This window comes from Salvelinus alpinus, chromosome 18 (genome assembly GCF_045679555.1).
Source record: "Salvelinus alpinus chromosome 18, SLU_Salpinus.1, whole genome shotgun sequence".
NCBI lineage: Eukaryota > Metazoa > Chordata > Actinopteri > Salmoniformes > Salmonidae > Salvelinus > Salvelinus alpinus.
This window is the reverse complement of record NC_092103.1, coordinates 18,272,587-18,376,584: the sequence shown is the minus strand read 5'-3', so window position 1 is coordinate 18,376,584 and position 103,998 is coordinate 18,272,587. Positions and strand designations below refer to the sequence as shown.

The following is a 103,998-nucleotide window of genomic DNA, read 5'->3' as shown; positions in this document are numbered from 1 at the left end:
TGACTATGCCAGATTGATTGCTATGACATGCTATTCTATAAAATTATTTATCCGTAATTAATATTACCTGATTGAACTAATCATGTAAATATTAATTAACTAGAGAGGGACACCACGAAAGAATATTTATAGAGCTGTTATCTTTCGAATAAACTCTTAAAGATTTTGTAATATTTTACTAAATAGCCGTCACATTAATCGTCATTATATTCAGTCTCATCTGAAAGTTGTAAGTCCTTGATTATCTGCAAGAATCCTAGCTAACAAGTTGAACCAGCAATACAAAATTGGGTTTAATTATTTATTTACTAAATACCTAACTAATCACACAGAATCACACATATACAATTAGATCATAACTTGATCACAAATTACGTCATACAGAAAACGTCCCTAGCGGGCGGAATAGATATGACAGCTTGCTACACAAAGGGAGGGGCGGGATTTTAGTGAAAGAGCGGGAGATTCGGAACAGGGCAAAAGCTGTGCTCTCGTAAATATAGTTTCTTATGCATTCTAAATTACCGCCCATTTGAGAAAGAAAATGCAATACATATTTACTCTGAGCTGCGCTTCAGTAGGTTGGTGGTAGATGGAAGAACGTATCGCCAACCCGAGTCCTCTGTCCTTTGGAGAATGTCTCTGGTTGTCACGGGATACTTTGTAGTAACGTTGTGTGTGGAAGACGGGATACTCGGACTGTCCTTCCTAACCTGCGTTTGTAGCAGCTGTTGCCAACTCAACGGCTAGGAGATATCACTTCTGTAGTGAACACGAGTTCAAAGTTCATACCATTCACAATCAAAGTCCATGCTGATGTTGGCCTAGTTCTGTAGTTATTGTCTGAACCATCTTGACATCGGATCGTCATCCAAAATGTACCCGGAACAGGAAGTTACATTTTTGTCACTGGCTTTATATAGTGGAGGTAGAGGGGTGTGTCTGAAAAGTCTATTACCCAGGTCTCTTCACAGGGGCGGGCCCCTGGTTGAGCAGAAGCCAAATTTATGAAAACACAGATCTCTCATTTGGATGGTAAAATTACATTTCATCTCTTCACAAATAATCTCATATTCAAACATTTGAATTAAACAACAATTCCATGTGAATCCGATACCTCTGACATTTATACTTTCCACAGTAGAGTTTGTCATTCTATCATTGATGAGAATGTGTCAGAGGGCAACCGAACTGACATAAAATACCTTAAGTACCACCGCATATGTACAGTTGGTTGGATTACCAGAATATAGTTCATTTCCCCCAACTTCTGATGTTACCCAGAATCTCTATGTTAACCCATGGGTTTCCTTATGTCACATCAGTTATAGTGGGGAGAGAGAAAAAGGGGGAAAGAGGTATTTATGACTGTCGTAAACCTACCCCCAACCCAACGTCATGACAGTCCCCCCATGTTGGGTTCAATCTTGCGATTAACCTGCATGTTGCAAACCAACATACAAATGACCGTGGGTTGTCCTGGTTGTGGACCATCGTTGTGGTCCCCATCTGGTGGTCGACCCAGGTAGGGTTTCTGCGAATGAAGAAGTCTGCTCCATGGCTGGACAGCAGATGTCCAGTTGGTGATCGCTGTGGCAGTCCCCCCTCTGGTGTGGTCGACCCGGGTAGGGTGTCTGCAAATGAAGAAGTCTGCTTCATGGCTGGACAGCGGAGGTCCGGATTGGGATCACCGTTCCGGACCCGTAGTCTGGTCGTCCAGACTGGAAGATCTGGGCAGTAACTTAGGCAGATGTTAACAACGCACACACACTCATGAAATATATCATTACATTTCCTCCCAAATGAGCGGCGTTGTGGCACTAACTGATGGTTGTATGGGGAAGTTGTTTATGCCTCTATCACTTTCTACATGCCGAAGAAAATGAAACAAAATGAAATGAAAGCATAAACAAAACAAAATATAGTTATGCCACCTTAACCATCTAATTGGACTGTATTCTATCTACGTCCATGGTCTTGGCAAAATGACCCTACCATGGCATTGTCTAATGTCATATCTAGGGCTCTTCTAATTTGCGGGGTGTTGGTTAGGGTACTATCGTAAGTTGATAACTATATGATACGTCTACAGCTGTAAGGCACTAGTTTTGGGCAGTCTACAGGGATGACCTATGGACTTCTGAGAAGAAAACTGGTGAGTGCTGTAGCTGTAGAGTTAAAGGCCTCAAAATACTGTTCAACTTTACTAAGGCTGGTATTTTGCTCGGACCCTTAAGTGATCCTAGCATAAATCCTAATTGGATGTTCCGTTGGACATGTGCGTTTATGCGTACGCAAGCACACATGTCAAGGGAAGGAAACCAAGTATCCTGGCAGATTACAACTTGTTCAGAATGAGTCTGACGTAGTCAGGTAATTTTCAGGTCAATGCCTGGAGGTCAGTCAGAATTGGTGTCGAGGGAGTCTGTAGTGGTTTTACTACCAGTCACTGTCTTCCACTATTGTAGTGGCAGTAGGTATGAGGAAGTATTCTTCATAGCTATGTTATCCACGGAGGAGCTAACCTCATGACGGAAGTACTAAGTATTAGACCAGTCGTACATGGTGTGATCGTGGTTCCTGACTAATAACTTTTCTCCTGAACGGAGGGTTCTATTTATTAGTGGCGTGAATAACCATTGGAAGAGTGCAATGGAGATTCCCTTCCCCGCGCTGCACTCTGAGTGACTCAGACTCAGTCGCTGTTATCAAAAGCAATTTAAGTGAGGTTACTAATCCTCTTACTGAGTGTTGCTGGACTGACTGTGGTATTGGTACTGGTACTCAAGGGGTCCAGTCGTCCTACCGATTTATTCTGAAATGTTATCCTACAGGAATACATGATTAGAGCATTTTACTAGTTGTCTTGTAGTGACTACTACACATGGCAAGGAATGATTATTGTTGCCATTTGTTTTGGAGGTGGACAAGTCCACTGGACTTCCTTTACGACCAGTGTGGTACACCTCAATAATATCTTAGATGTGTTCTAAGATAATCCCCGTCTAGGGGCCTGTCTGCTCCTCACTGTTCTCAAATGGGAGTTTACAACTAGATTTGATTTATGCTCTGGCGGCCTCGTACGGTGTTGTCCGTAGTCTCGACCCCTCCACCGGCCTCGATAAGGCTCATCATGGGTCTGGGCTACTATTCCCCCCCTTTGCGTCTCGGGACCCCCCCACCAGCATGTGGTGTTGGTATCCGAGGCGCAAACGAAAGGTTCGGACCCTATGTACGAGTTGTCAGTGGCCGCGTTATTATGAGAATGGCTGCAACCTTTCAACCAAATCTCCTGGTGTTTGTGCTTCAACACCCTCAGTGGCTGTCGAGGTCTGTCAGTCACCACCGCGACCGCGTGTGGCAACCTCTTCAGTACCTGCGAACTGAGACGAGGATATCGGTCTGTGATATCGCAAAGTGTTTCACCAGTGGGAATTATCGGGTCAGTTGCTGGACTGACGCCATTGGTGTCATTGTAAGGGTTGACAGTCCCCCACAAAGCGGAAGGTGTGTCATCGGAAGCAGAGTATACTCTGCGCATCAATGTTTTTCTTGCTGAGACGGCCGCAGTGCTTGCGGCCGAAGGGCAAGAGAAGTTCATCTCAACTACCGTATTGCATGACTGCAAGGAGGAGGGAAGTAGCTCATTCACAGAGACAGCTGGCTCGAAAACGTGAAAAGAATTGTCAATCAGATTGGCTGATGGAATGTGTTGAGATATCGTAATATCTCCTTGGATCGGATTCTGCACCAAGTGGTTTTTAAATGTCTTTTTCCCAAGGGGTGCTTCCGACAGATACCCCTCGTGACTGACTGCGTTGCAGCTAGCGTTAGGGAAAGACAGTGTGGTCGGTGGAGAAGGCACGGTAGCCTGTGACCATACCTGGTTGGTTTTCCAATCCATCAATGGGAGTAACCGATCCATCAAGTCTGCTCCCAGTAGCAGGGGTACAGTTTCGAGGCTAGTAACATACACAGGGTGGACGAGCGATATGTCCTTGAAGTGTAGTTTCAGCATGACGCTCAATGTGAGAGGCGAGGTAGTCTGAGTGACCCCTCGAAGTGTAGTGTCGCATCGTTCCACTTTTAACCAACGTTTAGTTGGCTTCAAAGCCCTTTTTAGATCATCAAACAATGTTTGAGAGATGAGTGATATTGTCGCACCCGAATCAATTAGCGCATGACAAGTTAAGCAGTCCTCCAGGACTGTTTCCAGGTATGGTCGTTTCGATTCGTGTTTAGTGGACATATTCCCCACAAAGTGAAGTGGTCTTTCGCAACAACGTGATGTGTCAATTCTGTTCAAGGTGGAAGCAGATTGACTTTTACGATTTTGAGTGGGCTTGGCTTTAACGAAGCGTTTGACCTTTTTCTTTGCAACCTTTGTATCAGAGTTTATAGACAAAGCCCGTGGGCTTGTTTCTTGGTCAATCGGGCCCTGGATAGAGTGAATTTTAACGTCCTTGCTATGGGTGTTAATTCCTGCGGACCTGGAGTCCGGTAATTCCCTGTCTAGTCCTTGTGACTTATCTTTTACCCTTTTCTCGAATGTTTCTCGCTTTAGTTCTTCACGTAGTGGAACTTCTGGAGAACATTGGTCTACGTTTTGATCATCCTTCAACCCTTTGTTACCCTTGTGCTCTGACACTTTGCGTGGATTGGGTGCAGGAACGTAGTGAACAGGTCGATTGTAGCGGTAGTTGTTTTGATGGCGACGTGCTTTACAGTTATTTCGACCGCGGAGGTTATTGGAATCATGGTTTCGTGGTAGAAACTGTTGTTGTGCGTCATCTCTTAACGCTCCAATACCTGATAATGCACCCTCTGACTGGAGTGAGTGCTCCTGGTCAAACTTCAAAACCGAGTGGTCAGGGCTCTTGGCGTTGCGAGCTTTTGATGCCTCAAAAGCTGTGCTTGCAAGCTCTCTGAGTTGTAAGATAGGCAAGCCAATGTGGGCTGCAGTGCCCAAGTAGGTAATGAAGGTGGGATACATGTTCGACAGGAACATTTGTTTAAATGGTAACAGGTCTTCCATGCCTGTTTCAGTGAGTAGGCCAAAGTAAGCTGAACGAAGCCTATGATAGTAAGCTTGTGGGTGCTCATTCCGAGCTTGTTTGACCGTGTTAGCCAGTGAGCTATCGTGTTTGCGAGTTGCAGAACCACTGAATTCTAATTTCAAAGCTGTGGCTAGTTTAGCGTAGTCATTTAGCACGTGTTGCTGTTGTAGGCGAATGAACCTTGTCACGTGTCTATTCGACGTTCGCTTCAACAGGTAAACCCTGTCAGAACCCGTAGCGTTCGGGTAGCCATCCAACGCGTCCTCCATTTCAGCTAGGAACGTCTCAGTATCGTTTGGCTGACCTGGAACGGGGTCAAAGGTGGGGAAATACTTGACGAGTTTGTCAAGGTATTCCACGTCAAGCGGGCGGAGAGGGTGGGCTTTATCCTGTGGGGAAAGTTGGGCCAAAAGGCCAAGAGGAGAAGCCAAGCTTTGGCTTTGTTGGCCAAGAGGCACCATATTACTCAGTGCCGAATGGCCAAGCGGAGAAGACTGGGGGACACCTGACGGAGGCAATGTCTGAAACCTATCGTCTTCACTTCTTTGAGTACCGGGCTCCGGTTGCTTGGATGGATAGTCACGCTGTAGAGCGTGACCCTTCTGGACTTCCTCCAGATGGTACCTAAGGGTGGTATTCTGCTGCATTGCAGAGTCCACTTGAGCGCTTAGAGTACTGATTTTGGACACGTGAGTGTCGCACTTGCTCCTTTCGGTCTCAAACTTATCTGTCATGGTTTGCAAATAGAGGTCTTGAGTACGGAGCGAGAGATTCAGTGATGAGATTTCTTCTGCTTGCTTAGAAATCCAGATTTCCATCTTCATCACCCGAGTTCTCTCATCATTCATTTGGTCAGCGACTTCAATGAGTTCTGCTGATTTGTCATCCAACTTCGTCCTTGTGTTCATCAACTGATCGTCTTTGGTCTGCAGAATTTTGAGTAGCGCCGTGTTACTCTGAGTAACGTTCAACAAAACTGCCTGCATGTTATCAAATTGCGCGCTCCTATTTGTAGATAACTCAACAGATTTATCTAGTTTGGAGTGGACCACCTCGTATTTAGTTTTGGCTAAATCGAGTTGTTCCTGGAGACGACGATTTTGTTGAAGAGTTTGTGCTCGTTCATCGTCATAAGTATTTGCAATTACTTTCAATTGTCCAGATTTCAAACGCAGTTCCTCGACTAGCAGAATGTTTTCATTTCCTGCTTTTGTCAATAGTGGCTCAGTTCTCTCCACCTGTCCCCCGATGTTAGCCAGTGAGCTATCGTGCTTTAGCTGTGCACGGTGGTATTGGACTGATGCCACATTTTTATGGCGATACATCAGTGCAAAAGTGGGGAGAACCGTCACAAAGCCTGTGTTTGATGGTTGATTTTGGCATATGGCATAATTAGGGTTGGTATCGCTGCTGAGGTCAGAGATCAATCCTTTTATGGGTGGAGGTTCACTACTTAGCGTAGGAGTGGTGACCACCTCCTTTGATAGCTTGCACATTATTAGAAAAATTTAGAGGAAATTTTTCACTAAATGTATTCAAAGTTTGGATTTGGAATTAATTGGAAGCTGCAAAGACAAGTTTAATCTATTTATAGATTTTGACAAACTACCAGTACTGTACCAGTAATGTGGAAGTTGGATGTGAATGAATTTGCAAAAGCAAATTGAATTAATTAATCAATGCCAATGATTAATACTACCTGTGTAGGCTATCTGGGTATTAAACTTTAATGAACATGAGATGTGGCTTCATCTAGGTTAATATGAAAAGTTTAAACGTGTCTCATTTGATTGGAAGAACATTAAATTATGTTCAACAATTTAACTTATTAAATTGAATGAGACGATAATCCATACAATCTCTGTTGATTGGATATCATATGTGTAAACAGTAGACCCAATGCTGGGCACATTCAACACTGTGGCACTTCTCCCTAAGGCCGAAACCACATGGGATTCCCGCTGGGCGGGGCTTCTGTCAATACTGGATTATTGAATGGGTTCTGAAAAACCCAAATTTTACTGATTGATCAATTTAATGATAAATCAAACCTGTATAGGCAATTTGTGAATAAAACTTTAATTAACCTGAGAAGTGCTTAATCTAGGTTAGTTTGGAAAAAGTTTGCAATGTCTTATTTAGAGAACTCAACAATTTGGATATTATTTAAAATATCCATTTCAGAATGTAAATGGCCAGATTTACACTTATTAGTTCAATTGGATAAGACATTGATATTCGTCTGGAAATCATAAGTAATGACTTGAGTGTGACCTGAATAATTCTTCATGAACGAATATTCTGGGCACACTTCAGCGGCCAATGATTTAACCCGCTGAAATCAAACGGAACTACCCGCGTGCGGGACTTCCGTTCCGCGAGGCGGAGGAATTTCAGCGTGGCACCAGAAAAGAAATGCTATTTTTCTTTGTTAGCTTTAGCACCTCGTGCCAGCTAACCCTCCTTTGTGCCTGAAAATGTAGCACGTAGGATTCCCTTGGCAAGGGAAAGGTTTTACTAATAACGTATTATGTTCAAACCCTTTTCGGCGTTTTTTGACGATGTTTTAACCGGAACACGCGGCAAACATGAAATGCACCAAGAGAGATAATATTATCGCTGGTCGAGCTATATCTCCTGAATTTCAATCGGCTGGCTCTTTGTCCTCGCTCGAGAAATTAATAATGACCTGGCCTACCCGCGTATGAGACGCGCCAGGCAGAAATAGCCCTGCGTTTGGCCAAACGCACTATTTCTCAGATTTCTATAAATTAGCTTTCTCAGCCTTTGGTAGAAATGTATTCGCTTATGTTGTCCACTGACTACGTCAGAGAACAACGTGGGGCGGGGAATCTCCGCGCACACACACAACAATGCTTGTCTATCACTCCAAAAATGTGTATAGTAAATTTGCTATATTATGGAATCTGCTTTTAAATTTTATACAGGCTGAATCAAAATGAAAGCCTCATTCTATCTTAGACTCCACACAACAGGGCATCAATATGTTGTGTCTTTGACTATGCCAGATTGATTGCTATGACATGCTATTCTATAAAATTATTTATCCGTAATTAATATTACCTGATTGAACTAATCATGTAAATATTAATTAACTAGAGAGGGACACCACGAAAGAATATTTATAGAGCTGTTATCTTTCGAATAAACTCTTAAAGATTTTGTAATATTTTACTAAATAGCCGTCACATTAATCGTCATTATATTCAGTCTCATCTGAAAGTTGTAAGTCCTTGATTATCTGCAAGAATCCTAGCTAACAAGTTGAACCAGCAATACAAAATTGGGTTTAATTATTTATTTACTAAATACCTAACTAATCACACAGAATCACACATATACAATTAGATCATAACTTGATCACAAATTACGTCATACAGAAAACGTCCCTAGCGGGCGGAATAGATATGACAGCTTGCTACACAAAGGGAGGGGCGGGATTTTAGTGAAAGAGCGGGAGATTCGGAACAGGGCAAAAGCTGTGCTCTCGTAAATATAGTTTCTTATGCATTCTAAATTACCGCCCATTTGAGAAAGAAAATGCAATACATATTTACTCTGAGCTGCGCTTCAGTAGGTTGGTGGTAGATGGAAGAACGTATCGCCAACCCGAGTCCTCTGTCCTTTGGAGAATGTCTCTGGTTGTCACGGGATACTTTGTAGTAACGTTGTGTGTGGAAGACGGGATACTCGGACTGTCCTTCCTAACCTGCGTTTGTAGCAGCTGTTGCCAACTCAACGGCTAGGAGATATCACTTCTGTAGTGAACACGAGTTCAAAGTTCATACCATTCACAATCAAAGTCCATGCTGATGTTGGCCTAGTTCTGTAGTTATTGTCTGAACCATCTTGACATCGGATCGTCATCCAAAATGTACCCGGAACAGGAAGTTACATTTTTGTCACTGGCTTTATATAGTGGAGGTAGAGGGGTGTGTCTGAAAAGTCTATTACCCAGGTCTCTTCACAGGGGCGGGCCCCTGGTTGAGCAGAAGCCAAATTTATGAAAACACAGATCTCTCATTTGGATGGTAAAATTACATTTCATCTCTTCACAAATAATCTCATATTCAAACATTTGAATTAACCTCTAACGAGCCTCTACCCCGGGTCCGGGATCACCCCCCATCCCCCCACACACTGATTAGCATAGCTAGCATAGCTTCACAAGTAGATAGTAGCATCTAAATATCATTAAATCACAAGTCCAAGACACCAGATGAAAGATACAGATCTTGTGAATAAAGCCACCATTTCAGATTTTTAAAATGTTTTACAGGGAAGACAAAATATGTAAATCTATTAGCTAAACACGTTAGCAAAATACACCACTTTTCTAACTCCATCAGTTTCTTACTCCATCAGGTGCTATCACCAATTCGGCTAAACTAAGATATTGATAGCCACTAACCAAGAAAAAACCTCTTCAGATGACAGTCTGATAACATATTCATGGTATAGGATAGTTTTTGTTAGAAAAAAGTGCATATTTCAGGTAGAAATCACAGTTCTACATTGCAGCTGCAATCTGAAATAGCGTTGGAAGCAGCCGGAATAATTACAGAGACCCCAGAGACCGACGTCAATTACCAAAAGAATCATCCTAAAACACTTCAGAAAAATAGACAGCCTACAGCAATCGAAAGACACAGATCTTGTGAATCCAGAGAATATTTCAGATTTCCTAAGTGTTTTACAGCGAAAACACAATATAGCATTATATGAGCGTACCACAATAGCCAGAATCACAACCGCATTTACCAGCTGTAAATGTTAGCGATCGTAACAACCCAACAAAAGATATATAATTTGACTAACCTTGATATACTTCATCAGATGACAGACCTGTAACATCATATTACACAATGCATATAGCTTTTGTTCGAAAATGTGCATATTTAGCAGCATAAATCGTGGTTATACTATGTAATCACTACAAACATTGCATGTATTCTGGCCGGCGCCATTTTGGATTAGCGCCTATTCTTATAAAAATACTATTCATAAACTTGACTAAAAAATATAAGTTGGACAACAATCGAAAGATAAATTAGTTCTTAATGCAATCGCTATGTTAGATTTTTAAAATTAACGTTACTAGACATATAGTGTGCGTTGCAGCCAGACCAGTGCCTGCAAAAGTGGCGCGCAAACACTATGACATTTTTCCACATAAATACGTAATAACATCATAAATAGTTCCTACTTTTGGACGAGCTTCCATCAGTATCTTGGGCAATGTGTCTTTTCTTCAAAAGAATAGTTGCTTTGTTGTAAAACGTCCTCTTCACCTTTGGAACTAGCTGCTACCATTAGCTATGTCGCACACACATGTCCAAATCCTCAAACTAGATACAAAGGAAATTCAGAAAAATAGCACTATACTCGCATAAACTGATATAAATCGGTTTCAAATAACATCGTTATGATGTTTCTAACACCTATATTTAATTAAATTACAGACGGATACATCTCTGGTCGATAACTGAGCGTTCCAAAATTTCATCCTGACTTCTTGCCAGGCGCCATGACGAACGAGACAAAGAAAGGTACTCTCGTTCCATCCGGCTTTATAACCTCGGACAGCTACGTAGACAGACCATTCCACTTCTCATTGGTTACTGACATCCAGGGGAAGGCGGGTGCAGTTCAATTCCAGCCATAGGATATACACAGGCTTTAAAACTGAACCCAGATCAGAGGATAATTCTCAGACCTTCGCAAGTCATGTCAGGATTTTTGCTGTAGAGGGAGTTCTGGGTCACCCACAGACATAATTCAAACGGTTTTAGAAACTAGACAGTGTTTTCTATCCAATATTAGTAAGGATATGCATATTGTACGATCAAGAATTGAGCAATAGGCCGTTTAATTTGGAGACCAAAAAATGCTAATGCGGAACAGCACCCCCTATAGTTGCAAGAAGTTAAACAACAATTCCATGTGAATCCGATACCTCTGACATTTATACTTTCCACAGTAGAGTTTGTCATTCTATCATTGATGAGAATGTGTCAGAGGGCAACCGAACTGACATAATATACCTTAAGTACCACCGCATATGTACAGTTGGTTGGATTACCAGAATATAGTTCATTTCCCCCAACTTCTGATGTTACCCAGAATCTCTATGTTAACCCATGGGTTTCCTTATGTCACATCAGTTATAGTGGGGAGAGAGAAAAAGGGGGAAAGAGGTATTTATGACTGTCGTAAACCTACCCCCAACCCAACGTCATGACAATTTTAAGAAGTTATTTATCCACTTTAGTTGTGGTACAAACCTTAACAAAACATATAGGCCTATGGGCTAGGCTACATGAGTGTGACAGGCCCCACGATTTGAAAAAGTAAAAAGAAATGGGCATCGTTGTGATAATATATAATTCACAAGTGATAGGCTAATAGTGTCACCCATCAGATTATTATTGATTTCATCTTGTCTTTACATATACTAAATAATATATATGTGAAATTTGTTTTGATTTAGAATGAACCATTATCATGCACCTGTATCAAAACAGGGGCAGCGGGGAAAAAATACATGTAATCTATGCACTTAAATAGCGAATGGAGAACGCTTTTCCCTGTGGTTTATTGTCATGCCAACCAGGTATACTGCTGTTTTAAAGAGGAGCAATGTGCTTAATATTAGGATAGTTGAAAAATAAATATAGTAGGCCTAGCCTACAGAAAGCTGATGCGATCCTCCTCTTTTTAATAGGGGCCATCAGTGTTTTCTCACGCAATTGCATTGCCTATAGAAATGTTGCGCAACATGAGCTCTCATGAAGTGTTTGATTTGATTTTCGAACCTTTTGCATTGATGTCAGAGTGATTAGAGGGACAATAGAGTGCTGAGTACCAGGCAGTTAGCAAGTTTGGTAGGCTACTAATGACCATCAGCAGCATCAGAGCTTGGAGAAGCCTAATTACCGTGACTAAAAGGTCACATGGAATTTGACTGCCATCATGACTCGTGACCGCCGGTGTGGCGGTTATACGGTCACCGTAACAGCCCTAGCCTTTTACCAATTTACCTATTACAGCTTTATCACCAACGTTTTTGTCTTCAATGCAATGTATTGACTTCTGCATCAAATCTATTGATGCAAACCTATACATCAATATCCTTAATGCATATATTTTGCATTGAATGCAATGTATTAACTTCTATGCATCCAATATCCAGTCTGTGGAGGTGGGAAAGAGGGGAGGGAGGGAGGGAGGGAGATAGAGGGGGGAGAGAGAGAAGGGAAAGGAGTGAGATAGAGGGGGGAGAGAGAGAAGGGAAAGGAGTGAGATCGAGGGGGGAGAGAGAGAAGGGAAAGGAGTGAGATAGAGGGGGGAGAGAGAGAAGGGAAAGGAGTGAGATAGAGGGGGGAGAGAGAAAAGGGAAAGGAGTGAGATAGAGGGGGGAGAGAGAAAAGGGAAAGGAGTGAGATAGAGGGGGGAGAGAGAAAAGGGAAAGGAGTGAGATAGAGGGGGGAGAGAGAAAAGGGAAAGGAGTGAGATAGAGGGGGGAGAGAGAAAAGGGAAAGGAGTGAGATAGAGGGGGGAGAGAGAAAAGGGAAAGGAGTGAGATAGAGGGGGGAGAGAGAAAAGGGAAAGGAGTGAGATAGAGGGGGGAGAGAGAAAAGGGAAAGGAGTGAGATAGAGGGGGGAGAGAGAGAAGGGAAAGGAGTGAGATAGAGGGGGGAGAGAGAGAAGGGAGAGGAGTGAGATAGAGGGGGAGAGAGAGAAGGGAGAGGGAGATAAAGGGGTATAGTGAAAGGAAAATAATTAATAGAATTGAGAGAGAGGTATTGAGACAGAGGGAGGAGGGAGAGAGCGAGCAGGGAGGGAGAGAGAGAGAGCGAGAGGGGAGGTAGAGAGGGCGGAGGCGGTGAAAGAAGGGGGAGATAGAGAGATAGAAGAGAGTGAGGGAGGAAGAGAGAGGGGGTGAGGGTGGAGGAGGTGAAGGATGGTTGATGCTAATCTTTTCCCATTTACTGCAATGTATTGACATAAACATCAATTGTTGACGCTCTTCTTTTCCTATTTTAATTTGGTTGACGCTTTTCCCATTTACTGCAATGTATTGACATAAACGTCAATTGGTTGATGCACTTCTTTTCCCATTTACTTTGATGTATTGACATAAACGTCAATTGATTGATGTTTCCCACCCCCAATTTACTTTTATGTATTGACGAACATCAATTAGTTGATGCATTATGTTGTGATGTTTTTTAGCAAAAACTTCAGAATTACATTTTCCTATGATATCATGTTGCACAGTAATTCAATTAAAATGCCTCTCACATTAACAACACAACAACTATTTAAACAAAGGAAGAAAGATTGAAGTGTACTGTAAAAATATAATTTCAAACATTTCAAAATAAGTGAGGTTTTAATGCCAAAGAATATGGGGAGAGTAGTGAAAAACAAAAACAATATGATACAAGATAACAAGACATTAGAGGCTACTCTGACTAGTTGGTGTATTTTGAAACAGCCCCCTCTATTCTACCAGTAATTAGGAGTCTTTGGTTTTGTGAATATTCTCTTTGAAATGTATTACCTAGTCATATAACACACACAGTGGGTATTACAACATAGAAGGATATGCACAGCTTGAAAGAGATTATTGGTGTGATTTTGTGTGTCACTAGGCAGGGTTATGAACTTGATATAACAACGGAGTCTACATTATTTACCGGAGTCATAAGAGGTTGACATAATAAGGGAAAACGGGAGCCCACCATAAATAATGCAGTCATATATCTCTTTGACTATGCCAATGGTAGAATACCTGCCAATACAAAAAACTCTCTCCTATCTACAAATTCTCATCCTAACACAGTATGCCTATATGTGAGTTAAAATGGATTGAACTTCTGAACTTCAAGAGGGACGGTGACTAACTAGTAAGTAGGATTTGGTGAGACATTTTTCATTTGTTGGATTAAATACTGTCTGTCTGTCAGAAGAAAGATAGCGTGAGGAGCATGCAGGGGGTTCTGTTTGCAGTGGTCACCAACGCGATGATCGCGATCGACTGGTCAATCTCCAAAGCATACCTAGTCGATCACCAAACATTTCTGTAAGAAACCCAACAATAAAGCGCTGTTGGCGGTAGGTGCACTTGATTCAGCAAACCCTAGCGCCGGGAATGCAAAGGTTTCCCATTTTGAACCATTACATGTGTCTGGAGTAGTGCTGTAACAGACCGTAGTTGATCCGTGATCTGTACGGATCACCCCCCACGGTTCGGCACGCATGTGAACCGCGGATCAATTGCAAAGTTTAACCATCATAGTGTGAAATACAGTTTTACTGCCGCTGTTCCCTAAATCTCGATGCAGAGTTGCAGTGAAAAGATAAAGACAAGTGTTTTACTCTGAAGCCTGACAGTTGATTTGATAATTTTTTTAAAGCAGTTGTGTGTACTGTTCACGTGAACGGGCATGTTGAATCCCAACGAATCAATCCTGGATGCTCGCGTTGCAAAAAGCAAAGAAGACTAAAGAGCAGTGACAGCCATGGCTAGCGGAGGAGCTGAAGAACTGGAAAAGCCTCCCGCTTCATTTAAGTCTTATGTACGGGAGCATTTAGGCTTCCCTGTCAAACATGATGACGGAAGAAGGGTGGTGGACAACACCATTACGCTGTGTAGGCATTGTGCCAGAAGAAAGCCATATGATCATGGAAATACATCGAGCATGGACACTCATTTAAAGCGTCATCACCCTGGTGTGTGTCAGTGACGGGAGCCAACTCAGCCAAGAGACAACAACTTCTCACCGCGGCATTTAAGCAGCCATTTGGTGCAGAATCATCGCTGCAGACATGAGTTTATCGCTGCAGACATGAGGCCATACTCTGTTGTGGAAAACAAAGGGTTTAAAAATATGGTGAAAGTGCTTGAGCCACGCTAGGAAATCCCCTCGTGCCCACTCCAGTATGAAGATCGTGCCAGATCTTTATGAACAGGAAAATATCTAAATTGTCGACAAATTATCCAAGGCATCCTCTGTTGCCCTCACCAAGGCAATGGAAAGCTACGTGACTGTGACTGCTCACTACACCACAGAGGAGTGGGATATGCGAAGTCCAGTGCTACAGACACGCCCCTTCTATGAGAGTCATACATGCACAAATCTGGCGCAAGTACTGCTGGGAGCAGTAGCAGAGTGGAAGCTAGAGAGGCCCAATTGAGATATTTCTATCACCACAGATAATGCCAAGAACCAAGTAAATGCAGTGATAGAAGCTGGACTGGGGCCACAGTCCCAAACATGTGATCTATTTAGCATCCCAAAGGGGAATCTCAGTGAACCAGATGGACCGCCTCCTTGGGAGGATCAGGAAGGTGGTTTCCTTTTTCCACCAACGCACAACAGCTGCTCATGTGCTTAAGACCAAGCAAGAAATGTTACAGCTACCGACCCACAAGCTCATACACCATGTCACAACAAGATGGAACTCCACTTATGACATGTTGGAGAGCTATCTGGAGCAGCAGACAGCTGTGTACTCTGCACTGACAGACAAGACCCTGAAAAAACATAAAGACATCGTCACCTTGTCTGATGATGACGTGAAAGTGGCAGGGGAGGTCCTCCAGGTGCTCAAACCTCTCAAAACGGTTAAAAGCCTATTGAGCACTGAACCTGCACCGTCTGTGTCCATGATCCTACCTCTGAAAACAAGGATTCTACAATCCATGGCCCCAAGTGAGGAAGACAGCACCATCACTAGAGATGTCAAGGCTGACATTAGAGAGGACCTGAACCCCAGATACCCCCCTAATGGTCACGACTACCTTCATAGATCTACTGCACTGGATCCAAGGTTCAAGTCCCTGTCTCACCTAGACCCTGCCCTACACCGGAGGACATACAGTGATCTCACCACTGAGATTGTGGCCACTGAAGAGGTAAAAAAATAAAATAAGAGTGAATTACTTAATAAATATACTGCAGTCTAATCTTAATCTATGCTATTGCTATTAGAATCATCCATTTTTTATTTGGAATAATAATGGCTTTTATTAAAATGTTATTGCCACAATTATAGTTCTATGAAATATGAAAATAAATAATTAGTTAGTTTAATAGTCATTTTTTATGCAGGGTCAAGCCACAGAGCCGACAGGAGCAGATTCAGAGGCATCTCCTCCACAAAATAATTCGGTCATGAAGGAGCTTTTCGGGGAGACCTTTGCGAGCAAGGACACAGGCAAGATGTTTGCCAACACCATCAAAAGAGGAGGTGGCATCCTACAAGGCAGCAAGTGGCATTCCAGTGGATGGTGATCCACTGGCATGGTGGAAAAGCAATGAGTGTAAATACCCTCACATTGCCATGATGGCAAGACGCTACCTGGCTGAGCCTGGCACTTCAGTTCCTTGCGAGAGGGTGTTCTCCACGGCAGGGGACATAGTGATAGCAAAGGGGCTCTACACTCTCCCCAGACAATGTAGACATCCTCATCTTTTTGAAAAATAATTTGAAATTATAAGCTCAGGTCTGCTTTGCTTTCTTTCTTTTTTTAACTTTTGTTTGATGTGGACACAGGCTATTTTTTCATTCACTATTGTTAAAAAATATTGAATATTTGATTTCAACATTGAAAAGTTCCTTGCTTTAAGTGTTCTTTAAGTAATACATTGAAAGCAAAGTTATATTTGTCTCTTTTGTCTTTGTCTTTTTTTTTCAGATCCGGAAAAATTATCCGATCCGTGACTCAAAACCGCGATCCGATCTGTGAGTTTTGTGATCCGTTGCACCACTAGTCTGAAGGTTTTACTCCACCTACCCGGCAGGTCCAGAGAGCAAATCAAGTGCACCTATAGGCCTACCACTGGCCAATCAGATAGCTCAGATTCTTGTGTCTGCACAGTTTCTTCGAGCCATAGACTGTAAAAAGAAGCCTTGAACGTACAGCAAAGTTGATACTGTGAGATTTCAAAACTTTTAAACCCATGACCAGAGAGACTCAACAAATACAGCAAAGAGCTGCTGTTTTTATGAGTAAGTTCACATTTAAGTTGTTATTCAGCATTGTCAACAATTTGTTCAACGCTTTTATAAGCCACTCATGATACAACCAGCAGTGCAGCTGCAATGAATGACTATCGCAAAGTGTTCCGATAAGCTTGCATTGTTGTTATTAGTGGTTTACCGCTTTTTACATATTGAGGAATATTTCACTTTCTCTGGTCATAGCAGTAACAACATGAACTGGCGCATGAGGCAGAAATAATGCAGCGCAACTTGAGTTTTGCCATCAGCTGGAAGACTGTAGCCCCTTTTCTCAGTGGAGGGATGGTGAGGTATGCTCACTCAGCTGTGCCTCACAAGTAATGCAACAAATGATCTATTACCAGTGTGATCATATACCACTTTTTTTTTTAAATGGCCTGGCAGGAAGCAAGAAGCTTAATTACAGTCCATTAGGGACAGACCTCACATGGACAGACTTTGCCTCTCTGAATCATCTCTTCTCCCTAGAATCAACTGACCTGAGGTGAAACACTCACATATAAAATACATATATTTTCCTTTTTGGCTAGGTGACATGAGGACGCAGATCATAAAGATAGATGCAACATTCTCTATATCGCAGAGAGCTTTAAAAGGGACATTCATGTTACTTCTAAACATCTGTTATTCATGTCACGTCTACTATTAGTAAATGCATTGTCAATTTACTCTACAGAACCTGTGTACACGCAAACATAATCCCAGCTGGCAGAGGCACACATAGGGAATGGGGCCGGGAGGCTAGTGTGACCATGGTTACTTACCGTCTTTGCATGCGAACTGTATGCACTCGACTCATCTGTACATAAAGGCTCACCTCTCTCCAGGGACAAGGACATAGGCAGCATAATCAAATCACTCTGCATTTGATCTGATGGGGAGAAAGTTCCTGGCATACAGATTGAGTTTCAGCTCTGTGCATGCCTCCCAATGGGATGTGAACAAACTGTTGGGCTAGGGATATGCAAAAAATAACAGGGAAAAACAGAACTGACACCCACGGATGATGACTGTCATATTTACCCTCCTGTCTGCTGGCATGAGAAACGAGGAACTGTGCTCTCCCTGGGGCCCTACACCACGATGGGATGAGGATGAGGAAGCCATCAGGATGGCTGGGTGGTTACATAACGGCAGTAACGCCAGTACCCCCACAGCATTTGACTGATAGCAGTAATGCTGTCAGAGTGGGCCATGCCATGTTGAAGACATGAACTAACACTATGGGGGAGTAAGCATGAGAAGTGGGTAAGTGTGTGTATGAGGTGATGAGAAGGTGTGGAGACAGTTCATCAGTCCGCACAAATCCGAAAGGACTAGAGGGAATACATGCATACACTCTATGTTGACGATTCTCCTTCTCTATTGGCAAAGGTTACAGTGATTACTGGAGCTAGTGTGGTTTGGTTTCAATAGCTTACTGTACATGCAGTGTTACATAAGTCGTATGTTGATTCGCGGGATTTACATCTCAATGTTATTTAAACATTGTGACCCGTCTCCTGTTTCCTTTTGCTTGTTTTTTACAACCTGTTCAAATAATTGTTACAAAAACAGATGTAAAATCCAGAGAAGTCTAGTTGGTTAGTAGAGCAATAGAAAAATAAACCTGATATACAATTAACTTATTTTCACCTTGTTTGTTGGACGTAGGCTAATGTGCTTGGTCTGCAATCCTCTGATTAAGCTTATCCTCAGTTTATAAAGATGTCAGCAAAAGCTCATTTTAATAGCATAGAGCTGTTTAATTCATTACCAAATGTAAACTTAACTATGGAGTGAAAAGGAAAAGAAGCTTGAGGTAAATTTGTAGGTTTATTTTACACAACTAATTATGCAATAAATTAAAAGCCCCCATGGGAAACACACTAGAATATAAAAGTGTTTAAACTACAGCACGTGATTTTCCCCTAACATGGAGAAACATACTTTAAAAATATTACCAAGGAACCACTCTTTTGCTTATGTCAACAGAACTGTCTCAGACGTTCAGGCAACACACTGAGCAATACTGAGTAAGGAATAGAATAGACGAATGCCAGACAAAACAGCAGGAAAAGAAAGTAATCAGCTGATTGCTTTCCTCACTATTCCAGTTCTGAAACAACCTGCTGTAATAGAAACCAAATACAAAGAAAGCAAAATAATACCTAACAAACCTCTAGCCTTACGTTGATCGGAACCATGTGGGAGATGCACGATTGTCACCACATGGGGGGTTTTAATGGTCTGGATGAATAACCCAAAAGTTGATATCCTCTTAGATATACTGTTTATCCCAGAACTCACCATATAATGTGGCTTGAATAAACCCAGACAGTGACAACTAACACAAAGTAACAATGTTCCAGCAGCAGCAGTGAGACAACAGGGTGGTAATAAACATCAATGATGTATCCCTGTCACTCTGCCAATGTAGTGATGTTGAGACAAACACTCAGGTGCACTGTGCAACCTGATTTAACAGGCAGCACAAACCCTTCTAGTACACACGTCGGTCGTTCTGTCTCTCTGTCTGTCTGTCTGTCTGTCAGGGCATCCATTCCCGTCTCATCTTCTCGCAGAAGGATGGCGTTTCAATGTCACTAGACGCCCCCCTTCTGAGTCCCAGCTGTCAAGCCCCCTAGTCATTACATCCCCCGGCCCCCTCCCTCCATTTTGTTCTGTCAGGGTGGATGAGGTCTGACTACAGGTGACAGCTCGGGGTGCTCCTGGGAATGTCAAGCAGCTGGAATACAGCAGGAGGCCACGTTAGGGAGGAAGGTGAAATCAGGACACAAACTGACTAAACCATGCCGGGGCCTCCCGAGTGGCACAGTGGTCTAAGGCACTGCATCACACTGCTAGCTGTGTCACTAGAGATCCTGGTTCGAGTCCAGGCTCTGTCACAGCTGGCCGCGACTAGGAGACCCACGGGGCGGCGCAAAATTGGCCCAGTGTCGCCCGGGTTAGGGGAGGGTTTGGCCGGCATGGTTGTTCCTGTCCCATCGCGCTCTAGCGACTCCTGTGGCGGGCCGGGCGCAATAGCCAGGTGTACGGATCTGAAAAGGAGGGTGTAGGGATCGAGGCATCCTAAATGTACACTCCCTTCCATATGTATTTGGACAGTGAAGCAAAAAAAAAATTTGGGCTCTATAATCGAGCATTTTGGATTAGAGATGAAAATACCCCCAAAGATGGTGATTTTCATACATATCTGTTTAACCTTTTAGAAATTAAATCACTTTTTGTATCTAGTCCCCCCCCTCCCATGGAAAGCCACAAGTATTTGGACAAATTCACTTATAGGGTATTAAAGTAGTCAAAAGTTCAGTATTTGGTCCCGTATTCCTTGCAAGCAATGACTACATTTACATTTACATTTAAGTCATTTAGCAGACGCTCTTATCCAGAGCGACTTACAAATTGGCTTGTGACTACAAAATGGTTGGATGCATTTGCAGTTAATTTTTTTTGTGTTCTGGCTCGTGATACACTTTGAATACCTTTCGATAAATAGAAGCATTAACCTGTCAGTTAAGCCAAATCATGACGGCATTTTGATTCCCTTCCCAACCTCCCCCTGGTTAAGAAATGCCAGTATTTATTTATTAATTCATATGTATGCAGGCACCATTTCTGGCTCTAGCTGTAAGGCAACATGTGAAACCAGGAAAGACAAAGCCATTCTAATATTCACACTCATAACACAACTGCAACAGATTTCCAGATCAGACTGCACTCTGCATTTCAGACCATGCCTGCCTCAATTATAACTGAGTGAGCTCTGACATGAAAGCTGTGAAACGGGGAGGGATGCCTGTTCACTTTGTAAATTCTAACCATTATAATAGAATGCACAGGCAGGTGCCAGGGCATGGTGGGGAACATAATATTGGTAAAACTATACGAGGCTGGAGGTGACAATCTCTTTCTAATTAGGAGCACAATGGGGATAACAGGGATAACAGGGACAATGGTGACAGAGTAACTGAAAAATATGAGAGAGAAACCATGCCTATTGAGAATTTGTTTGTGTGTGTGTGGATGTGTGAGTTCACAGAGAAAGAGAGCGAAAGAGAGAAAGCAATAGAGTGGAAGGGAAGGAAGCCGAAAACCCCACTGTGAACAGACCACATCATTCGCTTTTTCCTTCCTGTCTACGTCAATGAAAGTATATATATTTCTTTGTCAAAGACCAGACTAAGGCCAACCTGTTATTGTGTGGACTGTAATCCGGCCAGTCGATAATACGTAACCAAAACCTCAAACATATACAGGTAATTATTTTCTAACAAAAATACGATTTTTATGTTTCAAAGGGATGGTTGATTTTTAAATCTACACTACATGACCAAAAGTATGTGGACACCTGCTCGTCTAACATCTCTTTCCAAAATCATGTGCATTATTATGCTATAACAGCCTCCACTCTTCTGGGAAGGCTTTCCACTATATGTTGGAACATTGCTGCAGGGACTTGCTTCCATTCAGCCATGAGAGCATTAGTGAGGTTGGGCACTGATGTTGGGTGATTAGGGCAGGCTCGCAGTTGGCGCTCCAATGCATCCCAAAGGTGTTCGATGGGGTTGAGTTCAGGGCTCTGTGCAGGCCAGTCAAGTTCTTCCACACCGATCTCAACAAACCTTTTCTGTATGGACCTCGCTTTGTGCACGGGGGTATCGTCATGCTGAAACAGGAAAGGGCCTTCCCCAAACTGTTGCCACAACGTTGGAAGCACAGAAGCATCTAGAATGTCATTGTATGTTGTAGCGTTAAGTTTTTCCTTCACTGGAACTAAGGGGCCAAGCCCGTACCATGAAAAACAGCCCCAGACCATTATTCCTCCTCCACCAAACTTTACAGTTGGCACTATGCATTGGGGCAGGTAGCGTTCTCCTGGCATCCGCCAAACCCAGATTCATCCTTCGGGCTGCCAGATGGTGAAGCATGATTCATCACTCCAGATAATGCATTTCCACTGCTCCAGAGTCGGCAAGTTTTACACCACTCCAGCCGACACTTGGCATTGCACTTGGTGATCTCAGGCTTGTGTGCGGCTGCTCGGCCATGGAAACCCATTTCCCGAAGCTCCCGACGAACAGTTCTTGTGCTGACGTTGCTTCCAGAGGCAGTTTGGAACTCTGTAGTGAGTGTTGCAACCAAGGACAGACGATTTTTAAGCTACGCGCTTCAGCACTCGGCAGTCCCGTTCTGTGAGCCTGTGTGGCCTACTTTGCGGCTGAACCGTTGTTGCTCCTAGACGTTTCTACTTCACAATAACAGCACTTAAGCAGAAATTTGACAAACTGTCTTGTTGGAAAGGTGGCATCCTATGACGGTGCCACATTGAGCCACTGAGCTCTTCAACTACTGCCAATGTTTGTCTATGGAGTTTGAATAGCTGTGTGCTCGATTTTATACACCTGTCAGCAACGGGTGTGGCTGAAATAGCTGAATACACTAATTTGAAGCGGTGTCCACATACTTTGTGTATATAGTGTATTTTACATTGGCCTTGGCTGATCGAGCCAGACAGTTTAGAAAAGGGATACTTCGGATTTTGGCAATGATACCTTTTATCTACTTCTCCAGATTCAAATGGACTCGTGGATACAAGTTTTATGTCTCAGTGTCCAGTATGAAGGAAGACTGAGGTAGTTTTGCGAGCCAATGCTAACTAGCATTAGCACACTGACTGGAAGTACATGGGTATCTATGGGTATCTGGTGGATACGCATAGACTTCCAGTCATTGGGCTAACGCTAGTTAGCAACTTCCTCCAAACTGCACGCAGAGACAAAAATGGTATCCAGGAGAACATCTGACTCTGGGGAAGTAGATAAATGGCCTCAGTGCCAAAATCTCGAAGTATCCATTTAAAAACTGTCTGGATCGATGTAAAATATACTATATATACAAAACAACATTGTAGTTACTCCACAATACTAACCTAATTGACAGAGTGAAAAGAAGGAAGCCTGTACAGAAAAAATATATTCCAAAACATGCATCCTGTTTGGCACTAAAGTAAAACTGCAAAAAGTGTGGCAAAGCAATTAACTTTTTGTCCTGACTACAAAGTGGTATGTTTGTGACAAATCCACTCTCCATACTTTCAAGCATAGCGTTGGCTGAATCATGTCATCGGTATGCTTTTAATTGTTAAGGACTGGTGAGTTTTTCAGGATAAAAATTTATGGAATGGAGCTAAGCAAAGGCAAAATCCTAGAGGAAAACCAGGTTCAGTCGGCTTTCCACCAGACACTGAGAGATGAATTCACCTTTCAGCAGGACAATAACCCAAAACACAAGGCCAAATCTACACCGCAGTTGCTTACCAAGAAGCCAGTGAATGTTCCTGAGTGGCCGAGTTACAGTTTTGACTTAAATCTACGTCAAGACCTGAAAATGGTTGTCTAGCAATAATCAACAACCAATTTGACAGATCTAGAATACTTTTGAAAATAATAAATGGGCAATTGCTGTACAATCCAGGTGTGGAAAACTCTTAAGAGAATTACCCCAAAAGACTCACAGCTGTAATCACTGACAAAGGTGATTCTACAAAGTATTGACTTATGGTGTGAATAATTACAGTACGTAAATTAGATATTTATGCATTTCATTTTCCATAAATGTGCAAAAATGTCTAAAAACTTGTTTTCACTTGGGTGAGAGAAAAATGTGTTTAATCCATTTTGAATTCAGGCACTGTAAAATCCATACCATTAACATGCATGACCATTAATATACATTGAGGTTTTCATTAATAATGGAGAGTTCGATGCATTCTGATGACAGCCACAGGAACCTGCTTGATTGCCTTACTAATAGCATATTGTAATTCCTGCAGCCATGCAAGAAATTATGAAGAAAGACAAGGCATAAGGTAGACCCCCTACCGTATCTATGTGTCGTTAGCTATTGTGATGGTAAGATTGTGTAACCACGAATGCTACCAGGTCATTCAACTCACCTACTACATAACATCTGACCTATGGACAACAATCAACATTGCAAAAGGTACTGCACAGTCTTTCATATCTCAAGGGCAAGCTTCTTATCAATAACAACACTTTCCGTCTCCCTCCTATGGCTGTACCCCATCACACTCAAACTGCAGCACAACTTCTGCATACGGAGGCAACAATGGCCGAGGATAATTGGCTGGCACAGGGAAGGTTTCTCTAAAGTTTATTGGCACTTGGCGGCCCCAGCAAGAGTCTCTTAGGTGTAGGAGCATTGGGACGAGCCCAACAAAACCCTTGCCTGTCTCAACTCTGCAGCAATTTGACTCAAGCTAGCATCAGAGGAGCTTTGGGGGAGATGCCTGGGAATGGGAGAAAATTGGAAATGCAGCAGAGTAATAATGGAGTGATAGGGTGGGGGGTTGGGGGCAGGAGAGAAATTGTTATTGGTTTGAAAATCTGGTTGACATGAGGGGAGAGAGGCAGTTGTGTCGTGGTGAAAGAGGAAGGATAACGGCACAGCAGGGGGGATTCTTGAGAAGGAGAGGCTGGAGGAAGAGAGAGAGATAGTATATAGTTATAGATAATAGCCTCTCTGATACTTCCTATGGATGTTAAGGGTCAGTAGGAAAGACCCTTAACATCCATAGGAAAAAACATCCTGGGGCACTTCACCCACTTTGACCAATTCTCTGTCCTTCCCCTGTCCAATCAGGAGGTACCACTCTCTGTCCTCCCCCTGTCCAATCAGGAGGTAACAGACTGGCATGGTGGTGGGTGGCAGATGGCAACAAGCTGACCTTTAATGGCAGAGACACTTCACTAGTGGCTGTGAGATGTGAGATGATCAGGCGATGACAGAGAGGTGCTGCTTGACAAGCTTTCAACCGCGAGGAAATGTTCCGCGCAGCCAGGCATGCTGCAGGGAAAGAGAGACAGTGACACAGAGGGACAGGGAGAGAGAGACAGTGACACAGAAGGACAGGGAGAGAGAGACAGAGACAGAAGGAGAAGGAAGGACGTGAAAGAAGGACTGAGGGAGAAAAAGAGACTAAAATAGATTGGGTGCATGAAGGGAAAGGGACAGAAAGAGAGCGAGAGAGAGGAAAGAGCAAGAGAGAGGAAAGACAAAGCGAGAGAGCGAGAGAGAGGGACCTGGAGGGATACTGAGTAAGTCACAGTGATAGAAGCAGGGATGCCTTTTTCTGAACCAATTACAATCTGCCAATGAGGGATGTGCTCTTCCCAGACAGGGCCAGTGAAGGGAAATCATTCAGAGGGTTCCAGGATCCCGGGCTGCAGAGAACCATGGGGACAGGACCTGGGACCTGGGACTGCAGTATAGATTCAGTAGTTTTAAGTTCCTCGGCATCCACATCACAGAGGACTTGACAAGGACCAACAACACCACCACTCTTGTCAAGAGGGTGCAACAGCGTCTCTACGTCCTGGGCGGCTGAAGAAATTCCTCTCCAAATACTACCGCTGCACCATCAAGAGCGTCCTGAGCGGTTGCATCACAACCTGGTACGGAAATTGCTCCGTCCACGTCCGCAAGGGCCTCCAGCGGGTGGTGAAGACGGCCCAGTACGTCACTGGGATCGTGTTCCCACCCATCCAGGACATCTACTCGAAACGGTGCCTGAGTAAGTCCGGCAGCATCATCAAGGACCCCGCGCACCCCAGCCACGAGCTGTTCAACAGACTTATCATCGGGCAGATGATATTGGAGCATGAGATCTGATACCAACAGTTGAGGTCTGATACCAGACAGTTTCTATCTACAAGCCATCAGACTGCTGAACACTTGAACTGATCACCTGCTCTGATTCTCCGCACCTTAACACACACACATCACAACTGCTGCTACCAGACTCTTATTATGATTGTTAAATACTGCACAATAACACATGCCCCCAATCCCCACTTCCCCAATACACATGTAAATATTGGACTATAAATTGTGCCTGTATTATACATATGCTAAAATGTTTATTCTATTCTACTGATATTTTATTAGTTCTTATTGTTGCTGCATTGTCGAGAAGGAACCTGCAAGCAAGCATTTGTTTGGACGGTGTATACCATGACTATCCCGTACACACGACTAACAAAACTTGAAACTTGAACTTGAAAGGGACGGATGGCAAACAACTCCATGACTGACATGGAACTCACAGAGGAACTCACAGAGGAAGTACACTTTGGGTTGAAGGTTTAAACAGCACTCTCTCTATAGGGCAGAAGAGTTTATACAAAAGAGAGGGAGAGATTGCAGGCATGCGTACCTGTCAGTGTGTGTGCACGTGTACACGTGTGTGCTTTTGTCCTTGCGGAGTGTGCACGTGTGCCTGTCTGCCTGCCCCTGGCTCCTGGGGGTTCACTCAGGGTCCTCTCTTTAACCATGCTCATCACCTTTCACTAATGCAGCATGGCGTCGTTCTGTGAGCCTGACTGAGGACCAGCTAATGAAGGAACAATGCACAAGTCAATGTGCTTCTCTCTGGGCTCAAGGCCCCAGTCAATTGTAATAGGCTGTGTGAAGTGAGTGAGAGAGGGAAGAAATAGGCTATGAGAAACCTAATTTAGTATCATCTGACATCCATCACAGTATGTCTAGTCCTTTTTCAAGCTAAGTGTCTTCTTCACAAGGAACAGCATATAACCCGGGCAAGTTGAAGTGGAAATGTGTCATTTAATTTTTCAACTGCGGCAGCTTTATAATCGACCGTATGTATTCATAACATCAATCCATCACCAGGGCAACAGCATACTTAACTAACCATGGTCAACCCACAATCCTTGATCTATATCTTAAATCATGTATTTTTAACTGTTTTACCTGAAACATTATGGGTATTTTTGAAGAGACTGGAATGAGTCGGTCTTGAATCTATGACAATAACCTTCTCTGAAAAGTTTTGTTTTTAAAAGAATACTCTGTTTGCTTCATCATTTACATGGCCTTTTCTTCTGTTCAATTTCATGTCTAAAGCATGGCTCTTTAAAAGAATTCTATAAAACATCCGGCCTCAAATCTCACACCTACTGATAAACTTCAAACGTTGATACCTTTGATTGTTCGTTATTTTTCTATGAGTCGGTGCATAAACAAGGTGTTCAATATGCTGAGTAACAACATGCTCTAGTGGAAAAGGTACTGAAGGTACTTCAGACAAATGGGCCTAACATATGGGGAGAATCTCAATTGCATACTCCTCGCTTCCTCTCTCCTCGCCTCCTTCTCAAAACTCATTCTCAAAATCCCTCCCCTCTTCTCCTCCATTGGTTTTTGAGGAGACAAGGAGAGGACAAGAGGAGTATGCAAATGAGATTCTCCCATTGAAGTGTTATCTGCTGCATCATGACACTGTTAATGGCTTCATAATGATGTCCTCTTCCTGACTGTTAATGAGACCACGGGAATGCTTCTGCGGGAGAAAAAACACAACTGCATGAAAAAGTGAGAAGTGATATCAAGGAAATAGAAGAGGGATAGACAGGGTCGAAGATGTTGCTACTAATTCATTATTTCAGGTAAACACATCAACTTCAGGTTCGTTGTTCATGCCGATGTGTTAGTAAATGCTCATTTGGATTATAAAAAGAGACAGCTAATGGCTTTGACTTACTGAATAAAACATGCATAGAACCAGTATTTATTTTTCAGTTCTATGGAAAATGTGTTTATATAAGGATAGCTTGTACGGCGCATCATCAGCAAACAAAGCACAGACCATACAAAGAAATACACTAGTCTTACTATACAAAACAATGAATAATTTTCTGTATAAAAAAGGATATATTTAAGTACAACGTACACAAAAACCTTGAAAATAGTTCACCTTTATCCTTATACAATCACAATGCATGTTTACAAAAGCACAGTAGCAGTAATGATTAGGCTAGTCATTCATCTAACTGCATTTGCATTCAGTCTGAGGATTCGGAACAAACTGTTGAGAAAATATTACATGTATATTGGCAGTGTATTGCTATTGAGAACCATACCACATATATAAAACCCAAAGTGGACAAACTGACATTTCTCTGGGAGTCATTTCTGTGTACAAATGTTTGATGGAATTAAAATGGAGGGTAAGTGGGGTGATCTGGTGTTGTAAGCTGATAACAGAGTGTGTACAGCTCAAAAGGCATTCACACCCGCGGTGCCCCTCCTTTCTCTCCTCTATCACCAGACGTTGTGCTGGAAGGCATTCTAGGGCATAATTAACTCTTCAGACAAGCTGTAAATTCCCATCTCCCTCCCTGACTAGGATGACTCAGAGATTGACTTATTGAAAAAATACCATTTAGGTTTCCATCTCCAAATTAGACACAGCAAAAAAATCTCACCGGATAATGCGCACTGATAATAACACTCATTTTGAAATGAAAAAACGGCCTTCACTTATCCCAGCAACAGGTGATCATTACCAGCCAAACGCTCACCCTCCTCAGTCACAAACAAAAAAACGACTGCACTCTGGGTACAAAAAAAATAATTAGACAGATCAAACATTGCACAACATCAATGAGGTTAAAAATAGAGAGTAATGAGAGATTCGATTAGCTACACATTGAGAATATGGGTAGAAAAGAAAGCAATCCTTCTTCATAGAGCTACATCTGATTAACCCGAGTGAGTTAACCTCCTGGGTAATATTACTGATCGTCTACTCAGAGCTCATAGTTGTACTGCAGAAGCGGTCACACTAGACCAGGAACAAAACGACGTGAAAAAAGGCATGATGCAGCCTACTTCGGCACATTCTCCATCAGTCCTCCTTCATTTTAAGGACCTGTCATACTGCCCTCTCAAACGCTCTCTCTCCATCTCACAGAAAAATCAATCATACGTCATAGTTCTGTCATAAGTTGAAAGTGTTGTAGCAGTGGACAAAGTGACAGCCCAGTGTTGGATTGCTTTTTCTCAAAGCAATAAAAAGGGCCTCCAACTGTTCTTCCGTGAGTCCAAGAGTATTAATTATGTATTTTCGTACAAAGTGCCATGATGACGGGCAAGCGAGACCAGAGATTGTACCTGCCTTTTCACTTACTTGGTAACAAGTTTCATAGTACAAGTATCCCATAGAAGTAGCAGAGAGAAATCAATGTAACCACTAAGTTGTGTGAATCAGTGGTAAGAGTCCTCTTTGGTGGGTACAGCTCTGAACAACACCAGCCAATACTTTACTCAGCCCTGAGCGTCCACCAGTCCAGTCAGTCAGTGTTATCCCATGGATGAGAGTTTTGACAACTGTACATCCATGCTGATTAAGGCACACTATTTTCACCTCCTTGTTTGAAGTCTGTATAAATAAAACAAACATTCACTGAGATATTAGTAGAAAGCAACAGGAGAAGAAGACTGACAGATGCACACAAAGAGATAAGAAAAAGATGAACACCAACACAATAAGAGCCACAGAGTAAAGCTAAATACATAAGGTGGGATAGACATGGGTAAACACAGCCAATCACACAGATCAATGCTCTTGTGCAGACACACAATAACAGAGATAAGAGCTCTGAGCTGACCTTCGCGATGGATGGGGCTGTCAGAACATCACAGTCTCTGGTTCGGGTTCTGAGTGGCGGCTGGTCACATGGCGATGACCCTGGAAGTGGACCGACTCTTTGAGGCCCTCCCTGGAATGGTGCAGGCTGGGAGTAGACTTCAGTAGACTAACTGAGGAGAACAGGCCTAAAGCAGGAGAAGATTGGATAGGGATTAGAAATATCCTTACATAATCTAAAGCAGGGGTGTCAATCAATCAAACTGAAGAATTTCTGAAGGACATTGTTTTAAAAAAGACCTAAGTGTCTTCACCGTGTTCAGCCCGCTAACAATCCCCAAAACGAAAGCTACACTCTTAGAAAAAAGGGTTCCAAAGGGCTTCTTCGGCTGTCCCCATAGGATAACCCTTTTTGGTTCCAGATAGAACTCTCTTGGTTTCCATGTAGAACAGTCTGTGGAAAGGGTTCTACATGGAACCCAAAAGGGATCTACCTGGAACCAAAAAGGGTTATTCAAAGGGTTCTACTATGGAGACAGCAGAAGAACCCTTTTAAGATCTAGATAGCACCGTTTTATTCTCCTAAGAGTGTCGACAGTCCGGAACCATCAAAAAGTCCCAAAAGATTGGATAGAAATCATATTTTTTTGCAGATCTTGACAAGGCAATATACCCAATTTGCCATGAAGCCTCGGTGAAGACAGAATGTGGCCCCGGGGGCAAAATTATTTTGACATGCCTGTTCTTAAGCAACAGAGCTAGTGTTATTAAACTCAGTTCTGAACATATTTCGCTCAGACAGCGGCATGCCAGTCTTAAAAGAACATTATAGCTCTCATACCTCTGCCTTCAAGGTCTTGATCTCCCAGCTGAATGGACACATCAGCTGAATCCCACTCATAATTCTCATCCACTGAGGCCTTTCTCCTGAAGAAACACACGCACAAGCGGAAAGTTTGTAATGGCTAAAGTTGAAGATTTTCTCTCATCAGCTATTCATTATGTTGCATGTTGCTCAATGTCAAAGGGACAATGTAGAAAGAGAGCATTAGAGACACTAAATAAAGGGAGACTGAAGTACATACTAGCTCAAGGGACAGACTCACATTTTCAATGCCTCCATGTCCTGTAGGTGTGACTCCACTGTGTTTCCCTGCATCTCCTCGGTGGACTCAGGAGAGCTGGTGAGGGTTGGGGACAGGCAGATGGACAGGCGCCCGTTTGGAGGCTCCAGACTCCCCCTGCCACTGCTCTGGCTGGCATAGCTACTGTAGCTCCCCCCCGAGTCTGGCACTCCCCGATGATACCTCCCAATCTCCACCTCATGTCCCCCATACCGCTCCTCCTTTTCCTCCTCCACTACTACCTCCTCCTGCTTCTTCTCCTCCTCCTGGGGTGGCTGAGGGGTGTGGTGAGGTGCAGGCCAGCTGTAACCCCTGAGCAGGGAGGGAGCTGTGGTTCTGCCTCTACAGTCTGGGGGCCTGGGGTGCTCTCTGTGGTCCCTGGGGAGAGATGCATTCTTCCTGGCCTCCATGCGCTGCACCGACCTCAGGGCCTCCTGGTAGGTGATGGGCCATCTGTAGGCGTCTGGGAAGATGGAAGCCTTCTTCCTGGGGTCGTGGGGGGGATGACTTGGGCTGGAAGGCACTGAAGGAGGGGTTGGGGGGAGCTGCGTCTGTCTCTCCAGCACCGGTTTTCTTACGCTTTGGATGTGCATATCACCCCCATATGCTTCACAGAGCTGCTGTGGGGCCCTGCTGGGAGGTCGGGGGTCCTGGGGGGGAGGTGGCGGGGGAGCGGGAGGCGGAGAAGCAAGGGGGGCCTCTGTGTGGGTGGGGGTCTCAGGAGTTAAGGTGTTTTCGGGTTCAAAGAAGACAGAGTCTGGGCGGAAGGAGAAGGGAGAGGAACAGTTCTCCTGGCTGAGAGAGTCGACCCAGGCGTCAGGCGTCAGGAAGTTACCCAGGGATTGTCTCCTGGAGTCTAGACTCTGGCTGCGCTGGTGGTTGCCGCTGTTCCTGTTCTGAAAGCCTCCTAGACTGATAGCCTTCCTGAGCGCCGGCCTAGGAGGCTGAATGGTAGCTGGGCTTCTGCTCCGAGATGACCTTCTGTGCCACTTCTCCCGTTCCTCCCTAGGCACTGGGCTCTTGCTGTGGGCCAATGGATGGGCTCTGTGGTCTTTCATGGTCTGTGGTCCTCTGTGGTCTTTCTCAGCCAATGTGGACTCATTGTTTACCTGATGGGCATGTCTCTGGTGCCTTATAGGATTTGTAGGAGGATCCACTGAGCCTTCATCCTCTGGTTCATCCACACTCATTTCTACACATTCTGAGAGGTCAACCGCTGTGTGTAGAGATGACTCTTCACATGGCTGTGACCTTGCTAACTCCACTCTCCCTGAACCAGGCACTTTGTTGACAGAGACATCTGGCTTAGACTTGTGTGAAATGCTGACATTAAATTGATTGCTCTTGCTGTTCCATTCATGTGACTCCAAGTCACCTCTCTTCAACTCTGTTGACATGTGAGTTTCATCACAAAGCCCTGTGTGTGTCTTGACCTTTGCAGTCTCCATCCCTTCCTGCCTGTCTAGTGGCTGGTGGCTCACCCTCCTCTTAGAGTGACACTCTGCTCTCTCTGACCTGAAGGGGTGTTGTGTGACAGGTGACAGAGAGGGACACTGGGTGAGTGGAGGGTCACAGTGGAGGGCCGCTGTCCTCTCAGAGGGGGTCTGATGTGCTGGGACAAGGCTGGTGGCTGAAGTGAGAGGGCTGGCCTCCCAGTGAATATAGGACGGGGGTGAAGGGACTTTGGCCATGCTTGAGCACCCCCTGTTGACCTGGGGATGACTGAGATGATGGGTGTGACTGTGTGGTGAAGTGTTGTCCTGAGGTTTCCATATTGGATCGCACTCTTCAGACTCTCTCCACCTCTCCTCGTCGCTGCCTGGTCCCTCTCTCTTCCCGCCTAAAGTAGCGTTACTATCAAGTGTGTACTTCCGTAGCTCTCTCTCCAGCTTCTCTCTCTCCCGGGCCAGCTTCAGACACCTGCTCAGGTTGCCGGTCTCCTTCTCATGCTCCATCTGTAGGACCAGGGTGCTGGCGGTGGCTGGCTGGACGGCCCGCTTTAGGGATGGGTATCCTGGATTGCTCTCCTCCAGGCTTGGCTGGGGGGACATGTCTGAGTTACTGTCTGAGTAGAGACTACTCTTGTCTGGATGTTCAGCACAACTGTCCTGCTCCTCATCCAGGTAGAAGCGTCCGTGGAGGGAGAGGTGTTTGGCCATGGCCCGTACCCTGGTCGTGGGGTTGGGGTCAGTTCCACCACAGGGGGGTAGGTCCACTGAGAGGACGAAAGGCGGCTCCCTCCCCACGCTCTTCTCAGAGCGAAGGGACACTGACCTCTGGACCCCAGTGGATTGTGGGAAGTTTTTCCTCAGGGATCTCATGGTGTGGGAGGAGGGGACGGAGGACTGGTCGTAGGGCTGCACAATGAAGCGACCGTCTGGACCTCTAGAGATAAACTCTAGAGGGGAATAGGGGGAAGAGCCTATCCTGGGGAGGTGGTGATGGTGGTGGACGGCATAGTGAGGAGGAGGTGGGGGGCAGGAGAGCAGCTGCTGGCGCTGGTCCTTGTATTCACTGTGGCTGGGTCTGCCAAAGGAGGAGTGGTCCGACTGGGAGGAGGAGCAGGAGGACTGGGAGCCGGGATAGTGGGGGTGGCAGTGGGGAGGGAGGAGCTTCTGCTTCAGCACACTGTCTGGACTGCTAGCAAGCGACCTGCTACGAGAGAGAGAGAGAAGGGGTTTAAAGGAAGGAAAAAAGAGAGAGAGAGAGAGAGAGAGAGAGAGAGAGAGAGAGAGAGAGAGAGAGAGAGAGAGAGAGAGAGAGAGAGAGAGAGAGAGAGAGAGAGAGAGAGAGAGAGAGAGAGAGAGAGACATTTTACTGAGCCATCACCATGTCTTGAGATGTTTTGTGAAGAAATCTTGAGTCATGTCTTTGAAAAAATGAAAATGTGTCTATAGCGAGTCATGAAGACTTCTTAAGCTGTCTTGAAGATATCAGTCTTGAGGAAAAAAAAGACATTAAAACAAAGGCGATCCTGGGTATGGTAAAATTAAAATCTCCTAAAAGTCCGAAAAAAAATCAGCTCTACAGTAAGTAAAACAAAATGGCGAGAGGGAGAACAATTAATGATATTATGGAGGAAGGGTACTTACGTTGAGGGGGGGCTTTTATAGATGACAGAAGGGAGATCTGAAGGGGGGATGATGATTCACAATGACACAGTCACCATGGAAAGGAAATACATTCAAAAACAAAATCAAGCCCAATTATATGAGCCCAATCAAAGCAGACAAAAATGGCCGGAGGCACAGCAATGGGCCGTGCCTCAAAGTTAATTACACTCACATTAATCAGCCACATTAATGAGGAATGACCCTAATTAGCTAGCAATGTAAACTAAATTAACTTATTTTACAATGAAAGGGGAATGGGGTTGACAAGCATGGCGATGTGTCTATGCACTGAACTATGATTTAGGGAAGTGTATTGGAAGCCATCTACATGCTGTATAATGGTGTTCATAGTGCATGTGATCAGTAAGTGATAATGTTTCACCATCTTTCATCTTCCTGCGTCGCTGGTCTCTCTTGTGACTGAAGATACACACTGTCCCTAGGACCAGGATGAGGGCCAAACACAGGAAGCCCACGCCGCCCATCACTCCAGCCAATAGTGGCTCGGGAACAAACTCCAGGAAGCGGGAAGTGGCAGGGTACATATCCATCCCTGTGACATGACCGCAACATCAGCATCCATAACACAGAACTCTACCACAACCAAATGTTAACAATGCATTCCGTACAGTAAATACACTAGGGAAGCTTGTCCAACACACAGCATGATAAAAGCATGACACTATCGCTGATATATACGTCTTCAATAAGTCCCATGGTGAAATATTAATATCATGTTAAAAAAGCCAGATATGGTCAAATTCTAAATAAGTTATTAGCTGCAATATTTCCTAATTCAGACTCTTAAAAGACCAGTATTCTCCAGAGGGCTGTTCTAATTCTGTAATGGGCCTGTGGTGCCTGTGGTAATGTTACAGAGTCTGGTTCTGCCTGGCTCCCCAGCCTGAAACACTAACCCATGGTGGAGACGTTGACTGATGGACTGGGCTCGCTCAGCAACTCCCCTCGCCGGGACAGCAGCCGCAGCTCATACACACAGTCCTACACACACACAGGGGAGGACGGAGGGACGTGGGGATGAAACCAGACTTTGTCAACATAGGATCGCGCCTGCAATGCTAATCAGGCTCATCTGAATTCAGATGTAGGGAAGAGAAGGAGAGAGGGACAGAGGAGGCAGACAGAGAGAGGAGAAAGGACATAGATTGAAAGAAGGAAGAAAGATGATCGCTGTCATATGATAAGCCTGAGAGAGGCTTCCTAATTTAAATACCACTGTGGTGTCTAACTGAGATAAGAGTCTTTAAGACTGATGTCTGCTGACTGGTCTCTGAGGGAGTGACGAACAGGAACTGGTGGTTACCTTGCGCAGTCCTGGAACGATCATCACACTCCTATTGGCACCGATGTCCTCGTCCAGATTGAACCACTCCCCTTGCTCAGTGCGCGATTGGAGGACAAATCCAGTGATGGGCAGGAACTGAGACAAGGGGGACCACTGCAGGACTATACCTGCCAAGCTCTGATTGGCTGACAGCGATGTGGGTGGCTCTAGTTTCGCTCTCCTTGGGAGTGGATCTGAAAGCGTAAGACAGAACACACTTCGGGAAAAAATAGACCACTTAGGAACTATAATTTGGAGAATAATATTCACGCATGCAGCCTTAGAGTATACAATGTAATTCAGGCTCTAAAGAGACATTGTAAACAGAAGACACTTCAACACAACGGGTACTGACTCAGAGTTCGGATGGTGGCGATTTCGCTGAAAGGCCCAGTGCCCACTTTGTTGTGTGGCAGGACACTGAACTGGTACTCTGTGGCAGGGACCAGCCCCGTCACCTGCAGACTGGAGCCAGAGGAGGAGGGCACGGGCACAGAGAGCCACTCCTGTTTCTCCCCACTGTCACCCACAGACATCTGCTTCAACCTGCAGAGAGAGAAGGAGAGTGAATGGAGAGAAAGGAGAGAGAGACAGAGATAGAAAGAAAACAAACCCGATTTTGATAAACTCCCGTATCTACTGGGTGAAATACCACAGTGTGCCATCACAGCAGCAAGATTTGTGACCTGTTGTCACAAGAAAAGGGCAACCAGTGAAGAACAAACACCATTGTAAATACAACCTATATATATGTTTATTTATTTTCCCTTTTGTACTTTAACCATTTGCACATCATTACAACACTGTATATATACACATAATGACATTTGAAATGTCTTTATTCTTTTGGAACTTCTGTGAGTGGAATGTTTACTGTTCATTTTTATTGTTTATTTCACTTTTGTATATTATCTACTTCACTTGCTTTGGCAATGTTAACATATGTTTCCCATGCCAATAAATCACCTTGAATTGAAAATTGAATTGATAGAGAGAGAGTGTGTGTGTGCGCATATTCTATGCACAATCTATATGATAACATAGAGATTCTATACAATAGCATTATTTTCAAGAGATGGGGCAATGTTAGTAAAAGAAACAGCTTGAAAAAGCATGGTGAAGGACACTGGTTTGTCAAGCGGTTTGTCTTTCAAACTGCTCCATCTGGCATCAGTAATTACTGGTGGGTTTCTGTGTTCTGTCCCCGTCTGTGTCAATACACTTAGTATGTTTCTCAGTTTGTGACCGTTTACCTCTGCTGCCGCTGATGATGCGCTGTCCTTCACTGACGTTCAATGCAATATATTAATATGTTGCTAATATGGTTACACAGCACAAGGCCATGGAGAGGGAGACAGAACATAGACTAGAAGAGTAGATGACTCACCAGACTGTGAATTTCTGGGTGTATCCCCCATCAAAGCCTGGTTCCCAGGAGACATTGGCCTGCTTCGCCCCTGGAGTGACAGACACCAGGGTGGCAGCATGGGGACTGGTGCCTGACAGACAGAGGAGGAGAAGAGCGAGAAAAGAGGGAAAGAGGGAGCGAGAAGTAAGATGGGGAAGAATAGTGATAAGATGAGCGTTGCGTCATTATTTTACATTGATTCGTAACATACTGATGGGGTTACATAACTTCATGGACAATGTTCGCAGTAGCCTAGACTACTGCGCAGCTCCCCGGGGACTGCCATGCAGAATAAATATCAACCCACGGAGAGAAGCGCGAGATTGAACTTCACTCAACTTTCTTAGAGCTGTAGTCAATCTCCAAGGCATTCCGAGTCGATCGCCAAACATTTCTGTAAAAAATAAATATATAACGCCTTGCGTTCCTATTTTTTTTTTTATTCGTCTCATGCTGTTGGCGATAGGTGCACCCGATTCAGCTGCCCTGCATGCCAGGTAGGTGAATTGTTGCCATTTTTAACCTTTTCATTTATCTGAAGGTACAAACTCTGTCTACCCAGCGGGCCCGGAGAGTAAATCAAGTGCACCTAATAGGCCTACCGCTGTCCAATCGGATGGCTCAGATGACCGTGTCTGCGGAAACGTAGCAAGCATAAAAGAAAACTACAGCAAAATTGATACTGTGAGACTTAAAACCATGACTAGAGAGAAACTGTCAATGAATACAGCAAAGAGCTGCTGTTTTTATGAGTGAGTTCATGTTTAAGTTCTTACTCAGCACTGTCAACACTTTGTATTCAACAGTTTTATAAGCAATAAAATGTGTGTTCTTCCTATTTCCACTCAGCGCTACAACAAGCACTGCAGCAGTAATGAATGAGTAGGAAAATGTATCTATACGCTTGCGTTGTTGTTATTATTACCGGCTTGGGTCTTTTTTAATATCAATAATATTTCCCTTTCTTTGTTCATATGAGTAACAGCATGAATTTGTGCACGAGGCAGAAATAATGTGGTTTCGCCATTAGCTGGAAGACGGTGTCCCTTTCTGGTCAGTGTCAGTGGAGGAAAGGGAGAGCGGAGGGATGTTGAGAGACGGAACCTCAGTCTGCTGCTCTCTCCCTCCGCTGAGACGGACCCTCAGTCTGCTGCTCTCTCCCTCTGCTGAAACTGACCATCGGATGCAGGCACCATCAGCCCAGTAAAATATAAATAAAAAGCTATTTATTTAAATGTATGCTCACTCAGCTGTGCCTCACAAGTAATGCAATAATGGATCTATTAATCGGTGTGTAAAAAAGTGGTCAGATGAAGCAGATGCTAAGCTACAGGACTGTTTTGCTAGGACAGACTAGAAAATGTTCCGGGATTCTTCCTATGGCATTGAGGAGTACACCACATCAGTCATTGGCATCATCAATAAGTGCATCGATGACGTAGTCCCCACAGCGACCATACGTAAATACCCCAACCAGAAGCCATGGATTACAGGCAACATCCGCACTAAGCTAAAGGCTAGAGCTGCCGCATTCAAGGAGCGGGACTCCAAACCGGAAGCTTATAAGAAATCCCGCTATGCCCTCCGACGAACCATCAAACAGGCAAAGTGTCAATACAGGACTAAGATCGAATTGTACTTCACCGGCTCCGATGCTCGTCGGATGTGGCAGGGCTTGCAAACCATTACAGACTACAAAGGGAAGCAAAACCGAGAGCTGCCCAGTGACACGAGCCTACCAGACGAGCTAACCTACTTCTATGGTCGCTTCGAGGCAAATAACACTGAAACATGCATGAGAGCACCAGCTGTTCAGGACAACTGTGTGATCACGCTCTCTGCAGCCGATGTGAGTAAGACCTTTAAACAGGTCAACATACACAAGCCGCGGGGCCAGATGTATTACCAGGACGTGTACTGCGAGCATGCGCTGACCAACTGGCAAGTGTCTTCACTGACATTTTCAACCTCTCCCTGTCCGAGTCTGTAATACCAACATGTTTTAAGCAGACCACAATAGTCAGGACAACAACCTCTCCCTCAACGTGATCAAGACAAAGGAGTTGAATGTGGACTACAGGAAAAAGAGAACCGAGCCCGCCCCCATTCTCATCGACGTGGCTGTAGTGGAGCAGGTTGAGAGCTTCAAGTTCCTTGGTGTCCACATCACCAACAAACTAACATGGTCCAAGCACACCAAGACCGTTGTGAAGAGGGCACGACAAAACCTATTCCCCCTCAGGAGACTGAAAAGATTTGGCATGGATACTCAGATCCTCGAAAGGTTCTACAGCTGCACCATCGAGAGCATCCTGACTGGTTGCGTCACTGCCTGGTATGGCAACTGCTCAACCTCCGACCGCAAGGCACTACAGAGGGTAGTGCGTACAGCCCAGTACATCACTGGGGCCAAGCTTCCTGCCATCCAGGACCTCTATACCAGGCAGTGTCAGAGAAAGGCCCTAGAAATTGTCAAAGACTCCAACCACCCTAGTCATAGACTGTTCTCTCTGCTACCGCACGGAAAGCGGTACCGGAGCGCCAAGTCATAAGACTCCTGAATATCTAATCAAATGGCTACCCAGACTATTTGCATTGCCCCCCTCTTTTACGCTGCTGCTGCTCTCTGTTATTATCTATGCATAGTCACTTTAATAACTCTACCTACATGTACATATTACCTCAATTACCTCGACTAACCGGTGCCCCCGCACATTGACTCTGTACCGGTACCCCCTGTATATAGTCTACTCTTTAACTACTTGTTACTTTTATTTCTTATTTGCATTTTTTAAACTGCATTGTTAGTGACTTGTAAGTAAGCATTTCACTGTAAGGTCTACATCTGTTGTATTTGGCACATGTGACTAATAAAATTTGATTTATGATCATATAGCCTACCTCAAATTTTGATGTTTTTTTTATTTTTTATTTTTTAAATGGCCAGAACAACAATGTATTGGCAGGGCAATTCCAGCAAAGCCAATATGTAGTGATAATGTATTGGGTTTATAGCTTACTGCACAAACCTAATTTCTACAGTACTCTTTTTAATAGGTTAATGTTGCATAGGCTTACGTTTTTTAAGTCATGCAAAAAATACATCTGATGGGTAGATCCCCGGCTTGCATTTTGACTCAGAAAAGGTTGGTGACCACTGTTCTAGAGTTTCCCTGTTAACACTATCAACGTTTCCCTTTACTGGCAATTGTGATCGAATCAATGCAATGTTAGTCACTTTCAATGCAACATACCGAAACAAAACAAACTATGCAAGAGATTTTGCATCGGAGTATGATACTATTGCACTAACATGCACGACTCAGCCCGTAGTAGACCTACAGTGGGGAGAACAAGTATTTGATACACTGCCGATTTTGCCGATTTTCCTACTTACAAAGCATGTAGAGGTCTGTCATTTTTATCATAGGTACACTTCAACTGTGAGAGACGGAATCTAAAACAAAAATCCCGAAAATCACATTGTATGATTTTTAAGTAATTAATTAGCATTTTATTGCATGACATAAGTATTTGATACATCAGAAAAGCAGAACTTAATATTTGGTACAGAATCCTTTGTTTGCAATTACAGAGATCATACGTTTCCTGTAGTTCTTGACCAGGTTTGCACACACTGCAGCAGGGATTTTGGCCCACTCCTCCATACAGACCTTCTCCAGATCCTTCAGGTTTCGGGGCTGTCGCTGGGCAATACGGACTTTCAGCTCCCTCCAAAGATTTTCTATTGGGTTCAGGTCTGGAGACTGGCTAGGCCACTCCAGGACCTTGAGATACTTCTTACGGAGCCACTCCTTAGATGCCCTGGCTGTGTGTTTCGGGTCGTTGTCATGCTGGAAGACCCAGCCACGACCCATCATCAATGCTCTTACTGAGGGAAGGAGGTTGTTGGCTAAGATCTCGCAATAAATGGCCCCATCCATCCTCCCCTCAATACGGTGCAGTCGTCCTGTCCCCTTTGCAGAAAAGCATCCCCAAAGAATGATGTTTCCACCTCCATGCTTCACGGTTGGGATGGTGTTCTTGGGGTTGTACTCATCCTTCTTCTTCCTCCAAACACGGCGAGTGGAGTTTAGACCAAAAAGCTTTATTTTTGAATCATCAGACCACATGACCTTCTCCCATTCCTCCTCTGGATCATCCAGATGGTCATTGGCAAACTTCAGACGGGCCTGGACATGCGCCTGCTTGAGCAGGGGGACCTTGTGTGCGCTGCAGGATTTTAATCCATGACGGCGTAGTGTGTTACTAATGGTTTTCTTTGAGACTGTGGTCCCAGCTCTCTTCAGGTCATTGACCAGGTCCTGCCGTGTAGTTCTGGGCTGATCCCTCACCTTCCTCATGATCATTGATGCCCCACGAGGTGAGATCTTGCATGGAGCCCCAGACCGAGGGTGATTGACCATCATCTTGAACTTCTTCTATTTTCTTCTATTTTCTAATAATTGCGCCAACAGTTGTTGCCTTCTCACCAAGCTGCTTGCCTATTGTCCTGTAGCCCATCCCAGCCTTGTGCAGGTCTACAATTTTATCCCTGATGTCCTTACACAGCTCTCTGGTCTTGGCCATTGTGGAGAGGTTGGAGTCTGTTTGATTGAGTGTGTGGACAGGTGTCTTTTATACAGGTAACGAGTTCAAACAGGTGCAGTTAATACAGGTAATGAGTGGAGAACAGGAGGGCTTCTTAAAGAAAAACTAACAGGTCTGTGAGAGCCGGAATTCTTACTGGTTGGTAGGTGATCAAATACTTATGTCATGCAATAAAGTGCAAATGAATTACTTAAAAATCATACAATGTGATTTTCTGGATTTTTGTTTTAGATTCCGTCTCTCACAGTTGAAGTGTACCTATGATAAAAATTACAGACCTCTACATGCTTTGTAAGTAGGAAAACCTGCAAAATCGGCAGTGTATCAAATACTTGTTCTCCCCACTGTATATGCAAATAGACCATTGCCATATATGGATCTGTGCCATTTACTTAGAACTGGACTGTGTTTACAGCACGAGTGGTCGTGAGTAGATGCGCTTGTTTTGAGATCAAAGTGAGAGCTGCATGTAGCCACATTTTGTTCATATCCTTTACTAGTTAGTGAGTTATTAGCCCAGTTATAGATCATTTGTAGTCAGCAATAGGGGAGTGATTGCTTCCTGCAAGAGCACAAAACGTGCACATTTCTAGACATCTTTGAAAAGCGAGTCAGGTAAATAGCTTTTTTTGTCTTAAAGGGACAGTGTTGTATTTTGAGACAGGCTTGAATAAGCTAAGTAGTCAATAGGCAAAGGGTAGCATAATTTGTCTGGTTCTCTGTAATAATGGTATGGAAATAATAATGCATATTATTTTGTAAAGTGGTTTCTTTCATCAAACAATACAACAACATTTTTAGTCACCTCCTTGGTCTAAACGGACAAGTGGATAAACAGGGTAATGTCAAGCCCTGTATGTTTTTTTCCAAAAGTCTCATGAAATGTAAACCTACATTGAACACCACACATTGGCTGCATGATAGAACAGCTATTTCCATGTTACAATGTTATGGGATGCATTTTCTCCATTGTTTTTGATAGTAGGCCACTCTGGTAGTCCTACATTATGACCAAATAGCCACAGTAGCCTACTTGGCCACTGTTAAAACTGTAACTTAAAGCAGTAAACGTGCGCTGGAAGTTCCACAGAATTTTCACAACATTCAAGTTTGCGCTCAGCAGACCTGAAATTTGCTCAGTGCTGAAAAACAGAGAGAACATTGGTAATGAACACTTTACATAGTAGCTACATTAATAAAGATGAGTAAGTCAGTCAGTCTGTTCCACTCACCCAGCACTGAGATGAGAGTGCTGGCTTTGACAGTGGCCACGCGGTTTGTAACACTGCACACCCACTCCCCCTGGTGGTCTTTACTGAGAGGAAGCAGCAGCAGGGAGCCGTTAGCTGCTACAGAGTACTGAGAGCGTGTGGCAGGTCCAACCTACAGACAGGGAGGACAGAGAGATCAGAGTACTGAGAGTGAAGGGCAGGTCCAACCTACAGACAGGGAGGATAGAGAGATCAGACTACAGAGTCCTGAGAGTGAAGGGCAGGTCCAACCTACAGACAGGGAGGATAGAGAGATCAGACACACAAGCTGGGCTGATTGCTGATGAAGGGCAATCTGCAATCAGCAAAGTGTTTGTTTGTCTCTGTTTGTCGAGAGAGGGGTGCTTGCTTGCAGGTGTGTGTTAAATAATATCTATTTCTGCCTCAGGGTTTGTCCACAGTTCATACTATCGTATTCACATGTTGACAGCCCTGTGTGCTGGCTTGTTGACTGAAGAAGTCAGTAGAGTACAGTCATTTGCAGTGGGGTCTGTTGGAGTGTTCTCACCTTGCTCCAGGTTATACTAGGGGCTGGATCTCCAGTGGTCTGGCAGGGAATAACAAGCACTCTCCCAACCTCCTGTCTATACTCCTTACGGGGACACACGCTGAGTGACGGGGGGTCCTGTGGGTCATAACGAAACAACCAGCCGTGTCATTTAGACAAGGAGTTTATCGCAATTAAAGAAAGTGAGTGAAACAGTTGATTACCTTCAGCTTTAGCCAAGATTATTCTATTTACTAAAGGATTAGATCCATAATTAACTTTGATATAGAGGAGCTATTGTAATCAGACCACATTAAACTCAATTCCTGTAACAGGCTGACAAGTAGAGGAGTGTAAGAAGGTCATCAAAATGCTCATTGGCTATCTCAGATAAGAGCTCTCTCTTCAGTATGAGAGAGACTTTTAATTGGGTAGCATTTTATTTTACAGTGCTGTTTTCATAGGAATTTACCTGCAATTTACAAGGAAACTAAGTGGTAAAAATGGGATATTCTAGTCTAGTTAAATTGCACAAAATTAGTAACCAACTACTTGCTTCCAAATTGGGAGCAATAACTTTTTAAAGAAACAAACCAATATTGCAGAAGTTATTATTATGCTATTACCATTTTACCACGTCATTTCTAAGTAAATACCTGGTAATGTATGTACTGTACAATAAACTGCTAGAGAACATTGGGTGTACCCTGACCTGTAGGATGACTGTCGTGGGCCCTGATTGGCCCATGGTCCCGTAGCTGTTGTAGGGGGTACACGTGTATACGCCTGTTGCATCATCATTGGCAGTAGCCATGAACACCGAGCCTTCAGACGTCAACGTCCATCCTGGGTACTGATTAGATAAAACAGAGCGAGGGGTCAGAGAACTTCAACAGTTTTTTAATTCAGCTTAATGTGAATAATTATGTAAACAATGAATAGCAACTAATATCTTAGCTGAGGATAAAGCTAAATGTGCCAAGCCCAAAAAATGATATACAGCGCCTTCGGAAAGTATTCAGGCCGCTTGACTTTTTCCACATTTTGTTACGTTACAGCCTTATTCTAAAATGTATCAAATAAAAAATTAAAAAATCCTAATCAATCTACACACAGTTTCTAGAAATGTTTGCAAATGTATATTTAAAAAAAAAACTTAAATATCTTATTTACATAAGTATTCAGACCCTTTGCTATGAGACTCAAAATTGAGCTCAGGTGCATCCTGATTCCATTGATCATCCTTGAGATGATCCAACCTCCCAATCCAACCTGACAGGATCTGCAGAGAAGAATGGGAGAAACTCCCCAAATATAGGTGTGCCAAGCTTGTAGCGTCATACCCAAAAATACTTGAGGCTGTAATCACTGCCAAAGGTGCCTCAACAAAGTACTGAGTAAAGGGTCTGAATACTTAAGTAAATGTGATATTTCCCGTTTTTTTTATATAAATTTGCAACAAAAAGAAATTCAACTGTTTTCGCTTAGTCATTATGGGGTATTGTGTGTAGATTGATGAGGGGGAAAAAACTATTTAATCAATTTTAGAATAAGGCTGTAACGTAACAAAATGTGGAGAAGAAATCAAGGGGTCTGAATACTTTCAGAATGCACTGTATATATCTCTGTTAAATGGAAACGTATTCTCTGTTGAGCAGTAGGCATACAGGGCATATTGATTCCTAATGGAAATGGTCAAATCAGCAGCATCACACAGTTAATGGCTATCTCTATGAGGGGAGATATGAGGCTGATCTCCACCATTGCCAGATCCAGTGGCTGTCCATCCTTGGTCCAGTCGACGCGGAGCAGGGGTGGCTGAGCTCTCACAGGGCAGGAGACCAGACCTCCCAGGCCGGTGGGGAGATATGTCTGCGGTGGCATCAGGAGAGCCTGGGCAGGGTCTGAGAGGAAGAGAGGAAACAAACTGAAGGTTGGATGGGATTTATGGACAGATAGGATTTGTGTCATTATGTGGGGACTGAAGATTGGAGAGGAACGCATCAACACATAGACACTTACGTGTCACAGTGAGATTGGCAGATGCAGTAGGCGGAGTCAACAGTCCGTTGGTGGGCATGCAGGTATAGTTCCCAGAATCGTCTGGGGTAATGCGGGTGATGAGAAGGGTGCCGTCCACCATGATCTTCACACGGGACTTCAGAGCCCTAACACCAAAGAAAAAGACAAAACTTAAAACACATTCAGACACACAACCCGCAAAGGACATTCAAATGGGGCAAACGCCTCATTAGAAACATTACAACATTTGCAAAATCCCATGTAAATACACAAATCCAACATAAAGAAACCGGGTCAAAATACACCAAACTCACTCTATGTGGTAGACATTCTCTCCCTCTCTCTGCCACACATAGGTCATGTTGGGAGGATCAGCCACCGCCTGGCACTGCAGCTGGGCATCCTGGGTCATGTTGAGGGAGGTGTCCTTCGGGGGGATAACAATGACTGGAGGACCTGTTTGAGATGGAAAGAAATCCCTGATCTATTCTATAATAAAACTCAGCAGGACATGGCAGATTAGCAAGATATCTAAACTCCAATCAGTTATCTGGTAAGAGCAACACTGCACAGCATGACAGTGACATTCATGTTGGGAGATTATGGCTGATTGAGATAAATACTTGGAGGATTTGTTTGAAGGCCTGTTTTATAGGCTTACATAAGGATTTGAAAAAGTGACTACAGCCAGAAATCAAGGCCTTATTATAATCCAAACAGGTGTCACTGCCAAAAACACACCAAAATCTAAACGGCATATCCTGGACATATTGACGTCATGCGGCATAACATAGTGTGACTTAAAAATAAATGGAAAATATTTTATTACATAAGTGAAATTTATGAGGAAAAATATCCACAGTAAGGACACACCATATAAACCCTTTGGTCACCTGTAACTGAACATCACACATCCACCACCAGATGGCGATAACAACTCTCGACACTCAGAGGATAATTAAAGAGCGGCAGTAAAATAACAATAACGAGGCTATATACAGGGGGTACCGGTACAGAGTCAATGGGCGGGGGCAGGTAATTGAGGTAATATATACATGTAGGTAGAGTTTAAAGTGACTCATGCATAGATAATAACAGAGAGTAGCAGCAGTGTAAAAGAGAGACGGGGTGGGGCAATGCAAATAGTCTGGATAGCCATTTGATTAGATGTTCAGTAATCTTATTGCTTGGGGGTAGAAGCCTACGAGACAAGGTGTTGGGAGATTACCATTGGAAGAAAATAAGGACAGAGTATTCCGCTGAATGTTTCTATTCTTCCAGTATGACCCTGGGGGAAACTGTAGACGGGGAACTCCTAAACAAACAAACAGAAAAATAGCGACTGACCTTTGACTTTAATTTTTGTCACATGAGTCACATTGCCCTCCGCGTTGGAGGCGAGACATTCATACTGTCCTCCTGCCTCCCTGTCCACTGCTCTGAGAGACAGCGTCCCACTCAGAACCTGAGAGAGGGGGAGAGAGCAATGAATTTCCCTGCAGGGACAATAAAGTTTGCATTGAGAGAGAGATAGATTGCAATGTTGGATTGTAGGGGTGATTTTTGTTTTTTTGATTCCTCACCTCAACCTTGTCTCCTCCAATGAGAGTACCATCTTTAGCCCAGGTTATGGTGGGTGGTGGGTTACCGCGGGCAACGCAGGCCAGAGAGAGAGGATTCCCCACTAGAGCCTCCATGACAGGGGGAGGGGTCTTGCTGAAAATAGGAGGAGCTACAGAACAACAGCAAAGACAGTCAACACAACATCCTCTATCCCTTTTCCACAGAGAGAGTTAAACTTTTCCACAGAGAGAGTTAAACCTTTACAAACAGTTGTAAAGGTGAAGATCTCACAAAAAACAAAGCAGAATCAGCAGGTTTGACATAGTTTAAAGTCATATTGGCTGAAGGCGATTGACCTGGGGTAAGCAAACATCCCTTAGAGGCCAGTCATTTACTGTACAGCTCACCATGAGTAAAGCATGTGTTTGTTTAGGAGACAGAGAGAGATGTTCTGCCTGGCTGTGTGCTCCAGGCCCTCCTGCCAAGGCATCTTAACCTTATTAGACAATGAGCCTGAGACGTGACCCTGCCGTTGACCAGGCCATGTGCCTGGCTAATCTGTCCTAATGCCTCTGCGCCTCTCCTGCTCCTCTCTCACCCCACCAAAAGTCTTCCTAGCAGGAAAGTGTCCTATATGGGTGCGTTTGTCTGAGCAGTCATGTTTTGTTGAGAGAGGTCACAGAGAGACAGAGGGAGTGTGTATATATGACATGATAGGGTACGATGAGGATAGTAGGACTGTATGGCCTTAAAATAAAGCCCTCCCCATCACAAGCCCCTCCTCTCACCAGTGACATACAGCAGGGTCCAGGTGCCATTGCGGGTCTCATCTGTGGTTTTGTCCAGCAGGAGGATGCGACACTCATACAGGCCCTGGTCCTCTATGAGGAGCCCCTTCACCCTCAAGACAGTATTCCTCACCAGAGACACACGGCCTGGAGACACAGGGGAGGACACAGGGGTGAGAGGGCACGAGACAGGGTCAGAACCAATCAAACCATTGGAAATAATGAGGAATTTCAGGGAGGTTCAATACAAATAATGTGTTTTACAACTGATAGGAATGTTCTATGATACTTCAATTGCCTACAGATAAAGCATTCACTTCCAAACATCAAGCACACACGCACTGGGATCGTCATCGAGAGCTTTGAAATGTTATCTCCTGGTTGCCAGGTGACTGCACCCTGTGGAAATGGTGTTTGCTGACTCACCCCTCCCTCCTTCCCTGTGGCGTGTCTCATCTCCCTCACTTCATTTCTCTTAAGTTGTCATAACTAAATAACTGAAACAGTGCAGTTTGGCAGCGTGATAAGCCTGGTCTTCACAGACAGTGAAGCATTGAGGAGAATATCCAGACACATACAGCTGCTGCATAAACATACAAGAACATGAGCATGCCTCACTCTGTAGTGCTAATGTGTTTGTGACATTGAGTCATTGAGGTGTGTTGAGCTAATCATTAACGCCAGTCCTTGTCTCCAGTGACAGGGAGGGACCGTTTCTATGCCCACAGTGGGGATCAGGAAGCTACTGCAGTTAAAGGGGTGGTGGCTGTGATAACAGATGAGGAACCGACTATGACAGCACATGCTGTTTACTTTTCCAAATGGAATGGGGGCTAAATCCACATGTGTCACGGTCAGAGCAAAATACCCATTCACACACCCACTAGGGATTGGATCACCTACCGCTGTTGTGATTTGAAAAGGTTCACATGAAAAAAATGCATCTCTAGATTTGAATAATATGTAAATTGAGAAAGCAAGAGGAGAGAGAGAGACAGGGAGAGAGACACGCACGTATGCACTAACACAGGCACGGTATTGCATATGCAAACAAATCAACTCTGTAATGATTTTAGTGGGGCTTAGCGTGGGGTTTCAGTGAAGGCATTGTTGATTTAAATACAATCACAAGACTGGCCCAGTGAGCCTCCTCTTTGGCAGCCATTCTCCCACATCATGGCATTCTCTGCAACCACCAAATGTCACTCCACTCCTCTAGCCTCGTATATACCAGACTTATTAACGCTGCAGCGAACCATTCACGTAAGCTCGCGGGATCAAGCAGCTCGCGAGGCTACCACTCCTCACCCTCTTTCTCTCGTTCTCCACTTGCCGGTCCCTCCTCTCCTTTGGCACTCTAATGATCAAAAAAGTATTTCTGTTGACCGCCATGTCAGTCTCTGTATGTTTAATCCAGGACAACGCTCTCTCCAACACCCATTAGTACAGATAGAAGTGTGGGACATCTGAGTAACTAATAATTATATGTTTCCATTGGGTGTCCAGTCCCGCAACTCAAAAAATTGGACCACACCCCATTGCTCTGAATACATCACGAGACAAAGCCCAGCCAGGTTTGATCCTTCAATGGCCTCAGCTCTCAGGTGACAGCCCAACGGAAAAGCATCTACACTAACAGCACAGACGCATGACAATGGCTCTGCTCAAATAATGCACTTATTTCAATACACTACAACCCAATATAATGTTATGTTTTAATTTGTAGATGAATGGCAACAATCAAACAGATTAGATCAGGATCACTAAATTATGCTAAACGTGCACACAGGCTGCCTTCAATCTACTATCACAGCTTTGCATTTGTGTAAATATCTGAATATGTTTTGTTGCTGATGGGACTTTCCAAGTGCCCACGGATATGAAATTCAGAATCTATTGTCCCTATCCCTTCCTTGAGACATGGTATTCCCTGGTATTCTAGTTTCGGTCAGAGAAGAAAGCAGATAGAGTTACCTCCTGAAACCCTTCAGTTCCTAATGTCTGAATGTTGTTCTCCTGTTAAGAGACGCTGTAATCATTTGACATTTTAATCATCACAGTTTGGCTAAAGGCTACCAACTCAGAGACTAGGAAACTGCTATGGAGCCGTAGGCAGGCCTTAATGAAATATTAGTCATTCAATATAACAGTCAGTAGCCTAATAATCGTAATATGATCCAATGCTGGTCCGTAGATGGTGGAAAATATACAGGCCAGTACAGTGGGGATATGTATTCATGATTTGCTTTGTAGACACTCTGGTAGTAATGTAGAGTACAGGATATCATTATGTTACACAGCATTTATACAGCTGTATTTCCCAAAGCATTGACTATTCTCTCTCCTGGGGTCTGAATCAGCATTTCTGTGTGTACAGAACTAACAACCTGCTCTCTTCTCCGGATCACTTCTCTCCCTCTCCTCTGCTCTATATACACAACAGACACTGAAAATACCCATTCAGCTCTTCCTCCTCCGTAATAGAGGGGAGAGGGCTGACCTACCCAGAGGACATTAGTCTCCTCTCTACGTTTCTTCTTAGGTTCCTGCCTTTATAGGGAGTTTTTCCTAGCCACCGTGCTTCTACATCTGCATTGCTTGCTGACATCTGCTGATGTTAAAAGGGCTTTATAGATACATTTGAGTGATTGACTTTCTTGCTTTTTCTTTGGCAAGAGCAGCACTGAAGATTGAGGCATCCGTTATCTCTCATCACCAAGTCATATTACTCTGAATGGCTTTATAGCAGGTCTGCTCTACAGCAGTGTCAATGAGGCATGTATGGTTATCGTATTTCCCTGTCTGGTTGGCATGGGTGTGTCATCTGGCTCTCTAACATTCTAATACGAATTGGCTGAACAGGTGTATAGTGTGATTTCTGAGCTCTAGCCAATACACACATATGAATGCACTGCACCCGTGCACAAATTCCAATGATCAGAGACAGGTCAAATCTCACTCCCACCGGACCGTTGGAAGAGAGATCTTCCTCTAGTTAGGTTCGTCCTAAAACACACAGACATGCTCTCCCTCTGTCCACGTCAAGCCCTTTGTCTGAGACTTTAAAGGACAGAAGCCGTCACAAAAGGTATTTCTGCTCTATTGAAGAACCCTTTCCCCCATAGACTGCTTTTGTTCTCTGACCCTAGGGCGGAATGGGGACAATAGACCATGATGCAATCTGAGAGGACCAACGAACACAAAGCCCCCAGCTCACACAGCCCATTGGGGTGTGGTGCAGTTAGGAGGACTGAAGCTGACAAAGGGATGAGTTACTGTTGTTTTTTGAGTGAAGATAGCTGTTAAGGAAGGATATAGGTGGGATGAAGTCTGGGTGGACTTTTACTGTAGGAAAAGGGGCTTGACAGTGTTAATGGACAAGGCCTCTGGAAAAGACTGTTTGGGGTCTGGAAACCTCAGCCTTGGGCAACAAAGCGCTGAGACGGACCTGACAGGGGGCTGAAATGAAACACTCTCACTGTAAGATTAGATCCCAGTTGAGCTTCTGATGGGCTGAATACGGACTTACCCTCGTAGTTGGGATGCACCCGAGGAGCATACACTCCAAACTTGATCAGGACTGGGATGTCGAATCCCTGGCGCACCCATTCCACCACGTGCAGGGGCACAGACGCACCCGCGTAAGGGAGTGGCAGTCTACACGCCATCTCCACCACACCCCCTACCTTGGCACGCACCTCTGGCTTCTGACCGTGAGTGACCCCTATGAGGGTCAACAACAAAAATTACATTATAAGCATTATTATAATCCTGCTGAGGGAAATGGCTGAATGTAGGGACAGGTATGGACGTGGCTGTGGAGGAAGCGAATGACAGAGAGTTCATTACAGAGGGAAAGCATTAAGTACTCTACTCACACAGAAGGCACAGTGCCGTCACCATGGTAACATCCCAAAAATAGTCTCTTTTTGGTCCCATAGCTGCCAGTCAAACAGCCTCCAGCATACTTGATCTGTTGACAAAAATACACACTTGTCACACATTGCATCTTGCAAACAAAACAGACACCTGTCACCTCTCTCCAAACTAGCGGGCAAGAGAGAACTGACAGTTGTGTCTAGCTTATAGACATATGGAAGATGTGTTTAGATTTCTTCAAGTACCTTTCTCAAGATTGGAATTCACCCCATATCATTTCACAAACGGATATCCAACAGACAACCCTGCCAAAACCCTCCCAGCACTACATGGTTCTCATAACTTCAATACCCATTAAATGTCACATAAGCAGAGCACCTGACCAGCTCCAGTAAGAATCAGTGTGGTTTTCTCAGAGAGCTTAGTGAACTTGTTGGCTGTCAGCAGTCAAGGACAGAAATAATCTGGGCTGCAGCAGACATACAGCAGCCAGCAGTACTGTACTGCATGTGGTGCATCAGTCTTTGGTGGCATAAAGCTGGCAGTAGACTACTTCAAGCAGGTCAAAGACGATATTGTGCATGTGTTTATGATCCACCATAAATCCATGATGAAGGTTTCCAGTTAGGAGGGGAAAAGTCAGAGCTTACCTCTTCTATTTTAACCTATACAGTAACCCTACACCAAGGGTCGGCAACAGGCGGCCTGTGTGCCAAAACCGGACTGCAAACAATTTTTGGGGGGGCCACCCAGTTTTTGGTCAAATCACCTGGAATTGTGCAAAGAAATTGTTTCATTTAGGATATTTGTTCCCAAGTATCCCCTCTAATAAAAAAAGATTCATCTATGATCGTGTCTCAATGTGATCAAGGTATGAAGTTATTGTTATTTTCAAATACAATCTATTTTTGGGCTTAGTTGTGGTCAATTTGCAGTGTATAAATTATTATAATTATGTTCTGCCCCGACGGCCATCCACTCTGAAAGAAATTGGCCCAGGGCTGTATCTAGAGGCCTACCCCTGCCCTACAGTATGCCTCCATAAAGCTAGAGATACATGGATTGCTTTGCTGGAGACCTTGACCACATAAGACGTGTGTGGCGTGCTCGTGTGAGGGAGCGATTTAACGGGCTAATACTCCACTCAACACTTCATCCCCAGCACGCTTTACCACACACCACTAATGCCAGCTTATTACGCTAAGTTAATTAGAGCCACTGCAAACCGCAAGAGCAAAGGCTATTCTTAGAGGGAGCAGCGGCACTCACCAAATCCCACGGACACGTGTCATCCTACGCATACACCCACAAATCAACAAGTCCACCAAAGAGCGCTGCAATCAAGCTGAAGAGGATTTCATAGCAATTCAAAATGCATTTGAACTTCAATGAAAAATATTGAATGCATTGAAATGTAAAAAGTATCAATAGTAAATAGTGCATAAGTACAGTTGAGTATGTATAGAAAGTAATTTTCTATGGGTCTTCACTGTCGGTATTAGAGGGAGAGCAAAAGGTCAACAGTGACCACTCCCTGAATGACCAACTGAAAATGTGCAGCAAGACTCACCCTGGTAACACAATTGCAAATAGGTCATAGGCTACGTATAAATTGACACTCACCATAAAACTTTATAGGACTCTCTTGCACAAAGTCCAGATGACAAACGCAATTAAATAAGATTGTCTTGTAAATTGAGTATCATGAGGAAGTCTCTAGTACTACAGTAATAACCATTTTGAGTCTGTTCGTCTCTCTATTTCAATTGCATTACTAAGCAACCTGCCTATTATCTTTCCTCCCAAACAGAGAGAGGATGAAAGGTTTGACTGGTTAGTAAGAAGGGCTTGGTGTGTACACACAGGGCTGACTGTGGAAACGCAGAAAACCTACTGTCCTAGCATTTGGCTCACAATGAACAAGGACTAATACCCAAGAGACCCTACTCCAAGAAACCCTACTCCCAGTGCTTTTTAAACGCCCGTCTCTCTCCAGCATGGAGGTCAGGTAGATAGAATAATCTGTTCTAGAGGCCAGCCAAACAGAAGAGACAACTAAGCATTCATAAAGAGACCAATGACATAATCCATCTGTGCTGTAGGTCTGTCTCATTCTAAGATGTCCTAATCTGAATCCTAATCTAAATGCAAAGTAAGCCCTGAGTGTACAATCGGACTGTGACAATGGAGGTGATTTGGGTGGTGCAATAGCCATACATAGTGAATGTACAGTTTTACGACCATGATTTGTTAAAGCAAGCAAAGATTGCTTCTCTCTTCAAAGGAACAGCACTGCAATAAAGCAATAAAAGAGGGTGAGGAAAAACAGAGCCAGAGCAATAGTCAATACTGGGATAGTCGAGAGAGGGGGGGGGGGGGGGGGGGGTGGTAGTTGTAGACTAGGGAAAGGTCCGAAAACATTGGGAAAAGGCTGTTGATTTATTCATTTGGTTATGTGTTAGGCCTAATCAATAAAGGTGTTTACTCATTATTGAACCATAACTAAGAGAATGAGACAGAGAGAGCCAGACAGAGCTGTGAAGCTTCTTTAACCGTGGCAACCTAGGCCTGGTCTCTGGGCAATTCCCTCAGTACACTTCCTGCCTCCAATAAGCAGTGTCGCCTTACAAACACACTGACGACGTTAACACAACGCTCCTGCAATGTTTGTAGAGCAAAAACAACAGCCCTAGTCAACGGGCAATGCCTATCTTTGATTTATCAGCATATAGGAAAGCAGGGAGGGCAGTGAGAATGTTACTGGTGAAATACTATGTGCATTACTACATTTAATCAGGGAAATGGGCAGCGATTGATTTGTAGCCACTAGAGAATACTTACCCATTCACCTAGCTCTATAACCCGGCCATAACCCTGCCTGGACACTGGCTAGAGAGGAAGCTCTGGATGCTGTTAAAATAGAGGCTTTAGCCAGATGTGCATTTAAGAAGGAAAGATTCCAACTCATCCATTGGCACTATGGGTGCGAGAGAGATTTTCTCACTCTTATTCTATTCATGTGAAATGGAAGAGACGGGTTAGGCCTATCACATGTGGGTTTTGGGGGTGAGGCATTGGCCGTAATATTAAGAGAGGTCACAAAGATCCCACACCTCTGAGTGATGCCGTGATTGAAAGTATTTTTAGAAGCTCTGTGAATGTGTGTGTGTTTGTTGCAGATGTAGAAATGTTCTACAAGCAAAATAATAGATTCTAAAGGTGTCTTTGATGATCACACAGAGGTGACTGGATAAGCAGGTGTATTACACACCTGTTAATGCAGGTTGATCCTGCCAGCCGTGGTTTGAGGACTGAGGTAATGAGGACTGGTTGTTCCTAGTCATAACAAAGCACTCAGAACCCCACAGGTGAGATATTGTGCTCTATTCAGAACAAATTAGGCTTCTCATTCTCTAAGCCTCAAGGTATAAGGGCATCTTCTGAGTAATAGCATAATAAAAGGGACGGTTTTCCCTGAACCTAGAAATCATCAGGGAAATGATTACATTCTCACATATCTGTTTGGAGGAGAGTTACCAGTAGATCTCTTGCTAGTGGGCTGGAATCCCATCACGACCGATGCAGTTCACACTTATAGCCTATTTTTACCCCTTTTCACTCAATAGTGATAACAATCTCAATTTAAAAGCATCAAATGGTATATGATTGGAGTATGTGGTTTAAATCTACAGTAAACTAACATAACCCCCACAACCCCTATTCACAGCAATGCTAGCACATATTTTACAATTGGCTATTATACAATTACTTTTCTTGTGTCTCCTAAATTATTTAGGCAAGAGTAAAGTCACCTCACTCCACGTGACTCCAGTGATTCAGGAGGACTTTAAACCTGAGCATAAATAATAAATATGAGGGTGGCATGGTAGTCAACTGCAAACACTGGCTCAGAGTACAATGAACCCAGTGATCTCTTAAACAAGTATCCCAGTTCCCTGTTTGTCATGTCTGCGACATCAGAGCAGGTACAAGTGTCGAGGTTAGTCTAAAATAAAGATGCTCAAAAAGAACTGGCTTGTAAAATAACTTGAGATAGGTCAAGACCCACATTTGAGTCCTTGAACAGGTTAAATCCTAGAAGGTTCTAGTAATAAATATTTAAAAAGCCATACAGAAGAGATTAAAAGAAATATCTTGAAATTGTGAGGGAACAAATTGATTTAGCAAAATACAATTTACCTGTTTTACACTAATGCAAATAAAGGCAGGTTGTATTTCCATTTAGTGCGTCAGTCTGAAGTATTCTTTCAGTAATTCCTCTAGTCCTCAGTGCAAAAGTTACAGGTGTTTCACCGTGTTATTCTCAGGTGGCAAATATGTTGTTTTAAGTTTCAACAGGTTTGCTGATCCTTACTGAAATATCGAATAGTATATGCAATTTAAAGCAAGTCAATGATGGCGCATTCTGCGCTGAATTCTCAAACACAATTGCTAGACGCGTTGTATATCCATCATATTTCCTCTGTAATATCCAACGTGTATAGGAAGATTCACGATACTCCCAATGTTAGAAAGCCCCCTAAAAAGCAGGTGAATAACTTTCCCTGCGCGTTTGATGCTCCGTAGCGAAGGTTTCTACTCTCTCACCTCTTCTCTCTTCATTGAGCCGCTTGGTTGACCAATCACCTCCCCCTCCCTCTCCCGCTCTCCCTCACACACGCAGGCAAGCGCTCGCACGCACGTACAATTTTGGAAAAAGGTTTGAACCAATTGTGCTTTCTACTTTCCAATCTATTTACCTTTTTAGCACGTTTGTGTGTGGTTTAAAATTGTATTTTGTAGGCCTTCTTTGAACTGAATGTTTATTTTATTTAACTAGGCAAGTCAGTTCAGAACAAATTATTATTTACAATGACGGCCTACCCCGACCAAACCCGGACGACGCTGTGCCAATTGTGCGCCGCCCTATGGCTTTCCCAATCACCGCCGGTTGTGATACAGCCTGTTGCTTTCCTGCATGGACTAAAACTAACTTATCAAATAAATAAACAATTAAAGATATGTGAAATTAGACTGAATGAAAATGTCAAATAGTCTACACTAGTAGAATAATTTAATATCCACACAAAATGTATGCTTTTATTTTATGAAAATTATATTTCCATTGGAAAAACAACTGCAGGCTATTCCAGTTTTCCTGACAGTAATGAAGCCTGGTGCAAATGCATTATAGCCCATTACCGATGATTGTAAATAATATTTCCCATTCTATTACAAAGATTTGGCCCAAAAATATTTCAATAGATGATATGGGAATATTTCTTCAAGCTATTATTCCAGAACGGGGGCAGGTCATAAAAAACATGTTTGAATTGAGACCACAAGAGGGGGCACTTCGACAAATTATAGTATCAGTAAAACCCTGTTATTGCAAAGATAATAGCAAAGACCTACACTGACTGTACAAAACACCTTCCTAATTTTGAGTTACACAGTTGCGTCAAGTTGACTGGATGTCATTTGGGTGGCGGACACGGGAAATTGTTGAGTGAAAAACCCAGAAGCATTTCAGTTCTAACAAACCGGTTACCCTGGCACCTACACCCCGCTCAAAGGCACATAAATATCTTGTCTTACCCATTCACCCTCTGAATGGCACAAACACAATCCATGCCTCAATTGTCTCAAGGCTTAAGTCATTCTTTAACCTGTCCCCTCCCCTTCATCTACACTGATTAAAGTGGATTTAACACGTGACATCAATAAATGGATCATAGCTTTCACCTACCTGGTCATTCTATGTCATGAAACGTTAAGGTGTTTATAATGTTATGTACACTCAGTGTCTACGTTTACGAGCTACTTGCAGCTTAAAATCTTGAAAACAAAAGGACATTCAAACAAGACTAAATGAGGTGCATTAGTGCAATCTAGCAAGACGCTCTATGTATCCTGCAGAGAAGTAACAAGTAGCATGTTGATCAAGAAATGTAAGCATAATTTTTCCTATGTTAATAGAAAAAATAAAGATACAAAAAAATTACGTATTTGTACAAAGCCATGCCATTGGATCGTTTATTTTATTATTATCATAAATATGTAACGTAAACTGGATAGTCTCTTTTACAACCAATCACACATCTTTAGAGAGCATTACAAACAGATAGTCATGACATAAATATATAACATGCCTTGCATATCTTAAATACTCTTGCATAATCTATAATGCTCTATCAGTAATAAATACTGTTAAGTTTAAAGCCACAGTCGCATTGCACACATGTGATATGCAATAAAACAAAGAGAGTAAAGTTAAGCCACTTGGTGATGCTGTTTCTCAGTCTGGGAGATACTCGAGGTAAATGAAACAGTCTCTCATGCAGCTAAGAGGGGCAAAAGGGTGGCTCAGTCGTCAAAGTCTGGAATGTCGTCATAGGAGTATCCGCGGTAACCCTTGGAGGCGTAGTAGGCGATTCGTAAATGGTAGAATCCAGGAAGGAACACAAGGATCCCAATGATGAGGACTGGAACTGTACGGTCCGGGTGCTGAAAAATAATTGCCTATTTAGTCTATGTATCACAATCAGTGCCTGATTAACAAATTAGCCTGTGTTTCAGTATCTTTTACAGAGAGGCGCGCACACACACAGATACAGGCACTCTATCCATCAAATTACAATTTGGCACATATGTATCATACAACACCACAACCCTCTGACAAGGCAGGGCTGTAAGAGGAAGTACTAGTAGGCATACTGACCCCCACATGGCCAGTCAACAAATACAGCATTTATTTTCCAAGTGATGTCACACTAGAGGGAGTGTGCTAGAAATGTAGTACTGTAGGTGGTCAGTGTCCATGTTTCATGGCATGCAAAGATGTAAATAGGTTTTAATTTAGGGGGTTGTTTTGATGTTATGCGCACACACTGTTGAGATGAGAACTCTTGAAATATCTGGAATTGAATGGTCACTGATCTACATGGGTGTGGAATGTGAAATGCACAGACACCCAGGAAAGGAGTACACTTCAAGCTCAATCAACCAGGTGGTGGAGGAACCTAGGAGACCTGATACATTGATGATGTTACTGAAGAGGAAAGCAATGAATAGCCTGCCATTGTCATTTACAATAACATTATAGTATTGTACAGTGCATGACTTGGGATGGAAGAAGTGCAGGAGCTGTCTTTTTCCAAGTCGGTCCATTAGACTATGTCCACCAAAATTCACAAATTACATTATACTATAGAGACCTCTGATTATTCAAATTTTTCATGACTTTTAAAAACATTTTCACGACTATAGCCTACATTAACAAGTAAGCATTTTGAATGGAAAGCTGCTGTGTGATCCCATGTAGACCTACCACCTCCTGCCGTTTTAACCTTGATCAAGGCACTTAGCACCCCACATAGATCTGCACTGTTAGTCACACGTTGTCAGCATGTGGTCAACCCTCCATCTGGAGAGCTCCTGGGTGTGCAGGCTTGGCTTTTTCAACATTACAAACAAATACTTGGGATCAAATGGATAAGGTATGCTACTTCAAAGCAATGTATCTAACTATACATGTTTATGCACAGCAAGTTATTTGTCAATTAGGCTATTCTTAGAATATGTTTTACGTTGTCGTAATTGTGTACTGTGTAATAAGAGGGGAATCCCAGCTTTTATTTAGGCTCTACAGTGCTGGTGGAAAGGCAACAATGAAATGAATGCTTAGTTAGCTATAGTTAACTAGTGAGATAACTGCTACAAGTTATGTTTTGAATTGGTGATCTAGTTAGTCTGTCTGTCATTTTATACTTGCTGCTGAAATGTCGCGCTCTGTCTCCACCGGCAATAGCCCACTCGCACTGGCACACACGCAGCACCACAGACAGGCACTGAAGGGTCATTCCAATAAGGGCTCCCGAGTGGCGCAGCGGTCTAAGGCACTGCATTGCAGTACTAGAGGCGTCACTACAGACCCTGGTTCGATACCGGGCTGTATCACCACCGGCCGTGATCAGGAGTCCCATAGGGCAGCGCACAATTGGCCCAGCGTCGTCAGGGTTATGGGAGGGTTTGGATGGGGTAGGCCGTCATTGTAAATAAGACTTTGTTCTTAACTGACTAAATTAAAAGATGTAATGGCTGATATGTAGTTTTTTTTTATTGATTGATCATATTTAAGTGTTTTCATGAATTACATTAACAATTCTGAAATTAATTTCCATGACCTTACAAACCCTCATTTGACAACTTGGAACAGCGCATCATGCCATTCAGGCTGGCACATGTTCAATCTGCGCAATCTCAAACAGCCTACTGTCACTCACAGATTCACAGACTACTGGGCAAATAAACTTGAACAAAGCGGAATCAGGAAATGAATGCCCACTCTTCATTGCTATTCAATGAAGATCCTGCCTTCATTCCACTTTGATCAACCTTTTTTTGCCTCAGTGTGTGAATCTGGGCCAGCGATAGAGTACTTTGTTTTTATAGAGGAGCCGGACAATTTCAAAGTCATCACATAATACTGTAGTACTGTAGGTGATGTTGCTGCTGATTGTTTCTTTCAAGCCAGGATATCAGCCCACCAAAGGGCACCGTTGTTTTATGTAGTCAAGCTACTGCAATGACGTCATATACACTACATGGCCAATATTATGTGGACACCACTTCAAATGAGTGGATTCAACTAATTCAGCCATACCCTTTCCTGTTTCAGCATGACAATGCCCACATGGACAAAGCAAGGTCCATACAGAAATGGTTTGTCGAGATTGGTGTGGAAGAACTTGACTTGCCTGCAGAGCCCCGACCTAAACCCCATCGAACACCTTTGGGATGAATTGGATTACCGACTGCGAGCCAGGCCCAATCGCCCAACATCAGTGCCCGATCTCACTAATGCCCGTGGCTGAATGGAAGCAAGACCCCGCAGCAATGTTCCAACATCTAGTGGAAAGACTTACCAGATGAATGGAGGCTGTTATAGCAACAAAGGGGGGACCAAGTCCATATTAACGGCCATGATTTTGTAATGAGATGTTAGACGAGCAGGTGCCCACATACTTTTGGCTATGTAGCGTATGTATGTCTGTGAGCTACTCACCGAAACTTCTATGGATCCTGCAAGGAGAAGCGCACCGATTACAATCAGTAAGGAGCCAATCAGGAAGAGGAATGTAGCCAGGGCAATAGCCTTGTAGGGAACTTTGGGAGGGCTTTTCTTGAACTGTTTGGTATAAAAGGTAAAAAGATTAGATTCATAATAACCAAGACAACCACAGGTTACAATGATATGTGATATGACAGAGATTACCCAAAAAGGCTCAACTATAGGTAGTTGGGAGTTAGAGATATGCATGTAATGCAACATCCGGTTGTCTGTGTCTCACCTGCAAGTCAATGTAGCCATCCTCATCGCCAGCTAGTCTTGAGTACTTAACTTTGTTACTGGATACCCCACCACCAGCAACAGTGCTGCGTGCAGGCATCATTACAAGACAGGGGCTGTGTCAGGATGGAGCAGGCGACAACTTGAATGGCATTCAAATAACATGCAAACTCATATAGACTATATAACAGAGTCCAGAAAGCGATATATGCATAGCTAGTTATAACTTACATAAGTAGCTATAGCTAGCTAAGTACTGTACAGACAGAGTAACTAGCTAGTCGCTACAGGCACACAACTTGGGAGGCAAAGGCACTGCACAACAGAGGTGTATTCATTACGCCGACTCTGTTGCAAAACATTTTGCATCAGAAACGGCTTATTACTCCAAACAGAAAACGTTTTGCAACGAAAACGAGTTTATTGGGACAAATTCAGGTAGGTCCCTCCCTGTTTCAAATCAAATGTATTTGTCACATGCTTCGTAAAAAACTGGTGTGGACTAACAGTGAAATACTTAATTACGTGCTCTTCCCAACAATACAGAGAGAAATAAAATAGAGAACTAATATGAAAGCTTTGTATTTGTAGTCAACTTTGTTCTGAAGTTATCGGTGGTCACAGAAAGGCGGAGAAACCATGTGATTTTAAGTTTAGCGGAGATCTTCTGTGTATTAAGTGACGCGGGAGGGCACAAATTGAAGGTTACGTATGTAACCACGGTTATGTGAGCTATATGGATCACTCCAATATATTGATATTTACTCCCGTGTACACCAGTGTCACGGCTGGGGTCCACCCCTATATATAGACCCCATGGCCGCAACACACGTTCTCTACATAATTTGAGGCGCTGTAGCACCGTAGAGGATTGGAGTGATCCATATAGCGCACATAACCATGGTTACATATGTAACCTTCGTTATGTTTCACTATATTGGATCACTCCAATATATATTGGTATACCCGTACCAGATTAGTCAGTGCTAGAGAGACCTGGCCAGCCAGCGGCAAAGTCCCAGAGTGGGACCGAGCCGCAGGGGCTATCAATGTGGGGGGGTCCCGCGGTCCCGCCACAGTCCCCCGAAAGGGAGGCGATGCCCAGGACTGCTGAACCAACCAACTAGTACCGCTGAACCAACTCAATAGTACCTAGCAAAGGTGCAAGAGGAAGCCCAGCTGGCCGCAACACAGATCTCAGCGAGGAGCACTCCTCTCAGTAGAGCCAAGGACGCAGCCACACCTCGTGTTGAATGTGCCACCACAGATCCCAGCACTGGCATGCCAGCCAGGCAGTACGCTGTTGTAATCGTGTCCATGATCCAGTGAGAGCCTTTGCTTTGATAGCCCAGCCCAGCCCCCAGGACTCTCTCACCATAGCAGACAAAGAGCTGGTCTGTTGTTCTCACTCGTCCAGGAGTGAGGAGATCTCCAGCCGCAGGGTTTTCAGGGGGTCGGCCACCGTGGTGACACGAAGGCCCCTGAAGGACGGGGTCCGGCACTTGAATTGGAGTTGGTACCCCTCGAGCATTGTGGACAACACCCAGGGGGACTCCACAACCTCATCCCACTTTACCCTTTGAGACCGAGAGAAGCGGCCGAGGAAGGGTGTGTCAGGGGTCCTGCCTCTCCTCTGGCGCCCTGAGCGCCTGCGTCTCCCAGGCACACCTATGGTAGTGACGGTTAACACCATCACACCTGTCAAAGGGAAGCCATAAGCTCAGCCAAACCTACAAGGCCATGAAGCAGGGGTCAGACGCCTTGGGAGAGCTTATGTCGTGACCCGCTTGGAGGAATAGGAACCCGGTGAGGGATAAATTACCAAGTACCTCTGCAAAAAACGGGGAAGACCTGTGTGGGAAAACCGGGCTGTTGCTTCACCGCACGCTGTGCCCCTCCCCGCTTTTGTCCCTTAGCACGAGGCGATTGGGCAGGAGAGGGGCCCCACCGTCGTTCGGGTGCAGGTGGGTGGCGACGGTCCGTCTGCCTTGGACCCAGGGCCTGAGGCGGCGGCATGAACCGTCTCAAGGTCTCCCGGTCCCTACGGACCTTATCAGTCTGCTCTAGAATGTCATCAGCCCTGGGGTGATGGGGTGAGTGGCAAATGTGCTCTGGAGAGCAGCTGGCAGATGCGATTGAGCCAGCCAGAGATGGCGCAGGGAGGTAACCACCTGCACCGTCCGTTGGCACAGGCCACATCCCTCTGGAGCAGGGAAAGCAGGCAAGACACCTCAATCTCTTCCTGGAGGAGCTCTTATGTGCCCTCCTGCAGCCGGGAAAACAAAATCTGCAGCAGCAGTTGATAAGGCGGCCAAGAGAGCAGAGGGACCCATATGTGGCTTTCAAGTCCGCATCAAAGACTCTGGGGGGTCCCGCCTTCAGTCGCGGGTTCCACCCTGGCAGAGGCCCAGCTCTCCTGCAAGGTCTCGCAGAACTCAGCAGAGATGGGGACAGATGGAGTCATCGCCATCCACCAGTTGATGTCCAGTGCAGTGGTTACCGAAGTGAGTAGGCTCCTCATAGCCTCGAGCCGCTGGGGACGATGAAGCCCTGTTGGCGGCTTCTGATGGCCTGTCAGCCTCACTCACAGTGAACAGTGCCAGCACCGTCCCCCAGGAACAGCCTTTTACTGGTCAACATGGAACAGTTGTCATCGCCATCGAAGCTATCAACCTCCTGACGCAGGGCATGCACTCTCCATTCAAGGTGGTCCCAGCGGTCCGACTCATGCCCCCGTCCAGGACTGGCAACAGATGGGCTCTGCCTGCAGTGGCTCCTGCCATGCTTCCTGGGAGGGGTACTGGGCCCAGTAGAGGGACTAACAGCTCGTTGCCGCACCACTCCTGATGGATGAAGTTCGTCCCCAGCCTGAGCCCGGCCAACCCACTCGCGCATGGCCTCCAATTGTGCAGGCGTTCTGAGAACACCACACAAAACAGGCATCCAGTAGGGAGCTCCACCACTCTCTCCGTGTGGCTCATACCCAGGCAGTGCATACAAAAGGTATGCGGATCCCCAGGGGGGATGGCACCATCACACCGGTCACAAAGGGAAGCCATAAGCTCAGCCAAGCCAACAAGGCCACGAAGCAGGGGTCCGACACCCTGGAAGAGCTATGGCGTGACCCGCTTGGAGAAATGATAAATTATCCAGTACCTCTGCATACACAGGGGAAGACCCCTGTGGGAAAAACAGGCAGACAAAAGAAAACAGCAACCAGGTAATAGATTTTTTTATTCGTTTTATGACAACTGCAATACTACCTAGCCGGTTTAATATCTATGCAGTAAAAACAGCACCATATAGAGTTACGCCAGTTAAGGAACTCCAAAGTTAATGTCCCAATGTAGTGGAAAGCCCACCACGACAATCACACACTGCAAGGGAAAGAACAAGTAAAAACCCTGCAGGATAATTAGCAGAGAACCTGCGCAGCATGTTAAAGCAATTCACAACACACATATAGAACAAGCCAGTCGGCAAGTTGTGTAAGGTAAATTAGTTTGTGGCAGCAAGTTCCACCAATATATTAATTCACATGGAGTCGTAGTGTATCACTAACGAAACACAAGCACGACAGATCAACCGCGTGCAGTGAGTCGAGCACTCAAGAGGTGCTGGCGATGTGGCCAGTGAGTATACTTCAACGCAAGATATTACACTTCAGTGACTTACCAAGCGAAATTCTGAAAGTTGCTACCTCAAAACATACGGACGTCCGCCGAGAAAATTAAAGAGAACTTGTGTCGCGGCCATGGGGTCGGACCCAGCCGTGACACAGGTGTACGCTGTTGTAAATCTGTAAATTCTCACCTCGGATGTATCCCAATATAGTGAAACATAACATCTAACGCATGTAGCTGTTCTACGAATGGCCTGAGACAGGCGCTAGATTACGAGCATTTTCTAGTTCAACGTTAATAACGATGGTTTTGTGAAACAGCTCGGAGATTTAACGATGCTACTACTAAGGTGATAACGATGAATTTAGCCTTTAAAATGTTTTTGGGAAACTGGGCCGTGTTATTGACAGTCACGTTAGCTAGCTAACGTTACATTCAACGGGGGTGTATTCATCACGGAAACCGTTTATCAATTAATAAGCAAACAGAGCAAAACGGTTGTTTCTATTCGACAAAATTCAGGTAGGCCCCTCCCCGTTTCGTTTGCTTCCGTTTAAGAAACGTTTTATAACCGAATCGGCGGTATACACCCCTGATGAGCTGGCATAGCTTGCTAGCTAAATAAACATTACCTCTCACCTGTATTACTGCTGGACGCAAAATAATAAGTGACATCAATGTAATACTATTTTCCCCAATAAATGCTCATTTCGCGGTAGTGATATACTTTTCAAATAGCTACAGTGTTTTGTTCACTTGTTTTCTATCTACAGAACTTCACCAAGCCCTCTGTCTGCTTCCTTGTTTTCCCGTATTCGTGGCTGCGTGCGCAAGAATTGGTCACCAACGTACAGCCTTCTACGGTTCACAGACAGTCTCGAGCGGCCATATTGTTAAGGGCACAGTAAATAGACTGTTAGGCATGCTACCCCGGGCTCCTCTTTATACAACTAGTAGTATAATAAGCAATATGGCAAACAAAACTGAATGACTTTTGTAATAACTTGGGTGACTAGCCCTACATGTTTTTTCCTAACTCTAATATGTGATTATATGAATAAAACGATAAGTATTCACTCACTATCAGCTATCATTGTAGCTTGTTAAAATGGTAGCTGTTATGAAAACCTCTACATGTATTGGTGATCTCCAAACCAATTATTTGGTTTGAAATGCTATACAGACACCTTAACTTTCCTGCCTGAGAAATGGAAATAAATCTTTTTTTGCACCTACAAAACGGAAAATGATGTACAGTTGGATAATTAAATGTATGATAAGTAATCATGGCCTCTTATGCTAATTAAAATCAGACCTGGATATTTTGATTGATTAGGAGACAAACCAAATATAATAGCATAAATAGTTATATTTGGTTGTATTACTATATGGTTTATGAACCATCTCTGATAATAGCAAACTAAACTAAATCAAATCAAATGTTATTTATCACATGCAGCAAATACAACTGGCTTAGACTACAGTGAAATGCTTGCTTACAAACCTTTCCAAACGATTCAGAGTTTAAAAAAATAATAATACAAAAAGTCCAGGATCCAGTTGCAGAGGGAGGGGTTCAGTCCCAGGCTCCTAGCTTTGTCTGATGCTATAGTACAGTAGATGCTTCAATTCAATAACATTAGCAGTCAGCTCACATGTAGAGACGCAAGAAGCCATATGAGTGGCTACTAGTCTGCAAGTCCACTCTAATGAGATGCAGAATCCAATTAGAATCGACACAATTTCTTTGAAACGCTAACCTGGCTATTGTAGTTAAGAAAGAAAAAAACAATGCCATTCAGTTGATGGATTTATGTCTTGCCAGTTCATATAATTTACTCCCTTTATAATATTGTTGTTTTTCTGATGGAATCAGTTTTAGTCTGTGGTGAGTGTTAGAAGAGGGGTACAATTGATTTCACAGCTAAGCTATTAGATGCCGTCATTTTGCTGCCCTGCATAGTGTGTGGGTGTACCGTAAGGCTGGTTCAGTACTAAGCTGGCTGCATGGAATGATGGTTGATTGAAGCTTTTTTTATGTTGATGTGTGTTGCAGACCATGGTTATTATAGTCTTGCGTTTATATATTCGTTTTTTATTTGAAATTCAGTTTAGTTTGTTAGTTTTCAGATAAACTTGACTCGTTTTTATTTACTTCAATTTTATAACAACATTTCTATATCAATTAAAAAATATTACTTAGCTTTAGTTTCAGTTTTATTGTTAGGGACAGAAAGTCGCCTATGCGTGGGAGGCTAGGAGCCATGTACAATGCATTCAGAAAGTTTTCAAACCCCTTTATTTAATTGATTAGACGTGATTTGGAAAGGCACACACATCTCTATATAAGGTCCCAAAGCTGACAGTGCATTTCAGAGCAAAAACTGTCGAGGCACAGATCTGGGGAAGGGTACCAAACATTTTCTGTAGCATTGAAGGTCCCCAAGAACACAGTGGCCTCCATCATTCATAAATGGAAGAAGTTTGGAACCACCAAGACTCTTCCTAGAGCTGGCTGCCAAGCCAAGCTGAGCAATCGTGGGAGAAGGGCCTTGGTCAGGGAGATGACAAAGAACCTGATGGTCACTCAGTCCGAGCTCCAGAGTTCCTCTGTGGAGATGGGAGAACCTTCCAGGAGGACAACCGTCTTTGCGGCACTCCACCAATCAGGCCTTTATGGTAGAGTGGCCAGACGGAAGCTACTCTTCAGTAAACGGCACATGACAGCCCAGTTGGAGTTTGCCAAAAGGCACCTAAAGACTCTCAGACCATGAGAAACAAGATTCTCTGGTCTGATGAAACCAAGATTGAAGGATGGTGGCAGCATCAGGCTGTGGGGAAGTTTTTCAGCGGCAGGGTCTGGGAGACTAGTCAGGATCGAGGGAAAGATGAATGGAGCAAAGTACAGTGAGAACCTTAATTAAAACCTGCACTCAGGACCTTAGACTGGGGCGAAGGTTCACCTTCCAACCGGACAACGACCCTAAGCACACAGCGAAGACAACGCAGGAGTGGCTTCGGGACATGTCTCTGAATGTCCTTGAGTGGCCCAGCCAGAGCCAGGACTTGAACCCAAAGTGATGCTCTTCATCCAATCTGACAGACCTTGAGAGGATCTGCAAAGAAGAATGGGAGAAACTCCCCAAATACAGATGTGCCAAGCTTGTAGCGTCATATCCAAGAAGACTCGATGCTGTAATCGCTGCCTGTAAAACTAGTTTTTGCTTTGTCATTATGGGCTATTATGTGTAGATTTGATGAGGAAAAAATACTATTTAATCAATTTTAGAATAAGGCTGTAACGTAACAAAATGTGGAAAAAGTCAAGGGGTCTGAATACTTTCTGAATGCACTGTATTTGTTGTATAGTTTTTGGGGAATTCACCTCTTGCCACTGTGGGGCAGTAATGCATATGGTGATGGGTCATGTAATAGGTTAGGTTAAGTTGAAAGGTAGACTCCGCAAGATGACGTAGATGCACAAACAACCAGGAGAGTTGAAGTGCGAGGCTAAACTTCTCAGCTGTTTTGGTCCCATAGCTACTACGTTGTGGGAGTGTGAAGCGCACCCGTGCACATGCACAGATACTCTGTGTCACTGTGTGAGAGCAAAGTCTTGCATTGTGCTCCTCTCAAAAATGATGTGATCGAAGGTCATGAAGTTTTCCCTGCAGTCGACTGCAAGTTTTTGCAGTTGGCCTTTACCAAATTCATCCTGCAGCCATCGCCTGTATTGTAGGATGCTCTATTGTCAACCAATCATTAGGGTTTTGTTTGACCCATGTGAACGTGACCAAAGAAATGACTGAAACAGGATGTATACAGTGGATATATACATACAAATGTGATATTTGAGGGTCAATCTCACTAATGATTGTTCAATGTGCACACATAATATAAAATTATGATTTCAGTTTTTGTTTGATATGGGGGTTAGTTACATGCTTATTTCGACATTATAAAGAAAACATTTAATAAACAATTGCAACACTGCCCTGTTGATCTGAGCTTTGCTGTTGGAAAACCACATTAGTGTGTGACTTTTGGCTGTCGCAGATGCACCTCCCCCGACTTCACTACTTCGACTTTCCTCCACAGTCAGTTGCTTTAGCCTTACCACTCAAACGCACCCAATATCTGCGGTGCTGCTCGTGGCAACGTCATCTCGCTGAGTCTACCTTTAAATTATGATGTCAATCTTAATGTGACCTGCCAGATTCAGAAGCTTGAAAACCCCAAACTGAACATTATTCATTAGTTTTTATTTTATTTTGGGAGTCAAAGATAAAATTTTCAGTATAGTTTTGTTAATTATTTTATTTCAGTTTACTACATAATTTTCCCATGATTAGTTTTCATTGTAGTTTCAGTTTGTATTTACTATAATTGTTGCAGAAAGTAAGTAATGCTGCTGAGTGGTTAATTAAATTACTTGATGTGGCATTAAGTGCTTCGGCAAGTATAACTGAGCATGTGTATTTGTGTAAGATTGTGAGTGATTGAAAGAAAGTGAGTGCATCAATTAGTGAGGAGGGAACATGATTGACAGCAACCATGATGTGGGCCAATGTCATGGGAGATACAATGTCTGTGACAAGACAAGATGCTGACAGTGGAATGAACGAGGTGAATGAAAATGAAATTACAAATTGCTTCCAAGATCCTCAGGATAGCAAAAACAGAAGTGATGTATTACTTTTTCCTCCTCTTATTAAATTTTTATTTCCTGGCATCTCAAAATACCACAGCCCTCAGGTCTTGATGAGTCACCATATTGCATACTTTGAGATAGAAGATTGAGAATGGTTTTAGGAGATTGAGAATGGTTTTAGGAGATTTTCTTTTATTTGGTTTATGAACATCATCATGTCTCTGTTTCCTGTTAGTTCCATTCTGGGTACTTGTGCACCACAGGAGGTTGGTGGCACCTTAATTGGGGAGGATGGGCATACGGTAATGACTGGAGCAGAATAGGTGGAAAGGTATCAACAATTTCAAACACATGGTTTCCATGGTTTCCATTCATTCCCTTTGGTCCGTTCCATCCATTATTATGAGCCGTTCTCCCCTCAGAAGCCTCCACTGCTGTGCACACTCAAACTTCTTCCTGCGTTTTAACAGTAACCCGCGGAACAATTAGACACAGTAATCTCTTAGCACCCAGCCTTCACCCCACTATGAATAATTTAACAATTATCCACCTGGAGCTGATAAGAGGAAATTGTATTTCCCACCACTGAGTGGCGGTAGGAGAAGAGGATGTCTGCATTTGCCTGGCAATGGAGATTGAGTTTTACCCAAACGTAATCAGTTTATAATGTCTGAAGTTTTAAGTGCTATGTTAGGAAAGTTCAGTTGTGAGAGGCTGCCTCCAGTTTAGCAGTAGCAAAGGGTAATCACTGCCTGCTGAGGACTACCACCAGAAGCTTCTCCTGGGGCTTTGATTCTGACTTACCCACCTGCATTTATCTGTATAGATATGTGTTGCTGTATTTCAACCTTTCTTATACTGTTGTTTGTTTGAACACAACAGTGTTTGAATCAAATTACTTGCTAAAACTGAATGGGAAGAGGGGGTTAACTGGAATCAAATTCAACAAGTAACCAAGTAGATGTGCACATTGTCGTGGCCTTTTGACTTGAGAAAGGCTACTAATCTGTGTAGACATTGCCAAGACCTTCTCCAATGAGTCACACAGTTTGTCTATGATATAACGTTTCTAGATGGATTGGCAAGCAATTGTTGTCCTTCAATATTTGTCGAATTGTTACTGTAGGCACTTACTTGGGCTCAGTTTGAGTTCATCCAAGACTAATTGTAATTACATTAACTTGTGGGAAAACGATTCTGCCGTGCTTTTAATATTCCCTGCACAGCATTCTGTCTCAACATCCATAAGAGAAACAGCACAGTGGTGGGCCAATTACTCTTGTGTTATTCATTTTCATCACGCTCTCTCTCTCTCTCTCCCAAAACAAAATAAATAAATAGAAAATACAAATAAAAATCAGGAAATACAATTTTATCAGTAGGCATACAGTGGCAGAATAATTACGGACATGGGGTGAGACAGAACTAACAGGGTGAACATGTTTGCATTTATTCTGCTCAGCTAAATACATGGACATTAAGTAAATGCCTTTGTCACGACTTCCGCCGAAGTTGTTGCCTCTCCTTGTTCGGGTGGTGTTCGGCGGTCGTCGTCACCGGCTTTCTAGCTGCCACCGATCCACATTTCTGTTTCCATTTGTTATGTCTTGATTGTATACACCTGGTTCCCATTACGTTATTATTATTTCCCTATTTAACCCTCTGGTTCTCATTATGTTTTGTGCGTGATTGTTCCTGTTTTTTGTTAGTCTTGTGTGTTAGGGTTTGTTATCCCTACGTGGATTATTGTACTGTTTATTTTTCCCGAGTAGAGTACGTTTATTTTACTCAGTTTCCTGCGCTTGACTCCGTCCTCACCTATACACCACTAACGCTGACAGAATCACGCACCTAAAATGATGGCGTCAGCAGGTACACCCAGTCCTCCAGTACCAGTGGAGGAACAAGTCCAGCAGCACGTGACGATGCTTCAACTTCTTGGCACAGCCATGGATCGCGTGTTGCTCAACATGGAGCGATGGGAAAGAGGGGGTTTTCCTACAACCTCATCAACTTCACTCCAACCTACACCACCGTCCACCCCTCCGTCATCTGGACCCAGTGGGATTCGGCTCTCGCTCCCGGGCGCATATGATGGGACGGCTGCCGGGTGCCAGGGGTTCCTGCTCCAGTTGGAACTCTACCTGGCAACCGTCCACCCGGGCTGCCTCTGGATACGAGAGCGTGTCCCACTCATCTCCTGTCTGTCTGGGAAGGCGCTTGAGTGGGCCAAAGCTGAATGGGGAAGTATTGATGCAGCGTCGGTCCGCTATGAGGATTTCACCCGCCGCTTTCGAGCGGTCTTCGATCATCCACCTGGGGGGAACGCTTTTTCTATCTCAGACAGGGGATGAGGAGCGCACAGGAATTCTCACTGGACTTCAGGACCCTGGCTGCCAGCGCGGGGTGGAATGAGAGGGCACTGATCGACCATTACAGATGTAGTCTACGTGAGGACGTTCGTCGGGAGCTGGCCTGCAGGGATACCACCCTTACCCTCGACCAGCTGGTGGATTTATCCATCCGGCTGGATAACACGTTGGCCACCCGTGGACGTCCGGATCGGGGTCCGTCCATTCCATCCCACAGCACCTCCGTAGATACACCTATGGAGCTCGGAGATGCTGCTCTAAGGGTGACCGGAGGGGGGGCTGTCTCCTGCACTACCTGTGGCCGCAGAGGACACACTGCTAGTCGGTGCTGGAGAGGTTTCCCAGGAAGTCGAGACAGCAGGCATTGGTGGATCATCCCAGGTGAGTATGCACCCAACTCACCCAGAGCCTCCTGTTGCGCACATGTTTATATCTATAGAATTTCCTGAGTTTTCCCCGCATTCCCAGCATAAGGCGCTAGTAGATTCAGGTGCAGCTGGGAACTTTATTGACCGTTCATTTGCACTTAGATTAGGGATCCCTATTGTTCCTGTTGATGTGCCCTTCCCTGTACATGCCTTAGATAGTCGTCCTTTAGGGTCGGGTCTGATTAGGGAGGTCACGGCTCCACTATGTATGATAACGCAGGGGGGTCATGAGGAAAGGATTAGTCTCTTCCTGATTGATTCTCCTGTGTTTCCTGTTGTGTTGGGTCTTCCCTGGTTGGCCTCTCATGACCCCACTATTTCGTGGCAACAGAGGGCTCTCAAGGGATGGTCACGTCAGTGTTCAGGGAGGTGTGTAGGTGTTTCCATAGGTGCAACTACGGTGGAAAGGCCAAACCAGGTCTCCACCGTGCACATTCCCCCTGAATATGCCAATTTGGATCTCGCCTTCTGTAAAAAGAAGGCTACTCAACTACCACCCCATCGACGGGGGAATTGTGCGATAAATCTCCAGGTAGACGCAGCACTTCCCAGGAGTCACGTGTATCCTCTGTCACAGGAGGAGACTGCGGCTATGGAAACATATGTCACTGAATCTCTGGGACAGGGATACATTCGGCCTTCCACGGCCTCCACGGCCTCCTCGAGTTTCTTTTTTGTGAAGAAGAAGGATGATGGTTTACGCCCGTGCATTGACTATAGGGGTTTAAATCAGATCACAGTGAAGTATAGTTACCCTCTGCCTCTCATAGCCAGTGTGACCGAGTCATTGCATGGGGCGCGCTTTTTCACAAAAATTGGATCTCAGGAGTGCTTACAACCTGGTGCGTATCCGGTAGGGGGATGAGTGGAAGACGGCATTTAGTACAACCTCTGGGCACTATGAGAACCTCGTCATGCCGTACGGGTTGATGAATGCTCCATCTGTCTTCCAATCGTTTGTAGATTACATTTTCAGGGACCTGCAGGGTGTAGTGGTGTATATAGATGACATTCGAATATACTCCGCTACACGCGCCGAGCATGTGTCTCTGGTGCGCAAGGTGCTTGGTCGACTGTTGGAGCATGACCTGTACGTCAAGGCTGAGAAATGTATGTTCTTCCAACAGTCCGTCTCCTTCCTAGGGTACCCCCTGTCCGAGTCAGGGGTGGAGATGGTGAGTGACCGCATTTCAGCCATGCATAATTGGCCGACTCCAACTACGGTAAAGGAGGTGCAGCGGTTCTTAGGGTTTGCCAACTACTACCGAAGGTTTATCTGGGGTTTTGGGCAGGTAGCGGCTCCCATTACCTCTTTGCTGAAGGGGGGACCGGTGCGACTGCAGTGGTCAGCTGGGGCGAACAGAGCTTTTTGTTAACTGAAGGCTCTGTTTACCTCGGCTCCTGTGTTGGCTCATCCTGATCCCTCTTTAGCGTTCATAGTTGAGGTGGACGCGTCCGAGGCTGGGATAGGAGCTGTGCTGTCTCAGCGCTCGGGTACGCCACCAAAACTCAGCCCCCGTGCGTTCTTTTCGAAGAAGCATAGCCCAACAGAGCGAAACTATGATGTGGGGGACCGGTAGCTGTTGGCTGTTGTCAGGGCTCTGAAAGCATGGAGGCATTGGCTTGAGGGGGCTCAACACCCTTTTCTCATTTTGATTGACCACCGCAATCTGGAGTACATCCGGGCGGCGAGGAGAATGAATCCTCGCCAGGCAAGGTGGGCCATGTTTTTCACCTGTTTTGTGTTCACTCTATCATACATACCAGATTCCCAGAACGCTAAGGCAGACGCATTGTCTCGGATGTATGACACAGAGAAGCGGTCCACAGATCCTACTCCCATACTTCCGGCTTCTTGCCTGGTGGCACCGGTGGTATGGGAGGTTGACGTGGACATCGAGCGGGCGTTACATGCGGAGCCTACTCCCACCCAGTGTCCAGTTGGACGTAAGTACGTTCCGTCTGATGTTCGTGATCGATTGATTTGTTGGGCTCATACGTCACCTTCCTCTGGTCATCCTGGCATCGGTCGGACACTGCGCTGTCTTAGTGGGAAGTACCGGTGGCCCACTTTAGCTAAGGACGTGAGGGTGTATGTTTCCTCCTGCTCGGTGTGCGCTCAGTGCAAGGCACCTAGACACCTACCCCAAGGGAAATTACAACCCCTACCTGTTCCACAGCGGCCGTGGTCCCACCTATCGGTGGATTTCGTGACGGATCTTCCTCCGTCACAAGGGAACACCACGATTCTGGTTGTTGTGGATTGGTTTTCTAAGTCCTGCCGTCTCATTCCTTTGCCCGGTCTCCCTACGGCCCTACAGACTGCGGAGGCCCTGTTTACTCACGTCTTCCGGCACTACGGGGTGCCTGAGGATATAGTGTCTGATCGGGGTCCCCAGTTCACATCAAGGGTCTGGAGGGCGTTCATGGAGCGTCTGGGGGTCTCGTCAGTCTTACCTCAGGGTTTCACCCCGAAAGTAATGGGCAGGTGGAGAGAGTTAACCAGGATGTGTGTAGGTTTCTGCGGTCTTATTGCCGGGGGAGTGGTTGGTTTACATCCCCTGGGCAGAGATGGCCCAAAACTCTCTCCTCCACTAACCTGTCTCCGTTTCAGTGTGTACTAGGTTATCAGCCGGTTCTGGCACCATGGCATCAGAGCCAGATGGAGGCACCTGCGGTGGATGATTGGTTTCGGCGCTCGGAGGAAACCTGGGACGCAGCGCATGTACGCCTGCAACGGGCCATCAGGCGACAGAAGGCGAGCGCCGACTGCCACAGCAGTAAGGCCCCGGTGTATGCACCGGGAGACCGGGTCTGGCTCTCGACCCGAAACCTGCCCCTTCGCCTGCCCTGCCGGAGGCTGGGTCCGCAGTTTGTGGGGCCATTTAAAGTCCTGAGGAGACTGACCGAGGTATGTTATAGGTTACAACTTCCCCCTGATTATCGTATTAACCCCTCGTTCCATGTGTCTCTCCTCAGGCCGGTGGTGGCTGGAACGCTCCAGCAGTCCGAGGTGCCGGAGGTTCCTCCACCCCCTCTGGACATCGAGGGGGCCCCGGCTTATACTGTGCGGGCCATCATGAACTCTAGGCGTCGGGCGAGGGGCCTTCAGTACCTCGTGGAGTGGGAGGGGTACGGTCCGGAGGAGAGATGCTGGGTGCCGGTGGAGGACATACTGGACCCTTCCTTACTACAGGAATTTCATCGTCTCCACCCAGATCACCCTGCGCCTCGTCCTCTGGGTCGTCCCCATGGCCGGTGTCGGCGCGCTGCTGGAGCCGCGCGTCAAGGGGGGGGGGGGGTACTGTCACGACTTCCGCCGAAGTTGGTGCCTCTCCTTGTTCGGGCGCCGTTCGGCGGTCGTTGTCACCGGCTTTCTAGCTGCCACCGATCCACATTTCTGTTTCCATTTGTTATGTCTTGATTGTACACACCTGGTTCCCATTACGTTATTATTATTTCCCTATTTAACCCTTTGGTTCTCATTATGTTTTGTGCGGGATTGTTCCTGTTTTTTGTTAGTCTTGTGTGTTAGGGTTTGTTATCCCTACGTGGATTATTGTACTGTTTATTTTTCCAGAGTAAAGTAAGTTTATTTTACTCAGTTCTGTTTCCTGCGCTTGACTCCGTCCTCACCTATACACCACTAACGCTGACAGCATTGCCAATTAAAACATACAATTAGCACTGTTATCCTTACAAAAACCATCTGGACTCTATTGAAGCCTGCATAAATGACACACCCATTCAGCAATGCCTTAACATTGTATCCTTTTAACCACGGGCAGAAATGAATGTCAAAGGACCACCATATGAGATACAAATGTATAGTGGAGGCTTAACAAGGGACAGAGATTTGCCTTCACAATGCCTTCAGTGGAGACAATCGTAGGAGGTAGAGGAGGTAGACACCAAGTCTTGAACCTCAGCATGACCTCTCAGTCCAGGAGAGAGAGATTAAGAATGAGACTCCTTCTGTATAATGATCAGAGATATACATTTTTCTCCTAAATCTATGGTGACTCACATGGGTTATGTAACCGATTGGGGTCTTGATCAGGTCTCAAACTTTACAATTTGATTCAAACTTAATCTGGAAATGACACAATTGGTAGAGGACAACGCCATTTTGCTCCTCCTGCATTGAGAAATGAAATTTAGAAATGACAAATGGACATTATGACCTTCCAATTCAAGTTCCATCTTCATTTTCACCAGTCAGTGCCATTTGTCAGATCATGTGTCATCTACATAACGCTATTCATGTGTTCATGTAAACATTCTCTCTGTCACATAACACAAAACACAAACACACACACACCTACCTTCAGGGCGGACATGACATTAAATGAGAACACTTTGTTTGCCAGCACAGACATTTGGAAATGTGAAAAAATATACATATATTTCTGAAGGAGGGTTGTTTCAGGATTGGTGGAGCCACAGAGTCTGTGGTTGGGTTATTCAGTCAATTCATTCTGTGGATGAAGTAATTTATTATGGCTTGGTTTCAGTAGTATTTGCCCTGAGTGAAAGTTGCTAACAGGATCAGAATATCTACCCTGGGAAATCCGAAATGTATTTTTAACTGAACACCTCGAGTGGCACAGCAGTCTAAGGCACTGCATCTCAGTGTAAGAGGTGTCACTACAGTCCCTGGTTCAAATCCAGGCTGAATCACATCCGGCCGTGATTGGGAGTCCCATAGGGCTGCGTACAATTGTCCAGGTTTGGCTGGGGTAGGCCGTCATTGTAAATAAGAATTTGTTCTTAACTGATTTGCCTAGTAAAATAAACATTAGTCAAAACATATCAATTTGCAGTGCATATCACTCGAAAAAATATATTGGAGCTATAGCAAACAAGAGTTGGTCGCTAAAATTACATTTTCGTCACATTTTGTTGACAGTACAGCAGGTTGTCATAAAATTGAATTAAAACTAATATATAAATTGGGAGAAGATTAACCTCACCTAAGGGAAGCATCAGGTAGTGTTTAAAAGAGACTGGTTCCCGCGCATCAGCAGGGGTGACCGGTCCACTCCTGATCCCTGGTATTGTCCCTTTGGTTGGTGTCCTGCGGCTGGAGCCGAACGCGCCTGGGAGGGGGTACCATCATGTATGCTCTCTCCGGCGCTCTAGGTCGCCATGCTCCTGCATCTCAGCAGAGGTGACCGGTCCGCTCCTGATCCCCGGGATCCTCATTTTGGTCGGCGTCTTGCGGCTGGAGCTGCGCGTCGGGGACGGGTTACTGTCACATGTGCTCTCTCTCCGGCCTCTAGGTCACCAGGCTGCTCATTATAGCGCGCACCTGTCACCATCGTTACGCGCACCTGCGCATCATCAGACTCACCTGAACACCATCACTTCCCTGATTACCTTCCCTATATTCTTTTTTTGTGTGATGTTCCGTTTATTTTATTAAAACACTCACTCCCTGAACTTGCTTCCCGACTCCCAGCGCCCACCGTTACATTCTTGCAAGACTCATCTGCTAAATCATCAGGCAGCACAAGGAAGGAATGTGATAGGGAAACTATAAACCCAACAAGGACAACAATAACAATTAGGACATAGATAAACCAACAGAGGGAGAAAGAGGAGGGGTTTATGGAGGATAGTTTAGGCCTTGCTAGTGAAACAAGTATTTAGATGAACAAACAAGCAGAAGAGCACGTGGAAAGGAGGTAGAAACATTCTTAACATTGAGAGTATGTTAATTTATGGTAATGTTTTGTTTCATTAACACATTTAATACCTTTTATTTGTATTATTTATAAAAGTGCATTGTTTAAAAAGTGCATTTATCTATAGGTGCATTATTTTAGTAAGTGCTTTCATCAAGAGACACATGAACATCATTCTAGAGCAGAGTGCATGGTTTAGAGGTCACCATGGAGATGAAGATGGATGCATTCTCTAAGCATTGTTTCAGAGACCTTGCAGTCACGTATCCTGAAAATGTTACAAGTGAGTCAGGAAAAATCAATTCAAAAATCAATTGCAAAGAGATTCCCCAGAGACTCTGAGGGCTGACTTCATCCTAAAAGCAAACAAGGAAATGTGTTCTACACGGATGATCCTAATGCTTAGCACACAGCTCTCCACAAGACCAACAATGAATTTAAAATGTCAGAAAATGTTTGTTTTCTGACATTTTAGGCATCTGTACATTGATTTCACACCCAAATGTAACATTTATATTTATAATAACGACACTGTGATGGTTCAATGTTCAGAGGCCAGTCTGGAACAATTTGTTGCTGAACTTAAAACCTCTCCACTGTCACTACATACAACAGTCTCCACTCCCTCTGTGCCCCAATATGTAGTCTCCAGTGTCCCTCTCCCTCCCTCGCCTGCAGCAGACACAGCCATGAGCATGACTCTCTCACACGTGACACCTGGAATATGGCCTAACGCATACCTGGCCCATCATCCCATCCTCAGCCTGGACTGTTTTTACGACAATGTACAGCTGTACAAAGAGGCAGTCCCCACTTTTGCCAGGACGTTAAAGGATGTTGCTCTTGGTGGCCAGTCCACCTCACCCCACAGTAGCAACAGAACCCTGAGACAAATCAGACGCTCCTTTAGACCTGCATCTGGTGGCGCCTCACAGAGACTGGAGAACAGCCAGCAACACTGCCCCCCACACCACCCTCCACCACTCTACCAGGAACAGCATGCAGATACAATGAGCTATGCCCAAGCCGTACGCAGTCAAAGAGTGCAGAGTTCAGAGCATCGCCGGCCACACTGCCCTCCACACCACTCTCTTCAATTCTCCCTACAACCTCCCTTCCATGCTTCCAGACCAGGCCCGCCTCAGCACAGCTCTACCAGACCCGACCCAGCACAGCACAGCTCAACCAGACCCGACCCATCACAGCACAGCACAGCTCAACCAGACCCGATCCATCACAGCACAGCTCAACCAGACCAGACCCGACCCATCACAGCTCAACCAGACCCGGCCCATCACAGCACAGCACAGCTCAACCAGACCCGACCCATCACAGCACAGCACAGCTCTACCAGACCCGACCCATCACAGCACAGCTCAACCAGACCCGACCCATCACAGCACAGCACAGCACAGCTCTACCAGACCCAACCCATCACAGCACAGCTCAACCAGACCCGACCCATCACAGCACAGCACAGCTCAACCAGACCCGATCCATCACAGCACAGCTCAACCAGACCAGACCCGACCCATCACAGCTCAACCAGACCAGGCCCATCACAGCACAGCTCAACCAGACCCAGCCAATCACAGTACAGCCCAGCTCTACACAGCACCAACCACTACCCTAGAGTCTGGCAAAATACTGTTGAGGGTAGTGCACCACATCTTTCTCATCATCAGCCCTCATATGCTGAGAGTTTGGAGCTTTGTCAGCCACACTGCCTTCCACACCACCCTCCTCAATTCCCCCCACAACCTCCATCCCAGTCTAGTTTTGGTTACCCAGGACAGGCCTGGAACACTGCTGCCCGCCATGGCAGCTCCAACTCTGCAACAGGAGCCACACCAAGACCTCCTGTGCACATCCCGAATGGAGCACTGGCAGCCACTTCGATCCCCTCCAGCAGCTCCATTCCTTTGGTGGGAGCTTCATCAGGGCGGACTGAACTCTGCCAACACTGCTCTCCCAGTTGAGGGAGGTCTGTCAAATGCTCAGTCTACTCTGCTCTCATGTGGTTGGCAAGGGACCCAAGGCAAAGTCTCAGCTCACTCAACAAATAGCTGCAGATGACCCTATGCCTGTTAGCTCTTATGGGACTGAGCTGAATACCCTCTCTGACTTTAAATCTCATAGGAGGCTTGGGCTAATGCACCTATATGTGCCAAGTATGAATTCAATGAACACAATTTATATTGGGTGCAGGCCTCGGTCCTGACATTCTGGTTCTCTCTGAAACATGGTTAACTGGATCTGTATCTGATAAAGAAATTGAAGTCGATGATTGGAATGTGTTTAGATGTGACAGATTACAGAAAAGGGGAGGAGTGGCCATATACAGTATGTAAAATATAATTGCATGCCGTCCCAATCTTTAAATATTTCTGTTCCCAAGAAATTTGAGGTCCTGGTTGTAGATGTGTCCATAAACCAGCATGCACGTTTATTTGTTGCTAGGTTTTACCGCCCCACAGCTGCCATGGTGGATGCTATTGGTGCAATATCTGAGTGTTTAACACCTTTTTTTATCCTCAGAGTTGGTCATTTTAAGGGGATTTGAATCTGGATTGGCTATCCACGGCCTCAGATCAATTTAAGAGTATATGCATTGATTTTAATCTGACTCAATTGTTCTCAAAACCCACACGGGTAAATGTGGAAAACCCTGTTGACACCTCGTTGATTGATTTAATTCTTACAAATAACCCCCATAAATATTTGTCTAGTGGAGTATTTGCATAGTATGTATTAGAGATACGAAACAGAAAAATACTAATCCTCGTTTAATTAAGAAGATACATTTTAAAAGGGGTTTTTACATTACATGTTCTACTCTGATTTAGCCATTAGCTCCTATATTCCTGACCCTGAGTTGGTTTTAGAACATTTCTCCTTCATATTTGTTCCTCTACGCCCCTTTTAGAACTTCTTATGGGTGCAATCCCGTTAACGGGATGATATGACAACAGCCAGTGAAAGTGCAGTGCGCCAAATTCAAACAACAGAAATCTCATAATTAAAATTCCTCAAACATACATGTATCTTATACCATTTTAAAGGTAATCTTGTTGTTAATCCCACCAAAGTGTCCGATTTCAAATAGGCTTTACAGCGAAAGCACCACAAACGATTATGTTAGGTCACCGCAAAATCACAGAAAAACACAGTCATTTTTCCAGCCAAGAGTCACAAAAGAGTCACAAAAGCAGAAATAGAGATAAAATGAATCACTAACACTCATAGGACTTCATGTTACACAATACATATATGTTTTGTTCGATAAAGCTCATATTTATATCCAAAAACCTCAATTTACATTGGCACCATGTTCAGAAATGCCTCCAAAATATCCAGAGAAATTGCAGAGAGCCACGTCAAATAACATAAATGCTCATCATAAACTTTGATGAAAGATACATGTTTTACATAGAATTAAAGATACACTTGTTCTTAATGCAACCGCTGTGTCAGATTTAAAAAAGCTTTACGGCAAAAGCACAATATTCAATAATCTGAGAACAGCGTTCATGGTTTCAGCCACAAAAGGAAGTCATACAGTTACCCGCCAAATTGTGCAGTCAACAAAACTCATAAAAAGCATTATAAATCTTCACTTACCTTTGCTGATCTTCGTCGGAATGCACTCCCAGGAATCCCACTTCCACAAGAAATGTTCGTTTTGTTCGGTAATGTCCATCATTTATGTCCAAATAGCTATTTTTGTTAGCGTGTTTGGTAAACAAATCCAAAGTCAGAAAGCACGTTCACTAAAAGCTGACGAAATGTCAAAAAGTTCCGTAACAGTCAGTAGAAACATGTCAAACGATGTATTGAATCAATCTTTAGAATGTTTTTAACATAAATCTTCAGTAACGTTCCAACCGGAGAATTACATTGACTTCAGATATGCAATGGAACAAAGCTCCCTCTCATATGAACACGCATGGTCAGAGCATGGCCAGGTCATGGTAGACCTGAATATTTCCTGTCTCCTTCGGCCCCACTTCACAGTAGAGGCATCAGACAAGGTTCTACAGTCTGTTGACATCTAGTGGAAGCCGTAGGAAGTGCAAACTCATCCATATCCCACTGTTTGTTCAATAGGGGCTGTGTTGAAAATCTACCAACCTCAGAATTTCCACTTCCTGTTTGGATTTTTTCTCAGGTTTTTGCCTGCCATATGAGTTCTGTTATACTCACAGACATCATTCAAACAGTTTTAGAAACTTCAGAGTGTTTTCTATCCAATACGAATAATAATATGCATATATTAGCAACTGGGACTGAGGAGGAGGCAGTTTACTATGGGCACCTCTGTGCACCTTTCATCCAAGCTACTCAATACTGCCCCTGTGGCCATAAGAAGTTAAATAATTCAGTCAAAGATAGATCTAACCCTTTTTTTTCTTCTGAGCTATCTGAGCTCATTCAGATGAGAAATCAGGCCTGGGCCAAATCAAGGACAACTGACTTTATAGTGGATTGGCAATCTTTCTGACAATTGAGAAACAGATGTAGTATCTCGATTAAGAAAGCTAAATCAAGCTATTGTTAAGCTCTATCTCTGACTTTGGTGATCTTTCTAAAGTTTGGAAAACAGTAAATGCACTGAAGCGTACAAATGTATCTTCTTCCCTGCCTAAGCAAGTTCTTTCTGACTCTGGCATCATAACTGAGAAGAATAGAATAAGTTATGTTTTTAATAATCATTTTATCTCGGCTGGCTTTTTATTTGAGAGAACTTGTGGTTTAATTGGCCCTAGTCAGTCAATCGACTGTTCTTCTCTCTGCCAGCCTCTAGCTGACTCAACGTTTAACCCGTCAAATTCTATTGAATCTTTGTTTTCATTTAAACAATTTACTGTCTATTATGTGATAGATGCCTTGCTTAAGATTGATGTAAAATAAAATCCACTGGAGCTGATATGCTTGATCCATTTTTGCTGCAGCACTCTGCCCCTCTGATTTCTGAATCCTTAACCCATAGTTGTAGCCTGACAATTATATCTGATACTATCCGCAAGGTTTGGAAGGCGGCCCATGCACTCCCCCTTCACAAAGTTGGTGACCCTTGTGACCTACAGTGGCAAGAAAAAGTATGTAAACCCTTTGGAAATACCTGGATTTCTGCATAAATCGGTCATAAAATTTGATCTGATCTTCAAACAACAATAGACAAACACAGTCTGCTTAAACTAATAAAACACAAACAAGTTTTCATGTCTTTACTGAACATACCGTGTAAACATTCACAGTACAGGGTGGGAAAAGTATGTGAACCCTTGGATGTAATAACTGGTTGACCCTCCTTTGGCAGCAATAGCCTCAACCAAACATTTCCGCTTTGCGGATCAGACCTGCACAATGGTCAAGAGGCATTTTGGACCATTCCTCTTTACAAAACTGTTTCAGTTCAGCAATATTCTTGGGATGTCTGGTGTGAACTGCTCTCTTGAGGTCATGCCACAGCATCTCAATCGGGTTGAGGTCAGGACTCTGACTGGGCCACTCCAGAAGGCGTATTGTTTTCTTTTGAAGCCATTCTGTTGTTGATTTACTTCTGTGATTTGGGTCGTTGTCTTGTTGCATCACCTAACTTCTGTTGACCTTCAATTGGCGGACAGATAGCCTTCCATTCTCCTGCAAAATGTCTTGATAAACTTGCGAATACATTTTTCCGGCAATGATAGCAAGCTTGTCCAGGCCCCGAGGCAGCACAGCAGCTCCAAACCATGATGCTCCCTCCTGTCACGCCCTGGCCATAGAGAGGCTTTTATTCTCTATTTTGGTTAGGCCAGGGTGTGATTAGGGTGGGCATTCTAGTTTATTTCTATGTTTTGTATTTCTATGTTTTGGCCGGGTATGGTTCTCAATCAGGGACAGCTGTCTATCGTTGTCTCTGATTGGGAATCATTCTTAGGCAGCTTTTTTTCCTTTGGTGTTTGTGGGTAGTTGACTTTGTTAGTAGCACTATAGCCCTGTTAAGCTTCACGGTCGTTTCTTTGTTTGTTGTTTTGTTGGTGACATTCTAAATAAAAGAAAATGTACGCTCACCACGCTGCACCTTGGTCCGGTCATTTCCACCTAGACAACGGCCGTGACACCTCCACCATACTTTACAGTTGGGATGAGGTTTTGATGTTGGTGTGCTGTGCCTTTTTTTCTCCACACATAGTGTTGTGTGTTCCTTCCAAACAACTCAACTGTAGTTTCATCTGTCCACAGAATATTCTGCCAGTAGCGCTGTGGAACATCCAGAATAACACCCCTACCTTGTCACAACACAACTGATTGGCTCAAACGCATTAAGAAGGAAAGAAATTCCGCCAATGTACTTTTAACAAGGCACACCTGTTAATTGAAACGCATTCCAGGTGACTACCTCATGAAGCTGGTTGAGAGAATGCCAAGAGTGTGCACAGCTGTCATCAAGGCAAAGGGTGGCTACTTTGAAAAATCTCAAATCTCAAATATATTTTGATTTGTAATAAAACTTTTTGGGGTTACTACATGATTCCATATGTGTTATTTCATAGTCTTGATGTCTTCACCATTATTCTACAATGTAGAAAATAGTAAAAATAAAGAAAAACCCTTGAATGAGTAGGTGTCCAAACTTTTGACTGATACTCTATATCGGTCAGGTTTTAGACCAGGTCATAGCACTATCTCTGCTGGATCCCTTGTTATAAATTATGTGGTTAACTACGTATATGGATAAAAGGTAACATTGTGCTGCCCTCTTCATTGACCTGTCAAAGGCTTCAATACTGTTGATCCCTCACTGCTAATTCAGAGGCTTTCCTCAATTTGCCTAGACCAGGCTGCATTTAACAGTTTACAAATTACTTGACAGATAGAACTCAATGTGTATCTTCTGATGGTGTTAAATCAAGTTTCCTGGATATTACAAAAGGTGTCCCGCAGGGGTCGATTCTGGGTCCTGTACTTTTTACTGTTTATATTAACAATATCGACATGTCTGTAAAACAAACTGTAACCTACACTTGTATGCCGATGATACTGTTGTGTATGCTATTGCCCCACCGGTTGACCAGGCTCTATCTGAACTACTTTATTGACCTGAAATTAGTATTGAAGGCAGGTAAAACTAAGCATATGTTGATCTCTAGCCCGCATAACAATGTACTTTGGATGGTGTCCATATTGATCGTATCTCTGCTTACAAATATCTGGGCATTTGGATACATGAAAAGCTGTCTTTATAAAAAGCATATGGATGAGTTAGTTAAGACGCTGAGAATAAAATTTGACTTCTTCTATAGAAATAGGTCCTGTCTCTCGATAAATAGTAGAAAGCAGATTATTCAGTCGACATTCCTATCGGTCCTAGACTTTGTTGACATCATCTATATGAACGCAGCTGCCATTTCATTAAAGCGATTAGATGCAGTTTATCAGAACGCACGGCTCTTTATTTTAAGCAACAATTTTTGTACTCATCACTGCATTCTCTACCAGAAAGTTGGTTGGCCCTCTTTGATGTCACGTAGGTTGATACATTGTTATATTTTCATTTATAAAGTCCTTTTACAAAAAGTCCCACTGTATGTAACATCATTACTTTAGACATAGGAGTTACCACCCCCGGTCTCAGGGATGGTTAACTCTGGAAATTCCTTTGGTCTCTACTGAGTTCTTGCACCTTATTTGTGGAAAAATCTTCAAAATGTTCTTTAATTTGATGCCTCTCGGGCAATTCAGAAAGCTGATTGAGGACCTTATTTAACTAGGCAAGTCAGTTAAGAACAAATCCTTATTTACAATAACGGCTAAGGAACAGTGGGTTAACTGCCTTGTTCGGGGGCAGAATGACAGATTTTTACCTTGTCAGCTTGGGGATTCGATCCACCAACCTTTCGGTTACTGGCCAAACGCTCTAACTAGGCTACCTGCTGCCCCTGATGAATGTGTTTGCTTTTTATGACCATTTTGTATTTAAATTGTTGTTTATTTTCTGTAATTTATGTAATCCAAGGCACATCTGTAAAAGACACCTTGGTCTCAGTATGACTCCCTAAAAAAAAAAAGTTAAATAGCCTATGCTACTGACTGTAGACTATGAAATGTAAAAAGGAGATGTTGGGTGGTGGAGTGTAGGGGTGGGAAAGAAAGGAGGGTGTTGTCTCACACAGTGTTGAATATCAGGTGAAGCGCGGCTCTAGCTGGTGCATTTCTCTGAGGGCAGCAGCAGCAGACAGATTCCTCAGGGAGCTACACCGGGTGTGTGCGTCTCGACATAACAGCCATAAATAGCCTACCGTCTGAATAGTTTGTCCAGTCCATACGAAAAATATATTTGCTTTGATCATACTTGTACTGTCAAAGAACGGTACTCGTTTGGGAGGCATTTAGGGATAACAAGGTAAGCCATTCCCATTTTTGCATGAAATGAATTTGATGAAATATTGTTCTTGAATTCTTATTCAAAACGAGCTGGTGGGAATGTGAGTCAACTCTGTTATTTCTAACTAAATTCAACAATTGCCTGTACCTATTGGATATTTGAGACTAGTGCAGAGACTAGTCTCAGATAAATAAATTAAAAGTAATGTACCTATCATTTGCTTTAATTATGTCTATAGCCTACTTATTAATGTTTAATAATTATGCTGTCCTTTTTGTCTACTAAATGTGTCTACTTTTTGTCTATTATATTGTAACATGTAAATATAATGGTTATACATTATTGAAAGATTTTATAACTTTCGTTTTTCTCTTTTAACAGTTTGAGAGGAAATGTAATGAGAACTGTTGACTATAATTGGAATGCATGGTCTGCCCTCAGTCATTTGCATTTTCAAATGTCCTGCATCATTTCACATCTACTTGCTTTCAATTAAAATTCGAAAAAATGTGAGACTTTTACAAGTAGCCAATCAAAAACCTTTGAAAATGCTATGAGATAGGCATGACATTAGTAGACTATAAACAATCAGAACACTGCCTAAGAAGCACATCACTTTCCTTACTCCTCCTATATGTGGAATTTGTTTCACAATTGCTCCTCAAAACATGCAATAAATCAATCAATTATAATGTAGCATAAAAAAATTCAATATGTAATATTTCTACAAGACAATCAGTTAACTATGAGGACTTCCTGTGCTATGAGAAAGCTTTTGTGGCATCACCAAAACAATTATTTTTCAATAGCACTGAATAGCTCAAACCATTGTTTGTGCACACAATAGTCTCAGGCTACATTTACACAGGCAGCCTAATTCTGATCTTTTTCCACTAATTGGTTTTTTGACCAGTCAGTCAAAATATTTGGGCAAAATATCAGAATTGGGCTGCCTGTGTAAATGCAGCATATGAAGGCTGCAATATTCACTGATAGGCATGTGCAGAATAGCAAAACACCTGATGCTTGTTTGACATGCTAATATTTCTCTTTATGGAGACTAAAGTGGGAAAATCTGTCAAATCAATGATAACAATCCCAATAAATGAAAGTTCAAACCCACTAGGCACACACTGATTGAATCAATGTTGTTTCCATGTAATTACAATGAAATACATGCCAATAAAATGTATTTCAATGACATTACGTTGAACCAACGTGAAATAGACGTTGAATTGACTTCTGTGCCCAGTGGGAAGGCTCAATCGATGATCAGGCTCTGATTAATATTTCACCTTGCATCAAAGACAAAGTAGTAGGCTACAGAACAAAGGAAATGTGCGTCTCCAAACAGTTTAAAGAGCACCAAAAAGTGACTTGCCAAGTGTTTCGTAAGTGCCAGGTGCGTGTACTTAGACGCTTAGTATAAATGAAGCTTGCTGAATATGCACTTATTGCATAGGGATCATTTATCATTAGGCTGGCCTGGACAAAGGAAGCTGACAAAACAACATATGGCCACAGGAAAATGAAACAGGCCTATATGCCAGCAGCATACCACCCTGCATACCACTGTTGGCTTGCTTCTGAAGCTAAGCAGGGTCGGTCCTGGTCAGTCCCTGGATGGGAGACCAGATGCTGCTGGAAGTGGTGTTGGAGGGCCAGTAGGAGGCACTCTTTCCTCTGGTCTAAAAAATATCCCAGGGCAGTGATTGGGGACACTGCCCTGTGTAGGGTGCCGTCTTTCGGATGGGACGTTAAACGGGTGTCCTGACTCTCTGAGGTCATTAAAGATCCCATGGCACTTATCGTAAGAGTAGGGGTGTTAACCCCGGTGTCCTGGCTAAATTCCCAATCTGGCCCTCAAACCATCATGGTCACCTAATAATCCCCAGTTTATAATTGGCTCATTCATCCCCCTCCTCTCCCCTGTAACTATTCCCCAGGTCGTTGCTGCAAATGAGAACGTGTTCTCAGTCAACTTACCTGGTAAAATAATGGTAAAAAAAAAATATATATATATATTAATAACTTCCATGATGATAACTTTAAATTCTATTAAGCCTGGGTGCAGTGCCAGTCTGTTTCTGTTCTCTTGACAACTACTTATGGAATTGTCATGTCAAACATTTTACATGACGATGAGTGACAAAGAGTTAACATGATAGAACAGACTGGCACTCAAATGATACAAATGATACTGAGGACACATATTTTGTGAACATGCATGTATTTTCAGGTAGTGTCTAAGGATAATTATTTAGAGATTGAGGTTGCCCCCTGGTCAGCACTAGCTGTCTAGCAGAGTTTGATATCCTGCTTCAAAAAGAGTCATACTGATTAGGACTTCAAGATATAGATTGCTGACATACTAACAGGGGCGGACTGGGACAAGAATTTGGCCCTGGCATTTTATCCACACCAGCCCACGTCACAGTGCGCCGTCAACTAAAACAAATACAACATGTAAAAACACCACTGGAGATACAACTCTGCTCTAGCCATTTTGTTTGCCTCCTATTGTGCTGTCTTCTGTCTCAGCATCTTCTCTGCTGTCACTCTGTGCTTCTTCTTGTTCTTCTGTTTATCTGCCTGTCCGCTTAAGCCTTATACGTTATAAAAGCCAAGCGACTTAGGCTATATTGCTATATTGCAAAGTAGTGCCTGTCATATGTGTTCCCCTGAATCAACACCTCCCCTATGCATTATTAATATCACAGGGCTCCAGACTAACATTTTTCCCTGGTGTCACTGGTGCCACTTACTTTTACAGCTGGTGGCACCAGCCCATGATTTGGTTGGACCCAAATCATGACTAATCATCTTATAAAGTCATTCAAAGTGCTTTATTAAAAAGTATAATATTTAAACTATTGAGGTATTCAAGAAATACATTTTTTCATCGAACACTTCCAAGCAGGAATGCATGGTTCAAAATATTTTGATATGCAACCTGATCCAGTGATTGTCAGGAATGTTGGTTTAACAATTAGACTATAGTTGCTATATTTTAGGACTTCATCATTTCCAGATTTCTTTTCTTCAATCGAGATGAATTACATCTTTATGTACATTTATGTTGGGGTTTAACACCTGAGGAAGTGGACACTTAAAACACATAACTAGATCGCTAATCCGCTGCTGCAGCCATGTATTCATCCAACAGTAAATTGAATGTCCTAAAAAAACCTTGCAGTTGTAGGCTACTACCCGTGAGACCTATTGCGAGTTCGAATCTCATCACGGACTACTTTAGCATTTTTGCTAATTAGCAACTTTCCAGCTACCTACTACTTTTTAGCTACTTTGCAACTTCTTAGCATGTTAGCAAACCCTACCCCTAACCCTAAATGTAACCTTTTTAGCTAACCCTTCCCCTAACCTTAACCCTAACCTTAAACATTTTACCTAACTCCTAAACTTAACCCTAACCTTAACCCTAACCCAGCAAACATTAGCCAGCTAGCTAACCTGGATTTATGTCAAAAATAATGTGAGATGCTCTGAGACCAGCTCAATGCTATCTTCTAATCTTACTATAGCACAAGAGAATTCAGCAATATGTGACAGCCTTATGAAATGTATTGGAAGTTCACAAGTAATAAGATAACTGAAGAAATGTTGCGACTGTGAGCAATGAACAGGACACAACTAGACGTTTCAGTGGTCTTTGGTTGAAGTGGTGCCCTGAAGTCCCCTGAAGAAATAAGGTTGCATTTCTCTAGTGAGTAGAGATTACATTCAATGGTCTTTAGTGTTTGTGGGTCTCGGGTTAATCAATCATCTTTACTGTACATCAACTGTCTTTGAATGTTTAGTTGTCCTTTAGCTGTTTTAACTCCAGTTCTTTAAATATACTGTACCGTATATGTAAGGGTACATTGTGGATACACCAATAGTATGTATTGCTCTACAGACTGCTTCATGATCATGACAGTCATCCTCGTATTGAGTCATTCTGAGTCATACACACACCTAGAGGTAGGTTAGGTCTCCCATACGTATGGTCATGTAATCATCCATCTAAGGCACAGCCAGCTTTAGATCCCCAGCCAGTGCTTTTTATCTCATATCAAACCCTCTGGGCATCAAAATAACCTATTTTGGCCCACCTCTCAGGCTTCTAAGGAGCAAGCAGGCATACTGTACCAACTCCCCGAACTGTCAGAACTGGACACTTATTAAGTCCAACAGCTCAAAGAAAAATGACAATACTCATTCCATATTAGTGAACCTGGCATAACAACCCATCTCTTTGCTTGTCTTTGATCCTGCTGGTCCATTTGACCGGCATTGCATTGCGATGGCTCTATCACTATCCCCTTTCCTGCTACACCAACATTTATCTCATCCAATGACATGCGAAATCTCCAACACGTACACCCAGAGTGGTATCGAGTGGAATTATCAGTCCGCTGCCCTTCAGAACTTTAATGCACTGCCCTCTGTACAGTTCAATCCCTGGCCTGACATCTAGCTGCTGAGTAACTATAAGGAGCTGTGTGTGAAAATTAGCCTGTCTCAGTACTCACACACAGCCCGTTACAGAGACCAGCACATGTTGCCTGATTTATGAAAATGTGCTTTTGTTTTATATATCTATTTATTTTCTTAACCTCTATGCTTTGTTGGTTTCCCTCATAACTTATGTCTTGACTACCAATGATTCTGTGTCAGTGGAGCTGGTGTTTGAAGTTAATGGTTTTATGTATCAGGAGGCGAATCGACAGATACATTTCAGTAATGTTATTTGGATGAAAAGTAAATAGAAAATGCTGTGTTTCTTGAAGCGGGACCTCTTGTTTACTCTGGCGGCATTGTAATGATGTGTGAAGTGAGGAAATCTTTACAGAGAACCTCACTCTTGAGGAAGAAGATATTTGGCAGTCTAATCCATATTTACAGCACTCCCATCATCTTATATATATATATATATATATATATTTTGCTGTGTTGTGGTTTTATTTAGGATTATTATCAAAATCTTGAATATCCTTTTATGTAATGGATACCTGGCATATGGTTGTGCTATGACGAATGCTTACTCAGTCTCAGGCTTATTCAGTCTTATTTGCAACAGTGACTACATATAGCTTTTGCCATTCTGTAAAACAGGGATGGAGCCTGGGGGATGGCTTTTTTATTAACTGCTCTCTTTCTACTGTGTTTTTAGTGGGACTTCTGTTCAATGAAAACATCCCTCCAGCAAGTTTCTATCATGCCATTTCAGTCCCATCGCGAAAGAGACACCATAAACATATTGGATCTTGACTTTATGACCCAGAAAGCCCTGCAGCCAAACTCCAAAGACAGATGGCGCAACAAGCAGTGACAATGCTGAAGATTCACTATCCTGACCTGTCAGTGTTTTTAATGTTACTGCCAAAGTCATGTGATTTGTGCAGGCATTGGCAAGGGCTCATGCCTCCTAGCATCAAAGACCTGTGATTGACGAGGTACCAACTTCTCCAGTCTTGAGTCACAAGAAGGGGCGATACAAATGGTGGACTCCCAACGCCTGTGCTGAAGTTTGCATGGCTGAATTCTGATTTAACAAAACATGACAGTCAATCCCAAAGACATTCAACTAGTGAATGAACCGTAAATAAACCCAAAATGGTTCCCTCAGATGAGAATATCACTGTGCCAGAAAGCTGTCCCAACTGCAGTTCCTCCTCCTTCGCTGAGGTGGATATCACTAAGGCGGTGACCCTGGGCCTGGTGATGGGGGTGTTTGTCATCTTCGGGGTTCTCGGTAACATCCTGGTTATCCTGTCTGTGGTGTGCCACCACCACCTACGCTCCGTCACACACTACTTCATCGCCAACCTTGCGGCGGCAGACCTGCTCTTGAGCTCCACCGTGCTGCCGTTCTCTGCCACCTCGGAGGTCCTAGGCCGCTGGGTGTTTGGCCGGTCTTTCTGCAGTGCCTGGGCCGCCCTGGATGTTCTCTGCTGCACTGCCTCTATCCTAAGCCTGTGTGTCATCTCTGTTGACCGCTACCTAGCAGTCAGCTACCCGCTGCACTACCCTGCCATGGCCACTGGGCGGCGCGGCCTGGTCGCAGTGGCAGCTCTCTGGGGCCTCTCGGCAGCCATATCCGTAGGTCCACTCTTCGGCTGGAAGGAGCCCGACCCAGAGGACGAGACTGAGTGCCGGATCACAGAGGAACCGGGCTATGCTATTTTCTCTGCCCTGGGGTCGTTCTATGTGCCACTAGCTGTCATCCTGGCCATGTATTGCAAGGTGTATGTGGTGGCCAAGCGGAAGACTCGAGACCTGAGGGAGGGCAGGAAGAGGGAGGGGGGGATGGACACGGAGGGAGAGGGAGTGACACTGAGGATCCATCGGGGAAATGCCCCTGCTAAGCCAGAGGGGCAAGAGGAGGAGGGAGAGAAGTGCATCATGAGGCGGAGACGCACCACCTTCGCCCTCATGCACCTGCTGAAATTCTCCCGAGAGAAGAGGGCAGCCAAGACTCTGGGCATTGTGGTTGGCTGCTTCGTTCTCTGCTGGCTGCCCTTCTTCCTGGTTATGCCCATTGGTGGGTATCCCACAATGCCTTTCCTTGCTCTCCCTATGTGCTGCTACATGCGTTTGTTTTGAATTGCATGGAAATGAAAAAGAGAATGCGATATGAAAATGAAAGCAGATACAGAGACGTTTAATATGAAAAACATAAGTCTAATCAACTGTTGAATAACAGTATCATAGTGTAATGGCTGTCAAAGTCGTTCTCCTCCTCAGACGAGGAGGAGCATGGATCGGACCAAGATGCAGATTGGTAATTGTACATGTTTAATGTAAATAACAAGAAAACACTACAAACTACAAAACAACAAACATGACATACCTCAAAACAGTCCTGTGTGGTCCAAACACTGACACAGGAAACAAACACCCACAAAAGCCTACTGCCTATGGCTACCTTAAATATGGCTCCCAATCAGAGACAAATGAATGACAGCTGTCTCTGATTGAGACCCAATCTAGGCAGCCATAGACATAACTAGACAACCTAACAAACACTATCCCATACACATACAACACCCATAGACTAACCAAACACACACAACATACAATGCCCACCCCAACTCACGCCCTGACCAACTAAACATAATCAAAATAACATAAAAATAGGTCAGGAACGTGACACATAGGGAGTAACATAGGGCTGGGAATTGCCAGGGACCTCACAATACGATATTATCACAATACTAAGGTGCCGATATGATTCTCACAATTCTATATGTATTGCGATTTGATACTACGATTTTATGCAATTTGATATTCCAAACATAGTGCTCACCATGGCTGCTGCAGCGGGACAAGAGAGAGTCAAGAGAAAACAAGTTTTGATCAGTCATGGAAATAAAAGCTCTAAAAACATGTTGGCTCACCATTTAAAAAGAAGATGAATGAGAAGCTAGAGAAGAAGAAATGCCTGAGATTTGAAATTGATACGTAAGGGAAAATCAAGTCTGAAATTTAAAAATGAAAATCACAAACTTCATAAACCTTTTTTAACTTCAAATACACTACAAGTTTTAGGTGTCCTGCATTGCAGGAAAGTTCTCCTGCAACAGGGAGATCAAATTATGATCATACATCTGTACAGCCGACTAACCCTAGCTAATGTTAACTACCTACCTCTTTTTTTTGTAGATACTTGGTCATAGAATCAATATAATATCGTCAAAAAAAATATTTCGATACTCTACTGTATAGATTTTTCCCCCCATCACTAGAATAACATCACTGAATGAATTTGCATTTTTCTCAAGAAAATAATCCCTAGAACTGATTTCCCATAGCAGCATATAAAACCCCCTTACTGGATAGAGTGTGATTGCCAATGCCTGACTCACAATGTGTCATTTTCTAGTCAGGGAAGCTTCCCTTCCAAATCTCTTAAAAATCAACCCCACCACTCAACTCTATTCAACTGTGAAATGTAAATCTTAACCTCTCAATGGAAAAGCACGAAATTGAATGGAAATGAATGTTTTTGAGACTGAAAGAGGGAGACTAAGCCACAGGACCTATTTTCTGCATATTTCCTGCTACAGTACACTAAAAACAATGTTAGGAGCTGTAAACAAATGCAACCCTCTATTATAGAAATTCAGCTACAAAAACACTGGTGTTAGCATAGCCATGGGATGAGTCATGTATAACAATTGTTCAGTGATTTGAAAGATAAGAGCTATACACTGAGTGTACAAAACATTAAGAACACCTGCTCTTTCCATGACGTAGACTGACCAGGTGAATCCAGGTGAAAGCTATGATCCCTTATTGATGTTACTTGTTAAATCCACTTCAATCAGTGTAGATGAAGGACAGGAGACAGGTTAAAGAAGGATTTTTAAGCCTTGAGACAATTGAGACATGGATTGTGTTTGTGTGCCATTCAGAGGGTGAATGGGCAAGACAAAATATTTAAGTGCCTTTGAACAGGGTATGGTAGTAGGTGCCAGGTGCAACGGTTTGTGTCAAGAACTGCAACGCTGCTGGATTTTTCACGCTCAACAGTTTCCACAGAATGGTCCACCACCCAAAGGACATCCAGCCAACTTGACACAACTGTGGGAAGCGTTGGAGTCAACATGGGCCAGCATCCCTGTGGAACGCTTTCGACACCTTGTAGAGTCCATTCCCTGACGAATTGAGGCTGAACTGAGGGTAAAAAAAAACATGTTTTTGTACACTCAGTACATATGATCATGTGATGATAGATGTAGTCAAACCCAATGTTGCCTCACAGCTGTCATCAACATCGTTAATACCCCCCACAAGCCTGTGAGAATGTGATTAATGAAATGCCATATAATGGCTACGCAGACTTTAATATCCTTGATTAAGGATCCGACAGATCTGTAATTCAAGATTATATGGAGATTGGGGTTGAACTAATTTACTGTAAATTAACAGATTATCAAAAGGCCTGCTGATGGTTTGGTTCCGAATACACCTCCTTTGGTCTTTGGAAGTGTAGCCTTATCCATTCAGATTCTGTGCACTTCTAATCCTACTTTAGAATTCATTTATACACAATTTCTTGATGGTAATTCAATGAGTCCGATGTTGGAATAGCCTTTTGATTTATTGGGGTTTTATTGTATACATAACAACAGAGTCTACGACCCTGGTCTCCGCTCTTGAATGCTCCGTATACTTGTCTGTGTTTTCTTTAGTTGTACATCAGGAATTCAATTACTGCCATGGAGAAGCAGAGCAAATTAAATACCAGTGCTCAACCGAATAGGGTTATACTTCAGGGAAGAAATGAAATGAACAAAAACACTATTCATTCTTTTATTCCAAAGCCATTATAAACAACAACCATAAAGGGCATGGTGTTGTGCGCAGTAAGCCGGCGCCCCACAATCACCCTTCATCTTTACAAGGCAGGAAAGCATTACTGGAGTCATGCATTTCAATAGAAACAGAACTTCAGACCTGCGAGCACAATATTCAATGTCAAAGCTAATGCCCCTGAGATTCTCAGACTATAGGAATGAAAGAGTTGAATGTTTTAGACCTTTAGAGACAAAGCTCTTCAGATGGAGAGAAACAGGTACACTACCGGTCAAAAGTTTAGACATTGAATCATGTAGTAACCAAAAAAGTGTTAAACAAATCAAAATATATTTGAGATTTGAGATTCTTCAAATAGCCACCCTTTGCCTTGATGACAGCTTTGCAAACTCTTGGTTTTCTCTTAACCAGCATTATGAGGTAGTCACCTGGAATTCATTTCAATTAACAGGTCTGCCTTCTTAAAAGTACATTTGTGGAATTTCTTTCCTTCTTAATGTGTTTGAGCCAATCAGTTGTGTTGTGACAAGGTAGGGGGGTATACAGAAGAAAGCCCTATTTGGTAAAAGACCAAGTCCATACTATGGCAAGAACAGTGCAAATAAGCAAGGAGAAATGACAGTCCATCATTACTTTACAACATGAAGGTCAGTCAATACGGAAAATTTCAAGAACTTGCAGTCGCAAAAACCATCAAGCGCTATGATGAAACTGACTCTCATGAGGACCACCACAGGAATGGAAGACCCAGAGTTACCTCTGCTGCAGAGGATAAGTTCATTAGAGTTACCAGCCTCATAAATTGCAGCCCAAATAAATGCTTCACAGAGTTCAAGTAACAGACACATCTCAACATCAACTATTCAGAGGAGACTGCGTGAATTAGGCCTTCATTGTCGAATTGCTGAAAAGAAACCACTACTAAAGGACACCAATAAGAAGAAGAGACTTGCTTGGGCCAAGAAACACGAGCAATGAACATTAGACTGGTGGACATCTGGCCTTTGGTCTGATGAGTATAAATTTGAGGTTTTTGGTTCCAACTACCATGTCTTTGTGAGACGCAGAGTAGGTGAACAGATGATCTCCGCATGTGTGGTTCCCACCATGATGCATGGAGGAGGAGGTGTGATGGTGCTTTGCTGGTGACACTGTGATTCCTTTGGAATTCAAGGCACACTTAACCAGCATTGGTACCACAGCATTCTGCAGTGATATGCCATCCCATCTGGTTTGCACTTAGTGGGACTATCATTTGTTTTTCAACAGGACAATGACCCAACCCACCTCCAGGCTGTGTAAGGGCTATTTGACCAATAAGGAGAGTGATGGAGTGCTGCATCAGATGACTTGGCCTCCACAATCATCCGACCTCAACCCAATTGAGATGGTTTTGGATGAGTTGGACCGCAGAGTAAAGGAAAAGCAGCCAACAAGTGCTTAGCATATGTGGGAACTCCTTCAAGAATGTTGGAAAAGCATTCCTCATGAAGCTGGTTGAGAGAATGCCAAGAATGTGCAAAGCTGTCATCAAGGCAAAGGGTGGCTATTTGAAGAATCTCAAATATAAAATATATTTTGATTTGTTTAACACTTTTTGGGTTACTACATGATTCCATATGTGTTATTTCATAGTTTTGATGTCTTCACTTTTATTCTACAATGTAGAAAATAGTAAAATAAAGAAAAACCATTGAATGAGTAGGTGTTCTAAAACCTTTGACTGGTAGTGTATGTTGGCCTTACATCCATCTTATCAGATAACCTTGAAGTAAGTACAGAGTGAACAACAGAATGTCTGAGCTGCCTCTGCTCATCCTAGTGCTGTATTCAATACAGATAGGGGTCAATAGGTCATGCAAATGATTCATGATTCATATAGACGTTGAACTACTGTACTTGCTATATTGACAGATCCGTTTGTGTGTGATTTCTGTCTGTGTTCTTTCCACAGGCTCCATATTCCCATCGTACAGGCCATCTGACACCATATTTAAGATCACCTTCTGGCTGGGCTACCTCAACAGCTGTATCAACCCCATTATCTATCCCTGTTTCAGCCAGGAGTTCCAGAGGGCCTTCCTCAACGTTCTGCATGGACGCTGCCTCAGACAGGGTGGCAGGAGCTCCAAGTCTCTGGGGTTTGCTCCTTCCTATAGTCCCAGTCCTGATCCATCGTCTCTTATTAGATCCCAGCCTCACCCCTCCTCCTCCAGCTCCTCCACTCCCCCCACCCAGCCACGCCGAGCCGCCTCCCCAGCCTCTCACGTCTCCTCCTCTGGCTGCTGGAAGACCTTCTCTGGCTCCTCTTCCTCAGTGGGGGTGCCAGGCCATACCCAAAGTACCCGGGTCCACAGTAAAAGCCTGCTGAAGGTGTGGTGTTTTGCAGCGGGGGAGAACCCGTCCCAACAGGGTGCTGCTTGCCTGAGCCCCTCAGCCCCTGGTGCTACATGTCAAACGAAAGTCCATTGCCACTCCCTGGGAGCAAGAGGGGAGGCTGTCTGACTGGGAACACTAAAGGATTCTGGGTAATTAAAATTCCCCCAAGTTCTGGGAAGAGATGTAGCACTTATTGGCATGAAGTTAAGACATCTCTCTCGAGATCTGCTGGAATCAGTCAGTACAGCTATTGACATAAAGCTGATGTGTCTTCATGTTTTGGGAAATGGGAGAGAGTACACCCACTGAAGAAGATACTGTAACACACCTGGAGGTAGAGATGTACTGTACTGTATGTGCTCCACTGTAGATCGATGTACAGTGTGAATCAGAAGGATACACAGTGTCAGTACAGAAACTGAATAAAGAGTACTGAGTCAGTAAAGAGACCAGGGTTGGGGAGTAGCTGATTACATGTAAGATTACAGATACTTTAGAAAAACTAGATTACTTCTTGGATTACTTTAAAATTCAGAAAGGCTGTTTGCGAAAAAATACATTATGACACCTTTCTGTTTTCTCAAATCAAAATAAAATCGAATTTGTCACATGCGCCGAATACAACAGGTGTAGACCTTAGCGTGAAATGCTTACTTACAAGCCCTTAACCAACAATGCAGTTTTAAGAAAAATAAGAATTAAGAAAATGGTGACTAAATAAACTAAAGTTTAAAAAATACAAGAGTAACAATAACGACGCTATATACAGGGGCTATTAGTACCAAGTCAATGTGCGGGGGTACAGGTTAGTCGAAGTAATTGAGGTAATATGTACGTGTAGGTAGGGGTAAAGTGACTATGCATAGACTATAAACAGCGAGTAGCGGGGTCAATACAAATAGTCCGGGTAGCCATTTGATTAGCTGTTCAGGAGTCTTATGGCTTGAGGGTAGAAGCTGTTAAGAAGCCTTTTGGACCTAGACTTGGCACTCCAGTCCCGCTTGCCATGTGGTAGCAGAGAGAACAGTCTATGACTAGTGTGGCTGGAGTCTTTGGCAATTTTTAGGGCCTTCCTCTGACATTCAATTCAGCATTGATAAAAAGGTACAAGTTTAAGATCGTTCCAACTGAGCGAGTCTGACCACAAGTTAGAGACCACTATGATGACACACCAAATGTGTTTGATGGATCCTTTTTGTCTTGTTCTGATGTCTCTTAAGGGGAAAGTAATCCAAAAGTACCTGAAAGTAATCAGATTACGTTAGTGAGTTTGGGTAATCGCAAAGTTACGTTATTGATTACAATTTTGGACAGGTAACTAGTAACTGTAACAGATTACATTTAGAAAGTAACCTACCTAACCCTGACAGAGACTGAATGAAAATGTGCTTCAGGTCACCGAAGATGATTATTTGAGGATGATGTCCATACATAGGTTCAATTTACAGTTCATACTGCTACGTTTTTTTGGACAATATTTATGACAAGCTTACCATCTGACATGTGCAGTTTTCACAGTGCTTTGTACTGAAAAATGTAACACGTGCTCGGCTCTTACTATGTAAAGTAGCTACTGTGCTGCTGGTGTGTATGCTTGTGTCTTGTGACAGTGGTCTCTTTCTTTACCTACTCAAATAGCAGAAGAACATGTCCGTCAAACACATGCACAGCTAGATACTCCGACACACTAGACCCAGAGAATGAGCCAAATACCTGCTATGTATTGTGGGATGTTATAGTTCATTGATCAGTACAAATAAAGTCCGTAAGAGTCTGTGTAACCCATTTCAATCTTAAATGCAATGGAAATTGTGTAAAATACAGAAAATATTTATTATTATGCCTCTCTCCAATTATAGTTGAATATTTCACTATCTGCACCAATCCTCAATGAAAATTAGACATGTCACCTGTTGTTTTGCCTGTGTGATGAATAATTATAATCAGGAATGCATGGCCTTTTTAGCTGTCAGTCAGCCCTCAATACATAGTATTCCAAACATTAGGAACACCTTCCTAATATTGAGTTGCATCCCCCTCATCCCTTTTGTCCTCAGAACAGCCTCAATTCGTCGGGGCATGGACTCTACAAGGTGTCGAAAGTATTCCTCAGGGATGTTGGCCCATGTTGATTCCAATGCTTCCCACAGTTGTGTCAAGTTGACTGGAGGTCCTTTGGGTGGTGGACTATTCTTGATACACACGGGAAACTGTTGAATGTGAAAAACCCAGCAGCGTTGCAGTTCTTGACACAAACCGGTGCGCCTGGCACCTACTACCATACCCTGTTCAAAGGCACTTAATTATTTAATCTTGCCAATTCACCCTCTGAATGCCACATATACACAATCCATGTCTCAATTGTCTCAAGGCTTAAAAATATATTTTTAACCTGTCCCCTCCCCTTCATCTACACTGATGGAAGTGGACTTAACAACAGACATCAATAAGGGATCATAGCTTTCATCTGGATTCAATGGGTCAGTTTTTCAAGGAAAGAGCAAGTGTTCTTAATGTTTTGTACACTCAGTTTATTTAGTATGTTATGATTTCAAATATCCATATAGCCACTTGTTAGACACCAAAATACAGGGAGGTTCCAACAGTCCGGTTGTTAGTCACAGAGTCCGGTTGTTAGTCACAGAGTCCGGTTGTTAGTCACAGAGTCCGGTTGTTAGTCACACAGTCCGGTTGTTAGTCACAGAGTCCGGTTGTTAGTCACACAGTCCGGTTGTTAGTCACACAGTCCGGTTGTTAGTCACACAGTCCGGTTGTTAGTCACACAGTCCGGTTGTTAGTCACAGAGTCCGGTTGTTAGTCACAGAGTCCGGTTGTTAGTCACACAGTCCGGTTGTTAGTCACACAGTCCGGTTGTTAGTCACACAGTCCGGTTGTTAGTCACACAGTCCGGTTGTTAGTCACAGAGTCCGGTTGTTAGTCACACAGTCCGGTTGTTAGTCACACAGTCCGGTTGTTTGTCACACAGTCTGGTTGTTAGTCACACAGTCCGGTTGTTAGTCACACAGTCCGGTTGTTAGTCACACAGTCCGGTTGTTAGTCACACAGTCCGGTTGTTAGTCACACAGTCCGGTTGTTAGTCACACAGTCCGGTTGTTAGTCACAGAGTCCGGTTGTTAGTCACACAGTCCGGTTGTTAGTCACACAGTCCGGTTGTTAGTCACAGAGTCCGGTTGTTAGTCACACAGTCCGGTTGTTTGTCACACAGTCCGGTTGTTTGTCACACAGTCCGGTTGTTAGTCACACAGTCCGGTTGTTAGTCACAGAGTCCGGTTGTTAGTCACACAGTCCGGTTGTTAGTCACACAGTCCGGTTGTTAATCACACAGTCCGGTTGTTAGTCACACAGTCCGGTTGTTAGTCACACAGTCCGGTTGTTAGTCACACAGTCCGGTTGTTAGTCACAGAGTCCGGTTGTTAGTCACAGAGTCCGGTTGTTAGTCACACAGTCCGGTTGTTAGTCACAGAGTCCGGTTGTTAGTCACACAGTCCGGTTGTTAGTCACACAGTCCAGTTGTTAGTCACACAGTCCGGTTGTTAGTCACACAGTCCGGTTGTTAGTCACAGAGTCCGGTTGTTAGTCACACAGTCCGGTTGTTAGTCACAGAGTCCGGTTGTTAGTCACACAGTCCGGTTGTTTGTCACACAGTCCGGTTGTTTGTCACACAGTCCGGTTGTTAGTCACAGAGTCCGGTTGTTAGTCACACAGTCCGGTTGTTAGTCACACAGTCCGGTTGTTAGTCACACAGTTCCAGGGTTGGTTAATGAAGGAGAGATTTTAATTCAGATAACAGATTCTAAAGTGATATGGAAAAGGTCAACTCAAAAATGACACAACAATTATCCAATAAAAATAGATTAAATGATACCAAACAAAACAACACAATAGGATGACAACGCCTGGATAGGTATTTTACTCCTTTAAACAGACTAGGGGACATACTGCCATCTTGTGTCATGAGAGTGTACTTGCGCTCATAGGACTGAGCAGACCATTTTTCCTGTGGGGATTTGATGAGCCTACAGCAGTTTCCCAAAGTCGGTCCGGGGCCGTTTTTGTTGTTGCCCTAGCACTACACAGCTGATTCAAATAACCAACTCATCATAAAACTTTGATTATTTGAATCAGCTGTGTAGTGCTAGGGCAAAAAACAAAAACGTGCACGGGGGCAGGACTGACTTTGGGAAAACCTGGCCTACATTACATTTATTTATTTATTTAACCTTTATTTAACTTGGCAAGTCAGTTAAGAACAAATTAATACTTACAATGCCGTCCTACATGAGCTGAATAAGTAGAGAGGCAACATTGACGTCTGTATCTTTGCAAGAGGCCCTTTGGAGAGCATTCAGTAATGTTTCTGTATGCACTGTAATTTACAGTATAATTGTTTGGAATTGTTTGACCGATTTGGATGTTTAGCCTTACTATTCATATTCATATGGTCTTTCCTACACAAAGGTTGTAATATTGTTGTTAATATTGGGGGGCACAGTAACCTTAATACACAGGGCACTATAGGGCTAGACTTAAACACTACACACAAATCAAATGTCGGGGCGGCAGGTAGCCTAGTGGTTAGAGCTATGGGCCAGTAACCGAAAGGTTGCTAGATCGAATCCCTGGCATTTAACCCACTGTTCCTAGGCCATCATTGTAAATAAGAATTTGTTCTTAACTGCCTTGCCTAGTTAAATAAAACATTTAAAAAATTCTGTCAAACATGATCAGTGGCCATGTGATGCGCTATTACCAAGGGTGAGGAGTGGAGAGAGGGAACACATTCTACCTCCTATGGTCAGCACACAACAATCACCAAAAAAGCCAGAGGCTGAGTTTTGTTTTTGATCTTTATTTTTTTTGGTTATTGTTTTTACATCACCATCCATGGGATTTGACACTTTCCATAGAGAGCAAGCATCCTCAAAACCCCACAGCCATCAAGACAAACACCATCACACAGTTTCACTTTCACAATCGGAGGGGGTTAGGTGGAGGGGGGAGACACGGGGTGTAGGGTGGGATTTGAACAGCATTATCAACCTCCAACCTAAAACTCTCAATCTGTGTTTCGCTTACATCACATATTAGCGATGTGAAAAGAAAAACATCCAAACTGACAGAGCAAGAAGAAGGAATGCTTGCATGTGTGTGGGTGCTTTGTCCTGATCTTGTCTACATTCTGATTGTGCCCACATTTCCAGACATGTGTCTACACATGGTATTACCTTGTGTCTGTTATCTGTCCACTGTGTCTGCATTGTGACAAGATTTCCTGGTCCCTTACTTTATGCAAATTATTCCACAGCTATTCTTTCAAAATAAAATGTATTTTACAAACATATTGATGTAATCAGTCAATGCTGCCAACTGTCAATGATTTTAGAGGGAGGAATAATTATTTCAATGGTTTCCCTGTCTAGATCTGTCTACACTTGTAAGATATCCAGACACTTGTCAAAAAATGTGAGCACAATCTGAATGTGTACAAGATCAGGACAAAGCACAAAAATTAGAACCAGGTATAAAAGGGGCTTGTGTGTATACAGTATATTGTGGGGACACGATGGCAGCGCCAGCGTTGACAGCTGGTTTATAATATCTGAGTCAATGCTTTAGGGATGGGTGCTCCACCACAGCGTTGGGTGATTGGTAGATATCTGTGGCCTTGTAGAGGAGCTCTGTGTAATTGCTGTGATGTGAAGCTTGTGGTGCAATCTTAAAGACACAATTCAAGGGCCAACGAATCCTGGGTCAGCAGAGGTATGTGGATCCCACCCAACTAATCAAAAGCTTATATACAGACGGTGACACACTGAAACAGTGTGATTCTGCAGCAGCAGTTCATTTTAGAAAAGCAGGGTAGGGAAGAAAACGTGCGTGTGGAAGGAGTTCTACAGAGTGCATGGCTTCCATACAGCTAGTCTGCCACACACTACATGCTCTTCTAGTAGCACCAGGTCCGGAGGGGTTGCTATGGGCAAATTCCGATCTTACAACCGTTGCCATGACAAACAAAAATCAGGGCCTAGGGTGACTCAAGGGCCTCGTAGTCAAGGCAACAGAGGGCAACAATAGAAGAGCCAGAGAGAGAGAGAGAGAGGTAGAAACGAGCAGACATACTTTGAGTCTCAGGAGGACTCATGCGCTTCTGGCTGACAGATCTTATTTGTGCTTTGGCAGGCCCCTTGCTCCACCCTCCAGTCTATGGGAATAGAGGTATGAATCATTTTAACCCTGCATCCCCCTCCGTTTGAGAGAAATGCATTCCAAAACCAAGCAAGCAAGTGGGAGACTCACGCTGAAAAAATACCAATACATTGGCCAGGGTTTTCCATGGGATGAGAAGAACAACTGGAGAATCTAAAATCTAAAATATTGTTAGTCATCATAGTAAAATAATAATGACAAAAATAATCACAATAATAACCAAAATCTGAATAATGATGACCATAATATCTCAATGAGAATGATAAAAAAGTGAAGAGGCAAAGAGAAAATAAAGAGTTTTTGCTCAGCCATGTAGCCTACTCTTCACATGTGAGGACGGAGACTTATCCCGGCCTTAATCTTACATGCCAGACAGTACAGTTTAGATCATTCAA

The 103,998-nt window shown here is 43.9% G+C and overlaps 3 protein-coding genes across 6 annotated transcripts; 1 reads left to right on the top strand and 2 right to left on the bottom strand.

The window, feature by feature from the left end:
* Window positions 1-27,697: 27,697 nt before the first annotated feature.
* igsf9a (immunoglobulin superfamily, member 9a) lies at window positions 27,698-55,814 on the bottom strand. 2 transcript variants are annotated; one of them, XM_071350496.1, is made up of 22 exons: window positions 55,392-55,814; window positions 51,191-51,285; window positions 50,842-51,036; window positions 47,313-47,459; window positions 46,545-46,693; window positions 46,309-46,426; window positions 45,276-45,417; window positions 44,962-45,107; window positions 44,701-44,843; window positions 43,652-43,792; window positions 42,961-43,077; window positions 42,414-42,564; window positions 36,550-36,661; window positions 35,518-35,708; window positions 35,142-35,356; window positions 34,735-34,819; window positions 34,200-34,370; window positions 33,797-33,833; window positions 30,687-33,359; window positions 30,422-30,507; window positions 29,603-29,768; window positions 27,698-29,373 (listed from the first exon to the last, which is right to left on the bottom strand). In XM_071350496.1, the coding sequence occupies exons 2-21, from the start codon at window positions 51,249-51,251 to the stop codon at window positions 29,623-29,625; spliced, it is 5,226 nt and encodes a 1,741-aa protein (XP_071206597.1). In that variant the 5' UTR covers window positions 51,252-51,285; window positions 55,392-55,814; the 3' UTR covers window positions 27,698-29,373; window positions 29,603-29,622. The 2 variants fall into 2 exon arrangements, with proteins under 2 accessions (XP_071206597.1, XP_071206598.1); XM_071350497.1 differs by having other exon boundaries at window positions 30,687-33,356.
* Window positions 55,815-57,213: 1,399 nt separating this feature from the next.
* On the bottom strand, window positions 57,214-65,084 carry LOC139543937 (transmembrane protein 230-like). Of its 3 annotated transcripts, none has more exons than XM_071350493.1 (4): window positions 64,806-65,084; window positions 60,545-60,659; window positions 60,259-60,381; window positions 57,214-57,698 (listed from the first exon to the last, which is right to left on the bottom strand). In XM_071350493.1, exons 2-4 carry the CDS (start codon window positions 60,644-60,646, stop codon window positions 57,558-57,560), a joined length of 366 nt encoding a protein of 121 aa, XP_071206594.1. In that variant the 5' UTR covers window positions 60,647-60,659; window positions 64,806-65,084; the 3' UTR covers window positions 57,214-57,557. The 3 variants fall into 3 exon arrangements, with proteins under 3 accessions (XP_071206594.1, XP_071206596.1, XP_071206595.1); XM_071350495.1 differs by lacking the exon at window positions 64,806-65,084 and adding an exon at window positions 64,357-64,645; XM_071350494.1 differs by lacking the exon at window positions 64,806-65,084 and adding an exon at window positions 64,219-64,550.
* A 26,109-nt stretch (window positions 65,085-91,193) lies between these two features.
* On the top strand, window positions 91,194-97,632 carry LOC139543936 (alpha-1A adrenergic receptor-like). The gene is made up of 2 exons (XM_071350492.1): window positions 91,194-92,219; window positions 96,951-97,632. The coding sequence occupies exons 1-2, from the start codon at window positions 91,292-91,294 to the stop codon at window positions 97,499-97,501; spliced, it is 1,479 nt and encodes a 492-aa protein (XP_071206593.1). The 5' UTR covers window positions 91,194-91,291; the 3' UTR covers window positions 97,502-97,632.
* Window positions 97,633-103,998: the final 6,366 nt, after the last annotated feature.

Bases quoted from the DNA above. Each gene is read 5' to 3' on its own strand.
- LOC139543936 (XM_071350492.1), top strand. From the start codon at position 91,292: ATGGTTCCCTCAGATGAGAATATCACTGTGCCAGAAAGCTGTCCCAAC. The intron at 92,220-96,950 runs GTGGGTATCCCA...TTCTTTCCACAG, and splicing joins CTTCCTGGTTATGCCCATTG to GCTCCATATTCCCATCGTAC.
- igsf9a (XM_071350496.1), bottom strand. From the start codon at position 51,251: ATGGGACCAAAAAGAGACTATTTTTGGGATGTTACCATGGTGACGGCA. The intron at 36,662-42,413 runs GTGAGTGGAACA...TCTGTCTGTCAG, and splicing joins CACTCTCATCTCAGTGCTGG to GCACCAGTCCCCATGCTGCC. The intron at 35,709-36,549 runs GTGAGTCATCTA...CTCTCTCTGCAG, and splicing joins ACCCAGAAATTCACAGTCTG to GTTGAAGCAGATGTCTGTGG.
- LOC139543937 (XM_071350495.1), bottom strand. From the start codon at position 64,385: ATGTTTCACTATATTGGGATACATCCGAG. The intron at 60,660-64,356 runs GTGAGAATTTAC...ATCCTGACACAG, and splicing joins TATATTGGGATACATCCGAG to CCCCTGTCTTGTAATGATGC. The intron at 60,382-60,544 runs GTGAGACACAGA...TATACCAAACAG, and splicing joins ATGGCTACATTGACTTGCAG to TTCAAGAAAAGCCCTCCCAA.